Raw genomic sequence first — 141,546 nt, forward strand, 5'->3', positions numbered from 1 at the left:
ACCTGAGGTCGGGAGTTCAAGACCAGCCTGACCAACATGGAGAAACCCCGTCTCTACTAAAAATACAAAATTAGGTGGGCATGGTGGCGCATGCCTATAATCCCAGCTACTTGGGAGGCTAAGGCAGGAGAATTGCTTAAACCCAGAAGGCGGAGGTTGCGGTGAGCTGAGGTCGTGCCATTGCACTCCAGCTTGGGCAACAAGAGCGAAACTCCGCCTCAAAAAAAAAAAAAAAAGAACTCCAGCTTGGCCGGGCGCAGTGGCTCACGTGTAATCCCAGCACTTTGGGAGGCCAAGGCAGGCAGATCACCTGAGGTCAGGAGTTCAAGACCACCTTGGCCAACATGGCAAAACCCTGTCTCTACTAAAAATACAAAAATTAGCCGAGCTGGTGGTAGGTGCCTGTAATCACAGCTATTCAGGAGGCTGAGGCAGGGGAATCGCTTGAACTTGGGAGGCGGAGGTTGCAGTGAGCCGAGATTGTGCCATTGCACTCCAGCCTGGGTGACAAAGTGAGACTCTGTTTCAAAAAAAAAAGACTCACTGACTGCAACAGCCTTGATTAGTCTTTTTTTGTTTGTTTATTTGTTTGTTTGTTTGTTTGAGACAGGGCCTCGCTCTGTCATCCAGGCTGGAGTGCAGTGGCATGATCTCAGCTCACTGCAACCTCCACCTCCAGGGTTCAAGTCATTCTCGTGCCTCAGCCTCCCAACTAGCTGGGATTACAGTTGTGTGCCACCATGGCCCAGCTAATTTTTTGTATTTTTAGTAGAGATGGGGTTTTCTGATTGGTCTTTACATGTTCTTCCTCCACGTTCGTGTCATCAGCAAGGTGGAGGTGGCCAGGCTGGCCTGGAGCTTGGGGTTTGTCATTAGGCAACCAAGTGATTTCTACTCCTCAAATAGCACAACCTGTGTGGCTTCCTAATCTATAGCCCAGGAAGCAACCTCTCCAGTCTCAACCCTCTCTCTAACATTCCTCCCTTCACACTCACTGCAAAAGTGGACCTCAGTGCATCTCTGCATAACTGACTGCTCTTGATGACCAGGGAGCATCTCATCTGTGGTCATGGTTACCAGTCAGAGAGAAGCAGTTTTGCTTTCCCAGTAGTCCTAAAGGGCCTTGAACAGCAATCACAATGTGCTTTTCATAGCTTTATGGGGCCCTTTTCCCATTTCTCTAAGTCCAACCACCAATGCAAACCATTAACTTTTTCACGGCAACAGGCAAGTGCCACTTGTCCCCCTTGTCACTAAATGCTTCAGCATGCAGGTCACTACCATCCAAGCATCGTGATCCGTACCTGGCTGGTTGGCCTGCTGATATCACCTGTCTTTCTACAAAAGGGCATTGTGATCTTATTTCCTCCAGGAGGAAAGTGTTAAAAATCCAATGTTGCCAACCTGTCAGGAGCAGGTGGCCCAAAGCTCCTTGTAGTATGACCTCTGTCATGCGTTAAATGGTGTCCCCCAAAAGATAGGCCTACTGGGGACCTTAGAATGTGACTTGGAATAAGTCCAACACTTTATTTGGAATAAGTGTTCTTGCAGATATAATCAAGGTAAATATTTGGGGTTGAGATCATCCTGGATTAGATTGGGCCCTAAATCCAGCAATGAGTGTCTTTATAAGAGAAAGACAGACACAAGGAAGAAAGCCATGTGAAGATGCAGGCGGAGTGAAGTGATGTGTCTACAAGTCAATGAATACCAAGGATCGCGAGGAGAGACGCCTGGGGTGGATTATCCTCTAGGGCCTCCAAAAGGAATTCACTCTACTGACACCTTGATTTTGGAACTCTGGCCTCCACAACTATTGTTTTCAGCCACACATTTTGTGGTAACCTGTTACAACCACCTTAGGAAACTAATAAAGCCTGTATTTACAGCAAGACAAACAGGCCTTCTTTGGCCAACTTTTGCTGAGTTACAAGTTCTGTATTGGGAACATAGAGTTTCTTACTTTGTAAAAGACAGAAGTTTCTCCTTGACTGCCAGAGAAATTCAGTGTTGTAAATCCACCTACATTGTTTTAAAATACTTTACTTGGCAAGGAGGTCCTGAGTTTTATTGGGGCTTATGGGTCGGGGTTGCTCCCACTGGCAGGCAGCCAAGGCCACTAAGAATGAGACCTTTAACTTGCCAGTCAGCAAGACATCATTATAGAGTGAAAATTTTGGACACCAGAAGAATTTTCCAACACTTTATGCACATTCAAAATCCAAACATGTAGCTACTCTGGGCACACTGCCTATAGCCCTGCTCTGCCAGGGGCAGGAAAAAGAAAAAAAAAAAAAAACAATTCAAACTTGTAACACATTTCAGCAGCAATGACACATTTTTACAATAGTTCATTACAGTGAATGGGCTGGAGTCTCATTTGCAAAGTCACTTTATCCTTTTCCCTGCCCTCTTCACTGCAAGTTTTTTGTCTAATATGTTAGGCAGTTTTTTTACAGAAACACAGACCAAGGACTTTTAACACAGGTACTGCAGGAGTTATACAGTAGCTAGAAGCACATGGAGTAATTTGCATCAGGGAGCACAGCTTTGCACTACTTTTGGTTTTAAGTGACCACTAACTCAGCCTCCAACTCACTTTCAACACCTTGGCACCAATCCTACCTCTAGCCGTTGGACCTCCCAATGTGGATCCAATATATTTTTTGGGTTTTATTTTATTTCATTTTTTGAGACAGAGTCTCCCTCTGTCACCCAGGCTTGAGTGTAGTGACACGATGGTAGCTGTAGCCTCGACCCTCGGGCTCAAGGAATCCTCCCCACCTCAGCCTCCTGAGTAGCTGGGATTATAGCCATGCACCGTCATGCCCAGCTAATCTTTTTTATTTTATTTATTTATTTATTTATTTTTTGAGACGGAGTCTTGCTTTGTCGCCCAGGCTGGAGTGCAGTGGCGTGATCTCGGCTCACTGCAAGCTCCACCTCCCAGGTTCGCGCCATTCTCCTGCCTCAGCCTCCCGAGTAGCTGGGACTACGGGCGCCCACCACCACGCCCGGCTAATTTTTTTGTATTTTTAGTAGAGTTGGGGTTTCACCATGTTAGCCAGGATGGTCTCGATCTCCTGACCTCGTGATCCACCTGCCTCGGCCTCCCAGAGTGCTGGGATTAAAGGCGTGAGCCACCACGCCCGGCCTAATCTTTTTAATTTTTGTAGAGACAAGGTCTCACTATGGTGCCCAGACTGGCCTTGAACTCCTGGGCTCAAGTGATCTTCCTGCCTCAGCCTCTCAAAGTGCAGGGATGACAGGTGTGAGCCACCACCCTGGCCTGCCTCCCAATGTTTATCAACAGGTGGCATGAGCTGCCAGCTCCCTGGAAGTCCCATCCCCTAACTAGATCCATGCAGCCCCTGAACAAGTAGGAGAGTGGGAAGATCCTACTCCTTCTTTCTCACCTGCCACTCAGGTGAAGGCCATGCTAGCAGATAGTGGGGCACACAAATCATCCCCTTATATTATCTCACGAAGCCTCAAGTCATCTTTTTTTAAATTTTTTTATTTTTTTAATTTTATAAAGTAGAGACAAGAGCTCTACTCCTGAGCTCGAGCCATCCTCCTGCTCTAGCTGGGATTACAGGTGTGACCCACCACACTCAGCTTCGAGTTGTCTCTTAAGGGCACTGTAACTTTACAGTCCCCACCATTGGGTGGCAAATTTGTCAAACTCCTGAGTACAAGATGACGCAAGGCCAAGATCTGACTAATTTGACCAGTAAAGATACAATGAGGCCGGGTGCGGTGGTTGATGCCTGTAATCCCAACACTTTGGGAGGCTGAGGCAGGCGGATCATGAGGTCAGGAGTTCAAGACCAGCCTGGCCAACATGGTGAAACCCTGTCTCTACAAAAATACAAAAATTAGCCGGGCGCGGTGGCAGGCGCCTGTAATCCCACCTACTTGGGAGGCTGAGGCAGGAGAATTGCTTGAACCCAGGAGGCAGAAGTTTCAGTGAGCCGAGATCCTGCCATTGCACTCCAGCCTAGGTAACAGAGCAAGAACCCGTCTCAGAAAAAAAAAAAAAAAAAAGATACGAGTCACTCTTAGATTTGACACGTTAGTACTTACACCAGTGGTGAAAAGAAGGATAAGCCAAAGGTGCCTGCTCCCGTGATCCTGTCCCACGAAGTATGGAACACCCTACTGAGGAAGAGCCAAGCTGAGGCTGCAGCTCTATGGTTTGGTATCCTGTGCTCTACTCTGAGGGAGGGATGGGGCAGACTGAGTAATCAGAATCCAGGAGTCATGAAAAACAGTTTCATGACAGTCTTCTGGGAGAGAGAGGCAGGTGGGAGGTGACCTCATAGTAGCCCTTTACAAGCCTGCAGTCCCCTTGTGTTCTGGGAGGATCACAAGGCATTCTGTTAAAACTCAGGGAGGCTGTGTCTCGAGCCTTTGCCTGCATGAATACATGCAAGGTCGCCATGGTGCCATGGCAGAGTTATTCCCCTACTAGAAAATAGGACAGACAGAACAAAGATCCCTGCCTGCATGGAGGTTAGATTCTAGAGGGATGGCAGAGAGCAAGTTAGTTAGAAGCCAGAATGGTGGCTTTGGTGGGGACGGGAAAGAGATGAGCATGAGGGGCTTTCAGGGGTGCTGGTGATGTCCTCTTTCTTCATCTGGGTGTTGGTGATGGGGTACATTTTCAGTTTGCAAATTCCTTGATTAATTCACTTATGATTTGTGCACTTTTCTGTATGTGTGCTATACTTAAATTCAAAAGGTAAAATAAATATATAATGAAGTACAAATTAAATAAGGAAAGTATACAGTATGTCAGATAGTGGTAAATTAGATAATTTTTTCTTTTTCTTTTTTTTTTTGAGACGGAGTCTTGCTCTGTCACCCAGGCTGGAGTACAGTAGCACAATCTCAGCTCACTGCAACCTCCACCTCCCAGGTTCAAGCAATTCTCCTGCCTCGGCCTCCTAAGTAGCTGGAACTACAGGTGCATGCCACCACACCCGGCTAATTTTTTTGTATTTTTAGTAGAGACGGGGTTTCACCGTGTTATCCAGGATGGTCTCGATCTCCTGACCTCATGATCCGCGCCCCCCCACTCCCACCCCGGCCTCCCAAAGTGCTGGGAGTACAGGCGTGAGCCACCACGCCTGGCCAATTAGGGAATTTTCTTTAGAGAAAAATTAAAGCTGAAAAAGGGGAGAGAGCATGTTGAGTTTGGGAAAGAGGTTGCAAGACCCCCTGATGGTCACAGAAGGTGTCTCTGAGCTCTCAGGTGACATTTCAACAAAAACCAGAGGCTGGCCACTGTGCCCCTCCTATCACTGCCAGGTTCCATCTCAGGCCTCTTGTTACCCTCTGCCTTGCTTTTCCATTCCAAATAGCTGACCTCTTTTCATTTGCTGTCTAAATCCCTTATTTAAAAAAAAAAAAATCAGACACACTCCTGTAGTCCCAGCTTCTAAGGAGGCTGAGGTGGGAGGATCACCTGAGCCCAGGAGGCAGAGGTTGCAGTGAGCCCAGATCGTGCCACTGCACTCCAGCCCAAGCAGCAGAGACACTGTCTCAAAAAAAAAAAAAAAAAAAGCTATCTATATATCTCCATCATCAGCACACTCACACACCCCTTGGTTGCTTCCTCCAGCTTCATGGTGCTAATATTTCTAGACTTACCTCTTTATTTCTGGATTATAATGGATAGAACTTTTATTTTATGTTTGGTCTGAGTTAATTCTGTTAAGACAACAAACTCTCATATATCTCTTGCAGTATCTCCTTGTCTTGTCTTGTCTCACCTCTTTTTAAAATATTTCATCCAAAACTGCTTATTTGCTTGTAAGACCTTGCAACACAAAATTTCTGAAGCCTTGCATTCCTGGGGATCTTATTATCAGGCACCTATATTTAAGTAGTTTGGCTGGATGTAAAAAATCTAGATTTTTAAATTATTGTGCTTCAATATTTTTAAAACTTCTTCACTTCGCCAATATCTTCTTGTACCTAGTATTGCTGTTAAAAAATATAATACCGGTCTGGTTCTTATTTCTATTTTTTTTTTTTTTTTTTTTTTTTTTTTGAGATGGAGTCTGGCTCTGTCTCCCAGGCTGGAGTGCAGTGGCGCAATCTCAGCTCACTGCAACCTCTGCCTTTCGGGTTCAAACGATTCTCCTGCCTCAGCCTCCCGAGTAGCTGGGACTACAGGCACCCACCACTATGCCCAGCTAATTTTTGTATTTTTAGTAGAGACGGGGTTTCACCATATTGGCCAGGCTGGTCTCAAACTCCTGACCTCGTGATCCACCTGCCTCACCCTCCCAAAGTGCTGGGACTACAGGTGTGAGCCACCGCGCTCAGCCTGATTCTTACTTTTTTTTTTTTTTTTTTTTTTTTTTGAGACGGAGTCTCGCTCTGTCGCCCAGGCTGGAGTGCAATGGCGCGATCTCAACTCACTGCAACCTCCACCTCTCGGGTTCAAGCGGTTCTCCTGCCTTAGCCTCCTGAGTAGCTGGGACTACAGGCGCCCGCCACCACACCTGGCTTTTGTATTTTTAGTAGAGACGGGGTTTCACCATATTGGCCAGGCTGGTCTCCAACTCCTGACCTTGTGATACACCCGCCTCGGCCTCCCGCTGGGATTACAGGTGTGAGCCACCACGTCCGGCCTCTTATTTCTTTATAAGCAATTTGCTCTTAGAATTTTCTCTTTGGCTTTGATCTACTTAAATATCACTAGAATATATGTGGGTGTGAGATTTTCCAACTCTGTCGGCTTTGGCAAGCTATGGGCCCTTTCAATCTGAGGTTTGACAACTTTTTGAATTCTCAGAAATTAATCTCTATTGTTTTTCTTTAATATTTCCCCCATTTCTCTCTCTCTTAACACAAGCGTCTGGATGTTAGCACTTCTACAACTAGCCTTTGTATTTCTTAGGTCTTCTTTTCTATTTTGTATTACTTTGCTCTTCTGCTCTGTTTTTATTCTGGGAGATTTCATTGCTGTGGTCTTCTAATTCTTTTTTTTAATGGAGTCTTGCTCTGTCACCTAGGCTAGAGTGCACTGGCTTGATCTTTGCTCACTGCAACTTCTGCCCCCCTGGTTCAAGTGATTCTCCTGCCTCAGCCTCCAGAGTAGCTGGGACTACAGGCGCACACCACCAGACCCGGCTAATTTTTGCATTTTTGGGAGAGATGAGGTTTCACCATGTTGGCCAGGCTGGTCTCAAACTCCTGACCTCAGATGACCCACTGCCTCTGCCTCCCAAAGTGCTGAGATTACAGGCGTGAGCCACTGTGCCTGACCCACTTATAACTTTTTCTTTTTTTGAGACGTAGTCTCTCTCTGTCCCCCAGGCTGGAGTGCAGTGGTGCAATCTCCGCTCACTGCAAGCTCTACCCTCCGGTTCACGCCATTCTCCTGCCTCAGCCTCCCAAGTAGCTGGGACTACAGGCACGTGCCACCACACCCAGCTCATTTTTTTGTGTTTTTAGTAGAGACGGGGTTTCACTGTGTCAGCCAGGATGGTCTCGATCTCTGGACCTCGTGATCCGCCCGCCTCAGCCTCTCAAAGTGCTGGGATTACAGGCATTGAGTCACCGCGCCCAGCAACCCACTTAAAACTTTTTAAGCTTTTTTTGTTGTTGTGTGTGTATGTTTTGAAACAGATTTTCCATCTTGTGCCCAAGTTGGAGTGCAATGGCGCGATCTTGGCTCACTGCAACCTCTGCCTCCCAGTTCAAGTGATTCTCCTGCCTCAGCCTCCTGAGTAGCTGGGATTACAGGCATGCACCACCACGCCTGGCTAATTTTGTATTTTTAGTAGAGACGGGGTTTCTCCATGTTTGTCAGGCTGGTCTCGAACTCCCTACCTCAGGTGATCCACCCGCCTCGGCCTCCCAAAGTGCTGGGATTACAGGCGTGAGCCACTACGCCCGGCCTTCTTTTTCTTTAGGATATTTATATTTAAGTGACCCCTTTACTAAGTTGTATTAATTATAAATTTATTAAGGGCTGGATACGGTGGCTCACACGTGTAATCTCAGCACTTTGGGAGGCTGAGGCGGTGGATCACCTGAGGTCAGGGGTTCAAGACCAGCCTGACCAACATGGTGAAACCCCGTCTCTACTAAAAATACAAAAATTAGCTAGGCATGTTGGCGGGTGCCTGTAATCCCAGCTACTTGGGAGGCTGAGGCAGAGGTTGCAGTGAGCCGAGATAGCGCCATTGCACTCCCACCTGCAAGACAAGAGCGAAACTCCATCTCAAAATAGTTTTAACTTTTTGGACTTCCTAAAAATGCAGTATTAATTGCAAATAATGACTATGCTTTCTATATTAATACTTCTTTTTTGTCCATTTAGTATCTTACTGTATTGTCCTGCCCATAAACTTTAAAATATAGTTATGTAGTATCTTTGGGGTTTTGTTCTTGATCTTAATGGATCAGTTCAGTAGTCAGCAGGAAGTATATTTGGACAGATGATTTGAATTAGAGTATCTTAATCATGTTAGTAAAATATTTATTTAGGCCAGGCGTGGTGGCTCACACCTGTAATCCCAGCATTTTGGGAAGCCAAGGCAGGTGGATCACTTGAGGCCAGGAGTTTGAGACCAGCCTGGCCAACATGGCGAAACCTCATTCCACCAAAAAAAAAAAAAAAAATTAGCCAGGTGGCCGGGCGCGGTGGCTCACACCTATAATCCCAGCACTTTAGGAGGCCAAGGCGGGCGGATCACAAGGTCAGGAGTTCAAGACCAGCCTGGCCAATACGGCGAAACCCCGTCTCTACTAAAAATACAAAAATTAGCCAGGCGCAGTGGCAGGTGCCTGTAGTCCCAGGTACTCGGGAGGCTGAGGCAGGAGAATCTCTTGAACCCAGGAGGCGAAGGCTGCAGCAAGCCAAGATCGCGCCACTGCACTCCACAGCCTGGGTGACAGAGCTAGTCTGTCTTAAAAAAAAAAAAAAAAAAAAAAAAATTAGCCAGGCATGGTGACACATGCCGTAGTCTCAGCTACTTGGGAGGCTGAGGCAGGAGAAATCACTTGAACCGGGAGGTGGAGGTTGCAGTGAGCCAAAATCACACCAGTGCACTCCAGCCTGGGTGACAGAGTGATACCCTAAAAAAAAAAAACAAAAAAAAAAAACCCCAAATTGGAAAAAAAAAAAAATTGGAGAGGGCAGGGTCAGAATAGACCTTTCCCTTTACAGGAAACCCAGAAACACAAGTCACTTACATGTTTTTTTCTTAGGGTAAGTGTTAGGAAGAGTGACACACCCTCGTCACTTCTTGGACAGCTACTTCTCTGCAGTGATGTCCCAACATCTTCTTTAATGCTGGAGCCCTCATTCCAAACACCTGACCTGCCCCCCTCCCAATATGCAAAGCTGATTAAGAGCAGGGAACCATTTAAAAACCACTCTTCTGTACATTGAAGAAAAATGCCTACTTTGCATTTGGATGACTCAGGTCCCTGGGAACCAGGGCTCCCATGCTCAGGCTGAGCATCTCAGCTCCCAGACCCAAAAACCCTGAGACACAGACATACTTGCCTTTCAATATAAGTTTCCTTTTATTTTGAAATTGAAACAGCAAAATGAAGTGGTTTGTGGCTGAAACAACCTTCACGGGAAAGAAAACTGGAGTGTTCGTTCATCCATCAAAGAACAAACTCCAACGTGTGAGCCAGCTGCCCCACCTCCCCCAAAGCAATGAACAGATTAAAGGATGGGAGGAAGGATACAATCAAAATCGGGTGGTGATGGCTGGCAGATTTCCAGTAAAATACAATTTTCAAAGTTGCCGCAATTACAGAATAAGGTAGCACTCATATTTAAAAAAAAAACAACAAAAAAAAAACTGTCCCAAGCAGTAGGCCTCCAGCTCTTCCCGATTTGCACTCATCAAAATACATCTTTCCCTCTTCTGAGTAAGTGATGTTTCAGAACTGCTTACAAATCCACTTTGCCTCAGGGGAGGAAGCTCTTTTGATTCACTCTGGTTTTGGGGACCAGGATCAAGATTCTGGAGAAAAGGGAGACTCCAAATGGTGATAGAGGACGTTTATTCATTATGGTAACACATAATCTGCTGAAATTCATTTTGAACGTGCTTTTACATAGCAGTGGCTAACATAAAAATCTGCACAGAAATGTTACAAGTGGCTCCCCAGCCCCCAGAGCCGGGAAGTGCCAGTCAAGATTTAAGTATCCCCAAAACAAAGCCTTTATTCCTGGGGGAGCTTACTGGCAGGGGATGGGGGACGGGGGGGTGACTGAAGTCAGCTGGCTGGGAGGGGAGAAGGGAGAGAAGCACAGGAAGGACTCACTGGCAGGAATAGGGTGGGGGATGGGGTGAGACAAGCCAGGGGCAGACTGTGAAAGCTGTTACCTGTTAGAATAGCTAGCACGTTATCTTAAACAAGTGAAGAAAATCGCCAAAGAGTGAAACTTATTTGTGGGGGAAAAAAAAGCTTGGGAAATTAAAACAATCCAGTGGTCACTGGAAAATGTCTCCCTCTTTAAAAAAAAAATTTTTTTTTGGTTTTTTTTAAATTTTATTTTTTGGAAAGTATTCTCAAGGTAATATTTTTTTCCTTTGGAAAAAGAAATCTTTTTCCCCCCCTAACCTAAGCAAGTGGAGTTGCCACTACCTAATTTATCTATTGTTTTGCTAAGAGGTAGATAAAACAAAAGTGAAATGGGGCTTCTATGAGGAGGTCCATTAGAGGGTGGGTGGGGAGGGGCTGGGATCGCCCAGTGGAACTCCCCCAACTACAAAGACGGCCTGAATGAGTCCAAGGACCAGGCCCTCAGACTCCCCCAGGGCAAAGGATCCTGCTTCACCTCTTCTCCTTCTAGAGCCAACTGGGCCTCCCTTGAAGACTGAAAAAGGGCCCAATGGAGGTGTAGGATCTCAAATAAACCCTGTTGAAGAGGTCTCAGCTCTGGCTTCCCCAGGCTTCCTGACTATGGGGCTGTGTGGTGGGTTCAAGGCCAAGCCCCAGGTCTCACTCTAGCCAGCCCCCTCTAGAAGGGAAGAGGCCATTCCTTTCCTCACCATCTGGTCCAACAAAGCTATAGAAAGTGAGAGAAGGACAAGCTGGAGGCCAAAGGGGTGACACATGGGCAAGGAAAGCAGAAAGTGGGGACCTCACGGCCAGCCCTCCCAGCCCAATCGATATGGGGGGGATCCTGGCAGGCCTGCCTGTTCCCCAAGGACAAACCTTTTGTGGCACAAGCCTCAACTCACTTGTCCTGGCTGGGATTCATACCCTTATGCACGAGTCCCTGCCCTTAGTTCCAATCTTACTGTAAGGATTGAGGTAGTTAATCCATTTATACTCGTAGCATCCATCACCTGCGGTTAATCAAAACACATGCTCCCGAAGAGCTTCCTGCTATTTCATTCAAGAAAAAATTTTTTTTTTCTTTTGTCCATCCGGAGTCAACCATACTAAGGCGCCAGCAAAGGCGCCATCAGACTGTGCCCCAAAGTGGTGCACAGGACCGAGGGTCAGGGCTGGGGCTATTGCCCCTAAATCCCCCTTCAGACATGAGGCCTCCTCCCTGTCCCGTACCCCGATAGAGAAGCCTTATGTATCCAAAGGAAAGAAACTGAAGTTTTCAGCTGGTGTTACTCTAAGTCTGAATACAGAGAAATGTTCTGCATCTAAATTATCGAGTATTTGGAAGGGAAATGGCTTTTATGTCCCCTGGCATTGATGAGGATTTTTTTTCAATCTTCCTGCAATTACTGTGACAGGCTGTGCTGTTTCCCTTCTTCTGGTTTTCAAGAAACAGGCAAACAGTCGAGTGGTTTGAATGGCAAAGCCACTAGGATCTCCCCATAAACACTTCAGGGGAAAGAAAGGAGAACCCCCACCCCTGATGAGAGGTGGGAGGAAGGGGTTGCCTAGAGGCACCAGCTTCTCCTGTGGAGCAAGAAGGCTCAAGCAGGCCCTCTGGGGCTCTGTGAGGTAGTTACTAGCACTGCTGGTTCCCAGTTTGGCAGAGGGTATGTCTGGGTTGGGAGGAGGGGAAGGCACCCTTGAGAGCTAACTGAGGCCCCTCCTCATTGCCCGTCTGCCAGGCCTGAAGGGAACTCGGCGGTGCTATCTCTGCAGTAGGGGCAGGGGACAGAGCAGTCCCACAACAGGGAGCTACCTGGAGCCCCAAACTTCCTCTCCTTCCCCAAAGTGCAACCAGGAGCCGATGGACCAATTTCTCGGCTCCCTACCCCTTGGCTTGGCAAACACCACACCCTAGTCCCCCAGGAGCCTCTGAAGGGAAGGGCCTCGCCCTTAGCTCCCAGTTTCCAGGAGGCCTTCCTCCTCAGACAGCCAGGTATGTGTTGAAAGCTGGCTATTGCTTTGATTCAGGAACAGCCTCTCTCAGCCTCTGTCTGTCTGTCTTTGGCACAGAGGAAAATGGACACAGAACCAACTAGAGCATCCCCCTCCAGTGTTCTCTGGGTTTTAAATGGGGTCTTTTCTGCCAATAGTGAGGCATAAACAAGAATAGCTCCCAACTGCCTCCAGAAGGAGGGGGTCAGGAAAAAGGAAAAAAGATTGATAAGGACTGGGAGGAGGGGAGGAAAGTAGAAAAGGGCTATAAAACTCCCTGTCCTTAAAAATGGCTCTCTCCTAACCAGACCCCTCACAGGAGCTGAGTCCACAACCCAAACTGCAAAAGGCAACCAGACCCAAGAGGGGATTAAAGCCATTTGGGGTGTAACTGGCAGATGCAGCTTCAAAGTCAGTCAGTGAATCAAACCATTTTGGTTATGTGTTTCAAAGAATTTAAAAATATATCCTAAAGAGATGGTCCTTTCTTAAAAATATATATGTAGCACACACACACACATATATATCTTAGAGCACAGAAGCATTTTTTTTTTAAGTCACTCTTCTCAAATCATCCAAATCTCCCAAGTGCTTTTCGCGATAGCTTGTTATCTCACCAAGGATGGGGAAATGGAGGTGCTGAGCAGGAGGGCAAGGAGTTGCCCTAAGACCTAGCCTACGGGGCACAAGAGGGCCCGGCCCACCAAGACAGGTCCTTCATCCCACTAAACCTTAACCACCAAACCATGCTCCTTTTGCTTTCTGGTGGTATAACTTACACGATTTTCCTGCTGGGCAAATATCAACAATGAGTGGAGCCTTGCCTGATCCAAGCAAGTGAAGTTTTCCAGTCCCTTGCCACACACTTCCTGGTCTCTTCTGGGAGCTGAATCAGCCAACGGAAAAGGACTTGGGCTCAAGGTGTGAAGGGAGCAGGCCCCCAAGGAAACTGAACACTGCAACAATCACATTTCAGGTACTGTGGGATTTTTTTTCTTCTTCCTGATGATAGTCTGAACCAGATATCAAAGCATGCTTGCTGCTGGAAATTCACTTTAAATTACTAAATGGCCGACGTCTGAACGTTATCTGCTTTGTTTTGGGATAAAGCATATAGAGCCAGAGATGGAAAGCTGGGAGACCCTTTTTATGGTTGGGACAGGTGGAGAGGCTTAATTCTACTGGCCTGATGTGATCCCTAAATGTTTTTCTGCTTCTATTCAATTTGGGCCAGACAATTCTGGGGGCTACAAGGGAATGTCCTAGGGAGAAAGTGATAAGGCAGGAACCTGTCCCAGTCATGTCCCCATATGCCCTGCCCCTCCTTGCCACCAGCCACCCTAAATCAAGAATTCTCTAAGTTTGGGTCCACTTTTAAAATCAATTAGACCGATATAAAGAAGACAGGGAGACAGAAGTGGGGGCAGTTAACTAGTATCTGTTTGTCCCTTGGATCTATGGATATAGATTAAGAAGAATAGCAAGACGGAATTGAAATGAAACAATAACAAAAAAAAAAAATGAAAAGCATTGCAATGGCAAACCAGGTGGACCTCTCTGAGGGCGAGAGGGTGGCCTTGTCTTTCTTCCATGAACGGAATCTCAGCTCCCATATTTTTAGACGGAGAAATATAGGGTTTTTTTTAAAGGGTATATTTTTTAGTTATTATTTCTCTCCTCGATAAAACGGAGGCAATATTTTAAAATATCTCAACAGCACCACTGGTGGGAAAAGCTGGCTAAGATGCTGTTTAACCAAAGGAGGAAAGAGAGGAGACCAAGGGCCAGGTGGTTGGTTGTTGGGCATTGTTTAACCACTGAGAGCCCCCAGCTCCACTAGGCCTTTTAATCCTATCAGGTAGGATATTCCAGCAGTGGCCAGCAGCTGGGGCTCTAGAAGTCAGAGATAAGGGCCAAACAAGGCTCCGGGCTCTGCCCCTCTAGGCTCTCTCAAACCTGGGCCTTCCCTCTTAGCACTAGCCTCCTCCTAAGGGGGCAGCCCCCAAAGCCTTTCCCACCGGGCCTGTTCTCCATAGAGAGTTCCTAAAGGGTTACTGGCTCATGTTGTAAGAAATTATGAAACATAACTTTCTTGTTTTTTCTTTTCATTAAAAAAATAAAATATTCAAGACTATCAGCTTCTCTTTTGCTTTGCTTTTCTTTTTTATATAAAATATCAGCAAGCCGCAAAAAAACAAAAATCAAAAAAAAATTTTTTTTTAATGGGGTTGGGGGGAACAAAAAGGAAAATAATTGCTGAGGTAACTTCATACCTTGAGGTAGTTTACTTCGCACACAGCATTGCCTGACTACGCCCACATGTTGCGGTTGTCTTGTTGTTACTGTTGTTGCAATGTTGAAAGGAGGGGAACTCCACGCATGGGCTTTTCCATATGTAGAGAGGCCTTCCTCCCTTCCCAGCACACTTGATAACATTGTCCAGGGTAGCTAAAGTGCATTACCTGGCTAATATGCATTGTCAATCAGTATATTAGGAGGAGACGCCTAACCTCATTTAACTGATGGCTTCTGTCCCCCACAAGGGCTAAACACTCCATGGGATCTTATTAAGCCTGGTAAATTAATAAATTAAGCTTATTTACCCCTTGCTGTACAATGCTGCTGGTATTCTGAATTGTTTTTTAGACACACCTTTCATCATGCTGATAATGATTCATGGAGACAGAAGCCGTCAGTTAAAAATCCTCTCAGATACAAACAGAAGCAAGTACTCTCCAATTTACTGAATTTGCCAGATGATGGACTTTAGCTTTATCAGGAGCTCAGGGTTGGGTTCCAAGTCCCACCACCAAGGAAACAGTGCCGTGGCTGGGAGTGCCCCACAACCCCTGCCTCTAGGAACCAGCCCTTATGGGAGCACATGGGCTGGGGTGAGGGCACCGTGGCAGCCTTTGGGGCCACTCAAGTCCTCCATGGAACCGAGACTTTATCAAGGGGAGTTAGCGTCCCCTTCCCAGTGCTCATATCCAATCATTAAAATAGACTTTAAAAAAATATAAAATCCGCCTGAGAACGATGGGAATCAGGGACAGTGGTCAGCCCCTACCCTGCTGAGCATTCAATACCACCTATGTGCACCTGGACATAATGTGAAACCTACACGGGAGAGGGACGTGAATGTGGTGGGGAAGCCCCAGCTGAGTGGGGAAATTTCAGTTGTGCCAATTTGAAGATGGTGATCTGGCATAGATCAGCCACAAGGGCACTCCTTTTAAACGTGGATTATTATGTATTTTAACCATCTTTCTCCCCATTTTCCCCTCTTCTTCATTCTCTATTGGTTAGGGAGTGACCGGAATTAATCTACAGATACTGACAGTTCTTTTCCCTTGAGTCAATACTGTAAGCAAAGCAATGCATGTTCGCATTTTTTTCTGGTAGCAATGAAGATAAAAAAATTAGTGTAAATATAGAAAGAGGCAGTAAATGGAGGTATTTTAATCAATTACCCAAGTAGGGGGAAGAAGATTAGAAAAACATTAAGGTCAAGAAATGAACCATCCTTTAAGGCTGATTAAAACACCTCTCTGCATGTTTTTAAAACCTGAAGGAAATTTTATTTTTCTTCCCACTGAGGTGTAATCCACCCTCTTGGTGGGGCCTGGAGAGCTTCTTTAAACAATCCACGTTTAAAAGTGCCTTGCGCTAGAATTTCTGACACCCCGAGGGGCAGACAGTGTTGGGCCAATTGGGTGGGTGTTTGGGGCTGAGAGATCAGGGTTCCTCACTGGAACATCTTTCTCAATCAAGTGGGCAAACCTGATCTACAGCCCGGCCCAGGTGTCCCGGATTCCCACTCATTCTCAGGCCTGCCGGGGAGAGCACACTCGATTTCTGCCCGTTGTTATCCTGGACTCGAAGGGACAGGGAGGGGCTGGTCACTTCCTCCGTGCCTGGGCCTGGTTACTCTGTCCCTTCTGATGCTGCTGCTTAACCTGGGCCAGGATGTCTCGGATCTTCCGTTGAGCCATCTGCAGCAAGAACAGGCAAGAGGGTGGGTGTGAGGACCACCAAGGAGACAGCCTTCCACAGAAGAGAGGTCGTCAGGTCCAGACACAGGCAATAAACAGAACAGGTCACACAGGACTCAGAAGAAAGATAAAGAGGAATAATGAGGGTTGGGGTGACCTTACATTTCTTTGCCTCCAGTGGAGCCTGAGTATCCCCTGGAAAATACAGCAAACGTGGTGGGTGTTAAGTGGGAGATGGGGTTGGGGGACATGAAGGAAGGAGAAACAGTAGTATCAATCCATTCATCAGAATTTAAAACTTGACAAAGTTGATAAACATTACCAAACCCAAAACAGAATGCCTAGAGTTTCTAGGCAGAAATGTATTACACATTGCAGAGCAGTGGTCCCCAACTGTTCTGGCACCAGGAACTGGTTTCATGGAAAACAATTTTTCTTCCACAGATGGAGAGGGTGGTGGGGAAGTGGTTTCAGGATGAAACCTCAAATCAGCATGCAGTAGATTCTCATAAGGAGTGTGCAATCTAGATCCTTCACATGCACTGCGCATCCCTCGAGCACTTCACAACAGGGTTCGCCCTCCTATGAGAATCTAATGCCGCCCTGATCTGACAGGAAGCAGGGCTCAGGAGGTAATGCCCGCTCGTCTGCCACTCACCTCCTGCTGTGTGGCCCGGTACCACTCTGTGGCCCGGAGTTTGGGGACCCCTGTTGTAGAGGGTCGTAACTTAGGAGATATCATCACAAATCCACGCTTCATTTTAATACCCCAGGAAAAGGAATAATATGTCTAGATATGGCCAGGCGCACGGTGGCTCATGCCTGTAATCCTAGCGCTTTGGGGAGCTGAGGCGGGTGAATCACCTGAGGTCAGGAGTTCAAGAGCAGCCTGGCCAACACGGTGAAACCCCATCTTTATTAAAAATACAAAAATTAGCCGAGCATGGTGATGCGCACCTGTAATCCCAGCTACTTGAGTGGCTGAGGCAGGAGAATCACTAGAACAGGGGAGGTGGAAGTTGCAGTGAACTAAGATTGTGCCACTGCACTCCACCCTGGACAATACCCTGGACACTCCATCTCAAAAAAAAAAAGTAAAAATAAAAAATAAAGTCCAGATATGGGTTAGTCAAAAAGCATAAATTACATAAGCTTCACTGTGAAAATGGACAAAATACCCAATCTTTTATTATTTCCTTCTTAAAAGGTTCTTCCCTAAGAATAAAGTTTTATAAAGGACATCAACTGCAAAATGGGATTCACTTCATAGAATGAAGACCAGAATGTCTCCTTTCCATAAACGAGTGCTTCCTTTCCTGGTTAAAGAGGAAGCTGAGGCTGGGCGTTGTGGCTCATGCCTGTAATCCCAGCACTTTGGGAGGCTGAGGCAGTGAGATCACTTGAGCCCAAGAGTTTGAGACCAGCCTGGGCCACACGGTGAAACCTCATCACTACAAAAAAATACAAATATTAGCTGAGTGTGGTGGTCCCTGCCTGTAGTCCCAGCTACTTGGGGGGCCTGAGGTGGGAGGATCACTTGAGCCTGGGAGGTAGAGGCTGCAGTGAGCTGTGGTCACACCATTGCCCTCCAGCCTGGATGGCAGAGTGAGACCCTGTCACAAAAAAAAAAAAAGGGAAGTTGATCTAGGTTGGGAAAATAATGTGGAAGTCAATAAGAGGTCCAACTCCATCAACCCTGGCTTGATGTTTTACATAGCTTTTCATTTAATTCTCATTCTGATCAGCTAAAATTGCTTCAGTGTTTAATATTAATATATCCTGGCTTTATGCATCTTTGGATGTATCATTTACTCTCTTTAAAAAAAAAACAGCTGAATTAAAGATTCACATTTACCCTCTTAAGCTTCATATATAAAATGAAATTGTTGTGAGAATTAAATGAATTAATATACATAAGCCACATAAAACAGTGCTGGGTATATCAAAGGCATCAATACATCTTAGATATTATTATTATTATGGCTCTTATTAATACTTCTCTTTTGTTATTTTATATATATATATATATAGTTGAGATGTAACTAAAGCCTCTTATTAATACTTCTCAAAGGGTTATCAGAGAAAGTTACTTATCCAAGGTCACATAGCAGAAAGGCTATGTATGTGAAGTTTGAGGTCAAAGCTCCCTGGCTCCAAAACCTTCATACTTGATGCTATACTATATGGCACTGGAAGCCAAAAAACCAAGAGCCAGTTTACCCCAATTGCTGTAGCAGCCCCAGCAGACCACAAGCCTGCTAAAATCTGGATATCTTCTATGAATTGTAGGAACTGTGATCAACAGTCTCCAAAGTTCCCTTCCAGTTCTAACACTGATGGATTTAAGACTTTAGGAAAACACCATTAGCTGCCAACCACCTGTTTGCTTGCCTTGCTGAGGTTCAGCAAAATTTGAACCTGATAGTGGCCTTCCCTTCCATGCTCTGGAGCCTGTCCGAGTGCTGAACGGCAATGATGAGTTCTGGGAAAGGAATGGGAGGGTGGAAGAGCAGAAACCAGGGAGAGAACAGCCATTCTGCGAAAGGCAGAGGGACTACATTTCAAAAATGCAATCAATCCAGGGTGTTAGTACTGTTATCATTATTCCATGAACAAAACCAATCTTCTTTCATAACCAGTGCAGAAAGGGGTTAGGGAGGGGCTAACATAGAATGTGTATATATATATATTTTAATATACATTTATATATAATGTTATTTATATATATATATAAAATGTTATATACAATATATGTACATTAAACTTGTCAAATCACTTTCCCTAGAGAGTAATAAGAGGGAATATGTCATCTACACATCCCACTTCTGCACCTGAAAGAGGGCAATAACCTAGCCCAGAGGCAGGCAGATGTGGCTGAGGCCCCAGGACTTGTCAAGGTCATGAAGGCCAACCTCTGGAGTCTCTGCTTCTCTGCTCCCTGGGCACCTGCAGCCCTCCCGCAATGGCAGAGCACCATATGTACCTGACTGGCATAGAAATGTCCGATGATTTTCACGATGACCTGGTCATTCTCATCAGGGGTCTGGTCTCTTGGTACTACCACCTCAGCTGCCGTCAAATTCTGCAACTCGTTCACCTGGGGGTAGCCAGAGAGGAGCTCAGGGTGCCATCAAGAAAGCATGGGTGGGGTTGGAGGGAGGAGCCAGGGTGACTAGTGGGGAGAACCTGGAAGAGTCAGGACCTGAGCTTGGGTAGTAGAATCAAGTAAATGAGCAAATCAGGAGTCCTGAGGCTGAGCAGTACAGGAGGCCAGAGAGAGCTGCTGAGATTGGAGACCAAGGCGCAGGGCTTTCAACCTAGCCCTCACAGCTCACCGTTTTTCCTCCTTTGCCAATGACCCGGCCAGCTGCTGATGCTGGCACACGTATGTGGGTCTCCAGCTTCACTTCCTCCTTGGGACCAAAGAAGTTCTCCTCCTTGAGTTTGCCATAGATTCTTCCCTGAGCCTGAGAAGAGGAAGTAATTGTTAATCAGTGGTTCATATATCTGTGACAAAAGGGAAAAGTGGGAAAAAGGAAGCTCCAGCCCATATTTTCTGGCCCACAGGCCCTCCCCATCCTAGGCGGGCTAACCGTCTAAGGCAGGTGAAGGGCAAGGCTCAGGTGGGCAGCTTGTCAGCATTCCTTCTGCTTAGCTATCATACTGGAAACCCTGGGTGGAGATTATGAGTTATGAGTAACTGAATAAACACTTCCCAAGGGAAAAAATAGTTCCCAGAGGAATTTAATTCACAAGCTACAAACCAGACCTATGGAGTCTGGACGTGGCATTGACCAGCATTTCAAGGCCCTGAATAGCAACTAATCAAGTCACACAGACAGCAGGCCTGTCTGACTCTCCAGTGGCCCAGAGAGCTGTCCCAGTCCTCTATCCTCACATATGTTAGGTTAAGCTAATTGATGGTTCATTTTTTGGCTGTCTGATCAGAAGTTCAAGAACCTTAGGATTTAGTGGGGACATAAAAGATGAGAATTTGGTATTAAAGGCCTTCCTCAGAAATGACAGCAGAGTGCAAATAAGATGCCCTCAGACTTCTTTCCTTCCCATCTTCTTCTATGGACCTTACAAAGGGAAGACAAAGTCGACAGAAATCCAGTTTGATGTCAATTTGAAAATAGCTCTGCAGCCCTTTATCCTGCATGGAAGGCTTAAAGATGTGATGAGGACTTGACAGCTAATGGGAAACTGCCCCAGCCTTTTTCCTACCTCAGGAGAAATACCCAACCTCAATTCCTCCATGTTCAGCTTGGAAAACAATAAAGACCAAAACCTTGAATTGGGCCTCTGGCGGTCCAGTGATGATAACCATACGAACTTTGGAGTCAGGTGTTTCGGGTGGTGCAATCTAAAAAGCAAAAAGCTAGTCAATGAGGGACCCTCTATGGGAAGACCCCCACCATGTCCACTTCATCCAGTTCCCCTTCTACCACCCTTACTCCCAACTACCCATTCTGAAGACTTAGGGAAGGAAGAACAAAGACCCTGAAGCCCAGATCATTACGCCTGCACACCAGAATTATTAGGAGGGCGGAGATGGTCAGTTAGAAGGATTGGCTTCAATGACACTTTCTAAGTAGGGCCTCCTGCCCCCTCCACTTACCAATCTCCCAGAGAGGTTTCAGTGGAGTCTTGCCAACAGGCAAGGACACAAATGAAATGACCAATGGATAGAGGGCAGTGACTGAACCTCCACTGGAGAACAATCAAGGTTTTTGCTCAAAGCTTTTAAGACAACTAAAGCAACTGGATTTAGGTTTGTGAAAATTTAACAGCATCCTTGTTTCACTGTGACAATTTCTCCCTTCTCTCTCCCCTGGACCTTGGCCAGGGAAGGTGACAGACAACTAACACTTACTTGGTGTTAGTATGTGAGCAAAGGGCTTTGGCTGCATAGCTTCATAATATCGTACTGATGAGGAAAGTGAGGCTCAGATCATATAGTGTACTGGGGGAAGGGGTGATGAGGTGGATCTTGGATTTGAACCCAAGTCAATTTGTGTTAGAACCTAAGTTCTCTTTCTACGTTATAATCCTGCCCCTGCCCAGCCTGAAAACCCAGAAGCACTGAAGCCACCCCATGGGGACCAAGCAAGGTCAAAAACAAAGAGGACTTCGATTCCATGAGGGAAAGGTCCCTCACATGACACACAGAATTCTCAAATAAGTAGGGGGAATATGGGAGAAGTACAGAGTGATAAAAGCAGAGCCCCCTCTCTTTCCAGAAACAGGAAGACCCACAGAGCAGATCACCTTGATGGAGGCGCTGGCAAACCGGGAGAGCTGTTTGATGTGCTGCCCCTTCTTGCCGATGATGGCACCCACTGCCTGGGCGGGGATAAACACCTGCACCATCTCCTGCTCGGGAGCCTGCTGCCAGGACAGGGGGCGTTATTACCAGGGGGCCCAAGTAGCATGGCCCAGAAACCCTCCACTCCCCTGCCTTGCATCCTCAAGGAGGAAGGAGTACAGGCACCAAACCGCCACCCTGGGCTGCCAAGGGATGCTGTGAGCTCTTTAGCTCTTCCTATGCCCAGTAGGGCTAAAGGGAAGAGGCCAGGAGAGAGTAAGGGAACAGTGCTGTCTATGCCCCGGGAGCATTCTAGGCAGACATTTGGGAGCCTCAGAGCCAGTGGCTAGGAGCACTGGAGAGGAGGGACGCCTCTGAGACCTTCCTTCCCTCTCCCTGCAAACTTGCCAAGCATCCAACTCCCATAGCATGCTGGGTCCCCCTTAAGGGAGGCCACATATGGGCCCAGGGGTCCCGTGTAATAAGATCTTCTACCTACCATAAAGGAGCTATAGGGAGCAGCCCCGGTAACGCTGCTGGGAGGCGGCGGGACTGCGCTGGACGAGGCTGGGAAAAGACCTACAGCAGCCAGGTTCAGGCCAGGGATCAGGTGAGACTGCAGCTGGGGAAGAAAGGTGAGGAGGAGGAGTCAGCACACCCTGACAGTGCCTTATGTGTGACCCTGGCTGTACAAAAGGCGAGTAGCCCCAGGGGGAAGTGGGCCAAAAACATGAATTACATACTTTTGCACAAAAGCCTATTTTGTGCTTTTCATACACTCTCACCTACACACTTCGGGTGTGGAATTTTAAGTGATATGATGTTCTCACTGGACTAAGGGCTAGCAATTGCAACCAGAAATGCCAAACAGTTGTACACCCTCAGGAGTCCTTCCTCTCTGGCTGTTCAGACTGCTGGAGACAGATGATAGGCCCATGACACTGTACTATAATCCCCCTATATGAGAAAAAGGCGTGGAGACAGAGTTCCATTTGACTTCTAGGACTCTGGTTCTAAACATTTTTGGTCCTGTACCCCAACCCCAAGTCTCCTTTAAAAATCAGATGAGTTGTGTGCAGTGGCTCATGCTTATAATCCTAGTACTTTGGGAGGCCAAGGCAGGAGAATCGCTTGAGCCCAGGAGTTCGAGACCAACCTGGGTGACACAGCAAGACCCTGTTTCCAAAAAATAAAAATTTTTAAAAATTAGCTGGGCATGGTGGTGCACACCTGTAGTCTCCTAGATACTTGGGAGGCTGAAGCAGGAGTATCCCTTGAGCCCAGGGGGTCAAAGCTGCAGTAAGCTATGATTGCGCCATTGTGCTCCAACCTGGGCAACAGACCAAGACCCTGTCTCAAAAAAATAAAATAAAAATCAGATGAAAACGATGGACCCCCCCCCCCCATTTCAATAAAGTGCACACAAACACAAATTGTACACATACTTGGAATCACAGGACTCAAAGCCCAAGACTGGACCCCTACTCTAGGAACCAGGTGAAGAATCCTTGCTAATTAAATACTATTTAAATACTATTTCTGACAGTCGAAGTCCAAAAGCATCAACTAAAGCTCTAAGGCCACACGGCACAGGGCACATGTCCATCACCCTGCACCCCACAAGTTGCTGTTGCTAAGACTCAGGAAAGGATAAGCAGAGGGTACTACCCAGCACTCACGCTCATGGCAGCCACATCATTCTCATAGGCCTCCCGAACCTTCTTCATTATTTCCTGCTCGGCCCTGCAACAATTCTCGATGGCTCCCTTCACAGTGATAGTCCTCTCAGGGTTGTAAAGGGTAAGGTCTTGCAACCTGGCAGAAAGAGCAGAGTCGTGTCCTTTCACTGGCAGGCCAGGACCAGGCCCCAGCAGGAACAAAGACGAGAGGCCAGCTGAGTCATAGGCCCACCATTTTCTGCAGCCTATTCAACTTCTGGCAAATAACTCTGCAACCCCAGTCTTTGGTGTTCCCAGTTTGTAACCAGGGCAGGGAGTAAGATGGAGGGAGATGACAACACCTAACTCAAACTCCTCTGTTAGCAATGGATCCAATCTCAGATTATGGTTGTGCCTCCAAGTTTCCCCATTGATTCTACATAATCCATGTCCTATACCTTTTTGGACAAGAGCAATTACTTTGCCCACAGATAATCTGATGAAACGAAGAAGCACACTGCTTGCAGGAGCAGCCCACCACAGACAGAAAAGGGCCAAGGTCACATCTCACAGTGACAGACAAGCCTAAAGCCCTGAGTCCCTGGCGCCTAGCTGCAGGCTGTCCACGAGCCACAGGGAAAGAAGGCTGTGATGTGGTTGGACCTGGACTGTAGAGGCAGCACCTTACAACACCCCCACCCCATATGGCAGTGGGAATGGGCAGATTCAGTCCTTACAGGGATTTTTTTAAATGCTCTTTACCACTTCAACTGTTTTTCTTCAAGAGGCAGAAAGAGCATCCATTTTAAAAGAGCACATGTCAAGGTTCCATGATGAAATACTGACCCTGGCCCCCATGCATCCCCCACTCATAAACAGGGAAATAGAAGAGAGCCTTACGAGGAGATGGTGATTTTTGTCTCGGTATCTTGCTCTACCTTCTTCAGGTTCCGTCCTTCCTTGCCAATGAGACGCCCTACAAAGTTATTATGGGCCAGGATCTTCAGGGGAACCTCATCAGCCCTTGGGAAGACAAAGGAAGAAGTGGAAGACAAGAGCTCCTTCAATTGTGGGCATCATGAAGACTCAATCACCATGCCACCCCAGACTTGGCATTTCCAAGTAAAACATCTCAGAACTTATCAAACTGCATACTTTAAAAATATGTATGATTTATTACACATCAATTGAACATCAATAAAGCCAATTTGTTTTATTTTATTTTTTGAGACAGGGTCTCACTCTATCACCCAGGCTGGAATGCAGTGGCACTATCAAGACTCATCACAGCCTTGACCTCCTGGGCTCATGCAATCCTCCCTTCTCAGCCTTCCAAGTAGCTGGGACTATACACACAGGCCACAACGTCCAGCTAATTTTTCTATGTTCTGTAGAGGTGAGGTTTCACTATGTTGCCCAGGCTGGTCTAGAACTCCTAGCCTCCAAAGTGCTGGGATTAGAGGCATGAGTCACTGTGCCCAGCTAATAAAGCTATTTTAAACAGCACAAGTGTGTAAAGGAACATGTGTAAGCAGATTCCTTGCATCACTGTTTTCTGATAAGGAAAAGTTTAAAACAATTTAAACACCCATCAAGAAATAGGAGATTGATTACATGAACTATGAATAGCTATACTGTGGAATTCTATGCAGCTATAAAAATAATGCGGTCTGTCCATATGTACTAATATATGTGCTGATACAGAAAATGAAAATATAGAACAGCCTGTTCAGTGTGATTCTCTTTGAGCTAAAACACATGTGCACACACGCACACATGAATACACAAAGGCACACATATCCGTACATGCAGGCACGCATACACAATATACACACACCTGTGAGTGCACAGAACTTCTAGGAGGTCACACAACAGGAATAAGAAGGGGTGGGGTGTGGTGGCACATGCCTGTAATCCCAGCTCTTTGGGAGGCTGAGCTGGGTGGGTCACTTGAGTCCAGGAGTTCAAGACCAGCCTGGGTAACATGGCAAAACCCCATCTCTACAAAAATCACAAAAAACTAGGCAGGCGTGGTGGTGCATGCCTGTTGTCCTAGCTACTCAGAAGGCTGAGGCGGGAGGATCCCTTGAGATCCGGAGGCAGAGGTTGCAGTGAGCTGAGATCATGCCACTGTACTCCAGCCTAGGTGACAAAGTCCTGTAAGAAAAAAGATTTTATTTCTCAGTTTACATCTTTTTGTGCAATTGCTGACTGTATTTCTTATATGTCTGTATAAAAGCTTGAAAGTTGAGTTAGGGAGGCTCAACTGGACTAGCAGTCCCTGAAGATCCAAGAAAAGCTGGAGACTTACGTTTTGGTGTCCTTAGCCTCTTTATGCATAATCTCCAAGATCATCTTACAAGCGGAGGAGCAGCCCTCAGGGGTGGAGTGCACACTGATGGCTTTTTCAGCTGCACCTGCGTTCTCCTTCCTATGCACGTCTATCCTGGGGGCCACAAGGACAAGGCTAGTTAGTTGTCCCCAGTGATACCAGTACTTCAGGCTCCCCACCCCACTACCCCTCCTCAGTCAAAGGCATAGAACCTGCTCTTCTTGGAACAAGGACAATCAAGTACAACTTTGGGAAGGGCAATGAAAGGACTGGAAAAATATGACCCGTCTGTTACTCTGGAGTCTGTCTCAGACCAGCAGTGTCTCAATCCACAAGTGGTTGGTAGCCAGGCACGGTAGCTCACGCCTGTAATTCCGGCACTTTTGGAGGCCGAGGCGGGTGGGTTACTTGAGGCCAGGAGTTTGAGACCAGCCTGGCCAGCATGGTGAAACCCCGCCTCTACTAAAAATACAAAAAAATTAGCTGGGTGTGTTGGTGCACACCTGTAATCCCAGCTACTAAGGAGGCTGAGGCACAAGAATTGCTTGAACCTGGGAGGAGGTGGCAGTGAGCTGAGATCACACCACTGCGCTCCAGCCTGGGTGACGCAGTGAGACTCTGCCTCAAAAAATAAAATAAAAATAAATAAATAAATAAGCGGTGTTTGGGGACAAGAACACAGCCTATGACACAAATGCAGGGGTGGGAATTACCAGCCCACAGCTCCAAAGCTGCATTTCTGCTTGAATTCCATATGTCCCCCTTGAGACAAAAATAAAGAGAAGACACAGTGCCCCAAACTCAAAGTAAATAACAAGATTTACTATGATAAGCACATAATAGGACCTGTTCTTTGCCACTGAGTACACTGATCAGATATAAAGATTAGAGAAAAGGCCGGGTGCGGTGGCTCAGGCCTTTAATCCCAGCACTTTGGGAGGCTGAGGCAGCCGGATCACGAGGTCAGGAGTTCGTAACCAGCCTGACCAACATGGTGAAACCCTGTCTCTACTAAAAATACAAAAATTAGCTGGGCACAATGGCACGCGCCTGTAATCCCAGCTACTCGGGAGGCTGAAGCAGGAGAATCGCTTGAACCCGGGAGGCAGAGGTTGCAGTGAGGCGAGATTGCACCACTGCACTCCAGCCTGGGCAACAGAGCAAGACTCTGTCTCAAAAAAGAAAAAAAGATTAAAGAAAGAAGGTGGCAGTGGCAGAATGGGAGATGGGACACAATTATGAGGGTCCTAATTTTGGACAGGTTGGCCAGCCCTGTTAACACACTAAGTGGTCACGAAATCACAGAGCACTGAGTGGGTGACTCATCAAAATGAGATTTGCTTGGAGACTTTTTTTATGAAACTTCACATGAGAAATTATAGAACCTCTCTTGCTAATACAAGTGTGTGGCCTAGCACCCCAGACCCATTCTCCCTCCCTATCTGCCCTCCCTTTCCCAGGAGGCTGATATTGGAAGCAGTGACCCCTGAATGCTCCAGGCAACATTTCCTTAAAGGTAAATGTTGATGTCTCCAGCATGCTTCCAGGAGGCCTCTTTAGGTACCAACCACTGTTCCCTAGCACCCAGCCTCCATTCCCCAAGAGCCAAGACTCACTTGGACTGGGTCTGTTTTGTGATGTTGCGGATGGTGGCCCCCTCCTTGCCAATGATGGCACCCACATACTGGGTGGGCACCAGGAGCCGAAGGGGGATGTCCACTTGCTGCTGCTTGGCTGGGGCCCCCGCTGCCACAGGTGAGCCCTGGCGGGGCTGACCCCGAGAGCCAAAGCCCCCTCGGCGCCCATTCTCAGGTCCCTGTGCTATCTGCTCATCAGGGATATAGGAGACCTTCAGGGCATGGTTCTCCAACTGGTGGCCATTCAGCTTCATGATGGCTCTGGGGACAGAATGAGAGTCTACAGGTCATTCCAATCCATGCCAATCATACCAGATGCTCTCTTGGCCAAAGCACTCTAGTAAGTTACAGCTTGGAACACACTAAAGAAAAGGAGATAGTTACCTGCCCACTACCTCCACCTCCATTTTTCAGAACTTTCCAGTCTAAATGGCATCAAAGACTTCAAAGGAAAAGTAAATAAATACAGTGTTCCCTAACACTTAGTTGGGATTTATTGTTCACAAAGGCCTTCCACTGGAACCATCAGAGAAATGGGCTTCCAGTCCAATAGAGAGTATAGGGTTCTGCCAGCCCAAAAAGGAAGAGCAAGCCATAGATCTCAAAGTACTCCCATGCCAATTGGAAAGCCTACCACAGACCTGAAGAGGCTCCACAGAGCTAACACATACACTTTCCGGATTGAGGAATCCCTACTACAGGGTGAGGAAACCAACTGCTAACTACTACATAATCCTAACTTTAGACATGATGAAACCAAGGTCAAAGGAGATTGAAATGTATACATGTAGAATTCAAATTTTAATCCTGCCCTAATGAAGTGTGGGGTTTATTTTTGTTTTTGAAATAAAAGATCTTTATTTCAGATAAAAATTAATATTTCCATAATTAGGGTAAAGCAAACACACATTCTTGAGTCCATTATTTAAGGAAACTTATACTATAAATGACTTCCATGAATATTAGAGTTCCTGAATATCATTTGAATATTTGCCTACAGGCTTATGGAAGTTTCTGTAGCCTTCTCTTTGTAGAAATTCCAGTTTTTCTGAATTCTTCCTTCCTTCAGGTATTCCATTTTGCATTCTTCATAAAAGGCTGGATCATTATAGTGAGCAGTTAAACGTCCTTTCAATAGAGAATTTTCTTTCCAGCATTTTTCTACCGTAAGGATTCCAGAGTTCTTGCAACATTTGGTAAAATCTTGAAGTTGTTCAGAACACCTCTCTCTGGCCTTTTCTCTCATTACTTTAGAGATCCAAACATCTTTTTCAACATGTCTGAAATGCTGCTTTAAAACTTGCAGCATCTTCCCATTGTTTTTTATACAAAATTCAAACTCCTTGAAATGCTTGAAATGGTTTACATGACATTTCATGATTCACAACTGAAACCCCTCCATAGCCATGGCACATACTCCTCTTTGATCTCAATTCTTTCTGGTGGCCTTTGCTTAAGCCACTGTTTTTTGTTTTGTTTTGTTTTTTTCTTGAGACAGAGTTTCGCTCATTGCCCAGGCTGGAGTGCAATGGCGTGATCTCAGCTCAGTGCAACCTCTGCCTCCCGGGTTCAAGCCTCAGCCTCCCGAGTGGCTGGGATTACAGGCATGCGCCACCATGCCCCGCTAATTTTGTAATTTTAGTAGAGATGGGGTTTCTCCATGTTGGTCAGGCTGGTCTCGAACTCCCGACCTCAGGTGATTCGCCCGCCTCGGCCTCCCAAAATGCTGGGATTACAGGTGTGAGCCATCGCCCCCGACCCAAGGCACTGTTTTTCAAATTTCAGGGCAACCCATCAGAGAGAGAGTTGTTAAATTAATCTGCCAGGTTGAACGCCATCGTGTCGGGTGGAGAAGCAGCAATTGAGGAACTCTTCTAATGAGCTGCTGGTGCACAAAAAAAAACAAACACGCAGTCTCGAAATTTTAGCTCCTCCGCAGTCCCCCATTGTCTTTTTTTAAATTTTTATTTATTTATTTTTTTGATGGAACGCTTCACAAATTTGCGTGCCATCTTCGCGCAGGGGCCATGCTAATCTTCTCTGTACCGTTCCAATTTTAGTGTATGTGCTGCCGAAGCGAACACCTCCGCTGTCTTTTGTGCTACCTCTCCTTCTAGAGTCTCCAGAGACCCCTAACTACCCACTTGGCTCTGGGGCCACAATCTCACAACGCTCCCCCAACCCAACGGGGTCCGCCAGCGCGGGGCTGTAATACCACACACCACCAGCAGATGCCGCAGCCCCAACACTTCACAAAGCCAACTTTCAAAATTACCGCTGGCAGCCATTTACTACCTGCTATATACTTGCCAAGTTCTACGCCGGTCGCTTCCAGTCAACCCTGCACCAGTTGGCCCAGCTGGGAAATGCGGCCACCGTAAGGATTAAGTTAGTAAAATGGTACACAGTGCCATAAACAGTGACCGGCTGGCGGTGTGAAATTACCAGGCCGAGACCAGCCTGGAGCCGCGGCCTCCACTCCCGCCTAATGCAGTCCCGGGCCCTCCCACAAGGAGGTCCGGCCCCCGGGGTTGCCTTCCAGACAGTTGGGGCTTTTGTCCATTTTCCTATCGCCTGCCACCAAGCTGCTGCTATGTATCCCGGCTGGAATCTGACTCCCCCTCCAGCAAAGTGGTGGGGGCGGGCCCGGGTCGGGGAGGCCACATCACCAGCTTCCTGCAGGAACTTCTAGAAGGCGAGCAGCCCGGAAAATGGCACGGGCGGCCGCCCAGGGGAGACCTCAGAGGGCAGGGCATCCCCGTTCCCAGGTGCCCCAGCCACCCTCACCGCTGCAGGTGCACGCCCGCAGGGAGGGGCCACGTGGTGGGGCCCCACGTGCGTGTGGGGAGACTGCGAGGTCCCCGCCTACCCACCGCAGGCCACTGCCCCAGACCGCTGCCACCTCCCAGCGTACCTCGCATCCGCGTCTGCCCAGGCTCCCAGGGCAAAGATAACTGAGTTAGGACACCAGTATTCCAATCTTAGTTCTACTGCTCACTAGCTACATGAAGCAGGAAACTTACAACCTAGTCTAGACCTAAGTCTCATCAACTGTAAAGGAAAACTGATACTTGTGCCCTGCCTACCTTACAGCTAATACATTTAGGTCTGTAATCCATTTTGAATTAATTTATGTGTTCAGTGTAAGGTAGAAGTCCAAATTCATCTTCTGTCATGTGGATATCATCGAACTGCCCCAGCATCATTTGTTGAAAACACCTTATCTTTCCTAATAAACTGTCTTTTTAGCACTTTGTGTGAAAATAAAAACAAAAACCAGCCGATCATAAACGTAAAGGCTTTTCTAGGCTCCAATGATCAGTATGTTTATCCTGACGCCAGTACCACACTAATTTGATTACCATAGTTTGATGTAAGTTTTAAAATTCGGGAGTTTAATTCTTCTTTGTTCTTCTTATTCAAGACTGTTGAGGTTTTTCTGCATTTCCTCAAGATCAACTTGTCAATGTCAGCCGAAACTGCATATCTTACGGGATTTATGTGACAATCACAAGTGAAAACATGTAATAAATTAAGGGATTTGTCATTTTTACACCAATTAAGTCTGGCACCTCCTTTGGTTGAATCCACCTTTGTGGATTCGATCTTGAAAAGTTTTGTGTTTTTGGTTTTTCGTTTTTTTTTTTTTTTTTTTTTTTGAGACAGGGTCTTACTCTGTTACCCAGGCCAGAATTCAGGGGCATGATCTCAACCCACTGCACCCTCCACCTCCACCTCCACCTCCTGGGCTCAAGCAATCCTCCCACCTCAACCTGCTGGGCATGTGCCACCATGCCCAGCTAATTTTTGTAATTTTTGTAGAGATGGGGTTTTGCCATGTTGCCCAGGCTGGTCTTAAACTACTGAGCTCAAGCAACCCGCCCTGCATCGGCCTCCCAAAGGGCTAGAATTACAAGCATGAGCCACCAAGCCCAACAGCATTTTTTAAGATTTTGAGGTTTTTTTTTTTTTTAAAAAAAGAAGGCCAAGTGTGGTGGCTCATGCGGGTAATCCCAACACTTTGGGAGGCCAAGGTGGGTGGATCACCTGACGTCAGGAGTTCAAGACCAGCCTGGCCAACATGGGGAAACCTCGTCTTTACTAAAAAAAACAAAAAATTGCCAGGCATGGTGGCAGACACCTGTAGTCCAGTAGTCCCAACTACTCGGGAGGCTGAGGCAGGAGAATCACTTGAACCCGGGAGGTGGAGGCTGCAATGAAGAGAGATAGCACCACTGCACTCCAGCCTGGGCAAGACTCCATCTCAAAAAAAAAAAAAAAAAAGGCAAACCATGATATAATTCTAACACTTTGGCAGGCTGAGGTAGGAAGATTGCTAAGGCCAGGAGTTTGAGACTAGCCTGGGCAACATAGTGAGACTCCCATCTCTAAATATTAAAAATTTTTAAATTGGCCCAGCATGGTGGTGCATGCCTGTTATCCCAGCTACTTTAGAGGCTGAGGCAGGAGTATTCCCTCAGCCCAGGAAGTTAAAGCTGCAATGAGCTGTGTTTGCAACACTGCACTCCAGCCTGGGCAACAGGGAGAATGTGTCTCAAAAAATAAAATAATTTTTTTTTTTTTTAACTGTAGCAAAGACATAGGAATTGGAGACAGAATGGCTTGCTTACCACTTGGAGACTAGAGTCTCAGTATATTTGGTATGTCTGTAAAATGGAGCTGAATAAGATTGAAGGGAGGGCACAAGCATCATCCATTCCCAAGGCTGACACTGGTTAGAAATGTTAACAAGGCAGCCGGGCGCGGTGGCTCACTCCTGTAATCCCAGCACTCTGGGGGGCTGAGGTGGGTGGATCACTTGAGGTCAGGAGTTCAAGACCATCCTGGCCAACATGGTGAGACCCCATCTCTACTAAAAATACAAAAATTAGCCAGGTGTGGTGGTCCACACCTGTAATCCCAGCTACTCAGGAGACTGAGGCAGGAGAATCACTTGAACCTGGGAGGTGAAAGTTGCAGTGAGCCAAGATCACGCCACTGCACTCCAGCCTGGGCGACAGAGGGAGACTCAGTCTCAAAAAAAATAAAAATTAAAAGACTAAAGCCAGCTGGGCATGGTGGTGTACACCTGCAGTCCCAGCTACTCAGGAGGCTGAGGCACAAGAATCGCTTGAACCCAGGAGGCGCAGGTTGCAGTGAGCCAAGATTGCACCACTGCACTCCAGCCTCCTGGACGACAGAGTAAGACTCAGTCTCAAAAAAACAAAACAAAACAAAACAAAAACCAGAAATGTTAACGAGGTAACAAAGGGCAAGCGAGGTGGCTCAAGCTTGTAATCCCAGCACTTTGGGAGGCCAAGGCAGGCGGATCACTTGAGCCCAGGAGTTCGAGACCAACTTGGGCAACATGGTGAAACCTCGTCTCTACAAAAAAATACAAAAATGAACTGGGCATAATGGTGCATGTCTGTAGTCCCACCTACTTGGGAGGCTGAGGTGGGAGGATTGCTTGAGCCCAGGAGGTTGAGGTAGCAGTGAGCAGATATCATGCCACTGCACTCCAGCCTGGGTGGCAGAGTGAGACTTGTCTCCAAAAAACAAGAACACGGCAACAATAGGCAGGAGAGAATGAACAACTGTTGACGTGAGCTTTAAAGCCAAACCCTAGTGGCCACAAGGGGCAGTAGGAACCTCTAGAAAATTCTGAGCCCAGGAGGCATCTAAAAGAAAATGGTAGGTATTTGAAGAAGAGGTAGGATTTTACAAAGTATTGTAAAATCTTTACATTAGATTGGAGAAGGCAGCAGTTAAGAAGCAAGAAAGCCCAAAGCAAAATGTGACAAAAGCCTATACCAGGCTCGGATATTAATATAAATGAGTAATGCGCAAAATGTATAGTCTGTCTGTAACAGCGAGTGAGAAGTATAATTGCTCAACCAAAGGGCTAGGAGCTAAAATTGTGAGTGCGATGGGACTAAAAGGACCCCACAACTATCACCAGCTAGGTTTACGACCATCACTGCAATAAAATGTCCCAGCATCCCAAGGTTGAGGAATCTTTTTTGAACCCCGAAGTTCCCCCTCATTATCACTAGATGGCGCCATGAACACAGCAAAGGACTCTAAGGTCCTGGAGCAACCAGAGACCTATCAGCGGGGGACATTTTCTCCGCAAGGGATTTCCCACTTCTCTGGGAGGGCTTTGGAGCCCTCCCTTCTATGTATTTTTGCTATCAATCTTGATGTTTCTGAGCCTTTGAGATCCCTGAAACAATGGACATGAAGGAGACCCCCTGAAGAAACCTTTTATGGAAGATTCTGGGTTTGGCTTGGGCTAATATCAGAACCCTGGATGGGGACCCCAGCCTGCCCAGACCCCCTGAGGAAAAAGTGGGACCAGGCTCACACCACCCTTCACAGAACCCCCACACCGCCCCCAGCCCCACTTTCCAGCCCACTCACTGCCTGGTCTGCTCCCGGTTGGAATAGGTGACATTCACCACTGCCGTCTCACTCTCGGTGTTCACTGCAGAGAAAAGAGAGGACAGCATCAGAGCAGGGAAATCTGGAGGCCCAATCAATGAATCCCCAACTCCAGCTTTCCACGTTTTGAGATCAAGAAGACATCTGGCAGGCCAGGCACAGTAGATCACACCTGCAAATCCTAGCACCTTGGGAGGGCGAGGCGGGCGGATCACTTGAGCCCAGGATACCAGCCTGGCCAACACGGTGAAACCCCGTCTCTACTAAAAAATACAAAAAGTAGCTGGGCGTAGTGGCACGTGCCTGTAGTCCCAGCTACGGGGGAGGCTGAGGCAGGAGAACTGCTTGAATCACTTGAACCTAGGAAGCAGAGGTTGCAGTGAGCCCAGATCATGCCACTGCACTCCGAACCTGGGCAACAGAGGGTGACTCTGCCTCAAAAAAAAAAAAAAAAAAAAAAAAAAGGACACCTGGCAGATACTCCAACTTGAATAAAAAGGCAAAAAAATTTCCCCTTCAAGGGAGCTACCAGAAAATTCAAATTTACCAGGCAGAGCATGGTACCTCACGCCTATAATCCCAGGACTTTGGGAGGCAGAGGCAGGCAGATCACTTGAGCTTGGGAGACCAGCCTGGTCAACATGGCAAAACCCTATCTCTAACAAAAAACACAAAAATTAGCCTGGCGTGGTGGTGCACCCTTGTAGTCCCAGCTGAGTAGCTGGGACTGAGGTAGGAGGCTGAGGTGGGAGGATCGCTTGAACCTGGGAGGCGGAGGTTGCAACAAGCCAATGCACTCCAGCCTGGGTGACAGAGTGAGAGCCAGTCTCAGAAAAACAAAGAAAGAAAATTCAAATTTACCTTCTTCCTTTTTGTAATTTCCTCAGCCGGTTCCCAAGAAAGTGGATACACAAATGGGTGTAGCTGCCCTATCAGCAGTTGTACAATAAGGCTATACAGCAAGGCAAACACTACTACCCACCTCCACACATGCATACAACCTGGCACTAAATTCCCCTTAGTTAAACTAGTTGGCCAGGAGCGGTGGCTCACACCTGTAATCCCCAGCACTTTGGGAGGCCGAGGCGGGTAGATCACCTAAGGTCAGGAGTTTGAAACTAGCCTGGCCAATATGGTGAAACCCATTTCTACTAAAATTACAAAAATTATTAGCTGGGTGTGGTGGCACGCGCCTATAGTCCCAGCTACTTGGGAGGCTGAGGCAGGAGAATTGCTTGAACCCGGGACGTGGAGGTTGCAGTAAGCCAAGATCATGCCACTACACTCCAGCCTGGGTGACAGAGCGAGACTCTGTCTCAAAAAAGAAAAAAAAAAAAAAAAGTTAAACTAGTTAAAAATCAACACACGCTGAATGAGATTAGCAATTTATAGAAGTAAACATCCCAAGAAATGGCCTGCAAAGATATGGCTGACAACACTTGGAAACACCTAAATCCATTCTAGAGGCCTATGTATCCTCAAGGACAGAAGAACCAAAGTGTATTAAAATCCAGCTAAACAGAGGCCGGGCACAGTGGCTCACGCCTGTAATCCCAGCACTTCAGGAGGCTGAGGCAGGTGGATCACTTGAGGTCAGGAGTTCAAGACCAACCTGGCCAACACATGGCAAAACCCAGTCTCCACTGAAAATACAAAAATTAGCCAAGTGTGGGGGTGCATGCCTGTAATCCCAGCTACTTGGGAGGCTGAGACAGGAGAACTGCTTCAACCCAGGAGGCGGAGGTTGCAGTGAGCAGAGACTACACCACTGAACTTCAGACTGGGTGACAAAGCGAGACTCTATCTCAAAAAAAAAAAAAAAAAAAAAAATCCAGCTACATGGACTGACAGGAATGGCTGTAGAAGTCTAGAAAGAAAAAAAAAAAGAATTTGCATGTTTTCCAGGGTAAAGGATTTCCTGTCTTGGATGTGGCCATTGTAGCCTCAGGATGCTAGTCATTGATCCCACCAAAATTCTTGGCTCTAACTAGGAAAATGGTTTGGCAAACTGACATTAGAATCCCAAGCGGTCTGGAAACATATTTCTCACTTACAATTATTAAAATTAACTGTCTGAGGTGGGAGAATCACTTCAGAAGGTGGTGCCAGGAATTTGAGACCAGCCTGGCAACATAGGGAGACCCCGTCTCTACAAAAAATTAAAATAAAAAAAAAAAAAATCAGCCGGGTGCAGTAGTAAACACCAATAGTCCCAGCTACTTGGGATGCTGAGGCAGCAGGAGAATCACTTGATCCCAGAAGTTTGAGGCTGCAGTGAGCTATGATCACACTGCATTCTAGCCTAGGAGGCAGAGCTAGACTCTGTCTCTAAAATAAATAAATAAAGTTAACCTTCTTTCTCCTATATCAATGTCTTGTGAATTTGGGTCCCCTGGGCTTGCTCAACCATGGGGTGGGGGACCCTGGCTTAAATTAAGCCTCTGCCCCCCACAACACTGAGGACAGATAAGGCAGTTGGTCACAAACTTCAGTGCAAAGAATCTGTCATCCAGGCTGGAGTACAGTGGCGTAATCAGAGTTCACTGCAGCCTTTAACTCCTGGGCTAAAGCTATTCCTCCCATCTCAGCCTCCCAAAGTCCAGGGATTACAGGCATGAGCCATCACGCTAGGCCCCAGGCCACTCTTAACTGCTCTGGCCTTCATCAGTAGGTCTCTGCCTCCTCAGTGGTAAGGAAGCTTCTGCAAGAACAATCTTCCAGTGACTGGAAATACAGTAGAAAACGAACAAAACCTCTGCCTTTGTGGAGCTTACGGAGAGATAACAATAAGCATAATAAATAAACAAGTTCTACAGAATATTTGACAGTGATAACTGCTATGGAGAAATATAAATCAGATGAGGCCAGGTGCGGTGGCTTACTCCTGTAATCCCAGCATTTTGGTCAGGAGTTCGAGACCAGCCTGGCCAATATGGTGAAACTCCATCTCTACTAAAAGTACAAAAATTAGCTAGGCATGGTGGTGGATGCCTGTAGTCCCAGCTACTCGGGAGCTGAGGCAGGACAATCGCTTGAACCCAGGAGGCAGAGGCTGCAACGAGCCGAGATCGCACCACTGCACTCCAGCCTGGGTAACAGAGCAAGACTGCATCTCAAATAATAATAATAATAAATCAGATGAAAGAGGATGGGATGGGTAGAAAGAATGGACCTCACTCACAAAGTGACTTTTGAGCAGACTCAAGGACTTTCTCTACCGTCCAACAAAGTCAAACATTTCCCATACTGTTCTCTCCAGGTAGCAGATATCCTTCCAGACAGGGTGTGTTACAGCTCCCTAGTGAGCCTTGGATAAATTTAAACTAGTGTTGATTCCTTACACACCTCTCAGTGAAATTCAGCATGCACTTGCTCCCAAGCCACTGCTCAATCTCACTGTTTGTCCAGGAGTAACGTATTCATTAGTCTAAACTGTGAACAGTACTGGGCAGTAGTTATCAGTGAGTCCTGTTGTATCCTGGCATTTAAGATAAAAGGCAAGCCACAGGATTAGAGCAGGTTAGAATGTGTTTGATAGATTCAGCAGTTTACTCTTGGGTGGGTGAAGGTTTTCATCATTTATAATCATTTATAACTTGCCCCTTTCCACAAATAATTTGGAGAGGAATATTTAAATCTCAAACCAAGTGATTATCCACTTGTTTCTTGAAGATCTCCAAACCTAACCCAGTATCTTGTCTACCTAAAGACCGCCTTATGTCCAACCAAAGTCACCTTCCATTACTAAATGGACAAAACTTATTTTGTTTTGGTTTTGAGACAATACGGAGTCTTGCTTATCCGGGCTGGAGTGCAGTGGCACAATCACAGCTCACTGCAGCCTTGGCCTCCTTGGCTCCAGCAATCCTCTTGCCTCAGCCTCCCTAGTGACTGGGACTGCAGGCATGCACCACCACTCCCAGCTAATTTTTTGTAGACATGGAGTCTCACTGTTTCCCAGGCTGGTCTCAAAACTCTCGTAGCTCAAGAGATCCGCCCACCTTGGCCTCCCGAAGTGCTGGGATTACAGGTGTGAGTCACTGCGCCCAGCTGGCAAACTTTTTATGACCTAGAATTCTTTATCATTTTTCCTTCTGTGGGCCTACTCTTCAAAAGATTTTGCTTACCTATCGAACTACATTAAGTAATAAATCCTCTGCTTTTTATTTTAACTGACTAAAGACATATATTGCTACGAATCAGAGCTTCTAAAAAGAGACAACCGGTTGATTATTCCAGCCAAAAACAAGAAACATGAAGCTTTTCAAGTAAAATGGCTGCAGAGTAACTCCGATTGAATGCAAGATTTCTGTTCTTAGACTAGTTCTAAAATCCTGGGATAGCCATTTCTACCTTGGTTGATCCCTAAGAGCCTGGAGACTCCATGCTGGGAAGGAGTGGTTTTGTTCAAGCCTCCTGCTAAACAGAAGAGAAACCCAGTTCCACAGATAACCAAGATCCGAAGCCGAGGCCAGGAGTCCACGCCCCCAATCCAATGTATTTCCCCCGTGTAACACTTTCTATCTGCCTTTCTTCTTTTGGTTTTCAATGTAGACTTGATCACAGAAAGTGAAGCAGAGGCCGGGCGCGATGGCTCACGCCTGTAATCCCAGCATTTTGGGAGGCTGAGGCGGGTGGGTCACAAGGTCAGGAGATCAAGACCATCCTGGCCAACATGGTGAAACACGTCTCTACTAAAAATACAAAAATCAGCTGGGTACGGTGGCACGTGCCTATAATCCCAGCTACTAGGGAGGCTGAGGTAGGAGAATCGCTTGAACCCAGGAGGCGGAGGTTGCAGTGAGCCAAGATTGCGCCACTTCACTCCAGCCTGGTGACAGAGAAAGAAAGAAAGAGAGAAAGAAAGAAAGAAGGAAGGAACGAAGAAAGGAAGGAAGGAAGGAAGCAAGGGAGGGAGGGAGGGAAGGAAAGAAAGAAAGAAAAAGGAAAAAGAAAGAAACAAAGTGAAGCAGAACAAATGCACCGAACTCCACCAACCCCCACCATGAGCGCCACCCCACGCCCGGCCCACTCTTACCTTGCTCACAGTTCTCTACTGTACCATACTGAGCCAGCAGGCTGTCCAGTACCTAGGAGAATGGAGAAGGGAAGTACACTTAACTCTGAGTCCCAAGACCCTTGCAAAGCAGCCACTGGACACCCTGCATCCCAAAGCAATGGGGCATAGACAGAGCCATAGGAGTGTTTGAGCATTATTACCTGTCCAGTGTGACCTTTCTGGGGTGCTAATGCTGAGATGGGGTATCCTCGCAGGAGTGTACTTCACTTCTGCCTTAAGGGCCTTTTGGGAAGCAGACCTGGGCTGCCTGGGTCCCTAAATTATCTTCTGCCATATTACCAAGTTTAGGGCTTAGGAAACACTCATCCACCTCCCTAATGCCTCTCACCATAGGGACAACCTAAAGATGGGGCTGTGGGTTAGATGAGGCCAGGTGTGGTGGCTCACTTGAGGTCAGGCGTTTGAGACCAGCCTGATCAACGTGGTGAAACCCTGTCTCTAATAAAAATACAAAATTAGCCAAGCATGGGGGTACACGCCTGTAATCCCAGCTACTTGGGAGGCTGAGGCAGGAGAATCGCTTGAACCTGGGAGGAAGAGGTTGCAGTGAGTCGAGATCGCACCACTGCACTCCAGCCCGGGCAAAAAGAGCAAAACTCCATCTCAAAAAAAAAAAGAAAGAAAGAAAGAAAAAGAAGAAAGGATGAGACTCAAAAAGAAAAAAAAAAAAGAAAGAAAGAAAAGATGAGACCCAGGCCTCCCTAGCCTGGCCCCAGACCTTCCCAATCATTTCTGGCAACTCCAACTGGTCCAGACGTACTTTCCAGACTCCACTATCCCACTCCATTTAGAGTTTCCTCCAAACACTTACTTCCCATCGGAGCTGGGGTGGAATATTTCGGATTTGAATTTTCCGGCTCCTGAAAGTAAAGAGGGAGCAGAATTAAAGAAAGCTCTGAATACATTAGGGGTCTGTGAACTCGCAGTTTCTAATCCTTGCCCCAGTTTCTATTTCCCTACCTTCTGCTCACCAACACCATAGTCTTAAAATCTAAGAATAAACTTTTAGGAATGGAGACTTGGAGTAGAGGTACCTCGCTTTAGAGACCAAAATTATCATGAATGCTACCACACCTAGGAATGCAGAATCAGGTGTTCTAAGCACTCAGTTAACATTCCCAAAACACACACACACACACACAACTGTTGTGTTTGTCCCACCACTTTCTCACTCATTCCTTTATTCAGTAAGCAGGTTACTATGACTATGTTCCAGGCACTAGGAATACAAAGCTAAATAAGACATTATTTTTTATTTTTCATTTGTTTTTGAGACAGAGTCTCTCGCTCTGCCACCCAGGCTGGAGTGCAATGGCGCGATCTCAGCTCACTGCAACCTCTGCCCCGCTGGGTTCAAGCGATTCTCCTGCCTCAGCCTCCCTAGTAGCTGGGATTACAGGTGTGCACCACCACATCCGGCTAATTTCTGTGTTTTCAGTAGAGACAGGGTTTCACCATATTGGTCAGGCTGGTCTTGAACTCCTGACCTCAGATGATCTGCCCACCTCGGCCTCCCAAAATGCTGGGATTACAGGCATGAGCCACAACACCCGGCCCAAGACATTATTATTAATTAATCTAACAACCATTTAATTGATACCTACTTCACACACTACTTTGTTCCAGATGCTGGAGACACACAAATAAACAAAAGAGACAAAATACCTGGTTGAAGGTGTTCACAATTTATTAGGTGAGATATATACGCAAACAAATCACAGCAAGATATAGTGCAGTGGTTAAGTCCTTGGCACAGATATGGATTTAAACCTATGCTCCACTTACTAGTACTGACCTTTACAAGATTGTTTAACCTCTTTGAGGCCGTTTCTTCCTATGTAAAACAGAGATAATACCTTTCCACAGGGTGGTAGGGTGGTAGGTGATGCTAGAAAATTTAAGTACTTGAAGCGTAACAATAGATGTATCTGTGAATACTAAGGTGGGAGTGATTAACACATATACAAGTCAGCATAATGCCACTACCTTCCTCTCTCTCGGTAACTATACAGTACTTTCTTCTTTCCATCTTTATTATCATTATTATTAACAATCTTGTAAAGTGCTCTGTCACCCAAACTGGAGTGCAGTGGCATAAACACAGCTCACTGCAGCCTAGACCTGCTGGGATCAAGTGATCCTCCCACCTCCCACCTTCCTGTATAGCTGGGACCACATGCGCATGCCACTGTGCCCGGGTAATTTCTTCTTCCCATCTTTAAAATGTAATTTTTAGCCACGCGCGGTGGCTCACGCCTGTAATCCCAACACTTTGGGAGGCCAAGGCAGGCGAATCACTTGAGGTCAGGAGTCGGAGACCAGCCTGGCCAACATGGTGAAACCCCCTCTCTACAAAAAAAAAAAAAAAAAAATTAGCAGGGTGTGGTGACACGTGCCTGTAATTCCAGCTACTCAGGAGGCTGAGGCAGGAGGATCGCTTGAACCAGGGAGGCAGAGGTTGCAGTGAGCCGCAATCACACCACTGCACTGCAGCCTGGGCAACAGAGTGAGACTCGTTTAAAAAAAAAAAAAAAAAAAAAAAGGCAATTTTCCCTAAGGAAGGCTTTCAGGTTCAGGGTCGACTCCCAGATCACTTGCTCACCACCCAAATAAATGCGCTAATCCCTGGGTTTAAGACTTTTAAATTGACTTGATGCATTGGCCAATTGCATTTACATCTTTGTTTATCCTTGATCATAAACTCTTAGTCCAAGCACAATGTCCAAAAAAACTCTAGTGGCTTAAAGGAAAACTGAACTAGAAAGTAAGAAAGTCTAGTTCTAGCCCTTAACCTGCCCCTGACTGGCTGTTCTCTAACTAAGCCTCTCTTAAGCTTCGGGCCTCAGTATTCCTACCTGACATGCAATGGGGACAGTGCCAGCCCTGCCAAGCTTGGGGGAAGGGGTTTGAAAACAGGGAAGGGGGATGCTAAGCTCTAGTTGTAAAAGCGTTGACCTTGGCTGTCCTGAGCCAGTTCACTCACTTTACCCATATGACCTCAGTATCTCCAGGTTTACAGTGGGTACAGCAAGATCTTTATGATCTTTTCTAGCCTGCAATTCTAAATGTGGAGAGTCTTCATCCATAAAATGTTAAGGAAATCTCTCCCAGGGATGAAATAATGGGGAAAGAAGGAAATAAACATTGAAGAGAATATCTGTCTCTGGCTCTGTTCTTTGGTTTGTTCATGAACTTGACCTAAGTAGGTCAGATTATAGCAGGACAAAATAGTAAGATACAAATCCAGTTCCAGGTCCCCAGATGCCATCAGACCACCTTTTTGTGATTCAATTCATTGGCCAAGAGGGAACCCCCACATCTACCCTTGTGAGGAATTTCCTACAACTCATTTGATGACCAACTAGACAGACTGAAAATGTAGAAGCCCTCACAATGAAAGCAAAACTGCTGGAAGAAATGAGGAAAAGAAATGGCCATGCCATTGGAAGGTTGAGAACTCAGACCTAGTTTAACACCTATAACAGGTATTGCCGGGGCCCAGGCCCAGGCCCTCCCTCAAGGGAACACTTCTGGATGTCTGGATGAAGAGCAGAGAGGTGGGGGTGGCTTACCTGGGAGTTCAAACCAGTTAAGGGCCTAAGGGAACCCCAGTTTAGGAGCCCAGTTTGAAGTATGCTCTTTCAAGATGGTCCCTTAGTACAATCTAAGGTCAAAGGTCAAAATTCCCTCACACTTCAAACTCCCAGTTTTAGAGGCTTTCTTTCGTGGAGGGGATGGGGGGAGGGAGAAGGGTGGCAGTGGTGAAATCAAATCTCTGCTGGGATGTTAATCCATATCCTGAAAGCAATGGCAGGCAGATCGTCTGGAATGTCTGGAATGTTCCAGGAGAGGGAGGGGGAGGAGGGCAGGGCCACCCAACCAATGAAAGAAAAGACATCCTGGCAGCCCTCCCCTGCCCCCAACCAGCAGGGACTCACCCAGCCCTCCAGGGTACACACCCCACCCTGGGAACCCACTTCAAGCCCCTCCAGGCCGCCTCCTTTCAACAAAGCCCCCAGCCCTGATTAAAACACAACGGCGGGGGGCGGGGTGGGGGCAGGGAGGCACAGAGGCCGTGAAGAACCTTTGTCTTTTAAGCCCTTGGCCCGGTTTCTATTAAGTGCGGTGCTACCTAATTTCTTTCAGGCCTCAAAGCACATGGGGCATTTCTGATAACTGTAACCTGTATTCCCTTCCCTTGGTCCCAGTCTCATTCATTCCACAAACACTTAGAGAAGGCCTGGTGTAGGCTGAGCTGCGGCAGTGTGTTGGGAACTTGGGGGATCCAGATGGAAGCTAAGAGCACCCTAACTGGTTACTTCTTCACTCTGAACCTTAGTTACCTCCTATGAAACTTGAATAAGGCTTTTATAAGACAAGCTGCCTGCCATGTAGTAAGCACTCAAACCATGTCCAAGTCCCCAGTCCCAGGGAACTGGAGTATCCAGACTAGCATGGAAAGAGGCAGGCGGGTAGGGCTGACAATAGTAATAGTTATTAAGATTTTACTTCTGCACTGGTGGGGAAAATAGTGAAAAATACCACTGCCTAGAGCCCCACCCCCATCTCCCCAGTTAAAGGGTCCAGGGACCAGGGACCCACTCCAGTACTTCAGTAGACCAGCTTCTACCAGAGCTGACAAGTGCCTTTGCCCTATGGGCAGTATCTCCTGGACACCTTCTATATGCCTGGATTGCCTAAACCGATGAACAGCCATTGTTCAGAAAAGGAAGGTGAACTCTGAGTTCATTAGTCCCTCCCCGCCACCCTCCTATAGCTGATAAACCTGTGGATTCAAAGAATGAAGCAACCAGCCCCTGGCAATAAAGGCAACAGTTGCACCAGCCTATTTTTCTGGGTGCCAACATGCTGTGGCTTCTGGTGCCCTCTGCCTTCCTTGATCTACAGAGCAGTTACCAGGTCCTGGGCCAGGGGTGGGGCATGTGGGGGCGGGGGCGGCAGCTTGCCAGATACATAGCAGCTATTGAGGACTCACCTTTCAAATGCTGCTGGGCCAAGGAGGAGGCATAAGAGCCACAAAGACTGAGTGACCATCCTCCGGAAGCCCAGGGGTGATTCAGGAGAAAACAGAGGGAAAGAGCATCCTTGCAACAGCTTAAGAAGCTATATAGGAAGTAAGAGATTCAGGAAGCACAGGGAGCAGGGCCCCTGGGAGGGAGATGAGGTTGGGAACTCTCCCTGGGCTGAGAGTTCTCATCCTTCATACCTCAAGAGTTCAGAGAAGTGTCACTGACTTACACCAAAGAGAAAAGAAAACAGTTCTCAATTAGGGAAGAGCCTGCTTTTTTTTTCCTTCCAGGCTGGAGTGCAGTGGTGGGATCTTGGCTCACTGCAGCCTCGACTTCCCAGGCTCAAGGGATCCTCCCACCTCAGCCCCCTGAGCAGCTGGGACCACAGGCACATGCGCCATCACGCCTGGCCCCAGTTTTTTTTTTTTTTTTTTTTTTTTTTAATTTGTAGAGACAGGGCCTCACTATGTTTTCCAGACTGGTCTCACACTCCTGTCTGTCCTCAAGCGATCCTCCCACCTCAGCTCCCAAAGTGCTGTACAGATGTGAGCCACCACACCCGGATGACAATAATTTCTTGATGTCATCAAATACCTAGTCAATGTTCAATATGCCAAATAATCACTTTTCAACTAACTATGGAAATAGTCAGCTGGAAGAAGAAGTTAATAGCTTAAAGAATTATAGGTGGGATGTTTTGATTTATCGGAGTGCAATTCCACGGCACAGACCCACTGTTCACTGGATCGTGTGAACTCTTAAGTGTTTTTTATTTTGTCCTCCAGCCTAAAGTGAGTTTACTTTGGCAAATGCTTTTCGTCCCCTTTATGTCATCAGAAAGGCAGCATAGGGACAGTGTGAAGAGTCTGGATTCAAACAGGCTTTGGGTTCAAATTCTGGCTGTGGTTCTGAGTGGCTGTGTGACTTAGACAAGATACTCAACCTCCCCATCTCAGTACCCTAGTCTGTAAAACATCCGTTGATATCACCTTAGTGGGTAGGGAGAATTATATGAGATAATGAATCTCAGAGCCTGGCATGTTAATTCTCTTCCTTTAAAGTAGAAGTTAGGACCAGGTGCGGTGGCGCACACCTGTAATCCCAGCACCCTGGGAGACTCAGGTGGGTGGGTCATGGGGTCAGGAATTCAAGACCAGCCTGGCCAACATGATGAAACCTTGTCTCTACTAAAAATACAAAAATTAGCCGGGCGTAGTGGCGCACACCTATAATCCCAGCTACTTTGAAGCAGGAGAATCGCTTGAACCCGAGAGGCAGGGAGGTTGCAGTGAGATCGCACCATTGCACTCCAGCCTGGGCGACATAGCATGACTCTGTCCCCCACCCCACCCCACCCCCCCAAAAAAATACATATACATATATATGTGTGTGTGTATATGTATGTGTGTGTATGTATATGTATGTGTGTATATATGTCTGTGTGTGTGTGTATATAAAAATATATATATATAAAAATTAGCCAGGCGTGCACCTGTGGTCCCAGCTACTCAGGAGGCTGAGATGGGAGGATCACCTGGGTCTGGGAAGCAGAGGTTGCAGTGAGCCAAGATGGCACCATTGCACTCCAGCCTGGGTGAGAGAGTGAGATCCTGTCTCAAACTAAATAAATAAAGTGTAAGTTAGGAGCCAGGCACAATGGCTCACTCCTGTTGTCAATCTTTTAAAGTCATATTGTAATTCTTATATTTTAGAAATACATACTGAAATAGTTACAAATAAAATGACATGTCTAAGATTTGCTTCAAAATAATCAGAGTGCAGAGGATAATGAAAACAGACTACATATGCATGGTAATTTTAAAGCTAAGTGATGGATGGTACACGGAGGGGTTATTACATTATCCTTTCTACTTTTATGTTTATATTTCTTTCCATAATAAAAAGGTAAAAACAAAAAAGACGTAATTCCAGCTCACCCAGTTCTGAAGTTATTAGCAGTTCAAAATTAATAGAAACTAGTATGAAGCAATGAAATTTTCCTATTGGTGTTCTATTCGAAAGAATCTAGAACCTTGAGGAGCTTACGGGGGCTGGAAGGAGACAAGGGCTTGGGCTCCAAGGGAGGAAGGAGCAAATGCACCAGATGAGATGGTCTCAGAAAGAGGCCTCCCAGGAAAGCACTGTGCACAGTGTGAATGGGAGGCTGAAAACTACCCCTGGGACTGGGATTTCTCTAATCCTCTGCAAACCTGCTCCTTCTTTCAGCCCCCATACCCAGAAGCGAGGATGCCATTTTCAAACATGTTTATGGCCTCCGTCACCCCTCCCTAGAGGGAGGAGTGCCTTTAAACTGGGGTGGGGCAAGCCAGTTGAAGGAAGGGAGGAGGGCAAGGTGGGAGCAGGTTTTGGAATCTTGTCAAGTTTGGGGCCCCAATTCCCCTAGGGCCCCTGTCATGAGTCAAGCCTGGACTTTCATCTCCAGCAAAGAAGTAGGATTAAACCGGGATCTTCAGATTAGAACCTTCACCTCCACCCCTCCTCCAGGCCAAGCTTCCGGCTCCATGTGTGGTCTTGGACAAGTCAAGCCTTCAACTCTAGACCTCAGTTTCTCACATCTGGGAAACTAGGAGTAGGGTTAGTCCATCTTAGAGGGTCCTGTGTCCCCAGACAGGGATCAACCCTGTCTACCTATCAGGAAACACCTTCTTAATTAGAGGGATTTTCTGTGCCCTAATAGTCTGAATAACTGGTTTTTTTTTTTTTTTTTTTTTGAGACAGTTCCTATTAGGATAAAAGGCAAGAACATTCCACCAGAAAAATGCACTTTGCACACCATTTCAAGATTTCAGGGGTTAATGAAGACTTTCGAATCCATCCATAACCCCAAAGTAAAAGGTACACTACCTAACCCCCATCCCCACCTAACATATTTAACTTCATCCCAAAGATATCCAAGTCTTCAGTCATGGCTGCAGGCATCTCAACAAGTAGAGAAGGAATCAGCCTGAGGCAATTAGAAAACAAAGCTAGACTGGGAGCTAGTTTGGAGTTCCCAGGATGCTGGAAAAGAGTGAGCAACAAACATGTTTCAAACCTGCAAAAACACACACACCATGCTCACATCACTTAACAGGTACCAGATTTCTAATCAGAAGTCAAGAAGCTGGTGGTTTCTGGTAAGAGTGCAGCTGCTCGGAGCCATTCTTTGTTGTTGTTGTTATCTTGACAGCTACTACACACTGGGCCTTCTCTGTCCACTACAAGAGCCACTAATTACATGTGGCTGCTCTACTGAGGCTCTTGCAGTGTGGCCAGTCCAACTGAGCAACTGAATTTTTAATTTTGTAACTTTAAGTGTTAGGCCAGGTGTGGTGGCTCACACCTGTAATCCCAGCACTTTGGGAGGTCGAGGCAGGTGGATCACCTGAGGTCAGGAATTCAAGACTAGCCTGGCCAACATGGTGAAACCCTGTCTCTGCTAAAAATATAAAAATTAGCCAGGCGTGGTGGCACATGCCTGTAATCCCAGCTACTGGGAAGGTTGAGGCACTTTGGGAGGCCGAGGCAGGTGGATCACCTGAGGTCAGGAACTCAAGACCAGCCTGACCAACATGGTGAAACCTCATCTCTACTAAAAATACAAAACATTAGCCGGGTGTGGTGGTAGGCGCCTGTAATCCCAGCTACTTGGGAGGCTGAGGCTCAAGAATTGCTTGAACCCAGGAGGCTGAGGTTGTGGTAAGTTGATATCATGCCACTGCACTCCAGCCTGAGCAATAGAGTGAGACTCTGACTTGAAAAATAATAAATAAATAAATAAATATAAAATAATTTTAATCTAGTTTAGAATACTAGATTTCTAAAACTTAAGTACCCTCCAAAAAGTGATTAAATATCTCTTTAATAATTATTTATATTGATTGCATGTTAAAATAACTTTTTATATATTGGGTTAACTATCTTTAAAATTAATTTCACCTGTTTCTTTAATATGACTCATAGAAAATAGAAACTTACATGTATGGCTCACATTGCATTTCTATTGGACAGTGCTGGGCACTGTGCTACAGTACCCAGCACATAGGCATGGTCCTTGCTTTCACGGCGTTTACAGTCCAGCAGGGGACCTGGTTTGATTTGATTTGGTTTGGTTTGGTTTGGGATAAGAGGACAAAGCTAACCAAGGAGTGAGGGAGGGCTGCTCACTGGACCCCTTCAGAAGTAGGTGATTCTGCTGACTCTTCAACAAGAGGGTTCCATGCGGCTGACACCAGAGTAGAAGCTCCCTCCCAAAGCTGGCCCCTCTTCCAGTTGTCGCTCCCATCTGGAAGTTGCCCTAAGGTGCCAATCTCTGCCTTTTCCAGAAAATCACCACTGACTCAGTCCTTCCTCCCCACCCCGCCTCCTTATCCCTACAGGGTGGAGAGGCGGTGAAAAAAAAAAATTGTCCAAGAAAACTTCTGAAGGGGGCGGACCTGGCACGCTTCAGGATGGCAGTAGCTGAGAAAGGGGGCGGGGGCGGGGAGGGGAGGAGGAACTGGCCGAAAGCCCTGGGCTCTGTGCCAGGCTGATCCAGAGGCAGGGCAGCCAGACAGGCAGGAGGACAGGCGGGCGGGCGGGAGGACAGGCGGGCGGGCGGGCTGTCGAGTGGCACGCTGGCAGGGGTAGGGGCCAGAAAACATTGACCTACTGGGAGATGTGGGACTGGGCAGAGCAGATGCCACCACCACGAAGAAAGCCAGAGTGTGAGGGGACTGGAAAGCGAGGACACCACTGGAATGCAACTGTCGCCCTGTGAGCAAGGTCTTTTAATGTATGTGGCATACACGCATTGCCTCCTTCCTATACTACTTGTTGGGGAAAAGTAGGAAGGAAAAGCAGGTCACCAAGAGCTACTCTGGGCTGAACCCTTCTTCCCACTCCTCTGGAGGCTCTTCTACCCATGTTTAGGGGAGAGAAGGGAATCACTCAGCTTATATGACCACACACACACACACGCACGCACACACAATACACACACCTTAATCTGTCACCAAGAAGTTCCAGTTGAAAAACATCAGATTCATACGTTGAGGCAGAAAGGAAAGGGGTAAGCCTCTGAAGCCTGAGAGGATGCTGAACAGTCACCCTCACTTCACAGATGGAGAAACTGAGGCTCAGAGAAGGAAACAGACTTGCCAACTTGGAGGCAGGACTAGTAGGCTGCTTGTGCTCACAGCACCAAACTCCACTGCTTTCTTTCTGAAGACAAGTGTTAATACAGCAGAAGCCTGAACAGCCCCGACGTCAGGAGCAGGAAAAGTGCCCATATTCTGTATGGTTAAGTGCGTGCCAACTGGCTTTTACTGCATGCGGCTCTAATTTGGGCACGGGATTTCACTTGCAGAAGAGCTAAGTGCCCTATAATACGGCTGGATGGCTGTCAGGGAGATTTGTTAGCGGGGTGAAAGGGTGCTCACCAAAAATTCCTACCATGCAAAATGTCATCTTGCTCTGGGGGAGGAAGGAAGCAACTTGTGGAAGGTGCTAAGTGGTGGTGGGGTCAAGCCAACCTCAGCATGAATACTTTGCTCAATTCGCCTATCTCGGAAATAGTTTGACAAGAAAGCCCATCTGAGCAGCCCCCAAGGAGGCCAAAACAGAAGCTCTGGGACAGCCCAGCTCTTTCCAGACGAATTCCACATCAGCCTGGTCCAACTGCCACTCTCTCCCCCACCTTGAGTGGCTCCCAAAGGGGAGAGAAGTGGTCATGTGGAAGCACAGAGAATGGGAGGTCCCTGGGGTGGACTGAGGATGTGGAGAAGAAACCATCAGGACAAACCTACAGTATGGGGACAAATGGAAAAGAGGTGACCCAACGGGAGCTGTGCAACTGAGCCTCCCTCCTGCAAGCTGAGATGGGGAGGTCCCCCTCAGGGACACTGCTCACGATCCTTCTCAGACTGGTAGTGGGAAGGGAAGAGTTTCGGAATCTTCCCCCGAGAGTCAGGAAGGCTACTAAGCTCCGACCGAGGGAAAGGTGGGGGGCAGGAAGACCATCTCTGGCCCGCCTCTCTGGAGATGCTGGTTTAGCTTTCGCCCCCGGTGGAGATGCCAGCCTTTCTCCAGAAAGCTTAAAAGCCATACGATCACGGCCGGGCGAAGTGGCTCACGCCTATAATCCCAGCACTTTGGGAAGCAGAAGTGGGAGGATCACCTGAAGTCAGGAGTTCGAGACCAGCCTGGCCAACATGGTGAAACCCCGTCTCTACTAAAAATACAAAAATTAGCCGGGCGTTGTGGCACGCGCCTGTAATCCCAGCTACTCGGGAGGCTGAGGTTGCATTGAGCCGAGATCACGCCACTGCACTCCAGCCTGGGCGACAGAGCGCACGCTCGGGCACTCGGGGTCTCAGAGGCCCGGCCAAGGATGGAGCTGATGCCCAGTGGAAGGCGTCATGAGAGGTACCTTGAAAAGAGACAGAGTCTGGCTCTGTCCTCCAGAGGAACAGCCGAGGTGGCCCTCTCAGGAGCAAGGAGAGGAAACCAGACCCGCCTCCAAAGCAATCGGTCTTCGGCAGCTTCCCACTGCACCATGACAAGGACCCGGCGGACATCCCCGTGCTCCTCGGGGTCCTTAGTGCCCCCTGGTGAGGATGGGCAAACATCTGGGCACCAGCCCCGCAAGCGTCTGCGTGTCCATGAGTGGCGGGCACTGCGCAGGGGCCCTCAGGGATCCGCGTCTCCCCCTAGCTGCCAACCATGACCTGCGGTGGGAAACAGGCGCTGCAGCTGGCTTCTTCCTGGGCGGGCGCTTCCTCAGCCAGTCTCTCCCCTGACAAGGGCCCCTGCGTGGCCCTCCTCCCCCTCAAGTGCCCTCTATGTGGAGGTCTTCCTTCCCAGGGCTCCGCATGGTCTAGAATGTTCTACCACCAAAGATCCTGTCTGGGAGGACTGAGTGCCTTCCAAGATGGTTCTCGCCTATCCTTGGCCAGGAGGAGGGGACGGCCAAGAGGACCTAGGCGATGAACACGGCCCCTCGCGGTGGAGCAGGGGAAAGCGCAGCAGAGCGGGCCACTGAGGGCGACGGCGACTGGGGGGCTGAGACTGAGGGGGAGACAGAGGGGGACGGGGACTGAGGGGGAGACTGAGGCGGAGACTGAGGGGGACGGGGACTGCGGGAAGAACCACTAACGGGGATAGTGCGGTGCCTGGGAAGGGCGGCGGCAGCTGAGGCGGGGGAGGGGCGCCCTCGTGAACGGGCAATTGAGAACTGAGACGGCGCAGCTGAGGGGCGGGCTGTCCCCGCCTGTGCCCACGGTCGCCCCCTCCCCAGCCCCTCTCACCTAACCCGGGAAGCTGAGCACTCGCCCTCCCACCCCGGCCTCTGGGTGGGCTGAGGCGGCAGCGCGCAAGGAGGGGGACAGAGCAGCCCCCCAGCCGCTCCGCTACAGGGCTCCGCACGGTCTCGAATGTTCTACCGCCAAAGCCCCCTTGGGCACCCCGACTCGCTCCAAACCTGTCCGGCGGGGACCCGCGGCCCTTGGCTACCCGCCCTGGGCCCCGAGGGGGAGGGGACCCGCGGCAGGGGCTGCGGGGTGGGGGTGGGGCCCAGGACTTTGCCCTTTGTCTCTCTCCAGAGCCACCGGCCGGTCGAAACCCGACCCCGTGGCGAAGCCAGGCAGCCGGCGAGGGGCAGTCTCCCGCTCTGGGGTCCTTTAGTAAATCCAGACCCGACCTCCCTGTGGTCAGGGCTGTGACTGAGGTGGTCCTGTGGGGGAAGGGGGCTTCCCGCCTGCACCAGGCCTGCAAGCATTTAAGTGGCAACCGGTTGGGGGTAGGGAACCGGGGAGCCGGGGAGAGGCTGGAAGTGGGGCCGCGGAAGCTGGAGGGGAGAAAATGGCCCGGGAGGCGGCATTCCTTAGAGACCTTGGCTGGGCCGCGGGAGGAGGCGGGACAGGGCGGGAGGCCTCCCACTGTGAGGCCAGGAACTAAGGCCTGGGAGCAGGGTGGGGGCACGGAACTAGGAGCCTTTGGAACCCGCAGAGAAAGAAGCCTCTCCTCCCGGGCTAGTCCCCAAGGCCTTCTGGAAAGCTCCATAGCAAAGTCACAATAGAAGTCATACTCGCCCCCATGCAGAGTAGGACATTTGTTTGGGGGTGAGAATGACCTTTCAGCCCTTTTGGGGTGTCATCAATTAATGATCTTGTTAATAACTCACCTTTGCATAGTGCTTTAGAGTTCACAAAGTACTTCTTTTTGCCCACACTATGAACCTGGAACCACCACAAGAGGCTGAGTTGAGCCTCTCAACAACCAGGGGAGACAGAATATTGCTACTTCCGTTCTGCAGATCAGAAAACGGGCTCAGAGAGGTCAAGGTGACACTGGCCAGCAAATGTCACTACGTTGTGCAGCCTGTTCCTGCTTGCCAGGAAAAAAAGGTAACTGGGTTCCTCATATTTTAGGAACTAACATGTATGGAAGCCAGGCGCGGTGGCTGGTGCCTGTAAACCCAACACTTTGGGGGGGCTCACGCTCTTGCTTGAGCCGGTAAAGTCGAAGCTGCAGTGAGTTGTGATAGTGCCACTGCACTCCACCCTAGGCGACAGAGGGAGACCCTGTCTAAAGAAAGAAAGAAAAACTAACATGTATGAACTATGAATTATGATTCTGTAGACCTGTAACAAAGGTCAACTCTTTGTCCCTTCCTGCTGGGAGGAGGGAGGAGCAGGAGGGAAAGGGAAGCATCTCAATCCCTGCCCTTCCCCCCAAGCTCCCATTTTCCCGTGGGTTGAACTCAAACAAAAGAGGGGGTGGATCAGCCTAAAGCTCCAGCCCTGGTACCTTCCAGAAGCGTCAAAGGATGGAGACTCCTAGAACTCAAAACACTCATCCAGCTTATTTTATGAGGTTTCTGGAGATGGGGAGGATTCAAGTGAGGAAACAGAGTCCCAGGAAAAGAGAGAGTGACCCCAGATCCCACACCTTACACATCTGCAAAAGGACAGGCTGAGGCTGACACCTAAGTTCTAACCCCACTCAGATCTTTCTTCCACCTTTGTTCAGCTTCCTCTCAGTGTATTATTTCATTCCAACAGAATTCCCATTTCCCATCTTAGTTGCCCAGACAAGGGGAGAAAATTTGGACCCATCCATCTCAATTTTCTTCAACTGGCCGGGCGCGGTGGCTCATGCCTGTAATTCCAGCACTTTGGGAGGCAAAGGAGGGCGGATCACCTGAGGTCAGGAGTTTGAGACCAGCCTGGCCAAGATGGCAAACCCCTTCTCTACTAAAAGTACAAAAATTTGCCAGGTGTGGTGGCACATGCCTGTATCTACTCGGGAGGCTAAGGCAGGAGAATCACTTGAACCCGGGAGGCAGAGGTTGTATGTAGTGAGCCGAGATTGCACCACTGCACTATAGCCTGGGTGACAAAGCAAGACTCTATCTCCCAAAAAAAAAAAAAAAAAAATCAATTTTCTTCAACCACTCAAGATAATCTGAAAATCTCAACAGTGATAGGAAAATACAATGCAAGGTAGGTATGAAAGGCCTGGGGAGGCTCAGAGCATGGAGAAATTTTATCTGCTAAGCTTACGCCCCACTCCCCAGCCCCTGCAAAAAAAGCTCAAGAAAACCTCAACCTGAGTATTGGAGGATCACCTGTTCCCAACGTGTTTTTTTTTTTTTTTTTGGAACAGGGCCTCATTCTGTCGCCCAGGCTGGAGTGCAATGGCACCATCATAGCTCATTGTAACGTGAAATATGTGGGCTCAGGCAGCCTTCCTCCCTCAACCTCCAGAGTTCACACCTTCTAAGAGAGCTCAACTTTGGAAATAGAAATGCCTCAGTTTAAAATCCCAGCACTCCTACTTATTGAAGGTGTGACCTTAGTTCAGATTCTTCTGTAGAATGAAGATGATAATACCTTCAGAGTTCTTTGGGAAATTCGGTGAAGTAACAGTGTAAGCTGAGTAGATACTCAATAAATGCTCCTATAATTGTAGAAAGAACTCATCTTTTGAGCCTTATCACCTCACAGTGCTCAGAAGCAAAGATGCTCAATAAGAGAAATAAACAGGAGTGGCTGCCCTACCAACTGAGAGCCTCATTTCTGTGAATCCTCACTGAATGCCTCCCTCTTCTAGGTGAATGGTCTGCCCAAAAACAGCTCCCTGTCCATCCACAAGGCTGTTTTTTTGGGGGGGTTTGTTTTTTTTTGTTTTTTTTTTTGAGACAGAGTCTCTGTTGCCCAGGCTGGAGTGCAGTGGCACGATCTCGGCTCACTGCAACCTCCACCTCCCGGGTTCAAGCGATTCTCCTGCCTCAGCCTCCCCAAGAAGCTGGGATTACAGGTGCGCGCCACCATGCCCGGCTAGTTTTTGTATTTTTAGTAGAGACGGGGTTTCAATGTTAGCCAGGCTGGTCCACGAGGCTCTTCTTAACCCATTCCTCTATTTTTTCTGCCTTGCCTCCAAATCCCAGCTTAGCTCTAAAGCCTCCCTCCTCTATTTTCGTTCCTGAGTTTGTGTGCCTCCCGTTTTAGTGCGTGGACTCGTGGACTCTGTACTCTAAGTTTTTCCTGGATTTAAAGTGAAAATCCTGGAGGGCAGAGACTTGGCCTTGTACCTCTGTCTTTTGGGAGCCCTCTCAACTTCTATGTCTCACTTCCCCACCTGAAAAGACCCAATAATGCTAAATAAAAACTCAATAAATAATCAGTATTTAATGCAGGAAAGGGGACACACAAAGGCTTCCATTTTCTTTAGGATGAAGAGGTGACCGCACTTTGGGAGGCCAAGGCGGGCAGATCACGACGTCAGGAGATCGAGACCATCCTGGCTAACACAGTGAAACCCCGTCTCTACTAAAAATACAAAAAGTAGCAGGGCGTGGTGGCGGGCACCTGTAGTCCCAGCTACTTGAGAGGCTGAGGCAGGATAATGACATGAACCCAGGAGGCGGAGCCTGCAGTGAGCCGAGATCGTGCCACTGCACTCCAGCCTAGGCGACAGAGCAAGACTGTCTCAAAAAAAAAAAAAAAAAAAAAAAAAAAAAAAAAATGACAACCATGTGGGAAAAAGTAAAACTGGCAAGTTTTTAAATGGCCATTTTTTGAATCACAGCACTACTACTTACTGGAAATGACCAGAGGGAAGGAGGAATGGGTAAGTTATTATTTAATGGCTATAGAGTTTCAGTTTTGCAAGATGAAGAGTTCTAGAGATAGATAAAGGTGATGGTTGCACAACAATGTGAATGTTTTTTGTTTATGTTTTGTTTTGTTTGAAATGGAGTTTCGCTCCTTTTCACCCAGGCTGGAGTGCAGTGGCATAATCTCGGCTCACTGCAACCTCCGCCTCCCGGGTTCAAGCAATTCTCCTGCCTCAGACTCCCGAGTAGCTAGGATTACAGGCGTGCGCCACCACGCCCGACTAATTTTTGTATTTTTAATAGAGACGGGGTTTCACCACGTTGACCAGGCTGGTCTCAAACTCCTGACCTCAGGTGATCCACCCACCTCGGCCTCCCAAAGTGCTGGGATTACAGGCGTGAGCAACCGCGCCTGGGTATGTTTATGTCACAAAGCTATATACTTAAAATGGTTAAGATGTTAAATTTTACCTTTTTGCGTATTTTACAATTAATTTCTTTTTTTAAGATGGAGTTTCGCTCTTGTTGCCCAGGCTGGAGTGCAATGGGACGATCTCGGCTCACTGCAACCTCTCCCTCCCAGGTTCAAGAGATTCTTCTGCCTCAGCCTCCAGAGTTGCTGGGATTACAGGCATGCACTACCACGCTTGGCTAATTTTTGTATTATTATGAGAGACAGGGTTTCAAATGCTGGCCAGGCTGGTCCTGAACTCCTGACCTCAAGTGATCTGCCCGCCTTGGCCTCCCAAAGTGCTGGGATTACAGGCATGAGCCACTGCGCCCAGCCTAAAAATAATTTTAAAAAAAAAATACCAAGGATAAAGAGAAAAACCTAAAAGTTTCCAAAGAAAAAATATCTGAAATATCTGTTAAATTATATTTCCAGCAGGGCACGGTGGCTCACGCCTGTAATCCCAGCACCTTGGGGGGTTGAGGTGGGTGGATCACCTGAAGTCAGGTGTTTGAGACCAACCTGGCCAACATGGTGAAACCCCCATCTCCACTAAAAATATAAAAATTAGCCGGGGGTGCTGGCGCACACTTGTAGTCCCAGCTACTCAGGGAGGCTGAGGCAGGAGAATCGCTTGAACCCGGGAGGCAGAGGCTGCAGTGAGCCAAGATGGCACCACAGCACTCCGGCCTGGGCAACAAGCAAGACTCCATCTCAAAAAAAACAAAAACAAAAAAAATTATATTTCCTTCCATCTGCACTGTAAGATCAGGGTCTTTCACTTGTTCCTCATTGTATTTCTAATACCTAGCAAAGGGCATATCATGCAATAGTAGACTCTTACTAGATAAAAGTAACTGGATGAATGCATGCATGCATGCATGAATGAATTCATTAGAGGTACCAATCTTTGCAGCAATATGCAAGCTATCCCAGAAGTCTGCAGCATCTTGTTAAATGTTTTCTCCCATGGCTTTTCATTGTAAATATATATTTTTAAGTTATTTTTCAAACAGCCAGTGACTGAGGCAAGGACCCCACACACGCTCCCAGGCTACAACTCCCAGGCTACAGTTGCTAACTGTAGGCTTTTAAGAGAAGAGAGCAAAGGAGTTTGGGCCTAGACAGACAGCATTCCTCTTTTAGTTAGAAGTTTAAAAGAAACTACTCATTCAAGATGGCCAGCAAGAGGGGCAAGAGTAGAAGAGTGGAACAAAGATTATTTCACAGAAATATTAGAGGTTTGTTTAGATCATTCTGTTCCACCTCCTGCCTACACCCAGAGCTCATTCTGGACAGCAATCACTCCACTCTATTCTAAAAAGCCAACAGCAGCAGCATATCTTAACCAAATGGTAATAAATACAGAGAGGAAGAAAACCCTATAGATAACCTCAGTCAGCTAGATTTTAAATAAGTTTAAATAAGTTGTAGGAAGACCCTTAACAAGATTATTCTTCTGAATCTAGCTGCTTCCTCAGCCAATATCCTACTACATCTAGTCCTTGTTTGGAATACACTGGCTGTAGCCACCAACAGCCATGTCTCTCTGTGAAGAATTATCTTTGCCCTTCAATTTATTTACTTTTTTTTTTTTTTTTTGAGATGGAATTTCACTCGTCACCCAGGCTGGACTGCAATGGCGCAATCTCTGATCACTGCAACCTCTGCCTCCTGGTTTCAAGCGATTCTCCTGCCTCAGCCTCCCAAGTAGCTGGGATTACAGGTGCCCGCCACCATGCCCAGCTAATTTTTGTATTTTTAGTAGAGACGGGGTTTCACCGTGTTGGTCAGGCTGGTCTCAAACTCCTGATCTCAGGTGATCCACCCACTTCAACCTCCCAAAGTGCTGGGATTACAGGCGTGAGCCACTGTGCCTGGCCTGCCCTTTAATTTAGAACTTAATCTCCAAATCCTGCCAAAGCAACTGGTCTCTATTACAGTTGGAGTTCTCCTCCCAAGCAACTTAGAGACCTTAAGGAGGAAGTAGAGTAAATATTTCTAACTTTGAATAGACATCCTCAACAAGTTTACTCCACCCAACAGCTCCCATTTCAGTTCCTGTCTCCCCTCATTTTCTCTTCCTCAGAGTCCCTAATGGAAAGTTGACGAGCCCCAAGCAATCCCAAATGCCACTCCAGAAAGAGGCAACACACATCATTCTGAATAAACTAATTGTAAAACCCTTTATAGTAAATGATTAAAGTCACAAGCCTGTTAAAAGACTGAAAACCACATCCGGATGGGAAGCCCTTTTCCTCCCCATCCCAGTAAGAAGGTTCAACCCTTATTCCCAGGGCTGGGGCTGTGGACATGTGTGTATGTATGTGTATGCACCCACCCATGTGCCTGCATTATAGCACGCAGCCTTTGAGCAGAGGGCTGAAATGAAGAAGTGGACATAAACGTGGGTTCTGAGTACATCTTTGGGAACTGGTTCCAGACCAGGGAACCAGGGGGAGAACGTGAGGACACTACAGAAGCAGAAAAAGTAGGGAACAATGTGTGCAGTCACCCCCTGGGTATCTAGGGATCCCCAGTTCCTGAATGCCTACTTTGTTAGCTTACCAAGAGCAGGACATGAAAATGAACATACCCATCCCAGCAGATGGGGGAGGTCGCTCTCATTTCTTCCTTCCTCAGACCCCCAGGAGGATTCTTACAGTCCCCTTCATCCTGAATTCTTACAACACCTACCTTATATGCAGAGTTAGTTCCCCTCTCACCAATGTCCCTACTCTGCATGTACACCTTTGACAGTAGCCGTAAAGTGTGAAATTTCGGCTAGGAACCTGGACCAAGTTCAGGGTATAAACAATAACAGAATAAATGGCCTGTTTCCCCTAAAGAACAATTAATAGCATTATCCACCATGCTTGCCTCATCTCTCCAAGCCTCTGTCTCAGAGAATGTACTGGGGGAATCTATAATCTAGGGGCTCTGTGGGGTTGCCCTGGTGAGCTTCATCTCTCTCCACTAAAAGGTGGCTTTTCCTTTCAACATACAGGTAGAGTTACCAAAGCACCCTACACACAGATCCCCTTCAACATGCCTAGCCATCACTGTTCCTAGTGCCTTAGATATATAGCCCAAGCTGACACGCACACAGTTCAAAGACAACCTCTCATGGACACATTTTCAGGCATCTGTACACTTGATCAGTTCTAATACTCATGGAGCTAACCACAGCTATATGGGGCAGGGTAGGATACAACTGTAAAGCTTCAAAGGAGGACAAACAATGGCTAGGGCAGGAGGGACAGAAGTCAATATCTAAAACAAAATAATAACAATAAGAGCTATTGTGTACTACTATTAGAACCACTTCTTTACAGTTACAGAAATTGTGCTCAAGCTTTTAAACACTGAATTCTCCTGGGAGGAAGACCTTTCCTCCAGACTCCAGTAAAGGATGAGTGAGAGACCTAGGGTAGGTCATTAAGACTCTGACCTAACAGCACTTCTTTCCTCCTGGAGCCTTAAGAATTTTGAATGATTCCTTTCCTCCTCGTTCCTCTTTGCCAAAGAGCTCAGACCACACAAACAACCATTACACATATATTTCTGAATTCTCTGATTTCTCGGCTTAAAGATCCTAACTATATCCAATCAACTAAACTAAACTATCCAATCAAATTTCACTCAGACTTAACATTTTCCATTTCAAGTGGCCAAAACATCCAAATGAGTGACTGAGTTGGTTTTTGTTTTTGTTTGAGACACAGTCTCGCTGTTGCCCAGGCTGGAGTGCAGTGGTGCAATCTCGGCTCACTGCAACCTCCACCTCTCAGATTTAAGCAATTCTCTGGCCTCAGCCTCCCGAGTAGCTGGGACTACAGGCATGCACCACCACACCTGGCTAATTTTTGTATTTTTAGTAGAGACAGAGTTTCACCATGTCGGCCAGGCTGGTCTTGAACTCCTGGCCTCATGTAATCTGCCCTATTCGGCCTCCAGAAGTGCTAGGATTGCAGATGTGAGCCACCGTGCCTGTCCTGAATGAGTGATTGAGTTTTTAACCAAAATTAACTCAAAATGAAAAAAAAAAAAATTGAAGTTCTCCTTAACCTTCTTTTCATAAGGAAATGTACAGAGGATTGACTAGAATCCACTAACCAGACATGGTAGAAAGAGAAGGAGAAAATGTAGAGCTTCCCTCTTCTCCTGCCTCCTCTAGTATTATGGGATTTTTCTCCACAATCCTCCTCTAAACTATAAGCAAAATTTCCAGCCATCCCATATCAGACACATCCCTTACATGCCTTCCAGCCACCAAAATGTCACTTGTCTAATAACCAGACTTGTCCTAAGGGGTCTTGAAAATATCTGCACAATCCACTCAAAACTTCTCTTAATCATCCAGCTGTTTGCTCTCTATTTCAGTCAAAAGCAGTTTGCTTATGAACAGCCATGCTCCTGGGAACCTGGATTTCCCAAAATGCAAAAGGACTGCATTTCTGATGGTGTTTGTTCTGCACACAGTTACATTTCAGTGTGTTGCAATCAGGTTTTTTCCAACTGTATTAAAAGTATGAGGTCCAAACCTTCTTTTCTGTGATTTACCTGTAATCAACATATATTTTGTCAGTCGACTATGGTTAGGACAAAAGTTTGTTCCAGCCTGTTGTATTATTGCAAACCTACTGTGCCGCAAGGTAGTAAGCAGGTCTTACAAAGCTGGCTCTGCAATAAATTTTAATAGTAGGATGACCCCCCTTCTATCCACTAATAAGTACATAGTCCCCTCTGATCAAAATCTGAAGGGCCATCCAAGTTCTCCTAGTAGAATGAAGTCACTACCTGGGGACTACACAGCTTCCTTCCTGCTGGCATTGCCTCCTTGCGATGGTGTGTATCAGGTGTTATCTTACAGGATCATTTTTAACCAAACTATCGGTAACCAAATGGGCATACATTTTCTTGAGTACAGGTTTGAGACCTTTTCTTCTGCTTTTTGTTTTGACAGGCATTTAAAAAGGTATAGGGGAGGAGAGGAAAGGTGGAAATGGATGGGGTACAAGAGTTTTACACTAACATGGAGTCAAAGACTGGCTGAGACCCTGAGAAAGATCCTCAGAGCCTTGCCAGTGGCCAACTGGAAGGCCTGTTGTCTCTCTTTTACAAGATAAACAAAATCCATGGATAGAACTTCTGACTACTATTACTGACTCTGTTATTGTTTCAGTCAGCCTTCAGGACCTGTGGACAGACACAAACAGCTCATTTTGTAAAGATTGCAGGTTACTTAAATTGACACTTAACTCTTTAAGGTTCTATTTCTCAGGCCAAGACCCCAGCTACTGGGAGAGAGGAACAGCTACTTGCACTTCCATTTTCTCTCCAACTGTCTCATCCTATTTTCCCTTTACCCACTCTTCCTCTCTTCTTGCCTCTTTTCACTTCACATTTACCCACTGGCTTTTTGCCTTAGAATGGAGAGCTCTTGAGGCAGCCCAGGTGCTGGAAAGGGTCTGCAGCCCGCAGCCGGTGAGGGGGAACCCTCTCGTGGGGTATCTGCTGCGAGGTTTGCGATCTGGGGGTTCCCAGGACTAAGGCGCGCCACAAGCGGCCTGGGATCTCCTGGGGTCTCAGGGATCTGAGAGGGGAAGTCCTCCTCGGAGACCCAGGCCAGCGGATGTTCTCAGTCAGGGGCTTGTTAAGAGAAGGCAGGCGGGCGGCCCCACCTCAGAGCGAGACGAGATTGCCGGGCTGGGACTGGCGTGGGGGCGGGCGGGGAAGGTTAGGGCCGCCGGGCCGGGGCGAGCGCTCCAGGAAGAGCCTCCAGCGCCGCCGCCACTTTCTCTCTCTACTCTCTCTCTTTTTTGAAAGGGGAAGGGAAGGCAGGCAACTCCAAAAGCAAATATAGCCTTGCCCTGAGCTGAGTCTACCACCCGTCTCTGACCCCTCTCCCGTGGGTAACACTGTGAGCCTCCAGCCGCTCCCCTTTAAAAGGGAAGCGGGAAATCCACCCAACCCCGTATCTCCCCTCCCTCCCTCTCTCCCTTCCCCCTCCCCGTCTGGAATTTCCAAGCCGGGACTAACTCGTCTGATTTCTCCAGTCTCCCCTGCTGCTTTTTTCCTCCCCTTTTCTCTCCCTAACACTCCCATCCCAAATTCTAAGCTGCACTTTCTGGAAGACATTAGCCACATTTCAAGAATCTTTTAAGAGGATGGGGAACAAACAACACTTATTTTAAATTCTAACAGCTGGGAAAATGTCCGTTCTTCAAATGCCTTTGGTTCATACACTTATTCTAACAACCCCATCACCACCACTACCACCCCACACACGAAAATCAACAGATCTAACCACTAAATAACTCTTCACAAAACCTTTAAACTTCAACAAATAGCACTTGCTGTTCCCCACTTCTCACTCAACTAAACCAGACCTGAATTTTAAAATGTTTTAAAATTGTATACTCAGTAGACTATCTCAATAGTATCTTTGTCAACTGGCTGCAACACATTAAAGTATAGTATAAATACACTCTTAAATAAAAGTAAGCCTTAAAAGTACCCACACACATAGATTAAAATGATACATATTAAGGTAATTTTAAAAGATTAGAAGCTCAGAACCTTTGAATCAAGGTTCTTCCAATTGCTGTCATGTATTTAATCTCTGAAACATAATTATAAGAATGTTTTTTTTCCACCAAAAGCTGTGCCATTAAAACTTTACCTTTTCAACAATTAACAATACTTTGAATAAATTAGTGATGGGAATTGCAGTTCTTCCCCTTTTTTACTAAAAAGCTCTCCATCTGAGAAACCATTATGGTAAAATTTCATCTTTTTAATTTGGGTCAGAAAATAAGGGGTTCTAGAAACCTACAATTCTTCTAACGGACAGTCAGTTGCCACTGCCCTTACGAAACTCTCATCTTGAAATACTGACCACCCAAATGAGAACAGTTAAGGATTTCTACCAGCAGTGAAGGAAACTAATTTATGAATTTGCAAAGTTTAATTTTTAGGTGGAAATTAAAATAGGGAAAGAATGTACCCCAGTTTCCACCTTTCCTCCAAACAGTGCATAAAAACTTAACATTCAACCATTTTTTTCATTTATGTAAAGCAAAAAAAAAAAAAAATTCTAACCTAATATTAATAAGAAAACCTTTTTAAAAGAGTAATCAATTGTTTCTACTTTAAACTTTCATGTTGAATAGTAGTCACTGTATCTTTTACCTAGTATGAGTTAAAAACTTTCTTTTTGATTTGGATACTAATTCATAATTACAACCATTAAAGTAAAAGTGCCTGAAAACCCTCCCGCTCTAGCAGTTTTCATTCCCTTGTTTTTTAACCCTTCTTCATTCATTTTCAGCCCCAAAGTACAAGGTAGGTTTTCTTTTTTCCTTAAGTGCAAATCCATTTCTGAAGACAATTTTTAGGTTGTTTTGAAAACATTTAGGATCCAGTGATTTCTTCAGAGCCTCGACAAATCATTGTTAAAATATATTTAAAATATTTTTTGCCATTTATAAGACATCCCTTCACAGATTTTTAAAGCTGTTAACTTCAGAAAATTAAACTGTAAAATTTGGACACTTTCTTTTGAGAGTTCTCAATTTTATGAATGGTTTATAAAACTAATTGTGTTTAATAGGTAGAAACTTAAGGGAGTTAGCCCACCTCATTTTTATTTAGTCAACATAGAGGAAAAGGACCATTAATCTGCCTGAAGAAATCACCAAACTTAGAATTCTTTAATGTGAACATATTTCACCTTTAAAAAAAATGATTCAGTGCATCTCTTTTTTTTCTTAATTAACAGTAACACCTTTTATTTTGATGACACCAGTTGACAGTGAATATGCTATCTTTAGGTCACATTCGTCTAGAAAAAGGCACACCACAGTGCCAAGTGTAACAAAGGTTTAATTCCCTTAAAAAGCAAATCATGTCTCAAAGTAATCAAGTCACACTAAAATGGTACCCCCTTTACCTCAACTACTCCTAAGTCTCTCAGAATAAAACATATACAAGCCCTTTCCACAACTGTTTTTAAATGCATTTGGTTTTTCTCTTTTGTCTCAGTATCTGGCAGTGAACACATACAAATTCTCAACAAAAAAGCACAAATTGTTAACCAAATTCCAACACTAAGAGGGGGTTTGAGATGGTGATCTCTAAGAAATTTAATATCACCTCATTTTAAAAATTCAAGCTAACTGCTGTTTTCAGTTGAAATGCATAGTGTTCAGCCTCTTGAGTTCTTAAAAAGGTACAAATTATATGTATCAAATAAATTCAAACTGAGAACAAAATACATTAAGAGGTATTGCTACAGCATATCTTTTGTTTGATTTCCCCCTCTTAAAAAACAAAACAAAACAACCAGGAACATTTAGTTGTTGGGTTTTTATGAATTATCTTAGAAATTGAAATCATAGTTCATTTGGAACTGAATGCCTGAAGAAGAGTTCATAAGGAAAATACAAGAGTATATATACACAAAATATTATTTGTATAGTTGTTCATTTTGCTTAGAATATATTAGTCATAATTAACTATTCCTGTTCTATACATCCATGAGATGGAAAAAGTCAGTAACAAACCTAACTGACGAAATACTTTTCAGACACAGACTAAAGACACATACCACAACATACTTCCTCAAAGACACAAAATGATAGAGCAAACTGACTTAATGAAAACAAACTTTCTTTTTTAAATCTTGAGACTTCAAAAATTGATTCATTCTAGAAAAATGAAGTGCCTTCTCACCACCAACCAAAATAAAAAGCAAAGAAAACACAATTGACTCAATGTTTGGGCTAAAAAAATTATTTCAGGAAGGGGGAGAACACATAAAAGATCTAATTTAATATGGGTGTGGACAGAGATTTTTTTTTTACCCAGTCTTCTCACAAACCCCACTCTCCATTCCAACTCAAAAAAGAGCCCTCAGTAATGCATTTTGGAGGGAACAAGGGCCTAGAAATGACTTAAAAGCAAGCAGATGGCTTGGGGAAAAAGATTCATAAATACAGGGCACCATGAAAATTAAAATATAAATGTTTTGAGTTCCATTTGATCACGTTTTGCTATTTCTCTTGCTTTTCACTTTATTCCCTAAAATTTAAACCATCCTCAAGAGCAAAAGAAAAAATCCACATATTTTAGAATTCCACTTATTCTGGATATTTTTCATCAACACTCAGCTTTCAGTTCAAATATCCATATCCTTTTCAATAAACCTGCTGGTGTCAGTGTATGTTCCTTAGTCACATCTCCAGAAAATGTTTCAAAATAACAAATAAGACTTCTTTTCTTCCTTCCCATTTTATTGCCTCTTTACTCCTAACTCTAACTGCTTTTCCAATAACACGGTATTTCAAACATTTGAAGTTAAATCGCAAGTTCTATAAACGTAGTAACAAGCCATATTGATCTATAGACACAATAGTTCCAAGTTACTTAAATATCAAGCTAAGCCACTGAACAGATTTTTATCTCACATTAAACTTTCTAGGCCCTCTTAATGGTCCCCCAGAAAAAGCAGTCATCACCCCCCATCTACCCACCCGGAAAAGGCCAAAGACTATTCTGAAATGTACCAAGTTTTCAGTTGAAATGGGGGGTGAGGAGGATCAAAGATTTACTGGGGGCTGCTTTCCAGCTTGGGACATGAGAGCAAACTCTACACTGTCAACACGTTTAAAGTCTGATTTGAGAAAGTAGAAAGACTCTGCCCTTATACTTCCCAGCCAGAGTTCAAGGAAAGGTTTCAGAGTTCAATGCAAGATTTGAAATCCACCATGAATTCTCGGTAAGCATGATGGAGGTACCCCATTTTGCTGAAGAGAGAGGATAGAGGGTATTGGAACACACACGAACACACACACAGACACACACACACACACACACACACACACACACAACCATTCATCCACGGAGTTCTAGACCCTCCAAAGAGCCCCAGCTCACAGCCTCAACACAAAGCTCTCACCCCAGATGGTCCCCTGGTAACAATGGGCTGAAGGAGTGGGGGTAGGGGGGCTCGAAAAGGATAGTACAGCCAAGGCATATTCTTTGGAAAATCCAGCTGGGGAGAGGGATGGTGTGAGATATGAGGGATTGGGGGTGGGGGGTCCATGGAAAATAAAAAGTCTTTGCCTGTTGCAGAAATATAAATAAAGTACAAGCATAAGGGGATCTTTGGGGGACGGGAAACTCATTCCACATCGCTTCGGGAGAAGGGCAATCCACTTAAGAATTATGGTGTGGAAAGAGTGGGAAAAACAGAAAATGAGGCCTGCTACGAAGTTGCAGAAATCGCCATGAGTCTGAACTCTTCAAAGATTTAAAGGTTCCCCACAAAAAACGGCCCCACGAGTTGAACAAACTCCACAAGGTTTCTCCCCTATTGATTTTCTTTCACCTTTAATTCTACAAGTAACATCTTTTAGCCTACCCCAGCCCCAACTTATTATTATTTTTTTTTACAAGCTGTAAACCACCCATTACAAGATCTTGGCCAATCTTCCCTCCCTGCCCCCAACATCCGGAGTTGGGGGTGGAAAGACCAGTAATGGGTTTCTTCCACTGGAGACGCTATGGACCCCTGAACACAGCTTTACAGCACACCCCCGCGGCCCCCCCACCCCCCCAGAAAAGAGCTCTTTCCTACCTTTGTTTTTTGGGCACCGAATGTTCAATCTCTAGGCGTTTTCCTTGTAATTCTACTTTCCCTAAAGATTAAAAAAAAAAAAAATTACCATGAGAGCTTGAACAGGGGTTGGGGGTGGGAAGAGGAAGGAGAAAAGACACTAGGGTAATTCAGGAGTTACTGGGATTCGAGATCTTCCTAGGAATCCAGGCAGTGGCTTCCGCATCCAGATGGGAAAAAGGTTGCTCTAGGAATGGTGGAGTCTGTAAATTCGTTATTATTCATTTTTTAATTTTTGCTTTACTTAATCACTGAGGCTTGTTGAGTGGGTCGCTCTGGAATCCCGATTTGGGAAAGGTGCGAGGCCATTTGTGTGGGTGCGCTGCCTACATAGCTCCCAGATGTGGGAAGAAGGAGCCAGGAAAGAAAGGGCTCCCCGTTCCTCAGAAAGTGGGGCGCGGGGCGGGAGGCAGTGTGCAGAATGAAACTTTATTTTTCTCTGTTGGCCAGGAAGAAGGGCTTCGGGCCACGGAGCGGTCACCTGTCGGGGCTGGTTTGGGAAGGGGTGGACCTGGGGGAGCGGAGCGGGGCCTGGCGGGGAGGGTCCCTCACTGCCGCCGCGCGCGCCTCTCGGCCCAGCCTCGGCGTCTCGGGAAGCAGCATGGCGACCCGGCGCCGCCGCCGCCGCCGCGCCACCCTGCTCACGCCCCACTTTCAAATCAAAATGGCTCAAGCCCCAGGCCCTGGGCGGGAGGCAGGACCCCCTTCCTTGCAAGTCCTGCTGGAAGGCTGCATTCCCCACGCGAAGCGGACAGATCGCAGGCGGTCCGGGTACCCCTTCCACGCCTGGAAAGGCCTAAGACTGAGGAACGGGAGCCGGGGTTTTCCAGCTGGGGGGACGTCCACCGGCGGATAGGGAGGGGCTGGGCGTGGAAATAACGCCCAGCCGGGGGTCATCCCCGTGTCCCTAAATTCAACACCCCACTACTGCCAGTGGGGGCTCCCGCCCCGTCGGTGGGGAGGAGGAATGGGGGAAGCCAGAGCTCCTTATCTCAGGCTGGGAGGAAGGGATGAGGAAATCCCGAATGTTTCTGCGCGGGGGTGGGAGGCGCAGAGCGAGGGAGGGGGCATCGAAGGGGGTAGGTCGAGGGTGGGTACGGAGGCCAAGCCCCGCAGGCCCGGGAAGAGAGGAGTTGGCGGGAGAGGAACCGGAAGGTGCGGGTCTCCGTTGTTCGGGGCTCTCGTTGTGGCTTTTCCGGGAGGTGGCTGTGCTCTTACCGGAGAAAGTTTCGATGGCCTTCATCGCCCAGTGCTCGTCCGGGCAGTCCACGAAGGCGTAGCCGGATTTGACCAAGAACTGGCCGCTGTAGGAGATCTTGTGCTCCGCAAACACTTTCTCCAAGTCCGCGGGGGTCACGCTCTCGTTGAGGTTGCCGATGTAAAGCTTGTTCATGGTGGCGGTCTCGGGGCAGGACGCGGTCCCGGGCAAGGCCGAACGAGCGGGCGCGGGCGGCGAGCCTCCTAGGCCGAGAGGCGGGGAGGCCGGCGGCAGGAGCCGCAAACTTTCTTTGCACCCCACCCCAGAAGTTGTCCCGAACCCAGGGCGGGGAAGGTGGCCTGAAGGCGCTCAGAGGTCGCGGGAGAGTTCGGGGAGAGCCCAGGAGAAGTGCCCGCGGCGCGCAGGGAGACGGACGACACGGCGCAGCTCCTTCCCTTCGGTCCGAAACCCCTCCGAGAGGGCTGGTGTGTCACGTTTCTCCGCGGCCGCCCTGGCGCCGCCTCTAAATAAAATCGACTTGAAAAAAAATGGAGCGGAAAAAAAAAAAAAAAAAAAAAGAGAAGCCACGTGGTGACAGCCCCCACCCACCCTGCAGGGAAAGACCCCCGACGCCACAGGGCCCCTCGGCCCTCCGGCCAAACCCGATAATCTCCCGCCTGAGGGTGGGGAACTCAACTCACCCCCGGGGTAAACTGGGGCGGTGGGGCAGCGTCCCTGAAGCTCTACAGGCCCCTTCCCCCTTTGCAAGAACCTGGCCCCTAGGGAAGCGCCCCGCCCCCACCCATCCCCCGACCCTAGCCCAAACTGGGGGAGGATGGTCCAGCCCAGATCTCACATGTCTTAAAGGGTAAATTGTACGGTTATTTTTCATTCGTTTTGGGGGGCGGGGTTGCTCACCCCTCCCCAGTTAACTGCTAGCGACTGACAGGCGGGGGACGGCCGAGATAGACAAAGAGAAGCCGAAGACTCTGGGGTCTTCAGGAGAGGGTCGCACAAGCTGGTGATTTAAAAAGAAAGGCACCTTTTCCCTAGATGTTTAAATTGGGGGGGTCTCCGCCTTCCCCACGCCAGCCCCACGAAACTCCCCCGCCTCCGGGGATGCAGGACCGGGGGACCCTGCGAGCGCGGGACTGGGAAGCTGGGAACACGGGCTATCCCAGTGGAGAACGAGGAAGCCGCAGGAAATCATGTTTTGAGATCCCCACGGGAGAAAGGGTGGTTCGCACCCGGGGTCCGGCTGTTAAATGATAACGTTTCGGGGTCCTGAGGGGAACACGCGGAACTGGCCGGAGATGACTCCAGGAGAGAGGAACGGTGGGAGACAAGGAAGAGGGGTGATAGCTAGGGCTAACCGGAGCGAACCGAAGGGGGAGGTCTTAGGGAGGGAGTGACCGGGTGGAGATTTGAATGGTCCCCTTTTCCCTCCCAGAGTCGGGGACAGACAGGTGGAGTTTCCAGCGCCCGCACCACCCGGGACACTGCTGGCAGCTCTCTAGGCCCTAGGTTCGGGTCTCGGAACTTTGTTTGGGGTGCAGGATTCCGATCCCGGCGGGAAGGCGGGAGAGGGACGGAGGGCGGGGGGCTAAGCGCGAAGCCCCGCCCACGTCCCCAGGTCAGACCCGCAGGGGGAGGGGGTAATTTCCGCTCCGCGCACGGGGAAGCGAGGGGCGGGAGCTTAGGGGAGGGGGCGGCGGCCACCCCCCTCCCCCTCCCGCCGTTCCTGGGGAGGGGGAAGCGGATCTGCCTGGGTCCCTTCCCTCGGCTCTGACCAACTCATTCCGGATCCTTCGGCTCCCGGAGCCCGAGGAAAGGACCCGACTGGGCAAGGGGCGACACGTGGGCGGTCGCACCCCGTCTGGGCGGTGGGGGAGGGGGCTGCTCGTCGCGCGTTTCGGAGTCCCGGATACGCGGCGGAGAGCGGGACGCGCGGTCCACGCGCAAGCCCTGGCTCCACGGCGGAGCGGCGAGCGAGGCCAACGAGTTTCTAGCGGCTGGGGCTGGGATGGCGCCAGGGGTGGCCGAGAGCGCGGCCCGGAGACCCTGGAACCCCCTCGCCCAGGGAACGGGGAAAAAGGAGGGGTCGACCCCCAGAAATTCTGGAGTCCCCTTGAACAGGGCGGAAACTGGGGTGTTACTCCAGACTCTGCAGGAGGGAGGATAATTCTGTCGGGGGCACGCGTGCTGGGAGGGCAGGTGAGGAAGGGGGTCACTCCCCTTCCCCAGTCCCCGACCCCATTGTCTCAGTCGCCTGCGGCCCGGGCCGATTCCGCAACACGTGTTGACTACACCGATATGAATGCCTTGAATTTTTTTTATTGTTATTATTTTTCGTTTGCAGAGTCTGAGCTGACTCCGACTTCGGCTCGCCGCTCTGCTGCCGGACGATTGTATGCCATTCAAAAAGTCGGGAGTTGAAAGACAGCACGCAGCACCTTTGTCCCCCTCCCCGTTTTCCCGGCGCGCTGAAAAGAAATGGGGCTGGGACTTGGGGGCGGGGGAGGGCTTCCAACTCGGTTTCTCTATCTCCTCCACCACCTTAGAGCCCACCCTCCCCAATGAGCGTTTTGTTCTACCCAGCCACGTGTTTGTCGGATTTTTGTTTTTGTGATTTTTTTTTCCCCCATGGAACAAGAATTAAAGTACTAGGAGCTATTTGTTGTTGAGTAGAAAGAGAATATTTTCTGTCCAAGAAGGTGGGAGACATCTGTGTCTCACCCCCACACACACACCTCCGTCCCTCCCCCCTTATCTGACTCTTAATACTTAGCTCTTGATCACAAGCATTATTTTTAAACAAACCAATGAGCAGGAAACAGGCATGCCACATAGTAGGCACTCAATAAACATTTTTTAAATGAAAAACAAGCTAATACAAACAGCACAGCAAAGATAATTCATGAAAATTAGAGTCCAGGGGGGAAAAAATTATCTTGGCCAGAACGTGTGGCTCTGTTGTCCGGGAACTTTTCTTGGTGATGTGTGTAGACTTTTGAAAGGGCTAAAAGATGGTTTCAAAAAGGCTGTTGTATTTCTTGGCCTTTTCCTAAAGAGGAGCCCCAACCTCCTTAAATCTTTTCTGTTATATTGGGGAACAAGGAGGAGGGCAACTAGGCAGATCATCCCAGTTCCCAGAAACTTTTAAGTGCTGTTTCTTTCATTTAATTTGAATCTTTAGGTGCTAATAAAAGCACTTCTCAGATTGTCTCCCTGGGGGACATATCCACTACTCTGCCTCTGTATGCCTAAAACAAAAGCAAGTTACACCCCACAAAAATCTCCATCCAGACCTCTAAACTCCTATAAAATGCAGTCCACTTTTTACTATTCTAGAGTCAATGGGAAACAACATTTTTAAAAATTATCATTGAATTCAGTTCACTTTCAGGTTGATTTTTTTCCATGTAAAAATATACTAGCTAAATGTTAGTTGAAATCAGTTTTAACGTATTTAAGATAACGTTAGAAGAGAATATATAAATTCACTTGAACAATCTGCTATTTTAAAATCTCTTTAAATATTTAATTAAAAATTACCAATAATTGCTAAATTGAAACTGATTAGTTCTTTTTAAAAAATCAGCTGTTTTACTGAATTCTAATCCTCTCCACCCCCCAAAAAAAGGCTTGTGTGTGTATAGTCAGAAGCTGCAAAGGCTGCAAGAATATAAGAGAGGAGACAACAGGGGTGAGATACAGATGTTTTTAGCCCCCAAATCAGTTTTGCCTTAGTGACCTGGCTATTTTAGGCTGGGGTTGGGGGAACTAAATCACATTGATTGGTGTTTCATCTCTCCCTTCTGAATTAGCCCAGCACTCACATTAAGGGTTATTTCTTGTCTAGACTGACATTCCTAGGTTAGGGATAAAAATGGGCAGACTTGAGGTACCATAATTTTTCATCGTTTTTGTTAACATTAAAGATTGCTATCAAACATTGTATTTATTTTCAATTTTTTTTCTACATTGCTTCTTTGGGACAGATAAATCTTTAGTGCAGAGTTACACTTAACTTGTGTAAGAGTTAAAAATATAGCTATAGGATTAAATGGTTTTTTTCTTTAATAATTATCCTTTATAATACATATCGTATATAATATATATTGTATATTCTACATAGTAATATTAATACTGTTATACTTCTTCCTCTTCTTGTTCTCCTCCTCTTCCTCCTCTTCTTTATTTTTTCCTGGAGAACAGTTTGGTCTAGTTATGGAATTTAATTATCTGAATTCAGAAACACTGACATTTGACTCCATTTTAAAGATAGGATTCTAATCCATTTTCCTCCAATGTGAACATACAAATACATGCAGAGAGAAAAAAAAAGTTTGAGAGAATAAAACAACTTTTTTAAAGATGAAAATAAAAGAATTTTTTTCTTGGAGAAATAAGCCAAGTTAAAAAAAGGAAAGAAAAAAGTTTAAAAAAAGGAAAAATAAAAAATAGAAAAATTAAAAATCAATAATTTCACTATTGTCATAGAAAATTAATTTTACTTGTAAATGTTTATTTTTCAGCGTTTGTCCATTTATAATGGTTTAAAATTTATCATTTTTATATCTTAATTTTTCACTTGCATTTGTACCATAAATATTTCCCCAGGCTGCCTCCAAGTTTTCATAACTGTCATTTTAATTCAGTCCAGTTATATATGTAAATTATTAATCATGATATTTAGATATACACTTCATCAAATTTTTTACTTTTGTAAACAGTGCTGAACAGGTATTTTGGTGAATATAAATTTTTCCTTTTTGGGGTTAGCTCCTTTGCATAAATCCCCAGAATATATATTGCATTTTAAATCTAACACTTACTGACTCTTCTATTTTTAAAAGTGTAGCATGTTTTACAAAAGAAAGAACAAAACAAATGGAAAGCAGCTAGGAGGGAAATACATTAAAATACAATTTATTTTCTAATGAATCCATCAATTTTGGAATAAAATTATGGTTGCTACAAAATACAGAAAAAGAAAAGCTCACATTTCCTCATGTATTGCTGCTTTGACCTCAAAGTTTTTAGAGGAATTTGTTTTTTGTTTGGCTGGTTTTTATTTTATTTATTTACTTTTGTTGTTGCTTGCTTGTTTTTTTACTGTTACTACTTTGGGATGTTTTGTTTCTTCCTGCAACTTAAAGTCTTAGTGTGGTTCTTTTAAATGCCTATAAACTTTGAGAAAGTGTAAATTAGTTCCAGTTTAAAAGCACATGCAGCTTTTTCTCCTGTCAAATAAATAAGGATAAGTATGTGTTTAGGATATCTCATAAAATGTAAGCAAACTGTAAGCAGAAAAGGAAATTTTTCTCCTTCAAATTATCGTTCATTCAAAAGTGTTCAGTGTTTAAGACCTGAGAAAGAAATGTATTTATTCCAGAGATAGAAGAGGCTCAAGGGGAAAAAAGAACTTTAAGGACAATCGTTTGTTTTTCTGTGGGTCACACAGTGTGTTTGACAAAATCTCTCAATTTTTTGTTTTGGTTCAGGTTTACAATGTAGAAACTTTTAGGTAAGGAGGGGATCATTTATTTTATTAACTTTAAAAATAGATGTTTTCAAATTCATTTTGTTAGTAAACTACTCCACCCAACCCCTATTATTACATGTAGAAGAAATGGTCAATAACATCCTTCACATTACATTCTTATTACCTTTTGCAATTTTTTTATTCCAAAGTCATTTGATTAAAAGATAATGTACAATCTTGTTTAGTTCCTACAGCACAAAATACAAAATAGATCACTGATTCATTTGGGGGGGGAATTGTATAATTCAAGAAAAGACAAGAAAAAAATGTTATTTTTCAAAATAAATTGTAAAAAGCAACAAAAGAGAAGGAATCCATATATAAATATTAAGGTGGAAACAGTAATGAGACAATTTTGTACTTGAAATCAACATATCTTCTAAATATTTAAATTATTTTAATTAGAAATGAATCAGTTACATGTCAAACTTCATGAAGTTTCCATTTTAGCTACACAACATCTACACATTTTAAGACTAAAAGAATTTTTTAACTCAGCAAATTTTTTTCGTTTGCTTTTTTAAAAATTTTACCCCTAATGATGAGATTAACTGACTACTCCTGTTTAGGATTTTTTTTTCAGGAGCTGCCACAAATATTTCAGAGTTACCAGGGATAATGCTGCTATGTTGGGGTTTTTTGTTGTTGTTTTAAATTTTAAAAATTAAGACATATTATTTCACTAGTATTTCATCACCAAAAAATTAATTTAAAACAGTTCAATCTGTCTTCATATACAAACCAGATTTACAAAGAAAAGAGACTCAGCCTAATAGTATGGCATTTTTGTTTTAAATGGTTGTTTGACTAAACTGAGATACAATTTTAAAAGTGACTCCTAATTTTCATGAATTAACAATCTACACAGAATTTTGGTTCACCCAACTCTCCTATAAACACCTCCACCTTTTTTTTTTTAAAGAATTATTATCAACACAACTTAATTTCCACTCTTAAACACAATCTGAAAATATTTGGTGAGCACTTATATAATAAATTATTAAGTACATTCTTATAATTTTCTTTTCATTTCTAAAATGTGTTTATAAAGTGTATAGGGAAAAAATTTAGAGTTATTTCTAAATTGCTTTAAAATAAGGTTCCTGATCCATCTTTTTTCCCACCTTCCTCTTCCTCCCTGCCCCTCCCCCTGCCCCTGCCCCTCCCCTCTCTCTTCCTCCCCCTCTCCTTTTGTTCCTCCATTTTTCTTCCCGCTCCGGACACTGTCAGTTCCTTTCCTCCTCCCCCTTTACCTTTACCCTCTTTTCAATTTTTCTTTTTCTTTGTTGCTTCTCTTTACCCTTTTATTATTCTCCTGCTCCTCTGCCCCTCAACTGATTTGTTCCTTCATTTAAATCAATATACCTATCCAAACTTTCTGTCCTTTTTCTTCTCCCTCTCCCACTATCACTAACTTGTTCTCATCCAAACTTATTTCTAGTGAAAGGGAAGGATGCAGAGATGCTTGAATTATTTTATACACCAAAAGGGGAAACTTGTTACATTTTTTAGGAGAACCTCAGGGTGATTCAGGTCCCAGAACAACTCCGCTCCAGTATTCCCAGTTTTTATTGGCTGAACATTCATCAGACACTTTTACATTTTTGTGTCATTTTTCCATGTCCTACTTTGCTTATAACTAAATTTGTAATTAGCATTTTATGACCAAATCCTTGAGGGCAAAGACTCTGTATCACCCAGGGTGTCTAACAGTGCTGACAGATGTCCAATAAAAATCTACGGAATAAGTATATTTGATACTATCTGAGAAGATGTGATCATTGTGATCAGATAAGATGCTGTTTTCAGCCTGTAAGCACCTTTTTCTTTTAAATAAATACAACACAATCAGATGAAATACAGATAAATGTAGTCATTTAAAAGGATAATTGGTCTATATCAAAAATAGCAACCAAGGGGCATCTCTGAGCTTAAGCTTGTTGCTCCCTGGTTCTGTTCCCATGACAGTTTTGTGACCATGGCAGTTCTGTACCCAATGTCAGCAACCGCTTTCCTCTGTGTCTGGTCATATCGGCTCAGAATTCTCAGCTGAGGGCTTCAGGTAGTCACAGCCACCATCAGAATTAGTTACAGAGCCCTTTGCCATTCTGATATCCTCTAGTGCCACACAGCCAGGATGACAGTCTCAAGGAGGTAACCCACATACACCTACTGCCAAGAGCTCTCTTAGGTTCTTCCTTCTGGGAATGTAACTAGCACCCCACTAACTACATACATAAAGATTTCTTATTTTGTATATCATCCAAAGCAAAAACGTTACCCCAAGACAGCCCTTCTCATTGGTCCCCAGGTCGTCTGTTACAGCCCCTCAGCCAGAGCAGATGTTCACCTAATGTCCTACCTGTCAGTACAGCTATGAACACCCAAGGAGAAAGCAAACCAATTTTTATAGCAGGCTAAATTAAAACAAAAACTAAGCAGTTCATGAAAATAGTAAGGTTGCGTGTTTTAAAATATATTTATAATACTCATTACTAGCAAGAATATAGTGAAATAAACATTCCATATGGCTGTGTGGGAGGACAATTTTAAGGCAACAAGAACCTTTAAAAATTAATTTCTCTTTCACTTAGAAATTGCACTATTGAGTAACCTCTCTACAAAAAAATCCAGTATGTAAAAAAAAAAAAAAATTATTCAGCCTTAAAAAGGAATGAAATTCTGATACCTGCTACAATATGGATGAACTTTGGAAACACGCTAAGTAAAATAAGCCAAAGCAAAAGGATAAATGTATGATTCTTAGTTGGTACAGAATTTCAATTTTGAATGAAAAAATTCATGAGATGGGTAGTGTAATGGTTGCACAACAGTGTGAATGTACTTAAAGCCACTGAATTTTATGCTTCAAATGATTAAAATTGTAAATTTTATTATGTATATTTTATCTTTTTTTTTTTAAGAGACAGAATCTCACTGTTGCCCTGGCTGGAGTTCAGTGACACAATTAGAGCTGACTGTAGCCTTGATCTCCTGAGCTCAAGTGATCCTCCCACCTCAGCCTCCTGAGCAGCTGGGACTACAGGCAAGCTACCACTATGCCCAGCTAATTTTTATTTATTTATTTATTTTGTAGAGACAGAATCTCACTATATTGCCCAGGCTGGTCATGAACTCCTGGTACCAAGAGATCCTCCCACCTTGGCCTCCCAAAGTGTTGGGATTGTAGGCATGATATCATGATTTTTTTAAACGCAAAAAAAAAAATGGGTTTAAAAAAATGTAAACAAACAAACAGGGTCGGGTGTGGTGGCTCACGCCTGTAATCCCAGCACTTTGGGAGGCCGAGGCCGGTGGATCACTTGAGGTCAGGAGTTCGAGACCAGCCTGACCAACATGGAGAAACTCTGTCTCTACTAAAAATACAAAAATTAGCCGGGCGTAGTGGTGCATGCCTGTAATCCCAGCTACTTGGGAGACTGAGGTAGGAGAATCGCTTGAATCCAGGAAGCAGAGGTTGCGGTGAGCCGAGATTGTGCCATTGCACTCCAGCCTGGGCAACAAGAATGAAACTCCGACTCAAAAAACAAACAAAACAATGAATAAAGATGTGTTATTAATAACCGTCAAAAAAAACTTTCGGCTGGGCAAGGTGGCTCATGCCTGTAATCCCCCCACTTTGGGAGGCTGAGACTAGAGGAGCACTTGAGCCCACGAATTCGAGACCAGCATGGGAAACACAATGAGACCTCATTTCTACGAAAAATTTTAAAAATTAGCCGCGTTTAGGGGCCAGGCGCGGTGGCTCACGCCTGTAATCCCAGCACTTTGGGAGGCCGAGGTGGGCGGATCACGAGGTCAGGAGATCCAGACCATCCTGGCTGACACGGTGAAACCCTGTCTCTACTAAAAATACAAAAAAAATTAGCCAGGCGTGGTGGCGGGCGCCTGTAGTCCCAGCTACTCCGGAGGCTGAGGCAGGAGAATGGCGTGAACCCAGGAGGCGGAGCTTGCAGTGAGCAGAGATCGCGTTGCTGCACTCCAGCCTGGGCGACAGAGAGAGACCCCGTCTCAAAAAAAAACAAACAACAATTAAAAAAAAAATTAGCCGGGCTTGGTGGCACATGCCTTTTGTCCCAGCTACTCGGGAGACTGAGGTGGAAGGATCGCTTGAGCCCGGGAAATCAAGGCTACAGTGAGCCGAGATGGGTGCCACTGCACTCCAGCTTGGGCAACAGAGTGAGATCCTGTCTAGAAAAAGAAAAAGAAAAAAGAAAGGAAGAAAACTTTTAACAATATAAACATTAAAAGAGGAATATTCAAATAACTTCTAGCATAAGCACTTGAAATATTACATTCCAAAGGGTTTAGAGAAATTTGAGGAAAAGGTTACAGAAAATGAACACAGAATAGAGTATTTGTGTTCATATAGTTCATATGATTGGAACCTTTTTAAAAAAATTTAACTACATGTGCATAAAAGACTAGAAATTACCTGCAGAAATTCGTGCCCAGAGACATGTTGTACAAGAATATCCACAGCAGCATTGCTTATAATAGCAAAACTAGAAACCATACTAATGTTTATCAATAGGAGAACAGATAATAAAGCCTGGTATACTCATGCAGTGAAGTACTAATAAGCGGTGTCAATGAATGAACTTCAGCAACACAAGCCAAGATGGATAAGTCTCACAGCGTTGATCTAAAAAACCTAGGAAGCAAAGGTGCGCATCATTAGTCCCAATTACTCAGGAGGTTGAGGAGGGAGGGTTGCTTGAGCCCAGGAATTTGAGTCCAGCCTGGGCAACATAACGAGTCTCCATCTCTTAAAAAAATTATTTAAGGAAAAAAGCAAAACAAACAAAACAAAACCTAGAACTGAGGAATAGACACATTATGGTTTTGTTTACATAAGTTCCAAAATATCCAAAACTAAACAATGTATTGTTTAGGTATACATTCAGGAAAGGTAACACTTTAACAAAAGCAAAAAGAATGATGAACAAAATTCCAGAGTGTGGTTAATTCTGGGGAAGTAGCACAGGGCTGATTGCAGAGGGGCACAGAAGGCACTTCAAAGATATTGAGAAAAAAAAAAAGATATTGAGGATGTTCTAGTTCTTAATCCATGTAGCAACTACACAGTGCTTGTTTTATCATTCTTAAAACAGCACAGGCCAGGCGTGGTGGCTCAAGCCTATAATCTCAGCACTTTGGGATGCCAAGGCGACAGATCACTTAAGGTCAGGAGTTTGAGACCAGCCTGGCCAACAAAGTGAAATCCTGTCTCTACTAAAAATACAAAAATTAGCTGGGCATGGTGGCAGGCGCCTGTAATCCCAGCTACTCGGGAGGCTGAGGCACAAGAATCGCTTGAACCCGGGAGGCGGAGGCTGCAGTGAGCCAAGATCACACCATTCCACTCCAGCCTGGACTACAGAGCAAGACTCAGTCTCAAAAAGCAAAACGAAACAAAAAAAAACAGCACATGTACCTGTTATATTATGGATATTACGTTTGTTAAGTATAAATATGTCATAATAAAAACTAATTGAAATAGCCAGGCGCAGTGGCTCACTCCTGTAATCCTAGCACTTTGGGAGGCCGAGGCAGGTGGATTGCCTGAGCTCAGGAGTTCAAGACCAGCTTGAACAACACAGTGAAACCCCATCTCTACTAAAATACAAAAAAAAAAAAAATTAGCCGGGCTTGGCGGCATGCACCTGTAATCCCAGCTACTTGGGAGGCTGAGGCAGGAGAATCGCTTGAGCCCGGGAGGTGGAGGTTGCAGTGAGCTGAATTCAAGCCATTGCACTCCAGCCTGGGCGACAGAGCCAGACTCTGTCTCAAAAAAAAACAACTAATTGAAATAACAAAAAGTCTAGGAAGAAATTGTTAACAGTGATTCTCTTTGGCTTTAAGAACACGAATGTTCTCTTTCTTTCCCTGCTGTGTTTCTCTTCCTCTTAATTCATATTTTTCAACATTTCTAGATTGTGTGTATTATATTTTTATATAGCAAATTATTAAAAAGCCAATGAATATTTGAAATATTTGAATGAATCATCCCAGAATACCTGTGTAAACCAAATGGGTAATAGTTTTGGATGATCTCCTGCCCCAAGATTTGATGCCATCAGAAATTCTTCCATTAATTAGCAACCAGCAAACATTGAGGGTTAGCTGCAACACGCCCTGATCAATCATGGATGTGGACTGACTTTAGCTAAAAGTCTGATTAATTATACATGTATTCATAATAAATTGAGAGGGCATGTGCTGAAACTTAGGACCACCATGGTAAACAGCAGCGAGCAAGCACTCAGATTCATACCTTGCCCGTCTGTCCTGGATCCGGCAGACGCGTTGCTCCTTTCCACTGCCAAGCTAGAGCATTTCATTTGCATTCACTGGAAACCTCTAAGGATGAAGCCCACTTCTCCTCATCAGTCTGAGAGTTTCTTGCTGTAGTATCATGTCTTACAACACACTGGAAACCACAAAGCAAGATCCATATTGCTTCGTTTTTATTTGTTTTTTGTTTTTTTTTTTTTTTTGAGAGAGAGTCTTGCTCTGTTGCCCAGGCTGAAGTGCAGTGGCTCAGTCTCGGCTCGCTGCAACCTCCACCTCCCAGGTTCAAGTGATTCTGGTGCTTCAGCCTCCCCAGTAGTTGCTATTACAGGCGCATGCCACCATACCCGGCTAATTTTTTGTATTTTTAGTAGAGACAGGATTTTGCCAGGTTGCCCAAGCTGGTCTCAAGCTCCTGAGCTCAGGCAATCCGCCCTCCTCAGCCTCCTAAAGTGCTAGGATTACAGGCATGAGCCACTGTGTCTGGCCATATTGCTTCATTTATCTAAGCGAGTCGTTTCCATTATTTTCATCACCTAGCATTTCTTTTATTATTTCTCCATGAGCCCAATGTTTTGAAAAATATTGCCTATCAAAAAATTCCATTGATCAAGTAATAACAAATTATGCCTGTTATAATTGTTTAGAGCAGTGCTTTTGCCCTGCATAAATGGCAAGAGTTTGTACAGCCAGGCATTGTAGCTAATGCCTGTAACCCCAGTATTTCGGGATGCCAAGGCAGGAGGATCATTTGAGCCTAGAAGTTTGATTCGAGCCTGGGCAACATAGCAGAGATCTCATCTCTACTAAAAGTCGAAAAAGCCGGGTGTGGTGGCCCATGTCTATAGACCCAGCTACTAGGAAGGCTGAGGCAGGAAGATCTCTGGAGCCCAGGAAGTTGAGGCTGCACTAAGCTATGATCGCTCCACTGCACTTCAGCCTGGGCAACAAAGGGAGACCTCATCTCTAAAAAGAAAAAAAGGCCGGGCGCTATAGCTCACGCCTGTAATCCCAGCACTTTGGGAGGCCGAGGTGGGTGGATCACGAAGTCAGGAGTTAAAGACCAGTCTGGCCAATACGGTGAAACGCCGTCTCTACCAAAAATACAAAAATTAGCCAGGCATGGTGGCGCCTGCCTATACTCCCAGCTATTCGGGAGGCTGAGGCAGAAGAATCACTTGAACCCAGGAGGCGGAGGTTGCAGTGAGCCGAGATCGTGCCACTGCACTCCAGCCTGGGCGACAGAGCGAGACTGTCTCAAAAATAAATAAATAAATAAATAGTCGGGCACAGTGGCTTATGCCTGTAATTCCAGCACTTTGGGAGGCCAAAGCGCATGGATCACGAGGTCAAGAGTTCAAGACCAGCCTGGCCAACATGGTGAAACCTCATCTCTACTAAAGATACAAAAAATCAGCCAGGCATGGTGGCACATGCCTGTAATCCCAGCTACTTGAGAGGCTGAGGCAGGAGAATCACTTGAACCCAGGAGGCCGAGGTAGCAGTGAGCCGAGATAACGCCACTGCACTCCAGCCTGGGCAATAGGGCGAGACTCTGTCTTAAATAAATAAATAAATAAATAAGAAAAAAAGATTGTGCACAAATTCACTGAAAGCAAAGAGACTTTGCATTGGGATCTGTCTGTACAGCCTTGCCCAGAGGAAATGGCTGTTTTGTGTTGGATGTCCTATAGATACCACTGTACCCATTAGCCCTACCTTCTTTCCTTCCTAGAGCTCCGAATCTGGGGAACTTAGGAATTAAGAGATGTTATTCAGGACCAGGATCAGCTTTCCCAGTCCCCTATTTACCTGGGAGGAGAGCAGAAAAGGACAGAAGAAATCCAGGAGAACATTGTAAAACATGGCAGGCCGGGCGCGGTGGCTCATGCCTGTAACCCCAGCACTTTGGGAGGCCAAGGCAGGTGGATCACCTGAGGTCAGGATTTCAAGACCAGCCTGACCAACATGGCAAAACCCGTCTCTGCTAAAAATACAAAATTAGCCGGGTTTGGTGGTGTATGCCTGTAATCCCAGCTACTTGGGAGGCTGAGGCAGGAGAATTGCTTGAACCTGGGAGGTGGAGGTTGCAGTGAGCCAAGATCGTGCCCCACTGCACTCCAGCCTGGGTGACAGAGCAAGACTCTGTCAAAAAAAAAAAACATGGCAAACATCCTGAGGCACCAGTACCATTGTTTCTACTTCATAGGTCAACTGTGCCTCACAATGGTGGCAAGACCAGGAGTCTAACCCAGCTGTGCCTACAGCCAAAGTCCTTGCTTTTGCCTTGATACCAGTGCTTCATGACCTTTGAAGCATTTAAAAATCCAATGCAGTCCAGGCGTGGTGGCTCACGCCTGTTATCCCAGCACTTTGGGAGGCCGAGGCGGGTGGATCACCTGAGGTTGGGAGTTTGAGACCAGCCTGACCAACATGGAGAAACCCAGTCTCTACTGAAAATACAGAATTAGCCGGGAGTGGTGGCACATGCCTGTAATCACAGCTACTTGGGAGGCTGAGGCAGGAGAATTGCTTGAACCTGGGAGGCGGAGGTTGCAGTGAGCCGAGATCGCGCCATTGCACTCTAGCCTGGACAGCAAGAGCGAAACTCCGTCTCAAAAAAAAAAAAAAAAAAAAAAATCCAATGCAACACACATGTATCACAACTTACATACAAGCCATAAGGACAATTCAATGGACAAAGCGTCTTTTCAACAAATAGTGCTAAAACAATTAAACATCAATATGAAAAAAAACAAATCTTCTGTTCATGCCTCACCTTATGTATAAAAATTAATCAATCACCGGGTGCAGTGGTTCACACCTGTAATCCTAGCACTTTGGGAGGCCGAGGCAGGCGGATCACCTGAGGTGGGATCACCTGAGGCTAGGAGTTCGAGGCTAGCCTGACAAACATGCAGAAACTTTGTCTCTACTAAAAATACAAAATTAGCCGGGCATGGTGGCCCATGCCTGTATTCCCAGCTACTTGGGAGGCTGAGGCAGGAGAATCGCTTGAACCCAGAGGCAGAGGTTGCGGTGAGCCGAGATTGTGCCATTCCACTCCAGCCTGGACAACAAGAGTGAAACTCAGTCTCAAAAAAAAAATTAACTCAATCATATGCTTAAATGCAATTATTTAAGTCACATACCTAAATGTAAGACCAAAAACTATAAATCTTCTAGGAGACAAATTGGTGATCTTGGGCTGGGTATGGTGGCTCATGCCTATAATCCCAGCACTTTGGGAGGCCAAGATGAGTGGATCACCTGAGGTCAGTAGTTTGAGACCAGCCTGGCCAACACGGCGAAAACCCATCTCTACTAAAAATATAAAAATGAGTCAGGTGTGGTGGCACACGCCTGTATCCCCGGCTACCTGGGAGGCTGAGGCAGACCTGGGAGGCAGAGGTTGCAGTGAGCAGAGATTGTGCCACTGCACTCCAGCCTGGGCGATAGAGTGAGACTCCGTCTCAAAAAAAACAAAACAAAACAAAAAAAAGATGGTGATTTTGGGTTAGCAAAGACATTCCAGACAGATATGATGCCAAAAGCACAATCACTAAAAAGCTGAATTGAGCCAGGTGTGGTGGCTCATGCCTGTATACCAAGCACTTTGGGAGGCTGAGGCAGGAGGGGAGGATTGCTTGAGGTAAGGAGTTCCACACCAGCCTGGGCAGCATAGTGTACCCCATCTCCATAAAAAAATACAAAAAAAAATTACAAAGAGATACTGTTAAGAGAATGGGAAGACGAGATACAGTGAGACCCTGTCTCTATTAAAAAAAAAAAAAAGAGAGAGAAAGAAAGAAAGGAAGGAAGGAAGGAAGGAAAAATAAACCAAATTGATAAACTGAACTTCATCAAAATTTAAAACTTCTGCTCTTGAAAAGAGATTGTTAGCCAGGTATGGTGGCTCATGCCTATAATCCCAGCCCAACACTTTCAGAAGCCAAGGCAGTATGATTGCTTGAACCAAGGAGTTCAAGACCAGCCTGTGCAACATGATAAAACCCCGTCTCTACCAAAAATACCAAAAATTAGCCAATGGAGTCTGGGCACGGTGGCTCACGCCTGTAATCCCAGCACTTTGGGAGGCCGAGGTGGGTGGGTCAGGAGGTCAGGAGATCGAGACCACGGTGAAATCCCGTCTCTACTAAAAATACAAAAAAAAATTAGCCGGGCATGGTGGCGGGTGCCTGTAGTCCCAGCTACTCGGGAGGCTGAGGCAGGAGAATGGCATGAACCCGGGAGGCGGAGCTTGCAGTGAGCCGAGATCGCACCACTGCACTCCAGCCTGGGTGACAGAGCAAGACTCCGTCTCGAAAAAAAAAAAAAAAAAATTAGCCAGTGGAGTGCACCTGTAGTCCCAGCTACTCAGGAGGCTGAGGTGGGAGGATAGTTTGAGCACAGGAGGTGGAGGTCGCAGTGAGCCAAGATTGCACCACGGCACTCCAGCCTGGGCAACAGAGCCAGACCCTGTCTCAAAGAACAAACAAACAAAAAACTCAATAACAGGGAAACAAACAAGCCCCCCCAACCAAAATGAGCAAAAGATTTAAACAGATGCTTCACTAAAAAAGGTATACAGATGGCAAATAAGCCCATGAAAAGATACTCAACATCATTAGTCATTAGGAAAACACAAATTAAAATAACAAGGAGATATCACTACATAACTATTAGAATGGCTTAAAATTAAAAAGACTGATCCTACTCAGTGTTGGCAAAACTTTGGAGGAACTAGAACTGTCATACAAGAGGTGAGAATATAAAATGTTACGATGACTTCAAAAAACATTTTGACAGTCTTAAAAAGTTAAACATGCCTCAATCCTAGGTATTTATTCAACAAAAATAAAAGGAGGAAGCCAAGGTGGGCAGATCACCAGAAGTCAGGAGTTCGAGACCAGTCTGGCCAACATGGAGAAACCCCGTCTCTACTAAAAATACAAAAATTAGCTGGGCATGGTGGTGGGTGCTTGTAATCCCAGCTACTCGGGAGGCTGAGGCAGGAGAATCGCTTGAACCCAGGAAGAGGAGGTTGCAGTGAGCCAAGATTGTACCACTGCACTCCAGCCTGGGTGACAATGAAACACTTCATCTCAAAAAATAAAAAAAGAAAAAGAAAAGCATATGTCTATACGAAGATTTGTTCATAAATATTCAGAGCAGGTTTATTTTGTTCTTGTTGTTGTTATTGTAGTTTTGTTTGCTTGTTTGTTTGTTTTTGAGACAGGGTCTCGCCGTTGATAGGCTGGAATGAAGTGGTGCGATCACAGCTTACTGCAGCTTCAACCTCCCTGGTACAAGCCAGACTCAAGGGATCCTCTTGCCTCAGCCCACCAAGTAGCTGGGACTACAAGGTGCATAACACCACACCTGGCTAATTTTTGCATTTTTTGTAGAGGTAACATGGGGTAACATGTTACCCCATGTTACCCAGGATGTTCTGGAGCTCCTGAGCTCGAGTTATCCACCCACCCCAGCCTTCCAAAGTGTTGGGATTACAGGCATGAGCCACCAGACCCAGACCATAGCAGCTTTATTTTTAAGAGCCAAAAACTAGAAACAACTCTAATGTCCATCAACAGGTGAATAGATAAACAAACTAATGTATCCATATGATAGAAGACTATTACTCAGCAATAAAGACAATGGACTATTAATCACACTACAACATAAATGAATCTCAAAATAAGTAGCTGAATGAAAGAAGCTGACAAAAAATAATATAATTTCATTTATATAAAATTCTAGAAAAGGCAAACTAATCTGCAGTCTGCTGGGCACAGTGGCTCACGCCTGTAATCCCAACACTTTGGGAGGCCGAGGTGGGCAGATCACCTGAGATCAGGAGTTTGAGACCTGTCTGGCCAACATGGCAAAAACCCCTCTCTACGAAATATACAAAAATTAGCCTGGTGTGGCTGGGCGCGGTGGCTCACGCCTGTAATCCCAGCACTTTGGGAGGCCGAGGCAGGCGGATCACAAGGTCAGGAGATCGACACCATCTTGGCTAACACGGTGAAACCCAGTCTCTACTAAAAATACAAAAAATTAGCCGGGCGCGGTGGCGGGCGCGTGTAATCCCAGCTGAGGCAGGAGAATGGCATGAACCCGAGAGGCAGAGCTTGCAGTGAGCTGAGATAGCGCCACTGCAGTCCGGCCTGGGCGAAAGAGCGAGACTAAAAAAAAAAAAAAATTAGCCTGGTGTGGTGGCAGGCGCCTATAATCCCAGCTACTCAGGAGGCTGAGGCAGGAGACTCACTTGAACCCAGGAGGTGGAGGTTGCAATGAGCTGAGATGGTGCCACTGCACTCCAGCCTAGGCAACAAAGGGAGACTTCTCAAAAAAAAAGAAAATGCAAACAAATCTACAGTGACAGACAGAAGATCAGTGGTAAGGAGTGGGGAGAATAATAGAACACAGCAAATGTAACAGGGCTTAAGGATACTTTCAGAGGTAGTAGATATGTTCACCATCTTTTTAAAAACCTTTTTTATTTTGGGACAGGGTCTGGCTTCATCGCTCAGGCTGGAGTGGAGTGGCACTAAGCAGCTAACTACAGTCTCAACCTTCTGGGTTCAAGCAATCCTCCCACCTCAGCCTCCCAACTAGCTGAGACCACAGATACCCGACACCATGTCCAGCTAATTATTCAAAGAATTGTTATTAGGCCATGTGCGGTGGCTCATGCCTCTAATCCCAGCACTTTGGGAGGCCAAGACAGGTGGATCACCTGAGGTCAAGAGTTCGAGACCAGCCTGGCCAACATGGTGAAACCCCATTTCTACAAAAAATACAAAAATTAGCCAGGCATGGTGACAGGCGCCTGCAGTCCAAGCTACTTGGGAGGCTGAGACACGAGAATTGCTTGAACCTGGGAGGAGGAGGATGCAGTGAGCTGAGATCATGCCACTGTTCTCCACCCTGGGTGGCAGATCAAAACTGAGTCTAAAAAAAAATTGTTTTTAAATAATATTAATTAATATATTACTATATAAAATACATATTTTATGTGCAATATAATTAATATAATATTGTATTTTGTATAACATCATTATATTGCATGCATGCATATATATGCATGCATGCAATATAATGATGTTACATAAAATATAATATTAATTAATTAATTAATTAAAAAGTTGGGGAGGCAGAGGCAGGAGAATCATTTGAAGTCAGGAATTGGAGAGCAGCCTGGGCAACATAGGGAGACTCAGTCTCTACAAAAAAATTAAAAAGTTAACCAGGAGTGACAGCGAGTACCCACGGACCCAGCTACTTGGGAGGTTGAGGTGGGAGGATCACTTCAGCCTGGGAGTTTGAGGCTGCAGGGAGCTATGATCATGGCACTGCACTCCAGCCTGGGTGAGAGAGGGAGAGACCTTGTCTCAATAAATAAATAAATAAATATCCAAATACCATGGAGGGAATGGTGAGTTGGAAAATGACCATTTTCTTTCTTTTTTTTTTTTTTTTTTTTTTTTGAGACGGAGTTTCACTCTTGTTGCCCAGGCTGGAGTGCAATGACATCATCTCAGCTCACCACAACCTTCCTTTCATGGGTTCAAGTGATTCTCCTGTCTCAACCCCCGAGTAGCTGAGATTACAGGCATGCACCACCATGCCTGGCTAATTTTGTGTTTTTAGTAGAGATGGGGTTTCTCCATGTTGGTCAGGATGGTCTTGAACTCCCGACCTCAGGTGATCCGCCTGCCTCGGCCTCCCAAAGTGCTGGGATTACAGGTATGAGCCACCACACCTGGCCCAGAAAAAGACCATTTTCAAGCATTGTAGTAAAAATGGATTCAAGGAACAGTCATCAATGGCTGCTAAATCTCGTGAGGAGGTCTGATGAGGGACAGGTAAATGTCTCCTTATAAACTGCTTATTCATTATAAGGTGAAAAATAGTAACTATACAGTGGGGAAATCAAGCAAAGCCTTGACTGGGTGATCAAGCTTATCATTACTCAGGGGCAGATAGACATCTTATTCCTCCAGGTATGATAGTCTGAAAAAAATACACTTTCATTTTTCTGGTATTCTGGCCTAAATGCCTAACTTGAATCTAATCAGAAGGAAACATTAGAAAGACCCAATTGAGAAACATTCTATAAAATAATGGATATGCACTCTTCAAAATTACAGTATCATGAAAGACATTCTCATTGCAGAAATGAGGAAATAAAAAGAAACAAAGAAGAAGGAAGGGAGGGAGGGAGGGAGCCAGGCACCGTGGCTCATGCCTGTAATCCCAGCACTTTGGGAGGCCAAGACAAGTGGATCACCTGAAGTCAGGAGTTTGCGACCAGCCTAGCCAACATGGTGAAACCTCGTCTCTACTAAAAATACAAAAATTAGCTGGGCGTGATGGCAGGCGCCTGTAATCCCAGCTACTTGAGAGGCTGAGGCAGGAGAACCCCGGAGGCATAGGTTTCAGTCAGCCAAGATTGCACCACTGCACTCCAGACTGGGCGACAAGAGCTAGACTCCATCTCAATCAATCAATCAACCAATAAAATAAAACAAAATAAAGTGAAAGCAATTAAGAAAGTAAAAAAAATAAAAAAGGCCAGTCGCAGTCACTCACGCCTGTAATCCCAGCACTTTGGGAGGCCAAGGCGGGCGGTTCACTGGAGATCGGGAGTTCCAGACCAGCCTGGCCAACGTGGGGAAACCTGTCTCTACTAAAAGTACAAAAACTAGCCAGGCATTTTGGCAGATGCCTGTAATCCCAGCTACTCAGGAGGGTGAGGCAGGAGAATCACTTGAGCCCAGGAGGCGGAGGTTGCAGTGAGCCAAGGTTGCACCACTGCTCTCCAACTTGGGCAACAGAGTGATACTCCGTCTCTCTCTCTCTCTCTTTTTTTTTTTTTTTTTTTGAGACAGAGTCTTGCTCCGTCTCCCAGGCTAGAGTTCAGTGGCACGATCTCGGCTCACTGCAGCCTCCACCTCTGGGGTTCACATGATTCTCCTCCCTCAGCCTCCTCAGTAGCTGGGATTACAGGTGTCCGCCACCGTGCCTGGCTAATTTTGTTTTGTTTGTATTTTTAGTGGAGACAGGGTTTCACCATCTTGGCCAGGCTGGTTTTGAACTCCTGACCTCGTGATCCACCTGCCTTGGCCTCCCAAAGTGCTGGGATTACAGGTGTGAGCCACCATATCCGGCCGATACTCCCTCTCAAAAAATAAATAAATAAGGCCAGGTGCAGTGGCTCACGCCTGTAATCCCAGCACTTCAGGAAGCCGAGGCAGTTGGATCATGAGGTCAGGAGCCCGAGACCAGCCTGGCCAACATGGTGAAACCCCATCTCTACTAAAAATACAAAAAAAAACTAGCCAGCGCTGTAGTGCGTGCCTGTAGTCCCAGATACCTGGGAGGCTGAGGCAGGAGAATCCCTTGAACCCAGGAGGCAGAGGTTGCAGTGAGTGGAGATCGTGCCATTGCACTCTAGCCTAGGCGACGGAGCAAGACTCCGTCTCAAAAAAATTAATTAATTAATTAAAAATAAATAAATAAAATAATGGCTACTCCATAGGCAGAACAGCCCCGAGGGCTGATGGTTGGCTATTTTTATGGCTAGTTCTTGATAATATGCTAAACAAGGAGTAGATTATTCATGAGTTTTCCAGGAAAGGGGGAGGTAAGTCCTGGAGTAAGGTCCCTCCCCTTTTTAGGAGACCATATAGGGTAACTTTTTTTTTTTCTTTTTGAGACAGAGTCTTGCTCTGTCATCCAGGTTGGAGTATAGTGGCATGATCTTGGCTCACTGCAACTTCCACCTCTCGGGTTCAAGGGATTCTCCTGCCTCAGCCTCCGAAGTAGCTGGGACTACAGGCACATGCCACCATGCCCAGTTAATTTTTGTATTTTGATAGAGATGGGGTTTCACCATGTTGGCCAGGCTGGTCTAGAACACCTGACCTCAAGTGATCCACTTGCCTCGGCCTCCCAAAGTGCTGGGATTACAGGCATGAGCCACCGCATCTGGTCCATATACGGTAACTTCCTGGTGTTGCCATGGCATTTGCAAACTGTCTTGACACTGGTGGGAGTGACTTTTAGCATGCTAATGCCTTATAATTAGAGTATAATGAGCAGTGAGGAAGAGCAGAAGTCACTTTCATCTCCAATTTGGTTTTGGAGGAGTTTAGCTGGCTTCTTTACTGCAGCCTATTTTATCAGCAACATCTTTATGACCTGTGTTTTTTGCTGACCTCCTATCTCATCCTGTGACTTAAAATCCCTAACCATCTGGGAATGCAGCCCAGTACGTCTCAGTCTTATTTTACCCAGCTCCTGTTCAAGATGGAGTCCCTCTTGTTCCAACGCTTCTGACATATTTCTCCCCTACCTTTTACAAGAGAACGCTTAATTTTTTTTTTCTTTGAGACAGAGTTTCGCTCTTGTCAGCCAGCTGGAGTGGAATGGCACAATCTCAGGTCACTGCAACCTCCGCCTCCCAGGTTCAAGTGATTCTCCTGCTTCAGCCTCCCGAGCAGCTGGGATCACAGGCATGCGCCACCACGCCCAGATAATTTTTTGTATTTTTAGTAGAGACGGGGTTTCACCATGTTGGCCAGGCTGGTCTCGAACTCCTGACCTCAAGTGATCTGCCCACCTTGGTCTCCCAAAATACTTGCATTACAGGTGTGAGCCACTGCACCCGGCTACATCAGGGATTTTTTTTTTTTTTTTTTTTGAGACAGAGTCTTGCTCTGTTGTCCAGGCTGGACTGCAGTGGCATGATTTCAGCTCACTGCAATCTCTGCCTCCTGGGTTCAAGCGATTCTCCTGCTTCAGCTTCCTGAGTAGCTGGGATTACAGGCATGTGCCACTACACCTGGCTAATTTTGTTATTTTAGTAGAGATGGGGTTTCACCATATTGGCCAGGCTGTTCTTGAACTCCTGACCTCAGGTGATCCACCCACCTCAACCTCCCAAAGTGCTAGGATTACAAATGTGAGCCACTACACCTGGCCTACATCAGGATTTTTAAAAGCTCCCTGAATTATTCCTTTTTTTTTTTTTTGAGACAGAGTCTTGCTCTTTTGGCCAGGCTGGAGTGCAGAGGCACAATCTCAGCTCACTGCAAGCTCTGCTTCCCGGGTTCATACCATTCTCCTGCCTCAGCCTCCCGAGTAGCTGGGACTACAGGCACCCGCCACCACGCCTGGCTAATTTTTTGTATTTTTAGTAGAGACGGGGTTTCACAGTGTTAGCCAGGATGGTCTCGATCTTCTGACCTCATGATCCGTCCGCCTCGGCCTCCCAAAGTGCTGGGATTACAGGCGTGAGCCGCCGCGCCCGGCCTAAAGCTCCCTGGATGATTCTAACACGCAGCCACTGTTTTACTGGGTTGTCTCTATGGCCAAGCCAGACTGGGGACAAAGATCAAATCCAGACTCTCTGACCCCATTCCAAAGCCAAGATAGCTTGGTTCACGGGCCTAGATAAACAGGGATTACCTTCATCACATCCTACAGACTCAGGTGATCCACCCACCTTGGCCTTCCAAAGTACTGGGATTACAGGCATGAGCCACCATGCCCGGCCAGAACTCTTAATTCTAAGGGTTGTAGAGGGACAAAGATCCATCTTCTGTAACTTCTTTAGGCTGAATAGGGGTGATGATATTCCTGCCTAACTTTTAGGGTCTCTTGTATTCTGGGTAGAGAGGAGCTCAGTCAGAAAGCATCGATATGTCAAGGGCCATTCATAACCCTTGAGTTCTGACAAAATGTGATATCTGGAAGATTAATAAGTGTTCAATTTAAGAAAACATTCAATAAGCTTATCTTGCATTCTTACACAAAGAGTACAACAGCAATATATTCCACAATAGTAAAGCAAAATAAGCAAAATTATCCCAAGTAAACTAAATGAGAAGGCTTTCTATGAACTGGGCAACTATTGAGCCAACCTAATATGGGACTGCTGGCTAATTCCGATCTGTGCCCAGAATTAGAATGTTGATCCAGATTTTTATACTATCCATCCCTCTTGTTTCTTCTGAGCAGCAGCCAGAGATTACTGGTTGGTTAACAGGAATAAGCAGGGTTAGATTAAATTGCAGGAAAAAAAAAACAAAAACTTAAAAACAACTGATAAGACTAGAATCTAATAACAGGTATACATTAGTTTTTGAAACATAGTATTTCCCTCTCTCCAGGCCTCATTTTTACTAAAGACAAATCATAATAGGATTGAATTGCTTTATTACACTTGGCCTCATTATGTGTATAAAGTGCAGCAAGAGGGCCGGGTGTGGTGGCTCACACTTGTAATCCCAGCATTTTGGGAGGCCGAGGCGGGCGGATCACCTGAGGTCAGGAGTTTGAGACCAGCCTGACCAACATGGAGAAATCCCGTCTCTACTAAAAATACAAAATTAGCCGGGCATGGTGGCTCATGCCTGTAATCCCAGCTACTCAGGAGGCTGAGGCAGGAGAATCAGAGGCAGAGGGTGAGCCAAGATCACGCCATTGTGCTCCAGCCTGGGCAACAAGAGCGAAACTCTGTCTCAAAAAAAATAAATAAATAAATAAACAAAAATAAAGTGCAGCAAGAATAATTATTTTTTACATAGGCATTTTATTTTATTTTATTTTGATGGAGTTTTACTCTGTCACCCAGGCTGGAGTGAAATGGCATGATCCTGGCTTACTGCAAACTCTGTCTCCTGGGTTCAAGCTATTCTCCTGCCTTAGCCTACTGGGATTACAGGTGTGCACCACCACGTCTGGCTAATTTTTATATTTTGAGTACAGACAGGGTTTCACCATGTTGGCAAGGCTGGCCTTGAACTCATGGGCTCAAGTGATCTACCTGCCTTGGCCTCCCAAAGTGCTGGGATTACAGGTGTGAGCCACTGCTCCTGGGCTACATAGCCTTTTTTTTTTTTTTTTTTTGGCTTTGATGGAACTTTGCTCCATAAAAGGAAACTTAGGTAAGACTTTTTTAAAGCTGAGCCCAGCCATGGGTTTGTACCCTTAAATACCTACCTAAGTTGGGCAAATTCCTCTCTTCTTGAGGTCCCAAGATAACTTAGGGCTCCTGGGCCTGTCAGAAAGTGACCTTCTTTACTTACCACAGGTGAGAAACCCTGCACAGGGACTGTAGACAAGGTATGAGGCCAATTCTTCCAAGGGGCTTTTATTGGCTCTATAAGTCAAGTTTTTTGTTGTTGTTGTTGTTATTGTTTTTGTTTTGAGATGGAGTCTCATTCTGTCACCCAGGCTGGAGGGCAGTGGCGTGATCTTGGCTCACTGCAACCTCCGCCTCCCAGGTTCAAGCAATTCTCCTGCCTCAGCCTCCTGAGTAGCTGGGATTACAGGCATGCACCACCATGTCCAGCTAATTTTTGTATTTTTAGTAGAGACAGGGTTTCACCATGTTGGCCAGCCTGGTCTTGAACCCTTGGACTCAAGTGATCCACCTGCCTCCGCCTCCCAAAGTGCTGGGATTACAGGCGTAAGCCACCACACCTAGACCATTAGTCAAGTTTTATTCCTTAAAGGAAAACATGCCATTCCAGTCAATACCTCGGTAAAATAACCAGTTTCTCCAATTGTGTCCTGTTGCAAAAGAAAACATTTTTATAGCACTTATGCAAATAACTATATTGCCATAAGTTAAGAATATGCTCAAGTAGTTTCCAAATTCTGGAGAAATCAGGTAGAGAGAAACAAATGTGCTCCAAATTTTGTTCACAGAAATATAGTTTACTTAATTGTTGAAAGCTGTAAATAGCTCAAAAGAACAGTTTTTGTGGCTCCAAAGTCAGCCAGTTGGTGCTGCAGTCTATTTCCTGTGGGTTGGGGGTCTCCTCAGTATCATATCTTCATAGTCACCAGGAAGATGTTACTGGAAAGGGGTCCCTGATCTAGACCCCAAGAGAGGGTTCTTGGATTTGCAAAAGAAAGAATTGGAGGCAAATCCATAGAGTAAAGTGAAAGCAAGTTTATTAAGAAAGTGAATGAATAAAAGAAGGGCTACTCCATAGGCAGAAAAGTCTTTTTTTTTTTCTCAGCCCCCAAGTAGCTGGAACTACAGGTGTGTGCCACCGTGCCCAGCTAATTTTTTTTGTATTTTTTTTAGAGATGGGTTTTGCTATGCTGCCCAGGCTCCTCTGTAACTCCTGAGCTCAAGCAACCCGCCTGCCTCAGCCTCTGAAAGTGCTGGGATTACAGGCATAAGCAACAATACCTGGCCATGGTTTTTGTTTTCTTCTTTTTTTTTTTGAAATGGAGTCTCGCTCTGTCGCCTGGGCTGGAGTGCAGTGGCAGGATCTCGGCTCACTGCAAACTCCACCTCCCGGGTTCACGCCATTCTCCTGCCTCAGCCTCCTGAGTAGCTGGGACTACAGGCGCCCGCCACCACGCCTGGCTAATTTTTTGTATTTTTAGTAGAGATGGGGTTTCACCGTGTTAGGCAGGATGGTCTTGATCTCCTGACCTCGTGATCCGCCCACCTCGGCCTCCCAAAGTGCTGGAATTACAGGCATGAGCCACCACGCCCAGCTGGTTTTTGTTTTTTTCTTTGTTTTGAGACAGGGTCTCACTGTGTCGCCTACGCTGGAGCACAGTGGCACGCACTGCAGAGTCAACGTCCTGGGTTCAAGCAATCCTCTTACCTCAGCCTTGCAAGTAGCTGGGACCACAGGCATGTGACACACACACACACACACACACACACACACACACAATGTTTTTAATTAGCAGAGCATGGTGGTGTACACTTGTAGTCTCAGCTCCTTGGAAGGTTGGGGCACGGGCATCACTTGAGCCCAGGAGATGAGCTATGATTATGCCACTTCACTCCAGCCTGGGGGACAGATTAAGACCCTGTCTCTAAAACAAAACAAAACAAACTAATAAAACAGCTAAAGTTGATGATGATGAAAAGAAATGCTCAATGAATTGAGCATCTTCTATAATAATAACAATGTTGGGCTGGGCGCAGTGGCTAACGCCTGTAATCCCAGCACTTTATGAGGCCAAGGAGGGCAGATCACCTGAGGTCGGGAGTTCAAGACCAGCCTAACTAACATGGAGAAACCCCATTTCTACTAAAAATACAAAATTGGCTGGGTGTGGTGGCTCATGCCTGTAACTCCAGCAACTCGGGAGGCTGAGGCAGCAGAATTGCTTGAACCCGGGAAGCGGAGGTTGCGGTGAGCCGAGATTGTGCCATTGCACTCCAGCCTGGGCAACAAGAGCAATACTCCGTCTCAAAAAATAAAAAAATAACAATGTTGGCCAACATATTTTAGGGCTGATTATGTATATGGTAGCCAGTCTCCAAACTGGCCCCCAGTGGTCTTCACCTCTTGGTATTCACAGTGTGTGTAATGTCTCTTACATTGCACCAGGATTGGTCTGTGTGACCAACAGCATATAGCTGAAGTGATGTTATGTCACTTCCAGAGTAAAGTTTTAAAACCTAACTGCGGGCTGGGCGCAGTGGCTCATGCCTATAATCCCAGCACTTTGAGAGGCCAAGGCGTGTGGATCATCTGAGCTCAGGAGTTCAAGACCAGCCTGGGTAACATGGCAACACCGTGTCTCTACCAAAAACACAAAAAATTAGCTGGGCGTGGTGACAGGCACCTGTAGTCCCAGCTACTTGGGAGGCTGAGGTGGGAGGATCACTTGAGCCTGGGAGGCAGAGGTTGCAAGTGAACTGGGATGGTGCCACTGCACTCCTGCCTGGGTGACAGAGTGAGACCCTGTTGCAAAACCAAACAAACAAACAAACAAAAAACAAAACATCTAATTGTGGTTTTCATCTTAGGTGCATGCCCTCACTCTGGGGAAAGAAGTGACAAGCCCTATGGAGAGGTCCACATAGTGACGAACTGAAGCCTTCAGCCAACAGTCATGGGAATGAGCTTGGAAGGTGATCCTATAGCCCCAGACAAGTTTTCTAAGACTCAGTTTAGCCAACAGTTTGACTCCAACCTCATGAGAGACCTTGAGTCAGAACCACCGAACTAAGCTGCTCTCAAATTCCTGAGTCTCAGAAACTGTGTGAGATAATAAATGTTTGTTTTAAGCTGCTAAGATTTGGAGTAATTTGTTAGGCAGCAGAAGATAACTAATGCATCAAGATACAATGTAACATAATGCATCTTCTAAGTATACATGTGTCTCAAATCAATCCTTCCGGGTAGAAACTATTCCATTTCCTATTTTACAGAAAGGCAAACTGAAGTGCCCCCTGGAGCAAGTTGCTATAAATTATCCTACTAGTAAGCATAAGTGCATAAGTAGGTCTATCTCCAAAGCCCTTGCTGCTAATATGGACTTTCATAACCTTCCATCATGCCCCAGGTGCTGGGATGTCAGCCTGGCTTTCTTTTCTTTTTCTTTCTTTCTTTCTTTTTTTTTTTTTTTCTTTTGAGACAGAGTTTTGCTCTTGTTGTCCAGGCTGGAGGCTGGAGAGTTAAGCGATTCTCCAGCCTCAGCCTCCCAAGTAGCTGGAATTACAAGCACCCGCCACCACGCCCAGCTAATTTTTGTATTTTTAGTAGAGATGGGGTTTTACCATGTTGGCCAGGCTGGTCTCGAACTCCTGACCTCAGGTGATCCACCCGCCTCAGCCTCCCAAAATGCTGGGATTACAGGCATAAGCCAGTGCACCTGGCCTCAGCCTGGCTTTCTTTCTTTTTTTTTTTTTTGAGACAGAGTCTCTCTCTGTCGCCAGGCTGGAGTGCAACTGCGCGATCTCAGCTCACTGAAACCTCCGCCTCCCGGGTTCAAGCGATTATCCTGCCTCAGCCTCCCGAGTAGCTGGGACTACAGGCACACTCCAACACACCCAACTAATTTTTTTGTATTTTTAGCGGAGACGGGGTTTCACCATGTTGGCCAGGATGGTCTCGATCTCCTGACCACGTGATCCGCCCACCTTGGCCTCCCAAAGTGCCAGGATTACAGGCCTGAGCCACCGCACCAGGCCCAGCCTGGTTTTCTTAATTCACTGTATTTAATTTTCTCCATAGCCCAAGCACAGTGGCTCACACCTCTAGTCTCAGCACTTTGGGAAGCCAAGGCAGGAGGATTACTTGAGCCCGGGAATTCAAAACCAGCCTGGGGCAACATAGCAAGACCTGAACTTAAAAAATAAAATGACCGGGCATGGTGGCTCACGCCTGTAATTCCAGCACTTTGGGAGGCTGAGGCCGGTGGATCAGAAGGTCAAGAGATCGAGACCATCCTGAACAACATGCTGAAACCCTGTCTCTACTAAAAATACAAAAATTACCTGGGCATGGTGGCACTTACCTGTAGTCTAGCTGCTCAGGAGGCTGAGGCAGGAGAATCTCTTGAACCCAGGAGCGGAGGTTGCGGTGAGCCGAGATCGTGCCACTGCACTCCAGCCTGGTGACAGAGGGAGACTCTGTCTCAAAAAAATAATAATAACAAAATAAAATAAAATTAGCCAGGCATGGTGGTGCATGCCTGTAATCCCAACTACTCAGGAGTTGGAGGAGGTCAGGCTACAGTGAGCTGTGATTTTTTATTTATTTTTTATTTTTTGAGATGGAGTTTTGCTCTTGTCCCCCAGGCTGGAGGGCAATGGCACAATCTAGGCTCACTGCAACCTCCACCTCCTGGGTTCAGGCGATTCTCCTGTCTCAGCCTCCTGAGTAGCTGGGATTACAGGTGTGTGCCACCACACCCAGCTAATTTTTGTAATTTTAGTAGAAATGGGGTTTCACCATGTTGGCCAGGCTGGTCTCGAACTCCTGACCTCAAGTGATCCTCCCACCTTGGCCTCCCAAAGTGCTAGAATTACAGGTGTGAGCCACCGTGCCTGGCCAGTGAGCTGTGATTGTACCACTGCACTCCAGCCTGGGTGACAGAGTGAGAAGACCCTAAATCAAAAATAAAAATCAATAATTTAAAAAATAATGATGATTTTCAGCATAGAGTGATGCAGGGGAGATCGTTGCGGAGAATACTGCCAGCCAACACTAGCAGGATACCTTCAAGTTAACAGTAAGGTAGGCTGGGAAGGTTTTGTTCTTATGTCCAGTTTAGAAATGGGCAAGTGAGTTAAGCCTCAGAGTGGTTAAGAGCTTTGCCCAAAGCCAAACATAACCTTGGTAGTGGGGACAGGTGGAGCTGGGACTTGAACTCCAGTCTAATCCTCTCTCTCTGCCCCACCAAGCTGCTCCTTAATCTAATTGAGGAGGTATATGTTTTCCGAAGTTGCAGAAACCCCACCCACACACCCACCCATCGCAGGACTCGGATACCAGGGGCAGGAGGGGGCTTAAGGGTGGGGGAGATTCCACTGGGGACTCTGGAAACTGCTCCATCCTTCATGCCCCCACACAAGGAAAAGGAAGAGAAAACCCTCCCTTCTCACCACTGTCTTCCTTTCTCTGGGATGTGCCCCTAGCAGAAAAACAGAGGAGCTCAGGAATTCTGCTCTTTCAGAGAGGCCCAGCCCTTTTCTTTTTCTTTTTTTCTTTTCTTTTCTTTTTTTTTTTAGACAGAGTCTCGTTCTGTTGCCCAGGCTGGAGTGAAGTGGTGTGATCTCGGCTCATCACAACCTCCACCTCCCGGGTTCAAGTGATTCTCCTGCCTCAGCCTCCCAAGTAGCTGGGACTACAGGTGTGCACCACCATGCCCAGCTAATTTTTTGAATTTTTACTAGAGACAGGGTTTCACTATGTTGGCCAGGCTGGTCTCAAACTCCTGACCTCATGATCTGGCCGCCTCAGCCTCCCAAAGTGCTGGGATTACAGGCGTGAGCCATCGTGCCTGGCCCCCTTTGGCCTTTTATCCTAAATACACAATCAATTTTTTCCTTCCAGCAGGACTCCTTGGAAGTGAGGACCTTGTAGCCATCTTCTCCCATTCCAACTCTTCACTGCAGCCCTCCTCCCACGGATTAGGCAGCAACTACTAAGAGCTTGAGCTCTTTTCCCGACAAACAAAAGCCTTTGAAAACAGCAAAAGGGATTGGGGTTAGAACTGGGAGAGGACTTCCAAACTGCTTCAAACTGCTTGTAGCAGATGGCCAGAAAAGGCTATAGATAGCATATTCTTTTTTTTTTTTTTTTTTTGAGACAGACTTTCACTCTGTCATCCAGGCTGGAGGGCAGTGGTGTGATCTCAGCTCACTGCAACCTCCTCTGCCCCCTGGGTTCAAGTGATTCTCCTGTCTCAGCCTCCCAAGCAGCTAGGATTACAGGCGCCTGCCACCATACCTAGCTAATTTTTGTATTTTTAGTGGAGACAGGATTTCACCATGTTGGCTGGGCTGGTCTCAAATTCATGACCTCAAGTGATCCGTTGGCCCAGGCCTCCCAAAGTGCTGGGATTACAGGCGGGAACCACTGTGCCCGGCCATATATTCTTCTTGAAGACCCCTCTGGAAAGTATCTATCAGGACCTAAGGGAAATGCTGTCGGCAAAAATGTTTGGGAGCATGACTGTGTGTGTGATGTGATTGTGGGGAAAATCTGGAGATAGTCCCTCTAAGCATCAAGATAGACCAGAGGACTTGGCAAAGCTGTTGGGCATCAAGTCACCTCTTGTTTCCTCCTCTGCCTAAGAAGAAATCTGTTGACTGGTGAGAGGGAAGCCAGAGAGAGAAGTCGGCTTTCTCAGTCAGCTGTGAGTTTGAAGACTAAGTGAACTTCAAAAGCAGGGTCCACGGCAGGGAGGCAGCAGCCAGCCCTCTGAGTCACTCTGACCTGGCTGCAGAGCTGGGCCAGAATGTCTGCGCCAGCGAGGGGGATGGGGATGGTGGTGGGGGTGGCGGTGAGTCACCAGTGGGGACTGGAAGAGCAAGCAAACCCCAGATGCTCTTCTGCTGTTACAGTTCTCATTCCTGAGGGCCCAATCAGAACCCAGGAAGGGCTGGGAAATGGGACCCGGGGCTCTCTTGTGATGGTACTGCCCATCACCCCTTCTCTGAATCTCACTCCACTGATTACCTAACTCCTGTAACACCTCAGAAACCCCCCGACCCAACCCAACACACTCTTTCTTTTTTTTGGCGGGGGACAGAGTCTTGCTCTGTCGCCCAGGCTGGAGTGCAGTGGAGTGATCTCAGCTCACTGCAACTTCTGCCTCCTGGGTTCAAGTGATTCTTCTGCTTCAGCCTCCCAAGTAGTGGGGACTAACGGCACATATTGGCCGGGCTGGTCTCAAACTCCTGACCTCGTGATCTGCCCTCCTCGGCCTCCCAAAGTGCTGGGATTACAGGCATGAGCCACTGCGCCCGGCCCCCACACACTCTTTCTACCTGTGTGGGTGTTGGGCTAGTTGGGGTGTCCTCCTGACCCCCATCCCCTGTGTCCTCTATGACCCCTCACATGCTAGCAATTCTCCATAGTGAAATAGGAAGAGGGAGGCTCTGCTAATTGCAGAGCCTCCTCCTCCCCACCCCCAACCCCAAACCTGCACAGAACTCTGCACACCAGGGCGCTTCTCCTTATGGTGTGGACAGGCTGGCTTAACTGCCAGCTGGATTTATTGAATGATTTTGATCAAGTCCAGCAGGCTCTTCCAATCCTCAGAAACTTCCCGGGGTCATCTTTTCAATTTCCTGCCTTCCAATATGCCTTTTGGGGGAGCTGTGGAACCCCCTAGGAGTTTGGCTTCATCTCTGATCTCCCCGGCCCTCCTCGCATGTTCTGCTGCTTCTGGGGAGTGTGGAACTTGCAGACTTGAGCAGGGGCTCTGGGCTTGGGGGCCCTCCCCACATTCCCTGTTCCTGTCTGCCCTGCTCTTCCTTGCCTACAGGGTCCAGGACATATTCTCTCGGGTCCGTCCACTGCAGGGCATGAGGGCCAAAGATCAAAGAGAAATGGGGATGAGGCTGCAGAGAAGGGGGTGGGGTGGGGACTTAAAATACACTTGCTTGGCCAGTCGCGGTGGCTCACGCCTGTAATCCCAGCACTTTGTGAGGCTGAAGCGGGCGGATCACTTGAAATCAGGAGCTCAAGACCAGCCTGCCAACATGGTGAAACCCCATCTCTACTAAAAATACAAAAATTAGTCAGGCATGGTGGTTCTCGCCTGTAATCCCAGCTACTCAGGAGGCTGAGGCGGGAGAATTGTTTGAACCGGGAGGTGGAGGTTGCAGTGAGCTGAGATCATGTCACTGCACTCCAGCTTGGGAGACAGAGTGAGACTCCGTCTCTAAATTAATAAATAAAATAAAGTACATTGGCCTTCAGAGCAGCCCACCCCCAGAACAAATCCACAGAGTACAACGCAGGGGCTCATGGCTGCTAGAGACCATCACAGAGCCTTCCTTGACTCCAATTTGGCCCCAGACTCAGGGTTCCCAGGGAATGTTGTCCACTTCTCTTGGATACCGTTGCCTCCAGGCAGGAGGCAGGTTTGAACACAAGCCCTTCTGAGCTCATTAACCGTGTTGCTCAGCAGAAAACAAGATCACAAGCAGCCCTCACATCTCCCTTGGAGGTCAAATCTGAATCCATGTCTAATCTCTGCCCATTGGTAGCTGGGAGATGGAATTTGGAGAGCTTGCTAAGGGAGGAGTTTTTCTAGATGGTGGAGAATGGGTGGGTATGCAGAGGAGGTTTCCAGGAGGCAGAGGTAAGTGACCCTCCTAGTCCAGGTACCTCTCATCCCACACGCACACTTAATTTCATCCTGGATCTGCTCCTAGGCTAGGGTGTTCACCTGGAAAGGAAGGTGGCCTTTATTAGGACCTGGAGCTAATAGGCAGAGCATAAGCTTGGCTGTTTATGGTCCCAAGTACCCATGGCGGCGGCAAAGGAGGAGCCTGGAAAGAAGGCCTTGGAGGTCTGCCAAAAATGCAATCTGTGCCCTGCCCCTTCTAGACTGAGAGCCCCTGTGGACAGAGCCATGTGCTAAGTACTTGGAGAAAGGCAAAGGGAGTATCCCAAGGAGTCTCCAGTCTGAGGGGGAGACACAGCCCTTAGCCTCAGAAAGCCTCAGTGTGCTGGGGGGACATCACCTCCAGCTCTCTTCCTCCTCTCAGAGAGCCCCCAGGCAGATCAGGGACAGAAAGCCCCTGCCTTGGAGTGGCTCCTGTATAATAGAAAGGCACAGCATAACTCCAGGGTTTTCACTCTGATAGAAAAGACAGGATGACACACTTCTCTTGTACAGGACAGTAGGACTTATGAGGAGAGGGCCTCCTAAATCTCTACAGATAAAGTTGTAACTACCCCACCCTCCTGTGAGCCCCTGAGGTACAAACATGTCTGTTTTTCCCGCTTTATCCTGCCCCTGAGCAGGAAGACAGCTTGAATGTATGTTCTCAGTTTATCCAGCTGTCCCTAGGAAACCCCCATCCTTCATGTTCCCTCAACATTCTTGAGCCCTTGGGACACCTCTCTAGATAATGTGATGGGAGCATCGCCACATCACCAAAGCCATGGGCCACTGTCCAGAGCTGAGATTCAGATGACTGTGGACCTACTCTCTCCCACCCAGAAGTAGTCTGTTGCCTTGTGGGAGTGTCCCCCTGCCAGTTAGTGCCACCTTACCCCAAGTCTGTCTGTCCTCACTACAAGTACCCTATTTTTTTTTTTTTTTTTTTTGAGACAAAGTCTTGCTTTGTCACCCAGGCTGGAGTGCAGTGGCACGATCTTGGCTCACTACAACCTCTGCCTCCAGGTCCAGGTTCAAACGATTCTCCTGCCTCAGCCTCCCGAGTAGCTGGGACTACAGGCACGTGCCACCATGCCTGGCTAATTTTTGTTTGTTTTTTGTTTGTTTGTTTGTTTTGAGACGGAGTCTCGCTCTGTCGTCCAGGCTGGAGGGCAGTGGCGCCATCTCGGCTCACTGCAACCTCCGCCTCCCGGGTTCATGCCATTCTCCTGCCTCAGCCTCCCGAGTAGCTGGGACTACAGGCGCCCGCCAACATGCCTGGCTAATTTTTTGTGTTTTTAGTACAGACGGGGTTTCACTGTGTTAGCCAGGATGGTCTCGATCTCCTGACCTCGTGATCCACCCGCCTCGGCCTCCCAAAGTGCTGGGATTACAGGTGTGAGTCACTGCGCCCAGCCCCCTTTCTTTTTTCTTTTTTCTTTTTTTTTTTTGACAGAGTCTCTCTTTGTTGCCCATGCTGGAGTGCAGTGAACTCGATCTTGGCTCACTGCAACTTCTGCCTCCCAGGTTCAAGTGCTTCTCTTGCCTCAGCCTCCCGAGTAGCTGGGATTACAGCCGTGCACGACCATGCCCGGCTAATTTTTGTGTTTTTAGTAGAGACGGGGTTTCACCATGTTGGCCAGGCTGGTCTTGAAACCCTGACCTCAGGTGATCCGCCCATCTCGTCCTCCCAAGCGCTGGGATTACAGGCGTGATTCATCGCGCCTGGCCTACAAGCACCCCTTCTAACTGAGGGCAACTGTAAAGGAAGTAGGGCTTAGAAGAATAGTAGTGGGCCCTGTGCCCAGAAGGGAGGAGGAGGAAGAAAAAAGGGGGTACTTAGGGTACCCTACCCACAGGCAGGCCCCAGACAGCAGCTGGAGATAGCCAAATGTTAATCACCAATTAGCACAGTTCAGGTGGAAAGGGCAACTCTATTATGTGTAAAATGGACTTAATGTGGCAGGAGCTGTGGGCTTAATTTCTTGAGATAAGATGCTTTTAGGCTAATCAGCAGGTCTATGCCTAATATAAAGGAGCTGGGGCATGATTTCTTCAGCAGGCTCAGAAGGTCCAGAAGGCAGGGGAAGGAGACCCCTATCTGTCCTTCTTCTGGAAGAGCTGGAAAGGAAGTCTGGTAAGAGAAGTGGAGACAGGGATGGATGAGATGACCCGAGAGCAGGTGGATCTTGGCAACCCTGAGATGCTCAGCAGCCCTGGCATCTTAGTTTTCTCTTCCTCTATATGAGATGTGAGAAGATAGGTGCGGTGCCTCATGCCTGTAATCCCAATACTTTGGGAGCCGAGGTAGGAGGATCATTTGAGCACAGGAGTTCAAGACCAGCCTGGGCAATGGAGGGAAACTCGATCTCTACACATAATTTAAAAAATTTGCTGGGCATGGTGGTACATGCCTGCGGTCCTAGGTACTCGGGAGGGTGAAGTGAAAGGTTTGCCTGAGCCCAGGAGGTCGAGGCTGCAGTAAGCCACGATTGTGTCACTGCACTCCAACCCGGGTGACAGAGCGAAACCCTGTCTCAAAAAAAGAGAAAGAGAAATGAGAAGGTAGTGCTGATGTTTCCTTTATTTATTTATTTATTTAGAGATGGAGTCTCGCTCTGTCACCCAGGCTAGAGTGCACTGGCACGATCTCGGCTCACTGCAACCTCTTCCTCCCAGGTTCAAGTGATTCTTGTGCCTCAGCCTCCTGAATAGCTGGGATCACAGGCGCGCACCACCACACCTGGCTAATCTTTGTCTTTTATGTGGAGACAGGATTTCACCATATTGGCCAGGCTGATCTCAAACTACTGACCTCAAGTGATCCGCCCACCTGGGCCTCCCAAAGTGCTGGCATTGCAGGCATGAGCCACTGCACCCAGCCTGGTCCATCTTTTGGTCAGGTTCTATGTCCCTTCTAGTCACTAACTCCAGTGCACAGCACCCCTCACCTTCCCCCATGGTGTTGCCCCAGGCTTTTAGAAAAGGTCCAAACTGCCCAGGCGCAATGGCCCACGCCTGTTATCCCAGCACTTTGGGAGGCCCAGGCGGGCGGATCACAAGGTCAGGAGTTCGAGACCAGCCTGGCCAATATGGTGAAACCCTGTCTGTACTAAAAATACAAAAATTAGCCGGGCGTGGTGGCACATGTCTGTAGTCCAGGCTACTCGAGAGGCTGAGGCAGAAGAATGGCTTGAACCTAGGAGGTAGAGGTGGCAGTGAGCCAAGATTGCGCCACTGCACTCCCGCCTGGACGACAGAGCGAGACTCCATCTCAAAAAAAAAAAAAAAAAAAAGGAAAAGAAGAGGTCCAAACCTCAGGGCTTCGCCCCTCTCCAGCTTTCAGAGCCCCTACTGGTTGCTCTCTCAGCATGTCCTGGCTTTTTTCTGTCTTAGCTCAGGAAACAACCTTGGAAGATGGTGGCCATGAAGACCTTTGCTCCGCTGCTGCTGTCCCTGTTCCTGGCAGTGGGACTAGGAGAGAAGAAAGAGGGTCACTCCAGGTAGGAGTGGTGAGAGGAAAGGGATGGGGCAGAGGACGGGTTAGGGGATGACAGGTTCTGGATTTGTTTCTAGGGGGAGATGAGAAAGGGAAGGAATCCAGGCTAAGAGGTAGGAAGCTCCAGGGAAATACCTGTCGGCAGCATGAGTGCAAAGTGAGCACTGAGCCAGAGAGGATTTATTGTGTGCTGCTGTTACAGTGGGAGAGACTATGGTTAGATCTCTGGAGGGACTTCCTGGTGGTTAATTGTCCGAAGATGACAGAATCTCCCTTCCCAATAAATGCTTTATTCATTTATGCATGTTTCCTTCTTTCTTTTCTTTTTTTCTTTTTTATTTTTTTGAGACAGGATCTTGCCCTGTCGCCCAGGCTGGAGTGCAGTGGCGTGATCGCAGCTCACTGCAGCCTCTGCCTGCCAGGCTCAAGCATCCTCCCACCTCAGCCTCCCGAGCAGCTAGGACCACAGGCGCGCACCACCACGCTCGGCTAATTTTTGAATTTTTTGTAGAGATGAGGTTTTGCCATATTACCCAGGCTTATGAATGCATTCTTTTTTTTCTATTCTTTTCTTTTTCTTTCTTTTTTTTTTTTTTTGGGATGGAGTCTCCCTCTGTCACCCAGGCTGGAGTGTGGTGGCACAATCTCGGCTCACTGCAACCTCTGCCTCCTGGGTTCGAGCAATTTTCCCTGCCTCAGCTTACCGAGTAGCTGGGATTACAGGTGCCCACCACCATGCCCAGCTAATTTTTGTACTTTTAGTAGAGATGGGGTTTCACTATGTTGGCCAGGCTGGTCTCGAACTCCTGACCTTAGATGATCCATCCACCTTGGCATCCCAAAGTGCTAGGATTGAAGGCGTGTAATCCCTGTGCCTGGCCCTTTTTTTTTTTTGAGCTGGAGTCTCACTCTGTCGCCCAGGCTGGAGTGCAGTGGTGCAGTCTTGGCTCACTGCAACCTTTACCTCTCAGGTTCAAGCAATTCTCCTGCCTCAGCCTGGGATTACAGGTGCCTACCACCACGCCCAGCTAAATTTTTTGTATTTTTAGTAGAGACGGGGTTTTGCCATGTTGGCCAGGCTGGTCTTGAACTCCTGTCCTCAAATGATCCACTTGCCTCGGCTTCCCAAAGTGCTGGGATTACAGGTGTGAGCCACCATGCCCGGCCATTATGCATGCTTTCAATCAAATTTTAGAGAGGGCCTCCTCTGTACCAGGCACAAGGGATGTATGTGAACATCGGTCCATAAACGCCTCTGCCTTCATGAAGCACACAGACCCAAGGGGTAAATAGACCAAGAACCATATAGGCATGTTGTAAATCATCATGAGTACTGTATGGAAAAGCAGAGAATATGACCAGCGAATATAGCAGGGGGCTCTGACCGTGTTTTCAGGAACAAGAAATAACTTGTTTGAGTAGAGTTAGGGCTTTCTCAGGTGCAAGGACAAACCATATGCCCACGTAAATTTGGCATAGGTAATTTGTAAATTTGAGGCACAGATGTCAGAACACATACAAGGAAACAGTATCGTGTAGATGTTTCTTTCTTTTTTTTTTTTTTTGAAATATAGTCTCACTATGTCGTCCAGGCTGGAGTGCACTGGCGCGATCTTGGCTCACTGCAACCTCCGCCTTCCGGGTTCAAGCAATTCTCTGCCTTAGCCTCCCAAGCAGCTGGGATTACAGGCACCCACCACCACGCCCGGCTAACTTTTGTATTTTTAGTAGAGATGGGGTTTCACCATCTTGGCCATGCTGGTCTTGAACTCCTGACCTCGTGATCTACCTGCTTGGACCTCCCAAAGTGCTAGGATTACAGGCGTGAGCCACTGTGCCTGGCCTGTATCATGTAGATGTTAAGAACATAGATCTGAGCCCAGATGGCCTGGAGTAAATCCCGGATCTGTTACCTATACGGAGTGGCAGATAATAAGATAATAATAAGGTAATCTCTGCACCTTGGTTTCTCCATTCACAAAATGGGGATATAAATAGAACCTACCTCATAGGATGTTGTGAGGATGAAATTATTTCATGGACTCAAGGGCTTACACAGTGCTTCTCAGAGCTTTCGTATGAGTTGACTATTGTTATGGAATGTGAACCAAGGAATTGAATCAGGAAGGGCCAGGGCAGGAAGAATAAAGGAGGGAATTGTGTGACTCAGTCTTTTCAGATGAGGCGACCCCGATCCCTTTTTTTTTTTTTTTTTTGAGATGGAGTCTCACTTTGTCACCTAGGCTGGAATGCAGTGGCACGATCTCTGCTCACTGCAAGCAGTGCCTCCCGGGTTCATGCCATTCTCCTGCCTCAGCCTCCCAAGTAGCTGGGACTACAGGTGCCCGCCACCACGCCTGGCTAATTTTTTTGTATTTTTAGTAGAGACGGGGTTTCACCATGTTAGCCAGGATGGTCTCGATCTCCTGACCCTGTGATCTGCCCGCCTCGGCCTCCCAAAGTGCTGGGATTACAGGCGTGAGCCACCACGCCCGGCCAATGCCTGGCTAATTTTTGTATTTTTAGTAGAGACAGGATTTCTCCATATTGGTCAGGCTGGTCTCAATCCCGACCTCAGGTGATCCGCCTGCCTTGGCCTCCCAAAGTGCTGGGATTACAGGCATGAGCCACCGCGCCTGGCCCCCTGATCTCTTTTTGCCCAGAATCCAGAGCCACACACACTGAGGCTGCAGGAAGTGGGCCCTGGAGCTGAGGATAAAGCCTGGGGTGGGGTGGGGAAGTGGATCCACAGGGAGTCTCCATAAAAATGGACTGGTTTGTTTTCAAGTGTCTGCCTTCTCTTAGTGACAGTCATTTACCCTAGCATTGTGATTCTCCCCCCATCTCTGCCCCTTCTCTGCACCCTTGTTTCCAGCCCTCTCCCCTCCCTGCCTGTTGGATCTCATGCTAAGGTGAGCAGCCCTCAACCTCGAGGCCCCAGGTACGCGGAAGGGACTTTCATCAGTGACTACAGTATTGCCATGGACAAGATTCACCAACAAGACTTTGTGAACTGGCTGCTGGCCCAAAAGGGGAAGAAGAATGAGTGAGTCGTTGCTTACACTCCTCCTGTTCCCTGTGCCGGGCTCTGCCTTCCTACCTTCAGAGGAGGCCACTGGCTGTGGCCACACAGGCCACGTGATGCACAACCCCAGGTGGCACCTTTCTTTTTCTTTTTTTTTTTGAGACGGAGTCTCACTCTGTCGCCCAGGCTGGAGTGCAGTGGCGCGATATCGGCTCACTGCAAGCTCCGCCTCCCGGGTTCACGCCATTCTCCTGCCTCAGCCTCCTGAGTAGCTTGGGACTACAGGCGACTGCCACCACGCCCGGCTAATTTTTATTTTTTTATTTTTAGTAGATACGGGGTTTCACTGTGATAGCCAGGATGGTCTCGATCTGACCTTGTGATCCCCCCGCCTTGGCCTCCCAAGTGCTGGGATTACAGGCGTGAGCCACCGTGCCCGGCCTCTCTCTCTTTTTTTCTTTTTTTTTGAGACAGAGTTTTGCTCTTGTTGCCCAGGCTGGAGTGCAATGGTGCGATCTTGGCTCACTGCAACCTCCACCTCCTGGATTCAAGCGATTCCCCTGCCTCAGCCTCCCGAGTAGCTAGGATTACAGGCATGCGCCACCACGCCCGGCTAATTTTGTATTTTTTTTTTCTTTTGAGATGAAGTCTAGTTCTCTTGCCCAGGCTGGAGTGCAGTGGCTCGATCTTGGCTCACTGCAACTTCCGCCTCCTGGGTTCAAGCGATTCTTCTACCTCAGCCTCCTGAGTAGCTGGGACTACAGGCATGCGCCACCATACCTGGCTAATTTTTTTTTTTTTTTTTTGTATTTTCAGTAGAGACGGGGTTTCACCATGTTGACCAGTCTGGTTCTCGAACTCCTGACCTCGTGATCCGCCCACCTCAGCCTCCCAAAGTGCTGGGATTACAGGCATGAGCCACCGCGCCCGGCCTAATTTTGTATTTTTAGTAGAGACGGGGTTCCATGTTGGTCAGGCTGGTCTCAAACTCCTGACCTCAGGTGATCCACCTGCCTTGGCCTCCCAAAGTGCTGAGATTACAGGTGTGAGCCACCACACCCAGCCTGGGTGGCACCTTTCACCAGGCAAGGATGGGGAGTCAGACATGGTAGCTCTGGCCAGGACCCTGACTTGGGCACCAGTCTAGGCTAGGGGTAGGGACCAGGGCTATTCCCTAATCCTTTACTAGTTTTTTTTTTTTCCCCTTCTTTTTTTTTTTTTGAGACGGAGTCTTGCCTTGTCACCCAGGCTGGAGTGCAGTGGCACGATCTTGGCTCACTGCAAGCTCCGCTTCCCGGGTTCATGTCATTCTCCTGCCTCAGCCTCCCGAGTAGCTGGGACTACAGGTGCCCGCCACCACGCATGGCTAATTTTTTGCATTTTCTTAGTAGAGACGGGGTTTCACCGTGTTGGCCAGGATGGTCTCGATCTGCTGACCTCGTGATCCGCCCTCCTTGGCCTCCCAAAGTGCTGGGATTACAGGCGTGAGCCACCGTGCCCAGCCTCCCTTCTTTTTTTGAGACAGGATCTCTCTCTGTCACCCAGGCTGGAGGGCAGTGGCACCATCATGGCTCACTGCAGCCTTGACCTCCTGGGCTCAAGCAATCCTCCCACCTCAGCCTCCCGAGTAGCTGTGACTACAGCTTCACACCACCATGCCCGGCTAATTTTTAAAATTATTTGTAGAGACAGAGTCTTACTGTGTTGCCCAGCCTAGTCTCAAACTCCTGGGCTTAAGTGATCCACTCGCCTTGGCCTCCCAAAGTGCTGGGATTACAAGTGTGAGCCACTGTGTTGGCCCTAATCCTTTACTTCGAAGGGGAGGAGTCAGAAGATGTATGGGAGCTCAGAAAGGATCCCCAGGGGTCTGAGGATGAAGCAAGGGAGAGAGGGGCTCCTTCTAATGACTGCTTGCTTGGCGGTGGCCACTTTAGACTGTGAAAACAGGATTGGCTAGCGCCAGGCCCAGAAGCTCACACCTGTAATCCTAGCACTTTGGGAGGCCAAGGCAGGCAGATCACAAGGTCAGGAGATTGAGGCCCTCCTGGCCAACATGGTGAAACCCTGTCTCTACTAAAAATACAAAGATTAGCTGGGTGTGGTGGCGCGTGCCTGTAATTCCAGCTACTCCGGAGGCTGAGGCATGAGAATTGCTTGAACCCTGGAGGCGGACATTGCAGTGAGCTGAGATTGCACCACTGCACCCCAGCCTGGCAACAGAGCGAGACTCCGTCTCAAAAAAGAAAAGGAAAGAAAATAGGGTTGGCTGTGCATGGTGGCTCACGCCTGTAATCCCAGCACTTTGGGAGGCTGAGGTAGGTAGATTGTTTGAGCTCATGAGTTCGTTCGAGACCAGCCTGGGCAACATGGCAAACAAAAAGTACAAAAATTAGCTGGGTGTGGTGATGCCTGCCTGTAGTTTCAGCTACTCGGGAGGCTGAGATGGGAAGATGGCTTGAGCCTGGGGGCAGAGGTTGCAGTGAGCCGAGATGGTGCCCCTGCACTCCAGCCTGGGCAATACAGCCAGACCCTGTCTCTCACACACACACCAAAAAAAATGAAGAGAAGATTAACTGTCCTCGTCCTTCTCCCTGCTTTATGCCAAGTCTCTTTCCCCACCCTCTCTGGTCAGCATGGTAGATTCTGAAAAGCTGTTCACTGGTGGAGGCAGCTGAAGACCACCGTTAGGTGGGGTTGAGTGGAAAAAGGTACCCTCTGCTTTTGGGGTTCAGGTATTAAAAGATTCAAGTGTCCCTAGACTGGAATCTCCGCAGCTTCCCCACTCTCTAATCTTTATCTTCCCAGCTGGAAACACAACATCACCCAGAGGGAGGCTCGGGCACTGGAGCTGGCCAGTCAAGCTAATAGGAAGGAGGAGGAGGCAGTGGAGCCACAGAGGTGAGTCAGGGAGCAGAGGGAAGGGAGGGAGCCGAGCCTCCTGCCCAGCCCCCACCTCTTTGTTCCCTCTCCCTGACCCCAGAGCAGAGCAAGGACCTGCGATAAGCATCCTCTTCCTCTCAGAGTTCAAAGAGGGGTCTTCATTGAGCAAACTCCTGGAGGTCAGCCCAAGCTTAAGGAAGAAGCCTTGGAGGAACGGGAGGGGTCCTAGGAGGTGTTTCAGGGACAGGGTTTCTAAGATTGATGACTTCATGCACAGCACAGTCACTGAGTCAGGAGAAGGGCAGGAAAGAAGAGACCTCAGGTCCTGGCCTCACCACCTCTCCCTGCCAAACCTTGGGAAGGCTGTTTGTGAAAGAGCGGGGGATCTTCCCAGGCCCACTCCCCTGAAATCAGTTATCCCCTCTCTGAATGGCACAGATCATTTCAAAGAGTGAATGTGCCCAGAGTACTCTCTGCATTCTGAAACACTGGCAGAGGTGGATGGGCGGAACATCTCACACCAGAATTCTGTTTGACTCTCCCTGTATGAAGAGTCCATATTCCCCAGGCAGGCAGCGCTGGGTGGGGCTGGCAGAAAGGAGGCTCCAGATCTCAGAGCTGAGCCAACGGAGAGGCAGCTGTGTCGGCTCCCTCCCCCCATCCGCGGCTGCCCCTCAATGGTGTCCCCAGCCCTGTGTTTACCCTCTCTGGGCGAGGCTCCGGCTAAAATAGTTAGCCAGAGGCTGTTCCGTTGCAGCTCCCCAGCCAAGAACCCCAGCGATGAAGATTTGCTGCGGGACTTGCTGATTCAAGAGCTGTTGGCCTGCTTGGTGGATCAGACAAACCTCTGCAGGCTCAGGTAGGGGAGTGTGGTGTTGTACAGCGGTTCTAACTTGAGCTTGGGCATCAGACATGAATTCAGATCTTTGCCCCTCCACATGCTGGCTGATTACATAGCCTTTCTGAACCTCAGTGTTTTCATTAAAATCAGAGGTATAGAATCATTTCACGGGATTGTTGTGAGCTTTAAGTAAGAGAATGCAAGTGGAAAAATACAAAGAAAAAAAACAAAAGGAAAAAAAAGACAATTCAAGTGGAGACCTGAGGGCCATCTTTGAGGAATAATAAGAGCTCTGCAAGGTTAGCAGCTCTGATTACTATTTGTTCTTCTTCCTCACTCTTCCAGGCGAGGTGATGCTCTCCCCTGCCTATCCCTACCTGCCTATCCCTACCCACCAAGAGCCCATCCTGTGCCCTGCCTGTCCCTACACACCGAGCTGAGCCCATCCTGTGCCCTGCCAATCCCCAATCCTACCCACCGAGCTGAGCCCAATCTCGTTCTCAGCTTTCCCTCTGTACCCTTGGGCCATGGCACCTTCCTGGTGATGGGAAACTACACAGTTAGAGGCATGTTTTCTTTCTCTGTGGCCACTGCTGGCTTCAACGGTCTCTTGAATCCACCTCATCAGCTAGAAAATTCTTCAGTCCATTCCTTATGTTCCAGAATCGAGGGACTAAATATTATGAAAAGACCTGTCCACCTAAAGGGTGAGACAGGACCCTCATGATGCAGACACGGAGGCATGGAAACCAAAACACCTCATACGTTTATGCTGAGCAGCTAGGGAGGGATTGAGGGAGCAAATCTGGGACAGGAACCTCAGGAGGGGAAGAAGGGACAGGAGTGTGAGCAGATCCATGGAGAAGAGGGTGTAAGAAAATCTCCGTAAGAAGGTGGATAACAGTCTCTGTACTTTTGTGAATTATTTTGATTACTTATCATTAAAATGGTGATTTGATGGGGCAAAGGTTGGAGCATTGCTTGAGGCTAGGAGTTCAAGACTGCAGTGATCTATGATCACATCTGTAAACAGTCACTGCACTCCAGCTTGGGCACCACAGTGAGACTGTCTCTTAAAAAACTGGTAAAATGAGGCCAGGCACGGTGGCTCATGCCTGTAATCCCAGCACTTTGGGAGGCCGAGGAGGGTGGATCACGAGGTCAGGAGATCGAGACCATCCGGGCTAACACAGTGAAACCCCGTCTCTACTAAAAATACAAAAAATTAGCCGGGCGTGGTGGCGGGCGCCTGTAGTCCCAGCTACTCGGGAGGCTGAGGCAGGAGAATGGCATGAACCCGGGAGGTGGAGCTTGCAGTGAGCCAAGATCGCGCACACTGCACTCCAACCTAGGCGATAGAGCGAGACTCCATCTCAAAAAAAAAAAAAAAGTAAATTGATAAAAATTAAAATATTTAAAAAGGTGATTTGAAGGTAGGAGGGGTTCAACATTGGTTGGGTCCCAGGATAAATGTGCTTGGCCAACTCCAAGTCCATAACAACCTTACTGTCCTTTCCCCACTCTCTCCAGGTCTCGGTGACTCTGACCACACCCAGCTCAGAACTGGATTCTGCCCTTCACTTAGCGCCTGCCTCAGCCCCACTCCAGAATAGCCAAGAGAACCCAAACCAATAAAGTTTATGCTGAGATAAGTCGAGCCCATTGTGAAAATTTATTAAAATGACTACTGAGCACTAACAGGGCATGTTTGTCTTTGTGTATCTCTGTGTATGGGCACCACCCAATGGAAAGGAAATATGGTCTGGGCATGGTGGCACATGCCTGTAATCCCAGTACTCTGGGAGGCTGAGTCTGGAGGATTGCTTAACCTCAGAAGTTCAAGACCAAACTGGGTAACAGAGTGAGACCCCATCTTTTTTTTTTTTTTTTTGAGATGGAGTCTCACTCTGTCGTCCAGGCTGGAGTGCAATGGTGCAATCTCGGCTCACTGCAACCTCTGCCTCCTGGGTTCAAGTGATTCTCCTGCCTCAGCCTCCCAAGTAGCTGGGATTACAGGTGCCCACCACCACACCTGGCTAATTTTTTTTTTTTTTTTGAGATGGAGTCTTGCTTTTGTTACCCAGGCTGGATGGAGCGCAATGGCGAGATCTCAGCTCACCGCAGCCTCTGCCTCCCAGGTTCAGTTGATTCTCTTGCCTCAGCCTCCTGAGTAGCTGGGATTACAGGCATGCGCCACCACGCCCAGCTAATTTTGTATTTTTAGTAGAGATGGGGTTTCTCCACGTTGGTCAGGCTGGTCTCGAACTCCCGGCCTCAAGTGATCTGCCTGCCTCTGTCTCCCAAAGTGCTGGGATTAAAGGCGTGAGCCACTGTGCTAGGCCTAATTTTTTATTTTTAGTAGAGACAAGGTTTCGCCATGTTGGCCAGGCTGGTCTTGAACTCCTGGCCTCAGGTGATCCGCCTGCCTCGGCCTCCCAAAGTGGTGGGATTATAGGCATGAGCCATCGTACCTGCCTGAGACCCCGTCTTTAAAATAAAAAATAAAAAGAGGGCGGGTGTGGTGGCGCAAGCCTGTCATCCCAACACTTTGGGAGCTTGAGGTGGGCAGATCACTTGAGGTCAGGAGTTTGAGACCAGCCTTGCCAACATGGCAAAACCTCATCTCTACTAAATGTACAACAATTAGCTGGGCATGATGACAGGCACCTGTAGTCCCAGCTACTCAGGAGGCTGAGGCAGGAGAATCGCTTTGACCCAGGAGGCAGAGGTTGCAGTGAGCTGAGATTGCGCAACTGCACTCCAATCTGGGTAACACAGCAAGACTCTGACTCTGTCATGCACACACACAAAAAAAAAGTAAAGAAAAGAAAAGGATCATTTGAGGTCAGGAATTCGAGACCAGCCTGGCCAACATGGTGAAACCCTGTCTCTACTAAAAATACAAAAAAAAAAAAAAAAAAAAAAGAACCAGGCATGGTGGTGCACGCTTGTAATCCCAGCTAATCGGGAGGTTGAAGCACGAGAATCACTTGAACCCAGGAAGCAGAGGTTGCAGTGAGCTGAGATCACACCACTGCACTACATCCAGCCTGGGTGACAAAGTGAGACCCTGTCTCCAAAAAAAAAAAAAAAAAAGAAAAGGAAATATGGTTTTTACTTGCATCTGTTAATTCATCTATTTATTCTACAAGCACTTATTGGAAATTTAATATTGGCAGGGGCTGTGCTAAACACTGTATATACAGCAATGAAGAAAATGGACACAATCCTTGCCCCCGAAGAGCTTAAAGTCTGGTGACAAAGAAAGACCTCTAGTTTTTTTGTGGTTTTGTTTGTTTTACTGGGAGAGTCTTGCTGTGTTACCCGTGCTGGGGTACAGTGCTGTAATCATAGCTCACTGCAACTCCGAGCTCCTGGGCTCAAGCGATCTTGCCACTTCAGCCTCCCGAGTAGCTGGGAGAAGTTGGGACTACAGGCATGTGCCGCCACGCCCAATTAACCAAAAAAGAAAAAAAATTCTGTGTAGAGAAAAGGTCTGTTCCTCTGATCCTTTTGTAGTGCATGAGTGTGATGATTGGGTGTTCACGGGCATGTGTGAGATGTGCCACCCTTGAACTTTGTTACAGTGTTGGCACATTACCCTTCTGACATGAAGAAAAGAAAAAAAAGATAGAAAAAAGGAGTCTCGGCTGGGCATGGTGGCTCACGCCTGTAATCCCAGCACTTTAGGAGGCTGAGGCGGGCAGATCACCTGAGGTCAGGAGTTTGAGACCAGCCTGGCCAACATGGTGAAACCCCATCTCTACAAAAATACAAAAAAAATTAGCCAGGCATGATAGTGGGTGCCTGTAATCCCTGCTACTCAGGAGGCTGAGGTGGAAGAATCACTTGAACCCAGGAGGCAGAGGTTGCAGTGAGCCAAGATTGCGCCATTGCACTCCAGCCTGGGTGACAGAGCGAGACTCGGTCTCAAAAAAAAAAAAAAAAAGGCCAGGTGCAGTGGCTAATGCCTGTAATCCCAGCACTTTGGGAGGCCGAGGCGGGCAGATCACGAGGTCAGGAGATCGAGACCATCCTGGCTAACACGGTGACACCCCGTCTCTACTAAAAAAAAAAAATACAAAAACAAAATTAGCCAGGCGTGGTGGCTGGCGCCTGTAGTCCCAGCCACTCAGGAGGCTGAGGCAGGAGAATGGTGTGAACCCGGGAGGCAGAGCTTGCAGTGAGCCGAGATTGTGCCACTGCACTCCAGCCTGGGCGACAGAGCAAGACCCCATCTCAAAAAAAAATAAGAAGAAAAAAGAGGCCGGGCACGGTGGCTCACGCCTGTAATCCCAGCACTTTGGGAGGCCGAGGCGGACGGATCATGAGGTCAGAAGATCGAGACCATCCTGGCTAACACAGTGAAACCCTATCTCTATTAAAAATACAAAAAAATTAGCTGGGTGTGGTGGCGGGCGCCTGTAGTCCCAGCTACTCAGGAGGCTGAGGCAGGAGAATGGCGTGAACCTGGGAGGCGGAGCTTGCAGTGAGCCGAGATCGCGCCACTGCACTCCAGCCTGAGCGACAGAGCGAGACTCCGTCTCAAAAAAGAAAAAGAAAAAAGGAGTCTCCCTATGTGGCTCAGAATGGTCTTGAACATGTGGGATCAAGTGATCCTCCCGCCTCGGTCTCCCAAAGTGTTAGGATTACGGGGTGTGGGCTGTTGTACCAGGCCCAGACTTTAATTTTTATATTTATTTACTTATTTAAAAGATCCTCGAGTCATAAAGACCTTCCTTCATTTTTGTTTTTTTTTTTTTTTGAAAGTGAGTCTCGCTCTTGTTGCCCAGGCTGGAGTGCAATGGTGCCATCTCGGCTCACTGCAACCTCCGCCTCCTGGGTTCAAGTAATTCTGCCTCAGCCTCACAAGTAGCTGGGATTACAAGTGTGCACCACCACGGCCGGCTAATTTTTGTATTTTTATTTTTATTTTTATTTTTATTTTTTGAGACAGAGTCTTGCTCTGTCGCCCAGGCTGGAGGGCACTGGCGCGATCTCAGCTAACTGCAAGCTCCGCCTCCTGGGTTCACGCCATTCTCTTGCCTCAGCCTCCCGTAGCTGGGACTACAGGCACCTGCCACCATGCCCGGCTAATTTTTTGTATTTTTAGTAGAGACGGGGTTTCACTGTGTTAGCCAGGATGGTCTCGATCTCCTGACCTCGTGATCCACCCGCCTCTGCCTCCCAAAGTGCTGGGATCACAGGCGTGAGCCACCGCGCCTGGCCCAATTTTTGTATTTTTAGTAGAGACAGGTTTCACCATTTGGCCAGGCTGGTCTTGAACTCCTGACCTCAAGTAATTGGCTTGCTTCAGCCTCCCAAAAAGGCTTTAAATGAACCAGTGTATTACAGCCCGGGTGAGAGAGCAAGACTCCGTGTCAAAAATAAATAAATAAATAAATAAATAAATAAATAAATAAATAAATAAAAAAAATAAAATCAGAGAGTGAGTGGCCGGGCGTGGTGGCTCACGCCTGTAATCCCAGCACTTTGGGAAGCCAAGGCGGGTGGATCACTTGAGGCCAGGAGTTTGAGAGCAGCCTAGCCAACATGGCAAAACCCCATCCCTACTAAAAACACAGAAAATTAGCTGGGTGTGGTGGCATATGCCTGTACTCCCAGCTACTTGGGAAGCTGAGGCAGGAGAATCGCTTGAACCCGGGAGGCGGAGGTTGCAGTGAGCTGAGATTGCAGCGCTGCACTACAGCCTGGGTGACAGAGTGAGACTCCATCTCAAAAAAAAAAGCATATATATATACATATATATACGTATATTTATATATATATCATGGAGTGGGTTTCTTGCTCCAATCAGAGCACTGTCCTGTCTTCGCTGCTCCTTATCCTCTGCTCTGGGAGGTCCACGTAACTGTGCTGTAGCTTCTCTCACCCTGTGACCTGCAGATATTGGGAGATCCATAACTAAGACACCAGGACACCCCGGAAGCTGGGAAAGCAACACTTTGATGCCTTGTGTATGCTTCTCCAATCCAGAGGATGGGCCATCAACCCACAAAAGATACACAAAGCCCAGGACCAGCTGTAAAGCTCCTAAAGTCACTTGGCCAGGTTTCATTGTTTGTATTGTTGGTGTGGCCTCTGCTAACAAGCATAAAACAAATTAATGCAACCTGTCCACCCATGCCGTGGAAATGACTGCAGCACCCCCTTCTCTACAGGCTGAGGAACCATCGTGGAAGAGGTGGGTGCATAAGATTGTATGAGCCGGATTAGATGAGTGGAGTGTGGTCACGAGAGGGACTTTATTTTAAATCCTAATCTGACATGTAATTTCTGATTTACCCAGAAGTGCCTCCGAAATGTCTACTTGATGTATTATGCTTTCTGTAGGAACACTTATTCACTGTAAGTTTCCTCCAAAACAACCCTTGATGCTGTTGCAGAAATCATAGGCTGTGAGGCTTGTAAATACCTACACATTCCTTCCAGAGCACTTATACTTTTCCCCAGGATATAAGCCCTGAGTCTGGGGGTTGTTATGTGGAGATCTACCCATCTTGCGGCCACTCAAGACCACCCTTCTGTCTGTAAGTTATCCTCATAAATTACCTAAAACCAAAATTAATAAATAAAATCAAATCAGGGAGAGAGTGGCAACCAGATTGGCCAAAGGGCTGGCAGTGAGCAAAATGGGGAGAGCGCAAGACAATGGGAGGGGTAGGATTGTGCCTCAAGGCATTCTACTAACCAAACAAAACTCCTTTTTTTTTTTGAGACAGAGTCTTGCTGTGTCACCCAGCCTACTTTAAATTTTCTTTTTTCTTTTTTATTTTTTATTTTTTTTGAGACAGAGTCTCGCTCTGTCGGCCAGGCTGGAGTGCAGTGGCAAGATCTCAGCTCACTGCAACCTCTGCCTCCTGGGCTCAAGCAATTCTCCTGCCTCAGCCTCCCAAGTAGCTGGGATTACAGGTGTGTGCCACCAGGCCCAGCTAATTTTTGTATTTTTAGTAGAGACAGGGTTTCACCATGTTGGCCAGGCTGGTCTCAAACTCCTGACCTCAGGTAATCTGTCTGCCTCGGCCTCCCAAAGTGCTGGGATTACAGGCGTGAGCCACCGCACCCAGTCAAATTTACTTTTTTAAAAAAATTTTCAACTTTTATTTTAGATACAGATATTTATGTGCAGATTTGTTACACTGGAACATTGCATGATGCTGGGGTTTGGAGTACAGGTCCTGTCACCCTGGCAGTGAGCATAGAGCCCGATAGGTAGTTTTGCAGGCTTTTTAAGGCTTTTAATTTTCTACCTCATGGAGGCAGTGCAGTGCATGGTTAATAACAATTATTATATTATCATTTTTAAAGGGTTATGATAAAGCTTTAAATGAGATCATCATGATAAAAAAGAAAAGGAAGACAATGTTTACAAAATGCCTAGCACAATGCCGAGCCCATAGTAAGAACATTGTACAAATGGAAAAAAGCTAACTTCTTTTTTTAGAGTTGGGGGTTTCCCTCCGTTGCCTAGGCTACAGTGCAGTGGTGTGATCATGGCTCACAGCAGCCTCAAACTCCTGGGCTGGAGATCTTCCTGCCTCAGTACTCCACCCCCTTCTGCTCCGTGGCTGGAATTATATTAATATGTGTGAGCCACCATGTCCAGCTCAAAACCAACCTCCCCCAAAGACATCCAAGACCCCAGAAATGTAGATTCAAATTTCTCCCCCAGACAATCAGTTCTATCATGGAGAATCACTAAAATAAACCCTGTAAACAAAGGCTTGCTCTAAATTGTGTGTACAGATTCCAGGAGCTCCAGAAATTTAAAGGAATAGAAACCAAGAATGTCAGAGCTGAAAGAAACCTTAGAGGTCAACTGGAGGCTGAGTGCGGTGGCTCACACCTGTAATCCCAATATTTAGGGAGACCAAGGTGAGAGGATCGCTTGAGCCCAGGAGATCAAGACCAGCCTGGGAAACAAAGCCAGACCTTGTCTCTACGACAATATAAAAAAATTAACCAGGCATGGTGGCATGCATCTGTAGTCCCAGCTGCTTGAAAGGCTGAGGCCACAGGATCCCTTAAGCCCAGGAGTTCGAGGTTACAATGAGCTATGATGGCACCACTGCATTCCAGCCTGTGTGACATAAGTGAGACCCTGTCTCCAAAAAAAAAAAAAAAAAAATTAAAAGACCATGTTCTAGCCGGGCGCAGTTTCTCGCGCCTGTAATCCCAGCACTTTGGGAAGCCGAGGCAGGTGGATCACCTAGGGTCAGGAGTTCGAGACCAGCCTAACCAACATGGAGAGACCCCATCTCTACTAAAAATGCAAAGTTAGCCAGACGTGGGGGCGCATCCCTGTGGTCCCAGCTACTCGGGAGGCTGAGGCAGGAGAATCGCTTGAACCCAGGAGGCGGAGGTTGCGGTGAGCCGAGATTGCACCATTACACTCCAGCCTGGGCAACAAGAGTGAAACTCCATGCCCCCCTCAAAAAAGACCATGTTCTTAGCCACCCTGCCACGAAGCCAATGAGTCACTTAAAGCAAATGAGGGATTCCGTAACGGTCAGCATTCGGTGATGTGCTGGAAGCAGGTACAGTGGCGAATGCCTTGTCCCATCTACTTGAGAGACTGAGGCAGGAGGATCACTTAAGCCCAGTTGTTCAAAGCTGTAGTGCCCTGCGATGGCACCTGTGAATAGCCACCGTACACATCCTGGCAACATATCAAGCCCATGATCAGAGTATTTACACCATGGACATAGGCAAATGCTACAAATCAGGGTTCCCCTCTCCCAACCTGGCAAGGTAGTTGTTAAACCCTTACCAGGATATCACTGGTCAGCATATTTTCCCTAAAAATATAAAAGGGTACAAATGTATCTGCATAGGAGGATGAGCACGTCTGCCTGAGTGTGGCTACACTCAGCGTAGCCACTGAGGTCCACTTCATGCATCTAAGGGACTAGGCATAGCCAGGCGTGGTGGCTAACGCCTGTAATCCCACACTTTGGGAAGCCAAGGCAGGCGGATCACCTGAGGTTAAGAGTTCAAGACCAGCCTGGCCAATGTGGTGAAACCTTATCTCTACCAAAAAGCCAAAATTAGCCGGCCATGGTTGCGAGCGCCTGTAGTCCCAGCTACTTGGGAGATTGAGGCAGGAGAATCTCTTGAACCCAGGAGGCAGAGGTTGCAGTGAGCTGAGATCACACCACTGCACTCCAGCCTGGGCAACAAAAGCAAAACTCGGTTTCAAAAAAAAAAAAAAAGTCCAGGCGCGGTGGCTCACGCCTGTAATCCCAGCACTCTGGGAGGCTGAGGCGGGCGGATCACCTGAGGTCGGGAGTTCAAGACCAGCCTGACCACCATGGAGAAACCCTGTCTCTACTAAAAATACAAAAACTTGGCCAGGCTTGGTGGCACATGCCTGTAATCCCAGCTACTCTGGAGGCTGAGGTAGGAGAATTGCTTGAACCCGGGAGGCAGAAGTTGCAGTGAGCCAAGATCGCACCATTGCACTCCAGCCCAGGCAACAACAGCGAAACTGCACCTCAAAAAAAAAAAAAAAAAAAAGGGACTAAGCATGTGTGTATGCATTTGAAGGCATGAGTGATTAAATCTAAGTGAGCAATTGTGAGTGAGCAAATCAGTGTGTATACCTTAGGGCACTGTATAATGAGTCAAAGAGTAAGGGAGGAAGCAGGTATATCTAGATGGTGTCAGTCAGTACCTATGGGACCAAGTTTTGTGTTTGGAAATTATGTAGTTAAGACCTCATATGATGGCTGGGGGTGGTGGCTCATGCATGGAATCTCAGCTCTTTGGGAGGCCAAGGTGGGTGGATCACTTGATGTTAGGAGTTTGAAACCAGCCTGGCCAACATGGCGAAACCCTGTCTCTACTAAAAATACACAAATTAGCCAGGTGTGGTGATGTGCGCCTGTAGAACCATCTACCCGGGAGGCTAAGGCAGGAGAATTGCTTGAACCCTGGAGGCAGAGGTTGCAGTGAGCCGAGATCACGCCATTGCACTCCAGCCTGGGCGACAGAGGAAGACTGTCTCAAAAAAAACCAAACGAAACAAAAGGCCGGGCGCAGTGGCTCACGCCTGTAATCCTAGCACTTTGGGAGACCGAGGTGGGCAGATTGCCTGAGCTCAGGATTTCCAGGCCAGCCTGGGTAACATGGTAAAACCTCGTCTTCACTAAAGCACAAAATATTAGCCAGGCATGGCGGCGTGCACCATAGTCCCAGCTATGCAGGAGGCTGAGACAGGAGAATTGCTTGAACCCAGGAGGTGGAAGTTGCAGTGAGCCAAGATCGTGCCACCGCACTCCAGCCTGGGCGAGAGAGCGAGATTCCGTCTCCAAAATAACAAAAACAAAATTAGATTTGGCAGCTGGGCAAGATGGCTCACGCCTGTAATCCCAGCAGTTTGGGAGGCCAAGGCAGGTGGATCACTTGAGGTTAGGAGTTCAAGACCAGCCTGGCCAACAGGGGTGAAACCCTGTCTCTACTAAAACTACAGAAATTAGTCGGGCGTGGTGGCAGCTACTCGGAAGGCTGATGCAGGAGAATCGCTTAAACCCAGGAGGCAGAGATTGCAGCGAGCTGAGATTGTGCTACTGCACTCCAGCCTGGGCAACAAAGGGAAACTCCATCTAAAAAAAAAAAAAAAAAAATGCCAGACGCAGTGGCTTATGCCTGTAATCCCAGCACTTTGGGAGGCCAAGGTAGGCGGATCACCAGAGATCAGGAGTTCGAGACTAGCCTGACCAACATGGAGAAGCCCCATCTCTACTAAAAATACAGAATTAGCTGGGCGTGATGGCGCATTCCTGTAATCCCAGCTACTTGGGCGGCTAAGGCAGGAGAACTGCTTGAACCCGGGAGGCGGAGGTTGCGGTGAGCTGAGATCCCGCCATTGCACTCCAGCCTGCGCAACAAGAGCGAAACACCGTCTCAAAAAAAAGAAGAAGAAGAAATAGATTTGGCTTCAAATAACAGGAAAACACAAAATAATAGTGGCTTTAGTAAGACAGGACATTATTTCTCTTTCTCATAAACACTCAATACTTACCTGGCAGGGGAGATACCATGATCCTGAAGGTGGTTTTCCCAGGGCGAGGCTCATCCATTGCACTCTGGATGTGCCGACTCTTGCGATTTCCCCAAATGTGGGAAACTCGACTGCGTAATTTGTGGTAGTGGTGGACTGCGTTCGTGCTCTAGTAAAATTAAAAATAAAAATAAAAAAATAGGCTGGGCTCACGCCTGTAATCCTACCACTTTGGGAGGCCAAGGCGGGTGGATTGCCTGAGCTTGGGAGTTCGAGACCAGCCTGGGCAACATGGTGAAATCCTGCTTCTACTAAAATACCAAAAAAAAAAAAAAAAAAAAAAAAAAGCTGCGTATGGTGGCGTGCTCCTGTAGTCCTAGCTACTCGGGAGGCTGAGGCAGAATTGCTTGAACCCAAGAGGCAGAGGTTGCAGTGAGCCAAGATCGTGCCACTGCACTCTAGCCTGGCGACAGAGAGAGACTCTGTCTCAAAATAAATAAATAAACACTCAGAGATTGGTGGCCTAGGGCTAGTATGACAGTCTGCTCTGTAAAATCCTTAGGGATCGAAGCTCATTGGACTCATGGTTCCACCATTCCTCTAGGTCCAAAATGGCAGCTACATGTCTTGCCATCAACCTTTGCTCTCATCCTCTTTTTATCATTTTACTTGAAACCTTCCTAGTAAAATTCACATTCATGGTTTCACTGTGTTGATTCCAAAACTGTAACTCAGTCCAGCTCTTTTTATTTTTATTTTCGAGGCGAGGTCTTGCTATATTGTCCAGCCTGGTCTTGAACTCCTGGCCCCAAGAGATCCTCCCAGTCCAGCTCTTTTTAAAAATTTATTTTAAAAACAGAGACAGGTCTTCATATGTTGCCCAAGCTGGTCTCAAACTCCTGGGCTCAAGCAAGCCTCCTGCCTTGGCCTCCCAAAGTGTTGGGATTACAGGTGTGAACCACTGTGCCCAGCCAGCTCTTTTTTTTTTTTTTTTGCTACAGATTTTCACTCTTGACGCCCAGGCTGGAGTGCAATGGCACAATCTTGGCTCATTGGAACCTCCATCTCCCAGGTTCAAGGGATTATCCTGCCTCAGCCTCCTGAGTAGCTAGGATTACAGGCATGCGCCACCATGCCCGGTGGCGCATTTTTAAAAATAAAAAAATATTTAAAAAAATAAAAAATTAGCCGGTGTCGTGGCATGCGCCTGTAGTCTCAGCTACTCAGGAGGTTGAGGCAGGAGGATCGCTTGAACCCAGGAGGCAGAGGCTGCGGTGAGCCGAGATCGCTCCACTGCACTGCAGCCTGGGGGACAGAGTGAGGTTCTGTCTCAAAAAAACAAAAATACTCTACTCTTCATTATTTCGCCAATATCCTCTTCATTCTGTGGCCGCCCTCTCTGAACGGCACTACAATGTTACCCCAGGTAGAAAACTGAGCATCTCTCGTACTTGTCCCACCCATGCCACCCTATTTGTTTTACCACCCTTTCTTTCTTTCTTCCTTCCTTTCTTTTTTTTGTTGAGATGGAGTCTCACTCTGTTGCACAAGCTGGAGTGCAGTGGCTCGATCTCGGCTCACCGCAAGCTCCGCCTCCCGGGTTCACGCCATTCTCCTGCCTCAGCCTCCCGAGTAGCTGGGACTACAGGCGCCCGCCACCACGCCCAGCTAATTTTTTTGTATTTTTTTAATAGAGACGGGTTTTCACCGCATTAGCCAGGATGGTCTTGATCTCCTGACCTTATGGTCTGCCTGCCTCGGCCTCCCAAAGTGCTGGGATTACAGGCGTGAGCCACCGCGCCCGACTCTTTTTTTTTTTTTTTTTTTTTTTTTGAGATGGAGTCTCGCTCTGTCGCCCAGGCCTGAAGGCAGTAGCGCAATCTTGGCTCACTGCAACCTCTGCCTCCCGGGTTCAAGCGATTCTTTTGTCCCGAGTAGCTGGGACTACAGGCGCCCGCCACCACAGAGACAGGGTTTCACCACATTGGCCAGGCTGGTCTTGAACTCCTGACCTCGTGATCCACCCGCCTTGGCCTCCCAAAGTGCTGGGATTACAGGAGTGAGCCACCGCGCCCAGCCTCACTCTACTTTCTTAATATCTCTTGGATTTGTCCCATTCTCACTTTCCTTATTGCCACTGTCTTTGTTCTGGCCCTCGTCCTTTCTAGTTTGGATTACTACAACTGAGATGAATTAAATCCAGGCTGCCACTGAGACAGGAAAATAGGGTCTAGAGGCAGGCAACACACTTCAGCTATGAGAGGAAATATCCTTTTCATAGGGCATACACTGAGTAAATGGGACTTCGTAACTTTACTTCATCCTTTTCATTTACGTTGGGCATGTGTACCCCAGGTAGAGGGCATTTAAATTCACAAAAAAACTCTGTAACAGAACCTTTGAGCCCCTATGCTTGGGCCTGCTCCCGCACTCTAGAGTTTTCTTTTCTTTTTTTTTCTTGAGACGGAGTTTCGCTCTTGTTGCCCAGGCTGGAGTGCAATGGCGCAATCTCGGCTCACCACAACCTCCGCCTCCTGGGTTCAAGTGATTTTCCTGCCTCAGCCTCCCGGGTAGCTGGGATTACAGGCATGTGCCACCACGCCTGGCTAATTTTGTATTTTTAGTAGAGATGGGGTTTCTCCATGTTGATCAGCCTGGTTTCGAACTCCCGACCTCAGGTGATCCATCCGCCTCAGCCTCCCAAATTGCTGGGATTACAGGCGTGAGCCACCACGCCCAGCTGAGTTTTCTTTTTTCTTTGCTTTTTTTTTTTTTTTGAGATGGAGTTTCCCTCTGTTGCCCAGGCTGGAGTGTAATGGTGCGGTCTCAGCTCACTGCAACCTCGGCCTCCCAGGTTGAAGTGATTCTTCTGCCTCAGCCTCTCAAGTAGCTGGGATTACAGGTGTGTGCCGACACATCTGTCTACTTTTGTATTTTTTTTTAGTGGATAGAGGGTTTCACCATGTTGGCCAGGCTGGTCTCGAACTCCTGACCTCAAGTGATCCACCTGGGTCAGCTTCCCAAAGTGTTGGGATTACAGGCGTGAGCCACCGCGCCCGTGCTACTTTCATTTTCAATAAATCCCTTAATTCCTTCCTTGCTTTGTTTGTGCGTTTTGTCCAGTTGTTTGTGCAAAACCCCAAGAACCTGGACACCCTCCACCGTTAACATATTTTGGCGAGCCAGCCAGGAGGAAAATATAAGCCCAAAGTTTGGGATTTATTTTCCCCCTTTTTCCTTTTCCTTTCTACTCCATAAAGGAGAATCTCTCTGTCTTCCTTTCCAACCCGGGACCGTTGGTGGGCAGCACCTAAACATGGAAGCAACTGCAGGTTTTTGGCCATGGCCAGTGAAACTAAGGGGTTTCCATGTGGAGAAGCCTAACTACCACCCCATGGTTCGCTTAAGGAACCTGGGTCTTTTTCATTTTTTTCCTTTCTTTTTTTTTTTGAGATGGAGTCTCGCTCTGTCGTCGAGGTTGGAGTGCATCAGCAAGATCTCTGCTCACTGCAACCTCTGCCCCTCGGGTTCAAGGAATTCTCTGCTACAGCCTCCTGAGCAGCTAGGATTACAGGCACCAGCCACTACAACCGGCTAATTTTTTGTATTTTTAGTAGAGACGGGATTTCACCATCTTGGCCGGGCTGGTCTTGAACTCCTGACCTCGTGATCCACCCGCCTCGGCCTCCCAAAGTACTGGGATTACAGGTGTGAGCTACCGCGCCCGGCCACAGATGACTGATTTTATCTCAAACAATGAATAACAATCATAACTGATATTTATTTGTGTGCCAGGCATTGCACTATATAATTTACTACATTTTTGTTTTTTGAGACGGAGTCTCGCTCTTCTTGCTCGGGCTGTTGTGCAATGGCGCGATCCTGGTTCACTGCAACCTCCGCCTCCTGGGTTCAAGCGATTCTTCTGCTTCAGCCTCCCGAGTACCTGGGATTACAGATGCGCACCACCACGCCCTGCTAATTTTTTTGTATTTTTAGTAGAGACGGGGTTTCGCCTTGTTGACCAGGCTGGTCTCGAACTCCTAACTTCAGGTGATCCACCCGCCTCTGCCTCCCGAAGTGCTGGGATTACAGGCTTGAGCCACCGCGTCCGGCCATGAGTAGGTATTATTCTATTTCACTACGGCGGATAGTGAAATATAAAGACATTAAAATAATTTGTCTTAAGTTCCTGGACCATATGTAGTGGAACTGAGCTTTGTAGCCAGGCAATCTGTCTTCAGAGTTCAACTTAACTTCAAGGCGCTTCGTAGTCAGAATCCTTTTTATGTGATTCCAACAGGTTAACTCCATTAGGGCAGAGGGCTATTTTATGCTCAATATGGAACCCCCTGGATGGCCAACACAGCGTTTGGCACGTAGGAGGTGGTCCAGGGGCATTTGATGACCTCCAGGCAGTGGAGGAGCAGTCGAGGAAGACTAGGGCCCCAGGCGCCTACGTGGGCGGAATGCACAAGGTTGGCCTTGGCTGCCGGGGCTCCATGTCCCAGCACTAGCCAAGGAGGGCCTCGGCGGCGCTCGAATACTCGTGCTTTCCTCTCCCCGAGGCTTTGCGAATCTTGGCCACTAGCTACAGGCGGGGTCGCCGGGCCGGTAGGAACTGGAGACACTCAGCCTCGCGGCAGGAAATGCGGCTCGTGGCTTCCGGCGCGTGCAGATGACGCGCGGCTCGGGCTTCCGCCTTGGGGAGCCGGCGGCGGAGTCCGGGACGCGGAGACCTGGGGTCCCGGCAGCTGGGCGGCCCGCGGGCCCAGGGTGGGGATGCACCGCCGCGGGGTGGGAGCTGGCGCCATCGCCAAGAAGAAACTTGCAGAGGTGAGCAGGAAGAAGGCCGACCCACAACCTGCCCCTGACCCGTGCGAGACTGAATTGTCCCGGAGCAGAGTCCTACCCGTTCCTCCCAACAGAATCTGAGACTGGCTTCTCGGCCCCGGGACACAGAATTTCTCCAGCTTCCGGTGGATTGGCAGCGTTCCCAGATGCCCAACCCTTTCTCCCACTTACCCAAGTTTAACTACAAATGGGATTCTACTCACAAATCTACAGTCGTCGATTCTACTCCTTCACCCTGTCCTTCTCCCTAAGAAAACAATTTAAGAGAGACCCTCCTCTTTTCATCCCAAAGCTGTGGCAGCACAAATGGGGGACCCCAGCGCCCACTCTGTTTTTTTTGTTTGTTTTTTTGAGACGGAGTCCTGCTCTGTCGCCCAGGCTGGAGTGCAGTGGCGCGATCTCGGCTCACTGCAACCTCCACCTCCAGGGTTCACGCCATTCTCCTGCCTCAGCCTCCGGAATAGCTGGGACTACAGGCGCCCACCACCACGCCCGGCTAATTTTTTGTATTTTTAGTAGAGACGGGGTTTCACTGTGTTAGCCAGGATGGTCTCGATCTCCTGACCTCGTGATCCGCCCGCCTCGGCCTCCCAAAGTTCTGGGATTACAGGCGTGAGCCACCGCTCCTGGCCCCCAGCGCCCACTCTCTTAACTTATGCTGGTCTCTTTGTCTGACAGGCCAAGTATAAGGAGCGAGGGACGGTCTTGGCTGAGGACCAGCTAGCCCAGGTGAGTCGGTTGGGGAGCCCCAGGCAGGGAGGGAGAACTAACAGGGCTGGCCAAGACACCTTGGATACGAACTTGATTGTGTAGAGTGAACTAGAAATAGGGTGTTTGGCAAATTTTGATTTCTGAGCCGCTGAGATCTTTTAGGTGACTTGCTAATAACAATAATGGCTAACATCTTTGAGTGATTACATGCTTGTAACATCCCAGGCGTTTGTCTGTTTTCTTTACATAGACTGTCTTGTTCAGTCCTCATTACAGTCCCATAAGGAAGGAACCCTATTATTCTGAGGTGTTTGTTTGTTTTTTGAGGGAGTCTTGCTCTGTTGCCCAGACTGGAGTAGAGTGGCACGATCTCGGCTCACTGCAGCCTCCGTTTCCCGGGTTCAAGTGATTCTCCAACCTCAGCCTCCCGAGTAGCTAGAACTACAGACATGCGCCACCATGCCCGGCTAATTTTTGTATTTTTAGTAGAGACAGGGTTTCTCCATGTTGGTCAGACTGGTCTCAAATTCTTGACCTCGTGATCCGCTCACCTTGGCTTCCCAAAGTGCTGGAATTAAAGGCGTGAGCCACCATGCCGGGCCCTAATTTTTGTATTCTTTTTTGTAGAGGCAGGGTTTCGCCATATTGGCCAGGCTGGTCTCAAATTCCTGGCCTCAGGTGATCCACCCGCCTCGGCCTCCCAGAGTGCTGGGACTACAGGCCTGAGCCCCAGCGCCCGGCCGTATTCTGAGTTTAAAATTGAGAGCCGGGTGCTGTGGCATATGCCTGTAATCCCAGCACTTTGGGAAGCTGAGGAAGGCTGATCACCGGAGGTCCAGAGTTCGAGACCAGCCTGGCCAACTTGGTGAAACCCCGTCTCTACTAAAAATACAAAAATTAGCTGGGTGTGGTGGCGGGCTCCTGTAGTCCCAGCTACTGGGGAGGCTGAGGTAGAAGAATTGCATGAACCCAGGAGACAGGTTGCAGTGAGCCAGGATCATGCCACTGCACTCCACCTTGGGGGACAGAGCAAGACTCCATCTCAAAAAAAAGAAAAAAAAAAAAGGCCGGGTGCGGTGGCTAATGCCTGTAATCCCAGCACTTTGGGAGGCCGAGGTGGGCAGAAATTGAGGACACTGGGGTGTTAAGTAATATATCCAAGGTTATATGGGTAGTAAGTGGTAGAACTGTTACTGATTTAGGTCCTCTGGGGCTTTTCATTTTAAATACCTCAGAATAAAATGAAAATATTGCCTAACCTGTGGCACCTACACCACCATCATGACATCTAGGCACATACCAGGACAGTGTGTGAGTGATGGGGGGTGCACCTCCTGTGCAGTTTTCTTTTCCAGCCCTTCCCTTCTCTGTACGTGCTCCGAGTTTACCCAGTGATTGTGATTGGGGAAGAAGTGGAGGAAGCCGTTAAGCAGGAAAATGGGGCTGTAAGCTGAGGCAAAATAGTAAACCCAGGCTGTGCTTTTCAAAAGCTCCCACTCACAGGGGAGATGGCATGCAGGAATCAACTGAAAATGGTGATTAAAATAATGTGGAGGTTTCTTTTTCTTTTTTTTTTTTTGAGACCGAGTTTTCACTCTTGTTGCCCAGGCTGGAGTGCAGTGGCGTGATCTTGGCTCACTGCAACCTCCGCCTAAGAATGTGGAGGTTTCTAACAGTTTTATGTGAGAATTAAATATTGGGCTAGGAGTGCTTATTTTTGGTGGGATAGAAGACGGTCCTTGTTAATTAGGAAAAGAGAAGGTCAGAAAATCCCCAAGTCTTTTGTATTTAACATGAAATGCAATCTGGCAAATTACAGTCCCAGAGCAGTTCTTTATCTGGAATTGACCCCCAGGGAGGTTCATGACTCAAAAGTTTTTTGTTTTGTTTTTTTTAAATTTATATTGGTTGATTGATTGATTGGCCCTGTGCGGTGGCTCACATCTGTAATCCCAGCACTTTGGGAGGCTGAGACAGATGGACTGTTTGAGGTCAGGAATTCGAGACCAGCCTGGCCCACATGATGAAACCCTGTCTCCACTAAAAATACAAAAATTAGCCAGGTGTGGTGGTGCATGCCTGTCGTCCCAATGAGTTGGGAGGCTGAGGCAAGAGAATCGCTTAAACTGGGAGGCGAAGGTTGCAGTGAGCTGAGATTGTGCCAGTGCACTCCAGCCTGGGCGACAAAGCAAGATTCTGTCTCAAAAAAAATTAAAAAAATATATATTGATTGATTGAGACAGTCTTGCTATGTTGCCCCAGCTAATCTTGAACTCCTGGGCTCAAGTGATCCATTGTGGGATTACAGGTGTGAGCCACCATTCCTGGCCAGACTCAAAGGTTATAAACAGATTCATGTGACGCTTCATTTTTTTCCCGTCCAGCCTTTCTGTCGGCAGGGGGGTAAAGATTTTCTAATGGGTGAACGCTGCATTCCCTCATTTCTAAGATACAATGAATTATTAGGTACATCTTCAAATTAATAAGTTTTTCTGGGAAAAAGAAAAGGAACACCACATTATATATACACCTTTTTCTTTTTTTGTGCATATATTTGGTTGTATATATGTGCACCTTGATTATTAAATGCATGCTGATTTTAGAAGAGGAATGCACGAAAAATTGTATATTTTGAAAGTGAGAAAACAGTACAGCATCCCATTTCTGCTGACAACAGAACTGTGAAGGAGAGGCAGGGATAAGAGAGATGGTAAACAGCATAATGGTAGGCTGAGGGAGACTGGTTATTTCAGCCTTTGCCTTGCCACAGGGCTGGGGACCTGTTTTTGGCATCTGATTATCATTTGGCTGGGCTGCCCTTCACCACTCCCTGTCCATCCAACAGATGTCAAAGCAGTTGGACATGTTCAAGACCAACCTGGAGGAATTTGCCAGCAAACACAAGCAGGAGATCCGGAAGAATCCTGAGTTCCGTGTGCAGTTCCAGGACATGTGTGCAACCATTGGTGTGGATCCACTGGCCTGTAAGAAGTTGTCTGTAGGGGTCCAGTGTTCTTAGAGAGTACCTGACGGACAGAAGCTCACATAGTTGTTGTTACCACTGTTGGGGCATCCGCTAGAAAGGCCTGCAGGAAGACCCAGAGGGTGTTGTCTTTTTGAGACGGAGTTTTGCTCTGTCGCCCAGGCTGGAGTGCAGTGGCGCAATCTTGGCTCACTGCAAGCTCTGCCTCCCAGGTTCACGCCATTCTCCTACCTCAGCCTCCCGAGTAGCTGGGAATACAGGCGCCCGCGACCACGCCTGGCTAATTTTTTGTGTTTTTAGTAGAGATGGGGTTTCACCATGTTAGCCAGGATGGTCTCAATATCCTGATCTTGTGATCCGCCCGCCTCCGCCTCCCAAAGTGCTGGGATTACATGCATGAGCCACTGCGCCTGGCCAAGGGTGTCGTCTTTAGGGAGTACCTAGCAGGATGGCTAGTTCCCAGTCTGATACGGAAGATAGACCAACTATCGGCTGAGTAGCCAGTGTCCATGATCATTCCTTGAATGATCTACAGTAGAATTTTTTATGGCATTTTCCCTCTTTATTAAAAAATATTTAATTTTGGCCAGGTACAATGGCTCATGCCTGTAATCCCAGCACTTTGTGAGGCCAAGGCAGGCAGATCACTTGAATCCAGGAGTTAAAGATCAGCCTGGGCAACATGGCGAGACTCCATCTCTACAAAAAGTATAAAAATTTGCCATGTGTAGTGGCATGTGTCTATAGTCCAGCTACTCGGGAGGCTAAGGTGGGAGGATTGCTTGAGACTGGGAAGTTGAGGCTACGGCAAGATCTTGTTTAAAAAAAAAAAATTTTTTTTTTTTTTTTTTGAGACAGTCTTGCTCTGTCACCCACACTGGAGTGCAGTGGTGCCATCTTGGCTCACTGCAACCTCTGCCTCCCAGGTTCAAGCAATTCTTGTGCTTCAGCCTCCCAAGTAGCTGGGATTACAGGCCTGCACCACCAAATCTGGCTAATTTTTGTATTTTTTGTAGAGAGGAGGTTTCACCATGTTGCCCAGTTTGGTCTTGAACTCTTGGGATCAAGTGATCGGCCTTTCTTGGCCTTCCAAAGTGCTGGGATTACAGGCGTGAGCCGCTGCACTGAGCCCTTCCTCATACTTATAAACTTTAAAAAAAATTATTCGCCGGGCGTGGTGGCTCACGCCTGTAATCCCAGCACTTTGTGAGGCTGAGGCGGGCAGATCATAAGGTCAGGAGATGAGGCCATCCTGGCTAACACAGTGAAACCCTGTCTCTACTAAAAATACAAAAAATTAGCCAGGTATGGTGGCACATGCCTGTAATCCCAGCTACTCGGGAGGCTGAAGCAGGAAAATCACTTGAACCCGGGAGGTGAAGGTTGCGGTGAGCCAAGATCACGCCCCTGCACTCCAGCCCAGGCAACAGAGCGAGACTCCATCTCAAAAAAAAAAAAAAAGAAATTACTAATTTATTATTTTTTAGTGTTGAGGTTTCTGTCACCTAGGCTGGAGTGCATTGGTGCAATCAGCCCACTGCAGCCTTCAACTCCAGGGCTCAAGTTACTTTCCTGCCTCAGCCTCCTGAGTGAAGCTGGGACTAGAGGCGTGAGTCACCGTGCCTGGCCCCAATGTTTTTTTTGTTTTTGTTTTTGTTTTTTTGAGACAGAGTCTCGCTCTGTTGCCCATGCTGGAGTACAGTGGCGCGACAATCTTGGCTCACTGCAACCTCCTTCTCCTGGGTTCAAGTGATTCTCCTGCCTCAGCCTCCTGAGTAGCTGGGACTACAGGCGTGTACCACCATGCCCGGCTAATTTTTTGTATGTTTAGTAGAGACAGGGTTTCAGCGTGTTAGCCAGGATGGTCTTGGTCTCCTGACCTCGTGATCTGCCCCTCAACCTCCCAAAGTATGGGATTACAGGCGTGAACCACTGCTCCTGGCCTGGCCCCAACTTTGTAAACATATATGGGATTATAATATAATTACAACTGCTCTACAACCTACATTTTTTTTTCTTTTTTTTTTTTTTTGGTGAGATGGAGTTTTGCTCTTGATTCCCAGGCTGGAGTGCAATGGCGTGATCTTGGGTCACTGCAACCTTTGCCACCCAGGTTCAAGCGATTCTCCTGCCTCAGCCTCCCAAGTAGCTGGGATTACAGGTGCCCACCACCATGCCTGGCTAATTTTGTATTTTTAGTAGAGATGGGATGTCTCCATGTTGGTCAGGCTGGTCTCGAACTCCTGACCTCAGGTGATCTGCCTGCTTCTGCCTCCCAAAATGCTGGGATTACAGGTGTGAGCCACTGCACCCAACCTGCATTTTTCACTGAATAGAATATTGTCGTCAGTGGATTGTTTATTTATTTATTTTTTATTTCTACACTCCTGGTAACTTGCAGAACATTCAGTGGATTTTTGAATGCTGAGTCGGCATATTCTTTCTCTTAGTCTTGTCTAGACCATATTTCCCATTATATTTCACTGTATGCTTTGTGAATGGAAACTCGTTTTTTCAGTATCCTGAGCCAGAATTAGCCAAATAGAAATGACTTTTGTTTTATTTTTATTTTTATTTTTTTTTGAAACGCAGTCTCGCTCTGTTGCCAGGCTGGAGTGCAGTGGCGTAATCCCGGCTCACTGCAACCTCTACCTTCCGGGTTCAAGCGATTCTCCTGCCTCAGTCTCCTGAGTAGCTGAGATTACAGGCACGCGCCACCACGCCTGGTTAATTTTTGTTTTTTTAGTAGAGATAGGGTTTCACCATATTGGCCAGGATGGTCTCGATCTCTTGACCTTGTGATCCACCAGCCTTGGCTTCCCAAAGTGCTGGGATTACAGGCGTGAGCCACTGTGCCTGGCTGTATTTTTATTTTTTATTTTTTTTTGAGACAGAGTTGTGCTCTTGTTGCCCAGGCTGGAGTATGTCGGCGCGATCTTGGCTCACTGCAACCTCTGCCTCCTGGGTTCCAGCAATTCTCCTGCCTAAGCCTCCCAAGTAGCTGGGATTACAGGCGCACACCACCACTCTTGGCTAATTTTTTTTTATTATTAGTAGAGATGGGGTTTTGCCATGTTGGCCAGGCTGGTCTTGAACTCTTGGTCTCGAGCGATCCGCCCACCTCAGTGTCCCAAAGTGTTGGAATTACAGGCGTGAGCCACTGCGCCCGGCCAGAAATGACTTTTAGATTGCCTACCCTCTGGAATCGTCTCACCCTGTTCTTCAGCAGGAGTTACCGTGAGTCCAGTTGTTTCCTGAGTAGCAGATGGAGCAGAAGAACTTCATGCCATGCAGGGAGGACTTCCCATATGATAGATGTTTTAATGCAGGTTTGAAAGAAAAGAAGGATGTAAATTAATCAATAATCGAGATTTTGTTTTTCTGTCTTGTAGCTGGAAAAGGATTTTGGTCTGAGATGCTGGGCGTGGGGGACTTCTATTACGAACTAGGTGTCCAAATTATCGAAGTGTGCCTGGCGCTGAAGCATCGGAATGGAGGTGAGGGTGGCTAGGTCCTGTGAACTGGACTCTGGACTTCTCTGAGAGGGAGAAAACCGTAAAAGATTATTGTTTCCATCCTGCAGTCTACAGGCCTCTAAGGACTTGAGAGACATCTTAGCTGTTTCATGCAGTTGAATCCATGGCAAGTCTCCATGGCCAAGGGTAAATAGAATTACCTGAACGATTGTCTCTGTTCTCCAAAGATCTTTGGCCAGGAAGGTCTAGTCCCTAGTCAGTACAGAAAATAGTAGGGAGGTAGGAAATAGGCCTTTTCCCCTGATGTCTGATGTGTCTGGAGTGATTTTCTCATTAGTATCTATAGTCCTGCACTGTCTCTCCGACGTATGGGAATGCCAACTGAGTCTGTGTTCCCTAAAATGTGACCTTAAAATTTGTCATCTGGTGATGCCATCTTTCTTAGTAAGCACATTAAATGGTGTGGATTGAAGTTACACAAAGAAAACTTAAAACCATTTACAAATCATCATCGACTATAAATAGACATGGCCTTGATGTCAAGAGGACATTTATAGTTTTTCAAAGATGATACTGCTTGTTTTTAGATTTTCATAGCTCTCACTCTGTTGACAGGCCTAGCAAGGTCTCACAATCCATTTCTCATATTATGGTCAGTTATTTCATAAGGAGAGAGTTAAAAAAAATTAGGAACTAGAATGTTATTTGCTACTTGTAGGCCACTGGAATTGTATGACTGTCAACTTATTTGAAGTGGGTAATCTCTTTTTCTGATTTCTGTTCCCTGTCTCCAATAGGTCTGATAACTTTGGAGGAACTACATCAACAGGTGTTGAAGGGAAGGGGCAAGTTCGCCCAGGATGTCAGTCAGTAGGTCTTGTCTTCCAATCCCTTGGAGTACAGAAAGAGGTCTTTAAAATTCAGATGGAACTCTTTTCTCTCTATTCCTCATGTCTAGGCTAGCTTAGAAATCTGTATGATCTCCATATCATACAGAAAAAAAAAAAAACAAAAAATAAGAGATAGGGTCTCACTGTTGCCCAAGCTGGAGTACAGTGGCACGATCACAGCTTACTGCTACCAAGATCGTTGCTTACTGCAGCCTCAAACTCTTGGGCTCAAGTAATCCTCCCACCTCAGCCTCCCAAGTAGTTGGGATTATAGGCATGGGCCAGTATGGCTGGCTATTTTTAGAAAACAGAAAATATAGATTTAAAAAAGGAAACAAAAACCATTATTTCTCAATTAAGAGATTACAACTGCTATATATTTTAATGTAGTTCCTAAGCATTTTTTCATGTATTATTTTTTTAACAAACTTGGGGCTATATATAGTCTTTTTTTCCTTTGAGAAAGAGTCTTGCTGTCACCCAGGCTGGAGTGCAGTGACCCCATCTTAGCTCATTGCAACCTCTGCCTTCTGGGTTCAAGCAATTCTCATGCCACAGCCTCCCCAGTAACTGGGATTACAGGTGTACATCACCATGCCCGGCTAATTTTTTTTTTTTTTTTTTTTTTGAGACAGAGTCTCACTCTGTCGCCCAGGCTGGAGTGCGGTGGCGCAACCTCTGCTCACTGCAAGCTCCGCCTCCCGGGTTCACGCCATTCTCCTGCCTCAGCCTCCTGAGTAGCTGGGACTACAGGCACCTGCCACCACGCCTGGCTAATTTTTTGTATTTTTAGTAGAGACGGGGTTTCACTGTGTTAGCCAGGATGGTCTCGATCTCCTGACCTCGTGTCCACCCGCCTCGGCCTCCCAAAGTGCTGGGATTACAGGTGTGAGTCACCGCGCCCGGCCGCCTGGCTAATTTTTGTATTTTTAGTAGTGATGGGGTTTCACCTTGTTGGCCAGGCTGGTTTTGAACTCCTGGCCTCAAGTGATCTGCCCACCTCAGCTTCCCAAAGTGCTGGGATTACAGGTGTGAGACATCATGACTGGCCAGGGCTGTATATAGTCTTGAGATTATTTGAGGCCAAGGAGACTAGAGTAGGTGCCTAGAAAGGCTGGGGAAAGAGGTGGTAGTGAGATGATGGAATATAAATTGATCTAGTTCTCCAGCCTCTATGTGCGAGTCCAATTTGAGAAAAGATAAAAGGCTGTTTTTGATGTAACTTCCAAAGAGTCGGCCTACTATGAGATCTTGAAGACCTAGAATATTCAAAGAAAAGTAAAGAGGCTGGGTGCAATAGCTTACACCTGTAATCCTAGCCCTTTGGGAGGCTGAGGTGGGAGGATCGCTTGAGGACAGGAGTTCGAGACCAGCCTGGGCAGTGTAGTGAGACCTTGTCCCTACAAAAAATAAAATTAGTTGGGTGTTGAGGCATGCACCCATTGTTCTAGGCTGCAGTGAGCTATGATTGCACCACTGCACTCCAGCCTGGGACACAGAGCAAGATGTCATCTCTACTTTTTTTTTTGTTTGTTTTTTGAAATGGACTCTCGCTCTGTTGCCCAGGCTGGAGCACAGTGGTACAATCTCAGCTCACTGCAACCTCCGCCTCCCGGGTTCAAATGATTCTTCTGCCTCAGCCTCCTGAGTAGCTGGGATTACAGGTACCTGCCGCTGGCGCCCTGCTAGTTCTTGTATTTTTAGTGGAGATGGAGTTTCACCATGTTGGCTAGGCTGGTCTCGAACTCTCGGCCTCCCAAAATGCTGGGATTACAGGTGTAAGCCACCGCGCCCAGACAAGACCTCATCTCTTAAAAAAAAAAAAAAGAAAGTGATAACAAAAGATTACTAGCCATACTCATTGCAAATTTCATGAAGAGAGGGTGAGCATTTGAAGCATTTCAGTTTGCTATTCTTGGGGGTTGGAGAATGCATTCCAATCTACCTAAAAGTGCCCTTTCCCTGGCTGTTTGGGTGATAACATTTTTTGAGCTTTGGCAGAGGTTTTAAACTCTGTATGTGGGCTGGATATGTGATCTACACACTGTTTTGTAGGTTTTCTTTTTCTCTGATTTCAATTAGAATCAGAAAACTTGGCAGTATTGGGTTTGAATTTCCACTTGGCAATAATAATCAGCTGGGTTGCCCCCTTTAAAATAGATAAGCATTCTCTAGTTTACCACAGGTGACACTACCCCCCGTTGCCTCTTCAGCTCACTCATTCACATTTCCTGATGGGCATCTGCAAGTGTATCTTTGACCTCTGCCTGGGTGTTGGAATGAGTGGTTCGCTGAGCAGAGAGCCTGACTCCTGTGTATCTCCCATGATTGTCCAAGCATCACTTATTGCTCCTTGACCCTGTCTTTTTACTAAGTTGAGTGTTGTGCAGCCTTTTATTATTTTAGAGGCAGGGTCTCGCTCTGTCACCCAAGCTGGAGTACAGTGGTGCACAATCACAGCTCACTGCAGCCTTGAACTCCTGGGCTCAAGTGATCCTCTTGCCTCAGCCTCCCAAGGATTATAGGCGATTGCCACCATGCCCTGCTAATTTTTTATTTTTAGTAAAGACAAGGTCTTGCTGTGTTGCCCAGGCTGGTCTCTAACCCCTGGGCTCAAGCAGTCTTCTCAATGTGGGCATCCCAAAAGTGTTGGGATTATGGGTATGAGCCATTGCGCCTGGCAGTTGTGCATTCTTCTAAATTTTCTGTCAGTATCCTGCCCAGGGCAGAGCTGAAACTGTGTTGTTAGGTCTGATCTGCCAAGGGTCGTTAAGCAACTCTTCCTTACCTCAGAGATGACCTGATCAGAGCCATCAAGAAACTAAAGGCACTTGGCACTGGCTTCGGCATCATCCCTGTGGGCGGCACTTACCTCATTCAGTCTGTTCCAGCTGAGCTCAATATGGATCACACCGTGGTGCTGCAGCTGGCAGAGGTACTGGTGCACCTTCGAGTGTGTGTGTGTGCAAGGGACAGTCTGTGATGCAAGTCTGGAGCAGTTCTCAGCTCCTGCTCCTCATTATGCAGGTCTTTTGCTGAGACTATCCAATGGATGAACTACTCAGGCCTGTGCTTGTTCAGCAGACATTTATTGAGCAGCTACAGTGCAAAGCACTGAGCCAGGCTGTGGGGCATATAAAGATAAGAATGATAAAATTCCTGCTCTCAAGGAGCTTACAGTCTAGTCAGGTGGGCAGACATGCAGACGACTAACTAGATTTCTTTGGGTAGCAAGACTCTTTGATGTCTTTTGGAACTACTTTATGGATTCTTCAAAAACAGATTTTAAAAAATCTTGTTTGCCATGCCCCCATCCCTCATCATGCCTTAAGCATATGCCATCTTCCCCCAAATCCCCATCAGGTATTTAGGATAGATATGTTCAATTTTCTTTATTATTTTTGAGATGGAGTTTCACTCGTTGCCTAGGCCGGAGTGCAATGGCGTGATCTCAGCTCACTACAATGTCGGCCTCCCAGGTTCAAGTGATTCTCCTGCCTCAGCCTCCCGAGTAGCTGGGATTACAGGTGTGTGCCACCACGTCCAGCTAATTTTGTATTTTTAGTAGAGAAGGGGTTTCTCCATGTTGGCCAGGCCTGAGGTTGGTCTCAAACTCCCGACCTCAGGTGATCCGCCCGCCTTAGCCTCCCAAAGTGCTGGGATTACAGGGGTGAGCCACTGCACCCAGCCCAGTTTTCTTTATAACGTAAAACAGAACTAAATAAAGGAAGGGCTTTTCTGTATTGGAGGATGAGTAGAATGAGGCAGGGCAAGAGCTGAATATTTAAATAATGGAGATTATTAGCAGTTTATGATTATCACCATTTCTTCCCATCAATTAATTGTCCAGAATCTTCCCTTGTCATGCTCTAGAGTGCTTTGCAGAAGTCTAACTTAATATGTTAGTACGAGGGACCCCACCTTTTTTTTTTTTTTGAGATGGGAGTCTCGCTCTGTCGCCCAGGCTGGTGTGCAGTGGTGCAATCTCCGGCTCACTGCAGCCTCCATCTCCCAGGTTCCAGCGATTCTTCTGCCTCAGCCTTCCGAGTAGCTGGGATTACAGGCGTGTGCCACCATGCCTGGCTAATTTTTATATTTTTAGTAGAGATGGGGTTTCACCATGTTGGCCAGGCTGGTCTCAAACTCCTGACCTCAGGTGATCCACCCACCTCGGCCTCCCAAAAAGTGCTAGGATTACAGGCATGAGCCGCCGTGCCTGGCCGGGACTCCACTTTTAAGATTGAACCCACCAACCTACCTCTGTCATGCTGAAAGTCACTTCTCTCTCTCCCCACTGGAACCTTTAAACATTTTCTGTGTTCTTTCATGCTTGACAGCTTTTCCTCCTTTCTGGGTAAGTCTCTTGTTCCTGGGCAGATCCTGGGTTCTAAGGGAAGGTGCACTCTTAACTGATTCAATCCCCATTCCTCCTTCCTTCAGAAGAATGGCTACGTGACTGTCAGTGAGATCAAAGCCAGTCTTAATTGGGAGACCGAGCGAGCGCGGCAAGTGCTGGTATGCAACTTTGGAACAGTCCAGAAAAGACAGGCAGGCCCCAGTTGGGAGGATGTGGGTTCCACAAACGCAGGAACTTCAGCATTGCTTTGCTAGCCTTCTGCCTTGAAGGCTACTGCTGTCATGCTAGAAGGAAGCCCAGCACTTCTCTGAAGATGGCACCAAAAAGGTAGAACTAGGAAGGCAGGTTCCTAACTCTGGCGTGCACACAATACCAGGCTGCCCCTGCTACTTGGGGAACCGACACTCTCTCCTGAACATGCTGAGCCTGGAGTTGCTGGTCAGATTAATGTAGTTTGTACTGGAAGTAACACTGTTAGTACAGTGAATTATTAACTACGTTAATTACATATCTGTAATTATCCACTAAGCATTATATTGCATAGTATATACTCTAGCTTTATATATACAAATTTCATTGTACTGAAGAATGACTGATGTCAAGAGGGAGCAATGTAAGAATGTAAGAACTCCGGCTTCAGTACCTTTTTTCCTTATCCAAGCAATTCAACTGTCTAAACCTTTCATTTCATCTGTAAAATGGGGATAACGTAATTATTTACCTAATGATACTGGACAGAAACAACCCATTTTGAGCATATTTCCAGCTCTAGGAACTGAGTCTATTCTTGCATAAGTATGGTCAATCATGTTTGCTACCCGGAATAACTTAACTCAAAGGTAGCTAAACAGTGATCTCTGTTTAGTTTCTGGGGAAATGGAGGCAGTGATTTGCTGAAGGCCATACAGCAAATATCTCTGTAGCCATGTGTTCTTTCCACTATATCCCACTGTGCTAGGCTCTACCCCTCTTCCTCAGCAGCACAAGTTAAATGACTTCGTAGCATTTTTCAAATTCAGGCAAAGGCCAAGGCCAAACAGCTCATTTAGTTGGTTGTGTAAATGTTTGAAGGCACTTAGTAGATTTAGTTTGAAAACCTCACTGAAGCCAAAATAGGTGTGGGGGTTGATTACCTACCCTTTGTCTATGGAACCTCCCTGTTCTCAAACCACTCTTCTTCCCTTTTCCCTCCAGGAACACCTGCTGAAGGAAGGGTTGGCGTGGCTGGACTTACAGGCCCCAGGGGAGGCCCACTACTGGCTGCCAGCTCTCTTCACTGACCTCTACTCCCAGGAGATTACAGCTGAGGAGGCCAGAGAAGCCCTCCCCTGACTGCGTGTGGAAGGGCACACAGCAGCAGGCAGGGAGGAGGAGGTGGTGGCAAATAAACCTGGGCAGTTTTGTTTATAAAAAAAAAAAAATAGAAAAAAGTTCCAAGTTTTTCTTTCTTCCCTCATTTTATTTTTGAAAAGTGCCTTCACATTGCATTTTTATTGAGAAAACCTCACTCCTTCAGTAGGGTAATCTGATTAACACAGACAACGGCAAGCACATATAGAATGATTTTTGTAGGTCATCTGCAAGTTCATGGAAGAGCTGGGCCTAGAATGCGGGTTGTGTCCTGGCCTGTCTAGTCTTTGTAGCTGTGAGACATAGATTACAGCCTATGCTAATTCAAACCTTTTAAATAAAATGTTCCTTATCTCAAACTAGCTGGTCCTAATGGACCAGCAAATAATATTCACTTTCAGTCTCTTCTGGCTTCCTCTGTAGAGGCTCTAGGTTATGACAAAGTTAGCTGTGAGTATGAAGGAAATAGAAGTCAATGTCCAGTCATGGCTAAATTGGAGGAAAGAAAACAATGGAATCTGAGGGGAATCAAACAATAGTTAGGGAAAGTTCTATTTTCTCAAATTCTCTACTAGCTTTCTCACCCTCCTGTACTGATTGCCAAGTCCCTCTAGCCTCAGTAGTGGGAAAGGGAGTCATTTACTGAACACCTACCCTGTGCCATTTTACATACAGCTCACTTAAATTTCACCAACTAGGCAGCCTTCAACATCACAGGTGATTGAATCCAAGTAATCTGCCAGGGGCCGCCAGCTTCAGCTGAGCTAAAGTTGGAGCCTAGGCCTATTAACCCGAGCCCATGCCTTCACGTATCACTGCATAGTACAGAATGGCGGCACATACTGTGTGTAGACATTTTTCTACACACGTGGTCAGCCAAGAGTAAAAGCCTCTGCATCAGAAAGCAAGAATCTCCTATAGCAAGTAGAAGTGGTGA

At 47.1% G+C, this 141,546-nt stretch overlaps 3 protein-coding genes, 1 long non-coding RNA gene, 3 other non-coding genes and 1 pseudogene across 8 annotated transcripts; 4 read left to right on the forward strand and 4 right to left on the reverse strand.

The window, feature by feature from the left end:
* Window positions 1-10,212: 10,212 nt before the first annotated feature.
* IGF2BP1 (insulin like growth factor 2 mRNA binding protein 1) lies at window positions 10,213-67,963 on the reverse strand. 2 transcript variants are annotated; one of them, XM_009236579.4, is made up of 15 exons: window positions 67,254-67,963; window positions 65,997-66,057; window positions 39,587-39,635; window positions 38,734-38,785; window positions 33,675-33,738; window positions 27,231-27,512; window positions 25,594-25,728; window positions 24,183-24,305; window positions 23,304-23,439; window positions 22,124-22,246; window positions 21,588-21,704; window positions 20,608-20,682; window positions 19,652-19,783; window positions 19,300-19,413; window positions 10,213-16,316 (listed from the first exon to the last, which is right to left on the reverse strand). In XM_009236579.4, the coding sequence occupies exons 1-15, from the start codon at window positions 67,426-67,428 to the stop codon at window positions 16,224-16,226; spliced, it is 1,731 nt and encodes a 576-aa protein (XP_009234854.1). In that variant the 5' UTR covers window positions 67,429-67,963; the 3' UTR covers window positions 10,213-16,223. The 2 variants fall into 2 exon arrangements, with proteins under 2 accessions (XP_009234854.1, XP_002834307.1); XM_002834261.5 differs by having other exon boundaries at window positions 21,588-21,707.
* LOC129054972 (COX assembly mitochondrial protein homolog) lies at window positions 27,519-33,660 on the reverse strand (annotated as a pseudogene).
* On the reverse strand, window positions 29,229-29,335 carry LOC112129735 (U6 spliceosomal RNA). The gene has a single exon (XR_002912094.1). It is a non-coding gene; the product is annotated as a U6 spliceosomal RNA (small nuclear RNA).
* A 9,276-nt stretch (window positions 67,964-77,239) lies between the features above and the next one.
* Window positions 77,240-81,220, reverse strand: LOC129054952 (uncharacterized). The gene is made up of 3 exons (XR_008519600.2): window positions 80,909-81,220; window positions 79,080-79,235; window positions 77,240-77,456 (listed from the first exon to the last, which is right to left on the reverse strand). It is a non-coding gene; the product is annotated as an uncharacterized LOC129054952 (long non-coding RNA).
* Window positions 81,221-102,777: 21,557 nt separating this feature from the next.
* Window positions 102,778-112,663, forward strand: GIP (gastric inhibitory polypeptide). The gene is made up of 6 exons (XM_024235688.2): window positions 102,778-102,857; window positions 104,117-104,223; window positions 107,095-107,265; window positions 110,050-110,142; window positions 110,882-110,983; window positions 112,496-112,663. The coding sequence occupies exons 2-6, from the start codon at window positions 104,138-104,140 to the stop codon at window positions 112,503-112,505; spliced, it is 462 nt and encodes a 153-aa protein (XP_024091456.1). The 5' UTR covers window positions 102,778-102,857; window positions 104,117-104,137; the 3' UTR covers window positions 112,506-112,663.
* Window positions 112,664-114,472: 1,809 nt separating this feature from the next.
* Window positions 114,473-114,576, forward strand: LOC112129814 (small nucleolar RNA U13). Its single transcript, XR_002912166.1, has one exon. It is a non-coding gene; the product is annotated as a small nucleolar RNA U13 (small nucleolar RNA).
* A 7,425-nt stretch (window positions 114,577-122,001) lies between these two features.
* On the forward strand, window positions 122,002-122,163 carry LOC112129799 (U1 spliceosomal RNA). The gene has a single exon (XR_002912152.1). It is a non-coding gene; the product is annotated as a U1 spliceosomal RNA (small nuclear RNA).
* A 4,499-nt stretch (window positions 122,164-126,662) lies between these two features.
* On the forward strand, window positions 126,663-140,699 carry SNF8 (SNF8 subunit of ESCRT-II). Its single transcript, XM_002834260.6, has 8 exons — window positions 126,663-126,824; window positions 127,521-127,571; window positions 130,399-130,537; window positions 133,929-134,033; window positions 134,810-134,882; window positions 137,696-137,837; window positions 139,343-139,417; window positions 140,454-140,699. The coding sequence occupies exons 1-8, from the start codon at window positions 126,771-126,773 to the stop codon at window positions 140,589-140,591; spliced, it is 777 nt and encodes a 258-aa protein (XP_002834306.3). The 5' UTR covers window positions 126,663-126,770; the 3' UTR covers window positions 140,592-140,699.
* Window positions 140,700-141,546: the final 847 nt, after the last annotated feature.

The sequence above is a fragment of the Pongo abelii genome, chromosome 19 (genome assembly GCF_028885655.2).
Source record: "Pongo abelii isolate AG06213 chromosome 19, NHGRI_mPonAbe1-v2.0_pri, whole genome shotgun sequence".
NCBI classification, from domain to species: domain Eukaryota; kingdom Metazoa; phylum Chordata; class Mammalia; order Primates; family Hominidae; genus Pongo; species Pongo abelii.

Bases quoted from the DNA above. Each gene is read 5' to 3' on its own strand.
- IGF2BP1 (XM_002834261.5), bottom strand. From the start codon at position 67,428: ATGAACAAGCTTTACATCGGCAACCTCAACGAGAGCGTGACCCCCGCG. The intron at 25,729-27,230 runs GTGAGTCTTGGC...TGTGGCCCCCAG, and splicing joins ACAAAACAGACCCAGTCCAA to GATAGACGTGCATAGGAAGG. The intron at 20,683-21,587 runs GTGATCTGCTCT...TTTGCTTTTTAG, and splicing joins TTGCCAGCGCCTCCATCAAG to ATTGCACCACCCGAAACACC.
- GIP (XM_024235688.2), top strand. From the start codon at position 104,138: ATGGTGGCCATGAAGACCTTTGCTCCGCTGCTGCTGTCCCTGTTCCTG. The intron at 104,224-107,094 runs GTAGGAGTGGTG...CCTTGTTTCCAG, and splicing joins AAGAAAGAGGGTCACTCCAG to CCCTCTCCCCTCCCTGCCTG. The intron at 107,266-110,049 runs GTGAGTCGTTGC...TTATCTTCCCAG, and splicing joins CAAAAGGGGAAGAAGAATGA to CTGGAAACACAACATCACCC.
- SNF8 (XM_002834260.6), top strand. From the start codon at position 126,771: ATGCACCGCCGCGGGGTGGGAGCTGGCGCCATCGCCAAGAAGAAACTT. The intron at 127,572-130,398 runs GTGAGTCGGTTG...TCCATCCAACAG, and splicing joins CTGAGGACCAGCTAGCCCAG to ATGTCAAAGCAGTTGGACAT. The intron at 137,838-139,342 runs GTACTGGTGCAC...TCCTTCCTTCAG, and splicing joins TGGTGCTGCAGCTGGCAGAG to AAGAATGGCTACGTGACTGT.